The 118324-nt window shown below is 33.2% G+C and overlaps 4 protein-coding genes and 1 long non-coding RNA gene across 18 annotated transcripts; 2 read left to right on the top strand and 3 right to left on the bottom strand.

Moving 5' to 3' along the window:
- The first annotated feature begins 15722 nt into the window (after window positions 1-15722).
- On the top strand, window positions 15723-33651 carry LOC127719783 (zinc finger protein 345-like). 14 transcript variants are annotated; one of them, XM_052226051.1, is made up of 9 exons: window positions 15723-15815; window positions 16712-16893; window positions 26197-26651; window positions 26896-27055; window positions 28450-28527; window positions 30441-32353; window positions 32594-32789; window positions 32867-32948; window positions 33197-33651. In XM_052226051.1, exons 2-6 carry the CDS (start codon window positions 16764-16766, stop codon window positions 32237-32239), a joined length of 2622 nt encoding a protein of 873 aa, XP_052082011.1. In that variant the 5' UTR covers window positions 15723-15815; window positions 16712-16763; the 3' UTR covers window positions 32240-32353; window positions 32594-32789; window positions 32867-32948; window positions 33197-33651. The 14 variants fall into 14 exon arrangements, with proteins under 14 accessions (XP_052082011.1, XP_052082010.1, XP_052082013.1 ...); XM_052226050.1 differs by having other exon boundaries at window positions 32594-32620; window positions 32867-33651; XM_052226053.1 differs by lacking the exon at window positions 32867-32948 and having other exon boundaries at window positions 32594-32705.
- An 11714-nt stretch (window positions 33652-45365) lies between these two features.
- On the bottom strand, window positions 45366-65078 carry LOC127719785 (zinc finger protein 45-like). The gene is made up of 2 exons (XM_052226058.1): window positions 65036-65078; window positions 45366-46947 (listed from the first exon to the last, which is right to left on the bottom strand). The coding sequence occupies exon 2, from the start codon at window positions 46911-46913 to the stop codon at window positions 45411-45413; it is 1503 nt and encodes a 500-aa protein (XP_052082018.1). The 5' UTR covers window positions 46914-46947; window positions 65036-65078; the 3' UTR covers window positions 45366-45410.
- A 17576-nt stretch (window positions 65079-82654) lies between these two features.
- LOC127719786 (zinc finger protein 239-like) lies at window positions 82655-87207 on the top strand. The gene is made up of 3 exons (XM_052226059.1): window positions 82655-82723; window positions 84265-85133; window positions 85586-87207. The coding sequence occupies exons 2-3, from the start codon at window positions 84611-84613 to the stop codon at window positions 86122-86124; spliced, it is 1062 nt and encodes a 353-aa protein (XP_052082019.1). The 5' UTR covers window positions 82655-82723; window positions 84265-84610; the 3' UTR covers window positions 86125-87207.
- Window positions 87208-90072: 2865 nt separating this feature from the next.
- LOC127719792 (uncharacterized) lies at window positions 90073-92886 on the bottom strand. The gene is made up of 2 exons (XM_052226065.1): window positions 92630-92886; window positions 90073-90408 (listed from the first exon to the last, which is right to left on the bottom strand). The coding sequence occupies exons 1-2, from the start codon at window positions 92858-92860 to the stop codon at window positions 90217-90219; spliced, it is 423 nt and encodes a 140-aa protein (XP_052082025.1). The 5' UTR covers window positions 92861-92886; the 3' UTR covers window positions 90073-90216.
- A 4085-nt stretch (window positions 92887-96971) lies between these two features.
- LOC127719793 (uncharacterized) lies at window positions 96972-98574 on the bottom strand. Its single transcript, XR_007990489.1, has 4 exons — window positions 98539-98574; window positions 98152-98217; window positions 97659-97703; window positions 96972-97022 (listed from the first exon to the last, which is right to left on the bottom strand). It is a non-coding gene; the product is annotated as an uncharacterized LOC127719793 (long non-coding RNA).
- Between the last annotated feature and the right edge of the window lie 19750 nt (window positions 98575-118324).

Here is a 118324-nt window from a genome sequence, read left to right as displayed (position 1 = left end):
TATATATTCATGTATGGAACAATATAACAAATCAAATGAAATATTTTGGGAGGCTCTGGGGTCACTCCACCCCCTCCTGTTTGAGAACTTGGAAATGGTCGAGATCCCCACCCCTAAACCATATGTATTCATGTATGGGACAATATGACAAATCAAATGAAATTTAGGGAGAGTCCCTTGGGTCACCCCACCCCCTCCTGTTTGAGAACTTGTAAACGGTCGAGATACCCACACCTAAACCATATTTATTCCTGTTCATCATTTCAAAAAGATTTGAATGACATACAGGGTCAATCTCCTAGGTGTCGCATATGCATATCACTTTACTAGACCAAACCAATATGAACTGGACTTTGCCCAATGTCAGGAGGCCATGGGAATGACGAATTATAGGGGCTTTGTTTGGGAGACTTCGTAACAGCATCCTGTTACAATTATTTCTTGTTTATTATAAAATTTTATTGATGCAAAAAATGAGTCTAGGTTAATTGAATTTACTGTAATTATTTATTAAATTATTTCTGGGCCTATAATAATTTTCATTTATGGCTCATTTTAAAGAAAACATATAAATCTTTCAAGCAGTGTAAAGCCCGAGAATGTTTGACCAACTGTTTTATAATCACCTGTCATTTTATTTCAAACTTGGTATGGAGTAACATCATGCACTTAGGGGTGAAGATGGGGGTCATTTACATTGATATATGAGTTGCTTTTGAAAACCTTGACGAAATATTAATTAATTTGCCTTAATAATCAATTCATTTAATGAACATAAATGTACAATATACGAATGTTTAATGTTTGTTCTTTCAAATCTTAAAAACAAATTGAAGCAACACTGCCACAGTTTTCATAATTACGTTTGCCTTGGTTTTTGATTAACTGCCTACAGCGCTTACAGTGCTTTGATTACTTTTATTCATTTCCTATGTGCTGGTTTATATTCTGTTAAGTTTTCTCGATGCATTGAAGACCCATTGGTGGCCTTCGGCTGTTTTCTGCTCTTTGGTCAGGTTGTTGTCTCTTTGCAACATTCCTCATTTCTATTCTCAATTTTATTATTTTGATTTGTATATTTTTTATCTTATTTTGGGTTTTTTACTACATGTACCTCTTGTCATGTCTATAATAATAAATTGAACTACTTGACTGTAAATTAACTATGCCAGTATTAATATATATGTGTTTTGATTGTATTGTGATGTGTGTGTGTGAGGGCTTGAGGGAAGATTAGTTTTTTGTTATTTTATCTTTGTTTACCCTCTTTAAATAAAGAATTTATATTATTATTATAATTTTTATTATTATGATGGTATGAGAGTTCATCCGGGTATTTTACTATGTTATAACATTAATTGATTGATGATATTTATCGTACCTTACATCATGTTCATCATTATAAGCTAATCATGGAAGCCCGTTTTTGTCTCACCTGCGACGAAAGTCACAGTATGCGGGACATAGGTATTACTATACCGTGGGGGCGTAAACTATTTGAATAAAGATTTATATTTCAGAAGGTAAAGGACCCGGATGCTTCATATCTTGTATGCAGATACCTTATGTTTTGAAGTCTGTCACATGTTCAGTGTCATTGACATCAATTTCATGGTTCAGTGACTGCTTGGAAAAAAGTGTTTTTTGTATAAATGTGAATTTCTCACTTTATAAGAAGTAATAAGATAACTATATTTGGTATATGGGTTCCTTGCAAAGTCTGCATGTCCGCCAGTCAGGATTCACCTGACCTCGACCTAATTTCATGGATCAGTGATTTAGGTTAAATTTACTTGATTAGATCCGTTTCTCAAATACTGTAAGTGTAAGCAGTTTGATAACTATATGTGGTGTATGGAATGACTAATGGGTACATGGCAGTCTTGCAGGTTTATTCTGATATTGAGCTAATTTCCATGGTTCATTGCTCAATGTTCATATTTTTGGTCTGTTTTTATATTTGGTGTATGGAATGATTGTAAGGTGTGCATGTATGTCTGGCAGGCATTATCTGACCTTGGTCAATTATACATTTTAAAATTTTTGTCAGTCTATCAGATGCATGTACTATAAGCAACAGTCCAACTATATTTGATGTATTGAATGATTGTAAGGTATACATGTAGTTCTAGCCAGTATCACATGACCTTGACCTCATTTTCATGGTTCAGTGGTCAATTTTAAGTTCTTGTCTGTTTTTCAAGAACTGTTAGTAATAGGTCAACTATATTTAGTGTATAAAATGATTTTAAAGTATACATTATTTCTAGTCCGTATCATCTGACCTTGACCTCAATGTAACGTTTTTGTGTTTCGGTCTGTTTTTAAATTCTTGATGTAATAGGTCAGCTATATTTGGGAAATAAAATAATTGTAAGGTGAACATATTTGTCTGGCGGGTATTATCTGACCTTGGCCTAATTTTCAGGGTTCATTGGTCAATGATACATTTTCGTAACTTTTGATTCTTAAACCTTCACCCCGGCCACACAAACACATACACAGTCGATGCCTAATGCAGAAGTTCGGTTCTGTTGATACTATCGTAACAAAATTTTAAAAAAAATCTGATATCCTCTACTGTAAAATTCCTACCTGTCTCGTCTAGTTATGTTGGCAATGGTGTTATCTATTTGTCTACGAATTATGGCTTGTAATTGATTGTCACTTTTTCCACTCCTTATGGCACATGCATTCTAGTTAAAGCTTTATCCTCTAAGACAATATCAGATGTTTATTCAGAATTAAAATCAGATCAACTTTTAATGATTTAATTTAATGGTTTCATTGATTGAACAACTTAAAAATAATAACGTATATTAGTCTTTGATTGTTCACTACATTCAGCATGGGTCTTTTTTCTACGGCTGAAGCTTGCTGTCGTTCCTACACTGAAGCCTGATGTCGCTGTGGAATTTGGCGTTGAATCTGCACATAGAAATACTTTTAAAATAAATCATTATTGCTATTTTAATCAGCCTTTCAAAATTCTTTAGTTAGGAAAAACTAGATTTGCACCTGTCATAAGTCAGGAATGTACAGTAGCTGTCGTCTGTTTATGTAGTTCATACGTGTTTCTCGTTTTTAAGCAGTTAAGCTGCTTTATGCGAGCACCCTAGATTTGTGATCTACCCAATAAATGCTGAAATATGTGCCATTGTTATTATCTGGCTGGCTATTATGTTATTTATAACTAATTGAACACTTTTTTCATACTTTTTATTCTGGAATACAAAAAATATGACCAGAAAAACCTTAAATGATCGTCGAACCACCCAAAAGTTTTGAAGTTGCACATAGAAAGTAGTGCTCGCTTGAAATCCTTATGTAGATTATTATCCCCTGTGCTTTTGGCTAAGATGTCAAAGAACAATTGTATGAAATATTTAATCGCCGAAAATCTCTAATTACAAGTCGTTTACATTTGCCAAATGGCAAAAAGCGCAGGAATATTGTATAACGGCTGTCACTAATATGACACGGTGTTAAGTCTCAGTTGGCGGTAATTTTAACTTCGTCGACAAAACGTAAATCAAGGACGTTCTAAATTTGGTGGATTCTGATAATACAAAGGTAATTATTATTAATCATTTTATTCGTTTTTGTCTGAGATGATTGTGATTATTTAAATCATCTTTATTAAATGTATGCTCATTTGTTTTCTTGTTAACACTATTCCGTTTATCTCGTAAATGAGCTTCATGCTTGTCAAAATCAAGTTGTTGTTATTGTTATTGAATGAAATAAAACTAGAGATCTGATTGGTCGATGTCAAGGTCATTTCAAGATGGTTTCCTTTGTGTTTTTTCTTCAGGCTTTGTTTGGTGTTACAGACTGCTACATGTGCTTTGATCTAGCTCAATGTGCTTCAAATAATATTGAGATTAAAACTTTAACAATTATTTTCTAAAGGACGTCATTATTTAACTTCCAAAATCGCATATTTTTGTAAATTATTTAGTCCGAATTTGTGACGCGTCTCACACCGTAATTGTTTTTGATTTACAAAGACTTTTCAATTTCCGTATTGAAAAATACAAATTTTTCGATGTTTCTTTTTATGAATTTTTCATATTTAAACACTCGTGAAGTGTTCTAGAATCATTTCTATGCGTTTCCTTCAGCAACTTGATGCTGGTAAACGACTTTTCCATGAAAATACTGCAAAAAGAAATCGCATGATACGAAGAGAAGGTAACGTTAACGTTGTCAACAAGTTGAAGTTACAAACAGTTTTTTTTCTTAATTCCTATTACAGTTATTTAAAGTTCAAATAAATGGTTTTTTTTTATTATCATATTAGTAATGGAAGACAGTAAAACCGTAATCAAGATATTTTAATTCACTTATAATTTTAAATAAAATTTAGAATGGAAATAGGGAATGTGTCAAAGAGACAACAACCCAATCAAAGAGCAGACAACAGCCGAAGGTTACCAATGGATCTTCAATGCAGCGAGAAACTCCCACACCCGGAGGCTTGCTTCAGCTGGCCCCTTAACAAACATGTATACTAGTTCAGTGATAATGGACTTCATACTAAAATCAGAAATATACACAAGAAATTAAAATTAAAAATCATACAACACTAACAAAGGCCAGGGACTCCTGACTTGGGACCCCAGAGAATATAAACATTAATTATCACAGCATCAATGAAAATGGACAAAGCTAATATATAAAGATTTTAGACATGATGTTTTTTTGCTACGTTGTATTTGTCAAAATAAACAATATTATACCTATTTGTTTCTGTTTCAGCTTGATTCCAACCTTTGGCAATGGCTAATACTAGAAGAGGCAAGACATACATGTACATGTACAATACTTGATTCTCTGTAGCACCTGGATTATCTACAATAATTCCATAACAGCAATGAAACTCTAGACTACTATGATGTTGTATATCTACATATATGATCAATGTTGAAGATTGTTTATGCCAGGTCTCATCATGTCGACTAGTCCGACAAGTTTTGGTTCAGCTTTCTGACAGGAATAATTATAAACTTGCCAACAGTAACAACACATGAATATTAGTTATTATTAAGTGAGCCTATCGGTTTTGCAATTTTTATTATTGTGCACTAAGAAGTATGCCTAGTAATCCAAAACTTTTTGCATTAAGATATATAAAGATAGTTGGAATTCATGACATTGATGCATTGTGCAGAAACATGAAATATTTTAGTTTGTATTCTTAATAATCCAAGAGTAAGGTTAAATTGTACCAAGGAGAATTTCTTATTACAATAATTACGCAGCAGTATTTTGATTGTGGATTCTTTTCAATTTTATTATTTACTGAATGCATATTTGTCACTTGTTTAATGCCTTGTTCAAACATAAGTTTAATTTGAATTGAATGCAAACCAAGTTCACACAATATTCTTTTTTTCATTTTGAATTGAATTCAAATCTAATGCGAATCGAATTCGCTAATCGCGTTCACACACTCTTCTTTTTTTAATTCGAATCTAATTCTAATTGGCTAATTTGCATTATCCAAATCTCATTAGAAATACCTTTTTGGGTTAATTCGATTAAACTTTGGTGTGAACACTTTCTAAATTGTAATTCAAATTAAACTATAATAGATTAATTGATAAATTGAATTAAAAGTCAACGTCATTTGGACAGTAAAGCGATTTTGACGCGTATTGCAATTTGAAGTAGAATTTACATTTGGACATTAAACATGTTAAACTTTTCGAATGGGTATTAAACTATAAATTCAAATCAGTTAATGCGAATCGAATTCGAATTATGTGTGAACACAGCATTAATATATCTAAGAAATGAGGAATATAAAATTATTAAAAAAAGATGGCCAAATATTTTTATTAAATTTGTTGCAATTTTTGTCTTGCCTTGACAGAGTCGAAAAGAGAGACATCTTTCGTGGCATCAACAATGTATTAGTTTGTGATTTTGTGATAAGGTCTAGGTTATGGTAGGTCAATGATATTTGGTAAGCAGTTGTGTAAGCATAGGCACATTTCATTACCATGGAGAATATTTGGCCCCAACCCCTTAGTCATGGTCTATTGACTTTGAAACTTTGCATAGTTTACATATGTATAAGTTTGTGATTAGGTCATTTTAGGGGGAACCAATAGTATTAGGTCAATGCTATTTGGTGTGCAGTTGTATAAACTTTGTCATTTCTAATTTCCATTGAGATTATTTGGCCTGCCCCCTCAATCATGCTCTTTTTACTTGGAACCTTATGTTACTTTGAAAATTCATTTATTAGCTTTTGATTAGGTTAGTATTAGGGAAACCAATAGTGGTAGGTCAATGATAATTGGCATGCAGGTGTAGAAGCATTAGTATGTCTCATTTCCATAGCGGATATTTGGTCCTTACCCCTCAGTCATATGCATGATCTATTGACTTTGAAACTTTTACTTAGTTTACATGAATTAGTTTGTGATTATTATAGTGATGTCAGTTTAATATTACCAGTAATCTTAAGTCAAAGCTATTTGGTATGCAAACGTATTGGTATTTAAAAGGTTCATTTCCATGGATATTATTTAACCCCACCTCCTCATTATGGTTCATTGACTTAGAAATTGAATTTGTGTTAAGGTTTGTTTAAAGGGAACGACTTATGAAAAGTCAATGGTATTTGGTAAGCAGTTGTATAAACATTGGCACATCTCATTTCCATGGAGATTGTTCAGCCCTATACCATCAGTCATGGTTCATTGTCTTTGAATATATTTTACATGTTAAAGTATTCCTTATTTGCATTATCAAAATAACAAATAGGCAAAACATGTCTCTGTGTGAACAGCTTATTATAGATTAGACATGTACAATTATTATAAAAATAAGAAGATGTGGAATGATTGCCAATGAGACAACTATCCACAAAAATTCAAATGAAGTGGATGTAAGCAATTATAGGCAACCGTACAGCCTTCCAAAACATATGTTGCATCATTGCTAGGCCACTTTAACAACATAAGCATGTATTGTAATATAATATACAAGAAAATTACACCACTTCAGATAGTTTCAGGTATGATTTGATAATTGTGCATAGTACTAGTGGCACCAGCTGATCCAACTAAAACCGCTAATATGGCATATTCAAACTCTAGTACATAGTGGAATTAAACCATATATACACCACTGTTGGACACCATTACTGAAATTATTATTCTGATAAGAATATTCCTCCATGCAGCCTGCAACAATTAGCAAAACATATACTGCATAGTAAGCTATAAACGACCATGAATTGACAAATGTAAAACAAAAAAACTGAAGCATCCTGATTTATGTTCAAAACAATTATAAAAAATAAATATGGTATACAGCAACAATCACCAAATTAGTGGGTCCTCACTATGGACAGGTACATGCAGAATATGGCAGCTTAAACATGTAAGCTGGCACAAAACTCTCCCCTAACATGGGACAGTGTATGTGCGTAATCTCAGACTGAATCTTTAAAAATATAAATTGGAAATAACTTTTGAAAGTGGTAGGATTGGATAGCGTACACATTTCTGTACAAACATTATTTGATACATCAGAAATAGCTGAGAATAATGGGTCCCGGTAAAGTGAGAAACGGAACAGAAACGAAACAGAGCGAAACGAAACGAAACAGAGCGAAACGAAACGAAACATGGCGAAACGAAACGAAACACAGCGAAACGAAACGAAACACGACGAAACGAAACGAAACATGTAAATTGAGAAACGAAACTCTACGAAACGAAACAAAATCTGTATTTTGAGGAACGACAAATAGAAAATCTTCCTGATGAGATATGTGCATAGCCGAAGACACCGAATATTCCATTCAACTTTGAAAAAATTACTCGTCATTTACATTGGTATCTTCGTGCATTAGTTGCAATTAGTCAACTTGTTTTGTTAAATGTGAGGCTTAGGTGCGCCGGCTATGCTACAGAGCCTGTTCTAATATCAAGGCTTCTTGTCACGTGCAACAATGAGGGAACATTGAAATTAGAATAGCTGTTACTGGGGATCGTCTGAATATCAGCCTCAAACAAAATTGTTCATTCTTACCTTTGTGACTAGGATTTTTATGTACCGCCTACGGTAGTGGGGCATAATCTTTTCTGGTCTGTGCTGCCGTCCGTCAGTCCGTCCGTCCAATACTAGGTTTATTCTGTTTGTTAAGATAGATTAAATTACAATGGAGTTGTGTTCATGTCAACTTGAAACTATACACATGTTCATTATGACATGTTCTTTTTGAAATGTATGCCAAATTAGAAATTTGAACCATAATTTGCGATTCAATGAACATGCAAATTTGATATTTAAAGCGAGTCATACTGTCCTATGGATACTTAACACATGACATGAGTAAAATCGCTTTGTTCTTACTGTGCTATAATCTGGATAATGCACAGCAAAGGTGTGCATTTACTACCTCAGATATACTGCACAGTTCAAAAGTACTCTTACCTTTAGGGGCGGACCCTCGATTTTGAAAGGAGTGTAATTCCATATAAAATTTAAAAAATATCACCGAGTGTACATGTAGCGAATATAAAAAAGAAGATGTGATATGATTGCCAATGAGGCAACTCTCCACAAGTGACCAAATGACATAGTAATTAACAACTATAGGTCACCGTACGGCCTTCAACAATAAGCAAAGCCCATATCGCATAGTCAGCTATAAAAGGCCCCGAAATGACGTACAAATGTAAAACAATTCAAACGAGAAAACTAACGGCCTAATTTATATACAAAAAATGAACAAAAAACAAATATGTAACACTTCAACAATTGACAACCACTGAATTACAGGCTCCTGACTGTGGTAACGAAATCCCTGGCATAATAATTTACAAGTAATACATAGATTACGTTCGTTAAAATCAAAAACGTCACAACAGACACGGGCATAGCGAACGAGTTGTGAAATTCAAACACCATAAGATGGTGCCAATAGAACATCACCATCCAAAAAGGGAAAAATAACAATCGGGAACGAAAAATTGTTCCTTTTGTCGTAAATTTCGGCAGTATATTTAGAAAATTCTTGATTTTTTAACGAAAAAATATCATCAAGATAAAGGTAAGTGTTGTTGAATTTATCAGTTAAATGCAATTTTGACGGGTCTTTACTTAGTGTGGTCATAAACTATGATTCATAACAGTACAAAAACAAGTCTGTTATTAAAGGGGCGCAATTAGTGCCCATTGAAATACCTACAACCTGTCGATAAACTTTGTTGCCAAAACGTACATAAATATTATCAAGGGGAAATGAACAGCGTTAAATCATCTCATCCCACCTCCAGTAAGTATATCTAGCATATTTACCTTTCACATTAAAGAAGAAGGTTTTAAATGAATTGCAGCAAATATATTTGCATTCGGATTTACCAAACTACCATTTAATTAAATAAGAAAACTTTTGTTTGATAAGATTGTGTGGAGGTGTAGTGTAAAGAGTAGAAAAGTCAAAACTGTCAACAGAATTCAAAAGACCATCAAAAACATCTAATTTATTAAAATCATCCATTTTTTTCACTCCAAAATTGACGATTTTATGCTAAAACGTGATATGTTTTCCACTCAAAGGGTGGGACATAAAATATTTTATAATATTTTGTGTACAATGTACATCTGAAATCAGTGTTTCCCAGTCAAACCAGATAATAATATTTTTTTTGTAATATCTGCCAAAAAGAAATGTATTTTAGAATATCCAAATAAATAAAATCTGATTTGGATTATAGTTTCGTGCTCAATGGAATTAATTACGACTATTTAGATATGTATGCCTTTTAAGTTTTGGGATCGAATTTAATGAGGAACATATTCAAGTTTGTATCAAAGCAGGTTTGGGGGATAAGCTACAGATCAATCAGATTTTGTTTAGAAGCGACATGTCTTTAAAATTGATACAGTAAAAAAAATGGAGGGAGGGTAAGTTAAAGATTGAAAAATGTAACATTATTTTCTGTTTACATATTAATATTTTTAATTTAGGTACATCTCCACATGGGAAGGTCGACTATTCATATGTATTATATATTGATAGAAACAAGTGTCTGTGTACATCTCTCTTTGGTTCATCTTCCTAGAATTATTGAGGGAAAGAAAGACAATAAATCTATACACAATAACCAGTTTAGTTATGATTTTTCATGCACCGATTCAAAAGTACACTCAACGGAACTAAAACTGTATGAAATGTAGGTTACACGTCAATAAGACAGCAACCAAACGACAAGAACAAACTAAGGACATCTATAGAAGGCAACTTATAGTATAATTTAAACAATAGATAGGTGTCTACACAATATGTCCATTTCTAATTCGTCACTATAACATATTCTAGTTTGTATTCGTTTCTTCTTTGTTTTTAAGTTTCAAAGATTTTTTATTATGGCAGTCCATGACCATGATAACATTCTTCTTCTTTCATTTTGTTGCAAATCAGACAAGACATAATCTCGTTTAATACAAGTTCAATTCATATAAACCTTTTAAACTAATTACAACAGGTACCATCGACTTCAACTGTATGGAGATGCCGTATGTACTTCGTAACTTATCTTTTGAAAATGTGGTAGATACTATTCCTAGTAACATGCGTCTGTCAAGATAAATGGCGAATAACAAAACACAATATTCGGTACCGTAAGTTTAAAAAAGAAAGTAGAACATGACGAGTCGAACATACAATATTGTATGAATAAAAGGAGAAAAGTGACTGTGCTCCAGTACTACTTTAGGTCACAAAGTCACGATTAAAAATTGCCTCGGGTCACCAGGTCACATTTAAGCAAACTATTCAGTTCTAAACTGATTTGATTCTCGGTTTAAACATTTTAAAGGTCACATGTACTTTCAAAAGAGACGTCAGGTCGCAACGTGGTCAATCCCCCCTTTGACGTCCCAGGTCGGACTTGACAATGTTGTAGCCACATATCGGGTGAATGCATCCAACTTAAACATTTGGATCCTACTACCTAAAGTTATGTATGGCAAAGTGTCCATACCATTTACATATTTTGGCTATGGTTATTTCACTTGGGATATGTACGTGTAAGTGTTTCATTCATGAATCAAATACCTTTCTTGGCACAAACTCATATAAAAACCTATTGCAGATTATTGCATATACAATGATATTAACAGACGTGATCGAATGAAAAGTATGCATACTAATATATCATAATATTATTAATGATAACAATGTGTGGGACTATAAAGCACAGAAAAATACAAAGCACAATAGAACTGGTATGTAATGCGTTCTTTCTAGTGCGGCAATCAGTGAAGTTAATCCCAGTGTGTAATGTGTGTTCGAATAAACCGTTAATCACACATTCTCTTTGGATTAAACGAGATCTTTTGTATACATATATGAAAAAAAAGCAGAGACAGATCCAGAGTTTAAGGAAAAGGGGAGGCATAATTGTCCAAAAAGATAAACATACCACCAATGTTGTTTTTTTGACGATTTTTAAGCAAACGATTAGATGAAATCAATCAAAAGGGCCCTCTAAACCCACATTGATCTTCGGCTATATCAGGAAGATTTTCTATAGGTCGTTCCTCAAAATACAGATTTTGTTTCGTTTCGTTGTGTTTCGTTTCTCAATTTACATGTTTCGTTTCGTTTCGTCGTGTTTCGTTTCGTTTCGCTGTGTTTCGTTTCGTTTCGCCATGTTTCGCCATGTTTCGTTTCGTTTCGCTCTGTTTCGTTTCTGTTCCGTTTCTCACTTTACCGGGACCCGAGAAAAATATTTCCACTAATTCTTCCACAATATTCATCTGAACTTCTGCCAAGTTTGTCTTTGGTTTTTTAATTAACTGCCTATAGCGCCCTTGGTGCTTTGATTATATAGATTAGACCGTTGGTTTTCCCGTTTGAATGGTCAAAGTTTACACAAGTAATTTTTTGGGCCCTTTATAGCTTGCTGTTCGGTGTGAGCTGTTCGTGTTGAAGGCCGTACCTTGACCTATAATGGTTTACTTTTATAAATTGTAACTTGGATGGAGAGTTGTCTCATTCACACTCATACTACATCTTCCTATATCTATTGAATCTTCAAATTCTACACCCGGTGAGGCATGTTTAGCAGAATACGCGCTTACTTTGCTATTGAATAGATAAACCTTCTTTCTGTCTTCATTCACATTTCACAACAAAACATGTATCGTTGTACTGTTGAGAGAAATAAATTAAGTAAAAATGATTTCTAAATAAATTGTTTTGCACAATGTTATTTCATCTTGTAAATAACGTGATTCATTTCAATGCACATTGATATGACATAAAGTGCTGTTAAAATTATTAGACTAAAAAAATCACCATACATTTTTATCCCGCATCCCTCTGCTTAAAATGAGTGCTTTAAGTTTCTCTAATAATTCTTCAAGGTCAACCGTCTTTGTTCGAAGGGTAATTTCTATTATGAGATTCGACATTAATCTAAAATATAATACATGTAATAAAAATTTATGCGCTATATATGATAGTTAAAACTTTGCATAACAGCTCTTATATGATTACTGGTTGTGGTTATTTTTTATAAAAGAGGGGCGAAAGATACCAGACGGACAGTCAAACTCACAGATCGAAAACAAACCGACAACGCCACGGCTAAAAAATAAAATGACATACAGACAAACAATAGTACACAAATTAAGACACAACATAGAAAACCAAAGACTAAGCAACACGAACCCCAGCAAAAACTGGGGTGATCTCAGGTGCTCCGGAAGGGTAAGCAGATCCTGCTCCACATGTGGCACCCGTCGTGTAGCTCATTTTACAAACTTTATACTGATGTCTTTATTGTCAAATGAATAGATAAATGTCAGTCATAAAATTAGGGTATATATAATAAAAGATAATGAATTACTTAAACATGTTTAACTTTATCCGGGATATCTTTGATCGGTTTTTACATCAGACTGCAGCATTCTTTTTCTATACATTTTGCTGTATTCTCACGATTTAATACTTTTTGTCTCATTGAAAAATGTCAAATATGCAATACCAGTTTATTTTTACACATATATCATGTGTATCATAGCTGCATGTGCATTTGTCATTGTTTTTCATATCTATTTCTACATGAAGATGCAATAGATAGATATAAGAAGATGTGGTATGAGTGCCAATGAGACAAATCTACATCCAAATCAAAATTTATAAATGTAAACCATTATAGGTCAAAGTACGGTCTTCAACACGGAGCCTTGGCTCACACCGAACAGCAAGCTATAAAGGGCCCCAAAAATTACTAGAGTAAAACCATTCAAACGGGAAAACCAACGGTCTAATCTATATAAAAAACGAAAAACGAGAAACACTTATGAACCACATCAATAAACGACAACTACTGAACATCAGATTCCTGACTTAGGACAGGTGCAAACAATCGCAGCAGGTTTAAACGTTTTAATTGTACCAAATCTTCACCCTTATCGGAAACAATAGTGTAAAATCACAACATGGAAAGACACACTATAAAATATCAATTGAAATGGCTTAACTCAATCAAAAGACATATTAACACCAGTGAACATACACTGAACAAATAAATTTGATCTATGATACAATGTTTATACAAAATAAATAATCTAAGGGAAGAATAATTGAAGTAACATGTTATACCGCTGTGAAATGTTAAACAATTTAAGAAAAACAATATGATTGAACAAAAATATCAGCCATTTGCAATTACTTTAAACACAGGTAAATGAAAATAATTAGAGTATACACTGTACTTTCAGTTGTTATACACGTGATACATAAAATAATGATCGTTTCGTTGTACTATAATTTCGTGTGTATTTTGTTGTGTAATTTATATATCATTCAATGTTTTAATATCAATTGTAATATAAATTGTATTTTTTCTTTTGATTTTTTGATGAAATAATTTGCTTAAAATGTGTGTTGAGGGAAAACCATGGTATGTTATCTGCAATTTGATGTTGTACCACACTTTGATAGTTAATATGCAACTCAACTAGAATCTGAAGGAAAGAAGGCGGAGCTTAGCTATGGTACAACATATTCATTTTTATGTTATTCCATGGTTGAAGCTCCGTCCCATTTTTTGAGAGATATCCGCCTCTGAAATATTTGAATGGTCATGAACATTTATTTATTTTCACTTTATAACATAAATTAAGAAATCATTTATAAACAACTTTTAGTCAAGATACCTAAAATAGGAATTAAACGAGTTCCTAAAGCTTGAAAAAAATTACTTAAAAGTATATGTACGTTTCTTCTTTCAGTTCTGAAAATAATAAATACAAAATTGTTCCTTTGCAAAAATTCTATTTAATTTCATTTAAAGTTGGGGGGGGGGGGCGGGGGGGGGGGGGGGGGGGGCTCCCTGGATCCGCCACTGTTAAGTGTTTGGCAAATGTGCTTAAAACTGTGTTTAAATAATTGATGTAATACATTGTAATAAAATCTATCAGATAACTTTGATTTGAAATGATATATCTTGAAAATTAACAATTCAACAAAACTTACCATCACCAGAATAATTTTTATGTCCATTTTGCTTGTTTCGACATTTTTCTTTACTTTCTAAATGAAAAACGCAGACAGCCGATCATACACGGGCGCATCCTTCGGATTAGTTTGTTTAAATATGTTAATAAACTCGTAAGAACCATGGTATATATAATACAAAGCACCAAAATTCCATCAAAAAGAGAATAACATATTGCATTAATTGTCTGTCACAATGACGTCAAACTAAGGTAACGTCAGTGGTTACTTACATATACGACCAAATTATTACGTCGTGCTTACGTTGTGTGTTTCCTGGGTAGTATGTCTTTCTGTTTATAAATACTTTTCTCCAAAATTGAAAATGAAACTGTAGTATATGTCATTGCTTTTTAAAAATGTCTTTGTCTTGCAATTAAACAATTGTATCATGTTTAATGTGTGTTCTCATGGATGCAGTGACTTCTGATATCTTGAGGCTTCAGACATATCAAATTGCTCAAATGAAACATATTGACCATGCGCAATTACCTATGTCAGGAGTGAAAACAATGGGTATAAATACTAATAATCGTGAATATGCAATCACGAATCAATTTTCTGACGTCGAACATTAACATTTAGGATGAACTGCATGGTAGCTATATAGATTTCCAGGAATAGGTTCTAGCCTGATTTCTGTTGTATATCTGTGTTGCTGGATTGCTTCCACATTAAGCCATCCCAGCATCTCCTTTCCTGTTTCATTTAAAAAAGTATTTAACTCTAAAACCAAAATGCTACAAGTAATTTGTCTCATTCACTTTGTTACTGACAAGAGTTAGATAGCATGTAAAGGTGGTCATATTACATTCACAAATTTTTGCCAAACCTTTTTTTTTAAGACAAGTAGCAAAATTGAACACCTGCAATAAAATCCCAATTTGCAAAGGAGTGAAAATTTGCAGGAGAAAGACCGACAATTCAATGTCATACCCGAGTTGGTGGTGTTACGTCTTACAAAGTCTACCCGAAATATTTTGCCCTACTTGTGTAGGCCTACATACGTTATTTCCTGCCAAGTTATTTTAAAGAGAGGCGAAAGACACCAGAGGGACGATCCGCTCGGTCAAACTTTAAGTTTTGCGCCCACCTTAACCTAAAACCCCGGATCCGCCCCTGGGGGCTTATGGTCATATTGTAAAAATAAAACTTGGTTTTTGTATTACAGGCGTTCCGTAAGTATTTATGCGTGGTTAACTCCCTTTGATTTCAATTTGCTGCGTACATTTGTTTTTTGATTTTTTTATACGGTCGAGACACAGTCAGTTCAAGTGTAAGTTGACATTGATATTTTATACATTATTTTTGATATGACTGATGTTCATTTTAAAGAACTATTTCGTAGAATGTCGTTTACTTTTAAAATTATTTCCGATATTATTTTTGGCTTTTTGCTAAATAAATGTGTCTACGGACCGCCCAATTAACATTTATTTGATAATGTTATCAAACAACGTACACTTTATTATAACAGAGTTATATAGATTCTACCACTGTATCGTGTGTGTTACGATATTTATCCATTCGAGACAGTTATATTTTCTATTTTAATTTTGCATTCGAACCATACTACATGTACAGTACTACATTGTACTACTGTAGATTCAAGTTTTTGAATTATTGAATATTTTTGAATATTTAAAACAAATCTAAAACTAGAGTTGCATCATGGCTTTGGGTTCTTTAATCATGTTAATATGCTGAATCTAACTGTGCAATGAGTGTATTAAAGATTTTGAATTTGGCCCATTTTTAAATTGGTCCACATTGAGGTCCTTAGGGTCAAAAATTAAAGTTTGTATTATTTCCTTAAAAATAGAATTCTTTGGGTTCTTTGATTTGATGAATCTAACCATGTATTTTGATTTTGGATATTGGACCATTAGGTCACAGTACAGCCTTCATCAATGAACAAAACCCATACCACATAGTCAGTTATAAAAGGACCCGAAATGACAAATGTAAAACAATTTAAACAAGAAAACTAACGGGCTAACAAAACAATGAATAAATGACAGAATGAAGAATAAATGTTATATATACAGTGTAAAGTATATTATTAAGGCTTAATAAATCTGTTCAGGAGATTATAAGAACATGCAAAGCATGCAATTATACAAAACCAATAGACAAGTAGAGTACAATTACTGTAATGATATGATCTTACAGGATTTATTAGACTCCATAGAAGAGAGGTTCCTCAGGGGGAACAACTCCGACCATGCAGACCAGAAGTAAAAGAGCGAAGAAAGACAATAAAGATGAGAATTCAGTAGAAAAAGAAGCATCAGTTGTTATTTGTGGTGGGAGGCCATCACCAGCACCAGTCCCTAGCAGTAATGCAATATCAGGTGGGTACCAAACAAAGGAAAACAGCAGGTCATTCATGTGGACTGGTACCCAGTACTTTTATCCTCCTATGCTACTGATAAGTACTACCTAAATAAGGATTGAAGCAATTTTATACATGTTATTCAAGATATTCATGGACTATATTGAAAAGTACCACGTACAAATAAGAAAAGTACCACATACAAATAAGAAAAGTACCACATACAAATAAGAAAAGTACCTCATACAAATGAGAAAAGTACCACATACAAATAAGAAAATTACCACATACAAAAAAGAAAAGTACCACATACAAATAAGAAAAGTACCCCATACAAATAAGAAAAGTACCACCTACAAATAAGAAAACTACCAGGTACAAATAAGAAAAGTTCCAGGTACAAATAAGAAAATTACCACGTACAAATAAGAAAAGTACCACGTACAAGTCAAATAAGAAAAGTACCACATACAAATAAGAAAAGTAGCAGCCAACATGAAAGATAATGAAACCCCTGATAAAATAATCAACAAAGAAGGATACATCAGTAAGGGGCGTAAAGGAGGTATCTGCATGGAGGAACGCGATATAAACGCGATATAAAATTGTATTTTCACGATGAACGAACAATTAAAATTTTTTTGTACATTGATCTTTTTACTGATTTCACTAAACACGGTGAAAAACGAACCTTTTTTCACCCTCATCAGTACAAGTTTTGGATCATGTCAAAATCTATTAATTTTAAATCCAACAGTAAGGCCAAAAAACATATTTCTAATTCTTGGGGGATCTTGCTAAATGACGTTAACAGTAATTTTTGTGCATGACAATAAAATGTACAATTTCTTTATGATGATAAAAAATCAATTGATTTTGAAGAATCATCATGATCATGTTTAATTGATAAATTGATTCCAAAAATAACGGTAAATGTTAATATATAAGACCTCCAACGAATCACAATAAGGATATTTTGACAAATCACAATAAAAATTTTACCAATTTGATGCTTACAGTAGCCAAAAATGAATGTTTGACGCCTGACGTAAAGGGCATTCCTACTCTCTTGGTTAAGCATTCGATTGTTAAAAGTTCATGACATTTGAAATATTTAAAAAAAAATCATTGTTTTACCTAATTACCAGGAGGGAAGTAACAAGTACATACTTTTAAGATATCAATTAATGCCAACTCATTGTGACAAAAACCAAAGAAGACTGAGCAACACGAGTCCCACAAAAACAGGAGTGATTTCAGGTGCTCCGGAAGTGTAAGGGAGCCATTTGATTTTAAGGGGGGGGGGGGGGGGAGGGCTAGGATGAAATTTGAAAAAAATAGGCAGGACAGGAGTTTTGAGTAAAAAAAAAGGCAGGATGAGATTATTTTCAAAATAAAAAGGCAGGATGACGATTTAGTTAAATAAAAAATACAGGATAAACTATAAAAAAAAAAAAGCAGGACCGAATAGAGGGAAAAATAAAAAGGCAGGACAATTTTTTTCATCCTAGCCCCCCCCCATAAAAATCAAATGGTAGCTCCCTCAGCAGATTCTGCTCTTTAAGTGGCATCCGATGACAGTTGCTTATGTAACACGTGTAAGTACAAACCTGGTGATAGGTGAATTTGGTAGGTCAGATTTGGGGAAAAGGGGGACGCGATTGTGTTTTTTTTTTGTGACCGTGGGGTTTGTTTTGCTCAGTTTTTATTTTTTTTGTGTTGTATTTTATGAGTTTAAATATCCTTATGGTATATTTTGCCTCTCTTTTATTTGTATGCTTAACACCATACCATTGATTTGTTAATATTTCATAGACGCTTGACTGGTTTTTCACTAGTCATTTTTGGGGCCCTTAAAGGGTTTATAGCTTGCTGTTTCTTGTGAGCCAAGGCTCCGTGTTTAAGGCCGAACTTTGACCTATAATTGTTTACTTTTACAATTTGTGACTTGTATCCATGGAGAGTTGTCTCATTTGCATTCAAACCATATCTTCTTATATATCTATTGATAATGCTGAAGTTGTGAGTTCAACTTAGCATGTAGCAATTGCTTTCAATTCCAATCTTAATTGATTAATATATAGATATGGAGATGAGGTATGATTGCCAATGAAACAACTATATATATGCAACAAAGTTCGAATAAAGTGGATGTTAGCAATTATAGGGCTTTTATAGGCAACCATACGGCCTTCAACAATGAGGAAAACCCATACTGTATAATCAGATATAAAAGGCCCCGACATGACAAATATGAAACAATTCAATTGAGAAAACTAACGGCCTAATTTATAACAAAACAATTTACGAAAAAACAAATATGACAGACATGAATCAACAAGAATTACTGGCTCCTGACCTGGGATAGACACATAAAGAATGTGGCGGGGTTTAACCTGTTTGTGAGCGCTCAACCCTGGGACAGTGGTGTATAAAACAACACAACATAAGAACAAACTATTTAAATCAGTTTAGTAAGGTTTAACTTATCAAACTACTGTATAGCCAGTCAAGGTCGTTAAAAACTTCCATCATCATCGTCAGATCTATACAAAGAAAAGCATCAAACATAAATACAGACCGGTCGTGGCATCCCTCATCCCTAAGGGAGCAACCATCAGTCTCTTGGATTTATTCGTAGAAACCGTAAAATAGCCTCACCTAAAGTTAAAGCTCATGCATTTAAAGCTCTTGTCCGACCAAAATTAGAGTACTGCTCAACCATTTGGGATCCACATTAAAAATAGCAAATTTCACAAATTGTAAAAGTTCAGAGAAGAGCAGCCCGGTTCACATGCAACCGCTTCCATAACACCAGTCCAGTGACTGAAATGATGACAGACTTAAATTGGTACCCACTTGAAATAAGATACACACTTGTTTTCTTCTACAAAATTATACACACAATTGTTGCAGTCCCTACTTTTAACCTTTTGATCCCACTAGACAATAGAACTAGACATAGCAATCCACACTCAGTTAGGCAAATACAAACATCTAAAGACAGGTATAAATATTCATTTTATCCACGTACAGTTATAGATTGGAACCATCTGCCACAAAAAATAGTGTCATTCAGTACAGTACAGGGATTCAAGCGTATGATCCCAGAATCTGCTCTCATCCCTTAGGCCTATTTTCTATCCTGAACTATTATTGTTATCAAATGTATATAGTTTTATCTAAATGTTATTTTTCAAATGTACATACATGATTATCTTGATTTTCGATTTTGTTTCATTTTTTCTGGCTATCTTGTAAATTATATAAATTAATTTGTATATTCGACGCCCGGCGAATAATCTTCAATAATTGAAGGATCGCTTGAAACTGAAAGAAGAAGAAAACTAATATCATAGGTTTGTATCAGCAATATCTTGTATGAGTTCGAAAATCATTGCCTATCAGTTATTTTTAAAAGAGTTATGCCCCTTGAAAACATTGATTATATGGAAAATTGCAGTGTTATCTCTCTCATGTGTTCAATTATTGCCTGAATTTAATAAAACATATATCATAAGTTTATATCAGCAATGTCTGACACTTTCGAAAATAAGTTCTGATAAAATATTTTTAATGTCAGAGTTATGCCCCTTGGAAATATAAATTAATGGAAATCACATTACATTTGCTCTGAAGCCTTGATTTCTCTTAAGATATTAATAAAATGTTTTAAAGAACAAAAAAGGGATTTTTATGCCCCTGCCGTCGCGGAGGGTGCATTAAGTTTTACCCTTGTCTGTCCGTATGTCCCAAAATTGGTTTCCGTTCACTACTTAAAGATCCGTTTGTCTCAACACAATGTTATGAATCTTATACACAATATTTATTACTACAAAACACAGATCAAGTACAAATTTTGGTAGCATCAGCTGTGTCCCACTATTAGACACTTTCCCCATTTATTTGAGTTATTGCCCTTGTACCTTGGATAGATAAAATATGTGAAACGTGGGGGACATTGGAAATCTGTTCTTTTATATTTATAGAAGCAGATTTTCATTAGTCCTAAGGAACTAGCAATTCCATTTAGGGACTAAGAGTCTATGTTCAGTTTATGAAATAAATCCTCACTTAAAATAACCAGTTTCAGTGTCTGTCTTTTTGGCTCTCACGATATAGTACGACCTGGGCCATACATAGCCCAGATCATTAACAGTGGCGGATCCAGAACTTTTTGTAAGGGGGGGGCCTGCTGACTGACCTTAGGGGGGGGAGGCTCAAGTCACGCTTCAGTGATTCCCTATATAATCAACCAAATTTTTCCCACGAAAGGGGGGGCCCGGGCCCCCCAGGCCCCTCCCCCCCCCTGGATCCGCCTATGATTAAAAATTTGAAATGTCTGACATATGTTGTTACAGTGTCAGTCCAATTGTTTGACACAAGGAATTGAATTTTGTAATACAATTATTACATTGATAGAGGGTTGCTGCTCACAAGGAAAAAGTAAAATCACAAAAATACTGAACTCCGGAAGCTATTATACCAAGAGTTCCAAATGGTGAAGTTAAAATCATCCCTTCTTAAATTTTACGGACACCATCACGAGTTGGTTGAACGCTATGGAATATCCGTTTCACAGATGATATCGGATATGTTCCTTATGTCGTAACTACAATCCTGTTCCCTTTTCACTAATGTGACCTACCAAATTTGACTATTTACTGGGTTTGTTATAACACGAACGGTGCCACATGTGGAGCAGGATCTGCTTTCCCTTCCGGAGCACCTGAGATCACCCCCAGTTTTTGGTGGGGTTCGTGTTAATTGCTTATTCTTTAGTTTTCTATGTTGTGTCTTATGTACTTATATTTGTTTGTCTTTTTCTCTTTTTAGCCACGGCTTTTTTGTTTTCGATCTATGAGTTTGACTGTCCCTCTGGTATCTTTCGCCCCTCTTTTACAATTTTCTGACCAGGGACAATTGTGTAACAGTACAACATAAGAACAAACATAAAAAAATCAATTAATGACGTCACGGATTTGAACCGCTTCCCCAATATGATAACAACTAGAACAGTTCATGATTGATTGTTGGGTTTCCGGTTATTAGTGATCAAATTAAAAATTCTAAGGAGACTTAAGTGTTAATACCTGCAACTTTCAAAATCTACATTGGATATATTTTATAACGAAACAAAAACAAGTAACCGTAAACAATTATACAAATTCATGATTGATTGATGTTGGTGTTAATTATAACCCCACTTTCAGCACACTTTTCGAAAATCATTGTTTTTGACCATGGAATACCTAAAGTGAGTAACAACCTTCGATAGAAAAACTTTCAAGTGAATCCTAATCAATTCCTGGTATATTTGCTTCTCTCAGGCTGAACATGCTGTGATGCAATGTATGGAATTATAGAAAATTTAATTTGTATCAACAATGTTATGAGATATTTACGTTAAGTTTATTCTGTATTGGTGGAGACATCAGTGTATTATGTTTTTAGGACAAAAATATGTCGAAAGCAACAATGGACATAACAGGAGGGTTGGTTTGGTCTGTTTTCATAGAACTTTAAGTCATCCTTTCACGTATCTTCTTCCACCTCAGGGCTATCAGCTTTTTGACTTATGTTAAGGAGCTACCATTTGATTTTTCAGTGGGAGGGTGGGGGTAGGATGAAATTTAAAAAAAAGGCAGGACAGGAGTCTTAACCAGTTTTTGGTGGGGTTCGTGTTGCTTAGTCTTTAGTTTTCTATGTTGTGTCATCTGTACTATTATTTGTCTGTTTGTCTTTTTATTTTTGGCCATGGCGTTGTCAGTTTGTTTTCGATCTATGAGTTTGACTGTCCCTCTGGTATCGTTCGTCCCTCTTTTAAGTATAACAAAGAGGGGGGCAAGGGGGGTTCCAATAACAGCAAAACAGTGAATTGATTTGGCTTAAAACAGATAACAAGGAATTGAATAGGGATAAAAACAGATAACAGTAAATGAAATATTAAAATCAGTACGGTCCACGACCAATCCAGTAGATCTTATTATATACATATAACTGGTTGTATGGACCTAGCTAGGCCTTAACAGAGACATATATATACATTTTAATTATGATCCTCATCAGGTATCCCTGGCCATATGTTTTCCTTTTTGTTATATTAATAAATGATTTGAATTTAATATGTACGCATGGGGGTACAAGGAACATTATCGCCATATATACGTAAAATTCAAATTCAGACAATTCTTAATATCAAGAAAAAGGAAAACTTATGGCTATAATAGGGATACCTGATGAGGATAGGCCTAGGTCCATACGACCTTAACATAAACGTCTTTTATATATGTTGTGTACAAGTTATAATTTGTTCAAATTATGATTTGTACAAAAAAAATGTACAAATTATAATTTGTATTTTGACTTTGTACAAATTGTAATTTGTACAAAAAGTGCATGTACAAATTACAATTAGTACAAATTTAAACTTAAATTCACTTAAAACTTAAACAATAATTTATAGTACGGATGTTGAAATTTTCTGAACAAAATTACTAGTTTCTGTTTTTGATAAAGGAATAATTTAAAATCAAGGGCATTTGATAGATCAATTTTTGTGTTTTTTTTTTTTTTTATTTTTCAAGAAAATGAAGCCAGTGACCCCATATATTAATTTGAATTTTAGAACGTTTTTTTCTGAAAAGCAATTTATAGTATGGATTTTGTTATAAAAAATAATTGATGCACACTATAGAATTTTTATTCAATAACCATAAAAAAAACCTTAGTTATAAAATACAAAAATACACAGATGTAGACAGGAAATGTAATTGATACATGCATGCCAGTTACAGTTATTTCTGATAATATAATAGAAATTGGTCTGAAAACAATAACTATGATTTCCTGTGGCAATATGCAAAAAATAATGGCAGACTTTTGCAAATTGTGTGAACACTTTGTTCAAGATATACTGAACCACCAAATATGTATGTGCACAGAACTTCAATCACAGAGACTTTCACTATAAAACAGATTAACAGAATTGACTATAGTGACAATTTCGTGTACATAATGGATTTTAAAATCGGACGAGAGCTTCTCGGATCATCTGCTTGGCAATCAGGAAGATCTCTGTGACATTTTAACACCAGAGCATTGTTTGGAAGTCCTTAACGAAGGATTTTCCTTCCTAAAATACTGTAAACTGTAAATACTTTTCCATTCAAAATATTAAGTGACATTTCTAATTTTGTGATTTCAAAACTTTATAATTGTACATAATATATGCATTTTGTCTTATGTCAATCTCCTATAGGAGGAAATAAAGTATGATGATGATGACTATTCTGATAGTATAATAGAAATTGGCCCAACTGACAATTCTGATAATATGATAGAAATTGGCCCGAGTGACAATTTGGATGACACCAAGTAAAACACCAATGTGTCTTTTGTGATATTATTGAACATGGAGAATTTGGGTACCGCACTGGAACAGCTGTAGGATATTTTAAAGGATATTTGTCGAGAAATTAAATTGAAGCTGTTAAAGACACATCTTTGTTTGCATCAACAGTTTCTGAGCTTCAACTTTCGCTATGTGAAGCAGGTAAAAAGCTTTCAAAAAACTGGTGGTCAGGGTCCTCTTTGATGTAAATGCAAAGAGGGGGAGTAGCGCTTCTAAATGTAAATGCTAAATGCAAAAGATGTGTAATTCCTAAAGCCATAATTCACTCACATGCTCAAACAAATGATACAGAGCTATTTTTGTATTTTGTAAATAAGTATAAAAGGAGATGTGGTATGATTGCCAACGAGACAACTCTCCAAAAGAGACAAAAAAAAGCCCATCAAACGGCCTTCAACAATGAGCAAACCCATACCGCATAGTCAGCTATAAAAGGCCATGAAATGACAAATGTAAAACAATTCAAACGAGAAAACTAACAGCCTAATTTATCTACAAAATAATGAACGAAAAACTTAGTAACACAGCAACAAACGACAACCACTGAATTACAGGCTCCTGACTTGGGACAGCCACATACAGAATGTGGCGGGGTTAAACATGTTAGTTGGCGCCCAACCCTCCCCTAACCTGGGACAGTGGTGTAACAGTACAACATAAGGTTTATTATGTGGTCATTGAATAAAAATTCTATAGGGTGTACCGATGTTTTTTTTTATAACAAAATTCATACTATAACTTATTGTACAAGTTATAAGTGAATTTTCGTCAAATTTTGTACAAATTGTTACAAAAAAGTCTTTGTACAAAAAATGTGTACAAAGTCAAAATACAAATTATAATTTGTACAAAATGATAATCTAAATACATGTTCAAAGACAATGGAATTTATTACAAATGATAATAATAATATATACTGGAATGGATCCGATTGTTGTTTTTTTTGTTTATGTGATGTATGTTACTGGAATCCTTCTGCAAATAAGGGACCACCTTATTAACAGTGCCAGTGGAAAGACCCTAATAGATATAAGAAGATGTGGTATGAGTGCCAATGAGACAACTCTCCATCCAAGTCACAATGTTCAATTATCTTCAATTTCTACTGAAGATTGGATGTCAAAATGCTAACATTCCAATTGTCAATAACAGTTAACAGCAAATACATTCTCACAATAACAGATAACAAAAAAAATAATAGTCCTATAACAGCTAACAAGGAATAAGACAATAACAGCTAACAGCAAATATATTTTCAGAAACAGATAACAAAGAATTAAATTGCCCCAAAACAGCATAACAGTATTCCTAAAGCCATCATTCACTCACATGCTCAAACAAATGATACAGAACTATTTTTGTATTTTGTAAATAAGTATAAAAGGAGATGTGGTATGATTGCCAATGAGACAACTCTCCAAAATGGCAGGATGAGGAACTTGGCAAAAAGAATACAGGCAGAATGACAATTGATGTAAAAAGTTCAGGGTAAACTTATAAAAAAAGCAGGATCGAAAAGTGTGAAAAAATAAAAAAAGCAGGACAGAGATTACAACTAAAACAAATGCAAGACAAAAGTTTTCATCTGCCTATGAGTTCAAGCACACTTCTAGTTTACAATAATCTGTCATAAAGAAACAATTGATTTATTTTTATGGCTAACACAGAAACACTATCCGTTCGTCCGTCTGTCCCGCTTCAGGTTAAAGTTTTCGGTCAAGGTAGTTTTTGATGAAGTTGAAGTTTAATCAACTTGAAACTTTTTACACATGTTCCCTATATATGATATGATTGATCTTTCTAATTTTAAAGCCAAATTAGAGTTTTGACCCCAATTTCACGGTCCACGGAACATAGAAAATGATGCGAGTGGGGCATCTGTGTTCTATGGACACATTCTTCTTTCAGGTATGCCGAAAATGCCCTCTATTACAGATATTGATCCTACGTCGGGAGTACCGTATGTCACATTGATGGATCAAATGCGGAAGACAGATTCTCCATCTGATCCTACGTCGGGAGTACCTGATCCAACCACGCTAACTGAGAGATCTGACATCTTTATTACTCCTTCCAAAATGCTTATGAGCCTTTCAGGTCAGGGTCAAAGTGTTATGGCAGTCTCACAGGCTCAAACAATCACCTCAACTCTGAAACACGGGGAACATTTCATAACAGTACCAATGTCTGTGGTAGCTACGCTTCAGAAAGAAACAACGGCAGAAGAAAGAGTTACCATCCCAGTGCACCTTCTACAGCAAGAGATACAGAAGCAAGCACAGCAAATACAGCAACCTGAAGTACAGCAAGCTAGAATTATAGCCACATACCCAGAATCAGAATGTTTTTCACCTGTTCCTCAGGTATGTAATGATTGTTTTTTTTGCCTGTGTTTTCATTTATTTTTTTTTTCACTCGCTAACGCTCAATAATTTTGTTGTGAGGAGATTGAAAGTATATAATACAAACTAAATAAATTTGTTGTGTATAGTACAAGAAAAGAAGTGAAAATTTATCGTCTTTTACTGGCTGTTTAATATCATGTTTAAATAGCCGCTTCTCCTATTCTTATCTATTTGTGTGACGTGGTTATTATTATCTTTGTAGTTGAACAAGAGTATAACAAGCATTGCGGGAGCGCTGATGTCTTTACCAAGTACCAAGCCATCGTCACCGTCTGTTCTGACTGGTATCCCTAGTCTTATTCATAAGTCTCAACCAGTCAGTACCACATCAATGGGCCCTGGTCTTGCACAGGAGCCACAAGGTATTCGTATCAAGTTATTATCTCGTCTCATGGTTAGGGGTTCATCAATGACCAATCAAAGTTCAGGTGTTAGAATGCCTGTCCAGTCCCTGACATCAGGACCAACCTCGACACCACGCCCTCATGGCAACAGCAAGCAATTCTAGCCTGGATTTTCTTACTGGACCCCCAAAACTAATGACAGGTTTGATTTTGTACAATCTAATGAACAAATATATAATATGGTACTTATTTTCGTCACTTTTATACGCAATTTCAAACCATTAAAGAAAGAATTATAAGGCTGATGTGCTTTTAGCCAGTTCTTTTTATTTTATTTAGATGAAAATATTTTTCTTATCAAATTTCAAGTGCACGCCCGGGCATTTTGACGTAAACGTAGCTACGCGCATGACAATGAATCAACAGTAAATTTAATGATATACAGATCCCGTGTCCAGATAAAGCTTACAAGGATCTGACATCGCTAAGCTCGGCTTTTTGTTTAAAAGATCTTTCGGGATCCACTGGTTTTATTGTAATGATACACCCACTCAACATATTGAGGCATAAATGTCAGTAACTTATGTATTTTTTACCAGAATAGAAAGTGGAACAATGTGGAACAAAGTGGAACAAAAGTGAAACAAAGTGTTGTCAGATCCTTGCCATTTAGGGACACAAGATTTTGTGCATCAATTGTATTATTGTGATTTTTGGGTAAAGATTGCATGAAATACAATCAAAACCCTCTGGTACTGACTTGATATCTAAATCTTCCAATGTATCACTACTTTTGAAATACACAAAATAAAGTGCATTGATATATTCTAAACATCCTATTCACGAACATTTCCAGAAATTTATTAATGAAATACTATATGCTCTGATATTCAAGTTTCAAAATGATGTAATACTTGTCAATCAAAATTGCATAACTTGTGCAAGGCGCAGTAATCTAATATCTGTTCTAAAAATATCAATGATGTCATTGCTAAAGTAATCTTTAAAAAATAGAGTTATTCTTCCTTTGTCCACATATACTCAACTACAACCAACATTACCAATGTGTTTACAATGCAATATTAAATTTTACTTCCTACTGATAAATTAAAGCAGTCTGTACTCTTCAGTGCTTACAAGCACTTTGATTGTACAATGGGAAAAAAAAGTTACGATTAAAGATGCGAGTTTGTATCTCAGATACTATTTATAATATAAGCAATAGGTCAGCTGGTGTATGGAATGATTGTAAGAACCACATGTGGAACTTTCATCTGACCTTACCCACATTTTCTTGTTTCATTGATTACTGTTAAGTTTTCATGGTTTTCCAGATAATATAAGCAATTTGGATTTGTAAAAAAAATGATTATAAATTGATAATCTCAACATCACTAATTGGTCTTTTTCAGCAATTAGTGAGATGACCATAGCCAATAAAAGTACCTTAGTTATCCCTAGTACATCTACTCATCTCGAGAACAGCAGAGGTATGCTTGTCTTAGAATATGACATATTAACTAATTTATTTATTTCAAGGTCATTTAAAAAAAATGAAAAAACGCAAATTCACTGGCACAAATTAGAAAAAAAAATATGTATTGAATACGCTGAACAAAGTATCACAAATATAGAAAAATTATTGCATATGAAATAACATCACGCAGTGATCAAATGACGTCAAAGTTAGAAAATATAGGTCACCATAGCAATCACAGTAATTAACTCTGATCAAAAGCCGTCAGCCCTAGCAAGCAATAACAGGCACCCAAATGACAAATGTAAAACAATTCAAACAAGAAAACCAAGGTCCTGATTTATGTGCAATAGAGACAAGATAACAAAGGGACATTCAAACTCACAAGTCGGAAATAAACTGACAACGCCATGACTAAACTAGAAACAGACAGACAGACAAACAATAGTACACAAAACACAAGACTGAGCAACACAAACCCCACCAAAAACTAGAGTGATCTTAGGTGCTTTGGACGGGTAAACAGAACTTGCTCCACATGTAGCACTCATTGTTATATGAAACACAAATATGATTCACAGCAACAAACGACAACCACTGAATTAAAGGCTAGTGCATTGATTTTACAAATACCAAACTCAAAGGAATATTCAAATGGAAAGTCCCTTAACAAATGGTAAAATCAAAAGCTCATACACATCAAACGAATAGAAAACAACTATCACATTCTTTCCTTGGTACAGACATTTCCTTATCAATTATGTAGAAAATGATGGATTAGACCTGGTTTTATAACTAGCTAAACCTCTCACTTGTATGACAGTCACATATAATTTTGTTGTTGTTGTTCTGGTTTTATAAGGCCACAACATTTTTAATGTGGTTGTCATCCGAAGAATGTGATTTCATTAAAATAATTTGAGTATTTGTATGGATCTCTATGAAATTTTACCACAAGGTTCAATACCACAAAAGGACGGTTGGGAATGATTATTTTGGGGGTAATTGTTATTTATAACTGTTCAGGACTAAGGGGCAAAAAATGGGACCAAAAAACACATTTTTCTAGTTTCAGGACAATAACTTGTGTATAAGTGTATCGATCTCTATGAAATTTACCACAACATGCACAAGGTTCAATACCACAAAAAGAAGGTTGGGAATGATTGTTTTGGGGGTTGTTTTATAACTGTTCAGGAATAAGGGACCAAAAAAGGACCAAAAACACACATTAATGATTTTCTTGTTTCGGGACAATAACTTGTGTATAAGTAAACGAATCTCTATGAAGTTGTACCACAAGGTACTATACCAAAAATGGAAGATTCTAAAAGTTTGTATAAATTGCTTATTTCTTGACTAACTTCAATAGGGTTCAATTCATAGTCTTGAGTTCTTGGGGTTCTTTTATATGCTGAATCTAATCCGAGTAATGATTTTGGATTCTGGGCCCTGAGGCTGTTTTTAAATTTGTCCACATTGAGGTTCAGGAGGTCCAAAATTAATCTTTGGCTTTGATAATATGCTTAATTAATCTTTGTATTTAGATTTTGGATTTTGGGCCCCATTTTTTAATTGGTCCACACTGAGGTCAAAAGGGTCCAAAATTTAAGTTTGTTTGATTTCAACAAAAAAAACTTATTATGGTTCTTTGATATATATGTCAAATCTAAGTGTGCATACAGATTTTGAATTTCTTTGTTGGATTTCAACAAAAATTAAATATATTGTGTTCTTTTCAAATATTTAATTACAATCCAAATTCAGAGCTGTATCAAGCTTTAATGTTGTGTCCATACTTGTCCCAAATATTCAGGGCTCAACCTCTGCAGAGGTATCAAGCTGCACCCTGTGGAACATTATATGATGCTAAAAGAAACAATTATATATGTAAAGTCTGTGGTTAAGAATGGAATCATATTGCAGGGTTTGAGAAACACACAAAAACACATAATGCAGAGTTAGAGTTAGAGGAACACATGAGAACACATAATGCAGAGTTAGAGGAACATTTAAGAACATATAATGCAGAGTTAGAGGAACAGATGAGAACATATAATAAAGAGTTAGAGCCTATAAGAGCCCATAATGAAGCATTAGAGAAACATATTAGAACACATGATAAAGAGTTAAGGAGACACACACAAATATATAAAGCAGAGTTAGAGAATCATATGGGAACACATAATAGAGCATCAAAAGAACAAATGAAAACATATAATGCAGAGATAGGTGAACAAATGAGAACACGAAATGTCGAATCTAAGGAATATATAAGAACATATAATGCAGAGTCAAGAGAACACATGACAACATGTAATGCAGGGTTAGAGGAATATATAAGAACACACAATACAGAGTTAAGGAAATATATGGCAACACTTAATACAAAATTAGAGACACATATGAGAACACATACTGACAATAGGGCTTTGCAATGTGTTATTTGTTGTAAAGGAACTTCTTTGAAGCAGAAGTTACAGAGACATATGATTGAATACACTAGTGATAAATCTTATCAATGTGGTGTGTGTGGGAAAAGATGGAATAGTTCAGAGATAAAGGAACATGTGAAAACATATAATACAAAGTTAGAGGAACATATGAATCCACAGAATGCAGATAAACGTTATCAATGTGATGTGTGTGGTAAAAAGTTTAGATGGAGACAGAATGTATATAGACATATCAAAAAATGCACTGCAGATAAACGTTACCAATGTGGTGTTTGTGGTAAAGGGTTTAGTAGGAGACAGAATGTACAAAGACATATCATTAAACACACTGATTATAAGCATCATCAATGTGATGTATGTGGTAAACAGTTAAGAAACCTAAGTACATTAAATGTTCACATGAGAATACACGCTGGTGATAAACCTTATGAATGTGATATGTGTGGTAAAAGTTTTATAATTGCAGCTAACTTAAAACAACACACGAGAATACACACATGTGATAAACCTTATAAATGTGATGTGTGTGGTAAAGGGTTTATACGTATAGATCATTTAAAACTACACATGAGAATACACTCTGATAAACCTTCTAAATGTGATGTGTGTCGTAAAGAGTTTATAACTAAAGGTTACTTAAAAGTACACATGAGAATACACACTGATGATAAACCTTATAAATGTGATGTGTGTGGTAAAGGGTTTAGAACTATAGGTTATTTTAAAGTACACATGAGAATACACACTGATGATAAACCTTATAAATGTGATGTGTGTGGTAAAGGGTTTATAACGTTAGGTACCTTAACAGTACACATGAGAATACACACTGGCGATAAACCTTATGAATGTGATGTGTGTGGTAAACGGTTTATGACTAAAGGTAACTTAAAAGTACACATGAGAATACACTCTGGTGTTAAACCATTTAAATGTGTGTTTTGTGGTAAAGGGTTCATGACTCTAGATAACTTTAAAGTTCACATGGGAACACAAACTGGTGATAAGCCTCATGAATGTAATATTTTTGGGGAACACTTTAATCAGAACTGTAAGTTAAACGTACACACAAGAAAACACACTGCTGATAAACCTAGGCCTTATGAATGTGGTGTATGTGGTAAAGGGTTTAAGCATATAGGTCTATTAAATAACCACATGAGTAAACACACCGGTGATAAACTTTATAAATGTTATGTATGTGGTGAAGGATTTATTCGGATACGTGATTTTAAAGTTCACATCAAAACACACAACGTGCAATGTTGATAAACCTAATGAATGTGATGTATGAGGTTAAAGTTTTAATCAATTGAGTGACTTACAGGTTCACATGAGAACACACTGATGATAAACCTAATGAATGTGATCTATGTGGTTAAAGTTGTAATCGATTGAGTGACTTACAGGTTCACACGAGAACACACAATGTTGATAAACCTACTGAATGTGATGTATGTGGTTAAGCTTTAATCGGTTTAGTGACTTACAAGTTCACACACTGATAATAAACCTTATGAATGTGATCTATGTGGTTAAAGTTTTAATCGATTGAGTGACTTACAGGTTCACACGAGAACACACAATGTTGATAAACCTAATGAGATTTTTTTATATGGTTAGAATTTTAATCGATTGAGTGACTTACAGGTTCACACAAGAACACACACTGATAATAAACCTAATGAATGTGATCAATGTGGTTAAAAGTTTTAATCGATTGAGTGACTTACAGGTTCACACAAGAACATACACTGATGATAAACCTTATAAATGTGATCTATGTGGTTAAAGTTTTAATCGATTGAGTGACTTACAGGTTCACACGAGAACGGTGATAAACCTAATGAATGTGATCGTTGTGGTTAAAGTTTTGATCGATTGAGTGCCTTACAGGTTCACATGAGAACACACTGATGATAAACCTAATGAATGTGATCTATGTGGTTAAAGTTTTAATCGATTGAGTGACTTACAGGTTCACGCAATAACACACACTGATGATAAACCTCATGAATGTGATCTATGTGGGTAAAGATTTAATCGATTGAGTGACTTACAGGTTCACATGAGAACACTGATGATAAACCTAATGAATGTGATCTATGTGGTTAAAGTTTTAATCGATTGAGTGACTTACAGGTTCACACGAGAACACACAATGTGGATAAACCTAATGATTTTTTTTTATATGGTTAAAGTTTAAATCGATTGAGTGACTTACAGGTTCACACAAGAACACACACTGATGATAAACCTAATGAATATGATGTATGTAGTTAAAGCTTACTATGTTGTGTTTTTGACTGACATCTCATTGTAGTATAAGTGATAATCAGTGTGATATACATTGTATGTGGTAAAATGTTTAATACACCTCAAAGCTCTATGAAACATATACTTGTGAGAACACATATTGATGATGAGTTTATAATCTTTATCAGTGAAATGTACCTTGTATGTGGTAAAATGTTGAATACACCTCAAAACTCTATGACCAAATGACACAGAAATTAACAACTATAGGTCACCGTACGGCCTTCAACAATGAGCAAAGCCCATACCAAGTCAGTTTTCTATAAACTTATTTAATATCAAGAATAGGTTGAATTAAATTATTTACTTGATTACATGTTACATGTTTATACTATTTCTGTGATTACAATCCAAACAGCCAGTGAGGTCACGTGTTGTTTTTTTTAAGACCTATTTACTAGTAACCCTTAGACTGGTACTTGGTATTTTATAGTCGTTTTTGTAATTGGTGTTTGATGTGGTAAGACCTTTTCAACCACCTTTTACAGTTTGTGTTGATATTGTGCTGTTTCGAGTTGTTTCAATCCTTTTTGTGACACAATGATAAAACATGTAATGAAAGGTGTGAATAAAGCCAAAAGGATGATGATAAAAGACAATCGAGAACACATATGGTAAAAACCTTACAAGTGTCATGTATGTAGTAACAAGTTCCGTCGAAAATGAAATTAAATAGACACATGAAAACACATACTGGTGAAAACCTTACAATATGAGCTATGAAGTAAAGAGTTCCGTAGAAAATGAGATCTATAAATATGATAAACACATGAGACCACACTCGTCAAAAACCTTACAAATGTGAGGTATGAAGTAAATAGTTCCGTCGAAAATAAAATGTACATAGGAATCTGATTACAGTAGTTGTCGTCTGTTTATGTAGTTCATACGTGTTTCTCGTTTCTCGTTTATATATAGATTAGACCGTTAGTTTTTCCGTTTGAATGGTTTTACACTAGTAATGTTTTGGGGGCCTTTATAGCTTGCTGTTCGGTGTGAGCCAATGCTCCGTGTTGAAGGCCGTACCTTGATCTATAATGGTTTACTTTTATAAATTGTAACTTGGATGGAGAGTTGTCTCATTGGCACTCATACCACATCTTCCTATATCTATAGACACATGAGATCACATTGGGGAAAACCTTACAAACGGGATGAGGTATGTAGTAAAGAATTCCATCGAAAATGAGATTTACATAGACACATGAGAACACATACTGGTGATAACCTTACAAATATGAGGTATGTTGTAAAGATTTCCGACGAAAATGAGATTTACATAAACACATGAGATCACACTCGTGAAAAACTTTACAAATGTGAGGTATGTAGAATAGATTACCGTCGAAAATAAAATTTACATAGACACATGAGAATATATGTTAGTGAAAAACTTTACAAATGTGAAGTATATAGTAAATATTTTCGTCGAAAATGAGATTTACACAGACTCATGAGAACACACTGGTGAAAAACCATACATATGTGAGATATGTAGTAAAGAGTTGCGTCAAAAATTAAATTACATCAACACATGAGAACACATACTAGTAAAAAACCTTACAAATGTGAGGTATGTAGTAAAGAGTTACGTCGAAAATAAAATTACATCAACACATGAGAACACATACTATAGTGAAAAACCTTACAAATATGAGCTATGCAGTAAAGCGTTACGTCGGAAATGAGATTTACATAAACACATGAGATCACACTCGTAAAAAACTTTTCAAATGTGAGGTATGTAGAATAGATTTCCGTCGAAAATAAGATTTACATAGACACATGAGAATATATGTTAGTGAAAAACTTTACAAATGTGAGGTATATAGTAAATTTTTTCGTCGAAAATGAGATTTACAGACACATGAGAACACATTGGTGAAAAACCTTACAAATGTGAGGTATGTATTAAAGAGATACGTCGAAAATAAAATTACATCAACACATGAGAACACATACTAGTTGAAAACCTTACAAATGTGAGGTATGTAGTAAAGAGTAACGTCGAAAATAAAATTACATAGACACATGAGAACACATACTAGTGAAAAACCTTACAAATGTGAGGTATGTTGTAAAGAGTTACGTTAAAAATAAAATTACATAGACACATGAAAACACATACTTGTCTAGTGAAAAACCTTACAAATGTGAGGTATGTAGTAAAGAGTTACGTCAAAAATAAAATTACATAGACACACGAGAACACATGCTAGTGGACAACCTTACATATGTGAGGTATGTAGTAAAAAGTTACGTCGAAAATAAAATCACATCGACGCATGAGAACACGTACTAGTGAAAAACCTTACATATGTGAGATATGTAGAATAGAGTTACGTCGAAAATGAAATTACATCAACACATGAGAACACGTACTGGTGAAAAACATCACAAATGTGAGGTATGTAGTGTAAAGGGATCCGTCGAAAATAAAATTACATCGACACATGAGAACACACTGGTGAAAAACCTTACAAATGTGAGGTATGAATAAAAAAAGTTTTGTCTATTTTTTGGAAAACCGTTATTAACAGAGTAAATCTTACAGGAGTAAAAATGTTTAATATGTTGAACTCTACTAATTATCTAGATACGTCAATACTGTCAAACGACTTTTAAATGACAAATTTTGTTCAATTTTTATTTTTATAAAAGATAAGAAGATTGGTATGCTTGTCAATGAGACAACTCTCCACAAGAGACCAAATGACAGACATTAACAACTATATGTTTGCCTGTTATCTTGAAAACTATAGTTGATAGACTCAGAGGTAAACTTGAAAATGCAAAAACGATCAGTATGACACGTTTTTCAAATTAAAATTGAGAATGGAAATGGGGAATGTGTCAAAGAGAAATTAGTCTGCTTAGTCAAAATCGTCAGTCGACACCTTATTAGAGTTATTGCCCTTTGATAACGATTTTTACCATTTTTTGCGTTATTGCCTTATAACTTAAAAATTAGAATAGATAGATAGAAACTTAAATCAACAAAAATGGCGAGAAAGACAAAATTACAAATAACAAACACAATATTACTAATATTTAGGAAATCATCCGACATCTCCTTATTGAAGTTATTTCCCCTTTGTTGACGATTTTTTACCATTTTTTTTAATTTTTTTTTCCCATTTTGCGTTTTCAAATTTAATCTTATATGATAAAAATTAAAGTAGAAAAAATAGACACTTTAAATAAAAAAAAATGATCAGCAATGCAAATTCTTCTTACAAGTCAAATTTTCCCGATATGTTTAGAAGACTGTCACCTTTTAAGAGTCATAAATATGGATATTTTTACCCTCTTTGTGTGTTTTTTTTTTTAGTAAAATCGAAAGAAGATAAAGAGAAACTAAGCAGACTTTTTTAATTTTGTATTAAAGTGTTATGAGTCAAAGAAACGCAGATCCATGGCTATTTATTGGAGATTGGAATCCCCTTTTTAAAATAGATAAAAAGGGGATTCCAACCTCCGAAACTCCTTGAAATGTTATAACAGAAGTAATATTTAACAAAAAATAATCGAAAAAAGGGGTGTTCCAACACCCGGAACACCACCTGGATCCGCCAATCGCACAATTGCATGTACGATCAGACGCCTACACATACATTTATGATAATCGAAGTAAAATTGAGAATGGAAATGGGGAATATGTCAAAGAGACAACAACCCGACCAAAGAGCAGACAACAGCCAAAGGCCACCAATGGGTCTTCAACGCAGCGAAAAATTCCCGCACCCGAAGATGGTCTTCAGCTGGCCCCTAAGTAAAATTGTGTACTAGTTCAGTGAAAATGGACGTCACACTAAACTCCAAAACATATAAATTAACTAAAATAAACAAAAAAACATACAAGACTAAGAAAGGCCAGAGGCTCCTGACTTGGGACAGGCACAAAAATGCGGCGGGGTTTTGTGAGATCTCAACCCTCCCCCTATACTTATATATGTTTTATGGATGGTAAAAGATGAATCGATGTTGTTATTGGCAAAGAAAAAGCCTGCAGAATACCTTATAAAAAGACTTCAGAACACTTTATATAGACACTTCAGAACACCTTATATAGACACTTCAGAATACCTCATATAGACACTTCAGAACACTTCATATAGACACTTCAGAACACTTTATATAGACACTTCAGAATACCTTATATAAAGACTTCAGGACACTTTATATAGACACTTCGGAACACCTTCTATAGACTCTTCAAAACACTTTATATAGACACTGCAGAACACTTCATAAAGACACTCCAGAACATCTTATATAGACACTTCAGAACACTTTATATAGACACTCCACAACACTTCTATAGACACTTCAGAAAACTTTATATAGACACTTCAGAACACTGTATATAGACAACTCAGAACACTTTATATAGACACTCCATAAAAACTTCTATAGACACTTCAGAACACTTTATACATAGACACTTCAGAACACCGTATATATACAATTCAGAACACCTTATGAAGACACTTCAGAATACTTTATATAGACACTTCAGAACACCTTCTATAGACACTCCAGAATACCTTATATAGACACTTCAGAACACCTTCTAATAGACACTTTAGAACACCTTATATAGACACTCCAGAACACCTTATATAGACACTCCAGAACACCTTATATAGACAATTCAGAACATTTTATACAGACACTTCAGAACACCTTATATAGATACTCCACAACACCTTCTATAGACACTTCAGAATACCTTATATAGATACTCCACAACACCTTCTATAGACACTTCAGAACACCTTCTATAGACATCTCAGAACACCTTGTATAGACATTTTAGAACACCTTATAAATACACTTCAGAACACTTTATATAGACACTTCAGAACACCTTTTTTGCGCCTGTCCCAAGTCAGGAGCCTCTAGCCTTTGTTAGTCTTGTATTATTTTTAATTTTAGTTTCTTGTGTACAATTTGGAGTTTAGTATGGCGTTCATTATCACTGAACTAGTATATATATTTGTTTAGGGGCCAGCTGAAGGACGCCTCCAGGTGCGGGAATTTCTCGCTGCATTGAAGACCTGTTGGTGACCTTCTGCTGTTGTCTGTTCTATGGTCGGGTTGTTGTCTCTTTGACACATTCCCCATTTCCATTCTCAATTTTTTACCTTATTTAGTTACTCCAGAACACCTTCTATAGACACTTCAGAACACCTTTCATAGACACCTCAGAACACCTTATATAGACATTTCAGAACACCTTATAAAGACACTACGCCTTATATATAAACTCCATAACACCTTCTATAGACACTTCAGAACACATTATATAGACACTGCAGAACAAAAGCTGCTTGATTATGTGTACAGAGAGTAATCAAATTTATCAACTATAAAGCTAAATTAAAAAAAATACACCGAAATTAAAGAAGAAACATACCCCGAAAAGAAGAAGAGAACAAATACCCCGAAAAGAAGAACACTACATGTTTATACTGATAGCGACATTTGATTGGTTGAGATTATCCCACTTATCGTCGAACAAAACTGCGGCCAACGGCCGAAATGAATGTCAGTTTTTTTTCAAAAGTCAATAAAACCACAAATATACCGAAACAAAAGACAATAATTGATTAATGCAGAAAATAAAGAATATGTTGTCGTTGATATTTACCCCATATATCTGCATGCATGTTTAATTGGGTTTTTTTTTTTTTTTTTTTTTTTTGTTTTGTTTTGTTTTTTTGTCAATTCATTGTTGTTGTTTTTTTGTGATTTGTTAATTATAGTGTAACCGGAGAGCATTAATTTCACAACAAAATTATCTTTGTCTCCACTGTGACTCGAACCCGGGACCTCTGTGTTTCAAGGCTGTGCGTATACCGACTGAGCTAAAGAAGAACTTCCTTAGCTCAACCGCTTACGGCTGACTAATAAGTATCTACCACATTTACTAAGGGAAGCAATCCCGTCACAATAGTTTAGCATGTTTAGTTATCTCGCTGAAATATACCTTGTTTGTTTTTATGTTAGAATAATAATCAAAGGTTATATTTTAATACCAACACAAATTTAATTTTGCAAAAATTAAAGAACAGAATTGAAACCAGATATTTAGATGTCATTTTCAGTAACAGCTAGTTTCTTTAACACACTCTTTAAACGCAAAATGTCTAGGTCTTTTAAACAGTTTACTTTGAAATAGATTGATATTCCCAAAATTGTTTTTAATGACGGGATAATTTCGATATCCGTTTCCAAAATTGTTAATACATGGGTGCCTTGAATATGTTGCTGTTTTATTAACATGTACGTGTTTTTGCTGTTCACCGGTCCATGTGAAAAGTTAGAACTAGTAATATCTTGGCATAAATTATCCATTTGTGAATCTGATAAAGTCTGAAGACTTCATGAGTTTGAATGTCCCTATGGTATCTTTCTTCCCTCTTTTAGTCAAATTATTGTTCATGCACCGTTTGTAGATAATTTAACGGATTATTCGTAAATGATAACGTACTTGCGTGCAGGATTCTGTTAATGCATCTCATAAACACAAAATAACAAACAAAACATTGTACATGTGTCATATATAAAAACACAAAATGACAAACAAATTTTATAAAACATTGTTCACGTGTGGCATTTGTAATTATATATGAAAACACAAAATAACAAACAAAACATTGTACATGTGTAATATATAAAAACACAAAATGACAAACAAATTTTATAAAACATTGTTCACGTGTGACATGTGTAATATATAAAAACACAAAATAACAAACAAAACATTGTACATGTGTGACTTGTGTAATATATAAAAACACAAAAAAACAAACAAAACATTGTACACGTGTGACATGTGTAATATATAAAAACACAAAATAACAAACAACACATTATACATGTGTGACATGTGTAATATATAAAAACACAAAATAACAACAAAACTTTGTACACGTGTGACATGTGTAAAAATAGAAACTGACACAGGTAACTATGGTAACCATGGTAACATTAAATAGCAAATACGAGTAAATATGGAACAGGGACCAAATTCATGATTCCTCATATTACTTCAATGCGTTTTCATCCAAATTTAGGGACAGATTTTTTATTGTCGATATTAAGACTACAACATTTCAATTTTTTTCTCATACTAGTAGCTAGCCCCCTTCATGGTTTCTGAGAGAATTATTCAAAGGTCATGACCCGCATTCAAGCCAGCAATAGGTTTTTTTTAGTATTAATAGGGTAATTTGTTAAAATTGAAAATTAAATTTTGGACCTTTTCTCAGATAATCATCCTCCTATACATTTCAGAATCAATTAAAATTAAATCGAAGTTTAAAGTTTATCGAAACATCTTTACATAATTTTCATTTCTGTACAATATTCCTTTTAACATGTTTAAAAGATGGTAAAAGTGACTTCATTCGTATAGGTACTGCTCTGGTATCCTGTAACTGGGATCCTATTCCATAAATTAAAAGCAAATGTTAACATAAACAAACAAATATAGGATCATCAGGGTCCTAATTTGTATGGCTGCACAACTCTTTAATCTTTAAAAATAAGAATAATAACAAAAATAGTCACGACTAGAATTGCGATCGATCGATTGCAAGCAAAAGCGGTTGTCACCTTGGTTCGCCAATTGCCACTAAACGGCAGCAATTTCGGAATTTTCCATCAGTGAATACAGATATATATATATATATATATGCATGACAACAGATTAATCTGTTAGTTTTAATAGCGTTAGGTGCATTTTTCAATTTTAAACAATTGTAGTTTCCATGACAACGGTGGCCATTTTGAAAATTCCAAAGTCAAACTGTCATCCACACATACCAGGTAACATTTCTGTAAAGTTTCAGAAAGTTCAAAGAATTTTGATTTTGTTTTGCAATGTCTCAATGGTAACGGTGGCCATTTTGAAAATTCCAAAGATATGCTACGTTGGCACTTGACATGTACGTTTCATTTCAGTAAAGTTACACTAGGTTTGAATCAAGATTCTTTGAGAAAATACTACTTTTATGTGTTTTTCCGTATGCATCAATTTTAAATTCTTCCTCTGTTTCCGTGGCAATGGCTGCCATTTTGGAAATTCCACATACTATTTGCACATCTACACATTACAGACTATATAACCATACACTTTCAATAAATTACATTATGACATAGTTCTATCATTATCAGTCCATCCATTTCAAATGGACAAATTACTGCTTATAGGTTTCTACAATGTTCCATTAAAATTTCGAATTTCGGAGTTTCCATGGAAACAGTAAACATCTCGCATATTCCAAAGTCAGGTGCACAACTACAAGTGGTGGTCTTCATTATGGTGAACTTCCATATACATAGGTCCATACGATTCCGAGAACTAGTCTGGACAAAACATTTCCCAAAAGAATCGTACAATAACAATATGTCACCTGACCTCCGTCAGGGTGACATAATAATACTAACAAAGGTAGTCTTTTGGTTTTTTATTTGTTATGTCAGACACCCTGACGGAGGTCGGGTGACATGTTGTTGTTGTTCGATTCTTTTGTGCAATAGGGGGTTGGCATTTCCAAGATGGCTGCCGTTGTCATGGAAACAGAAATAATGTAAAAAATTGGAAAGTGTTCCAAACTGAATGAAACTTTGTGGAAATGTTACTTGGCATGTGAAGACATGTCAGCCATCTTTGGAATTTTGAAAATGACCGCCGTTGCCATTGAAACAATACAAATATGAAAATTTTAAAAATACTTTTTTAAATATAAATGACCAAATGTAATACTACCTATCTCACCCAAACAAAAAAAAGAAGAAAAATGTTAACCAACTTTAGAATAAGCGATCATTGTCGTTTAATAGAAACCGGACGATATACAAAAATACCAAGATATAAAAGAAAATGTAAAATATGTAATATCTTAGATGATGAATTCCATTTTTTCTTTAACTGTAAAATGAATAAAAAAAAAGAGAAATCTTTTTAAAATTTAAATATATATCGAATAATTTGTTAATTTTAATACACTTAACTTGACTGAAAAACTCGAGTTTACACTAAATCCATCAAAACCAAATGAAATAACAAGAGTGCACACGTTGAAATGTCTCGCCTTCTTTACTAATCATTGATATTATGTTGATAGTCCTAAATATAAAGCTTTATTACAACTGTCACATAAACTTAACATTAACCAAGTAAACTAACATTGACCAATGAACCATGAAAATGAGGTCAAGGTCAGATTAACCATGCTAGGCAGGCATGTTCAGCTAACAATTCTTCCATACAACAAATATAGTTGACCTATTGCTTATAGTTTAAGACAATAGCAACTTAACATTGACCAATGAACCATGAAAATGAGGTCAAGGACAAATGACACCTGCCAGACAGACATGTACACCTTACAATCATTCCATACACCAAATATAGTTGACCTATTGCTTATAGTATTAGAAAAACAGACCAAAACACAAAAACTTAACATTGACCAATGAACCATGAAAATGAGGTCAAGGACAAATGACACCTGCCAGTCAGACATGTACACCTTACAATCATTCCATACACCAAATATAGTTGACCTATTGCTTATAGTATTAGAAAATTCGTAAGGGTTCCGCGGAACCCAGTGTCTCGCCTACTTTTGCTGTTAATTGCAGGCTCAACAAAAATGAGGAAAAAAATTAATAAAAATATTCCTCTCTATACTATCTTTTGATTGTAAGTAGCTTCTGTCCAAGTTTGGTAAAAATCCAGGATGGTTTTTGAATCTAATAAATGTTTTTAAAACTTTAACTGCAGACTGTATGTAAAGTTAACTGGAAGAAAAACTAAGTCCATTTATAAGTAAAATACGGAAAAAATGGAACATATTTTTATCAAAATTTTCTTCTAGATACTATCTTATGATCATAAATAAGCTTCTGTCCAAGTGTAGTACAAATCCAGGATAGTTTAAGAAAGTTGTTAAAATTTTAAAAACTTTAACCACAGAGTGAATGTAATGTTAACTGGCAGAAAAACTAAGTCCATTTATAAGTAAAATACGGAAAAAATGGAATTTTTTTTTACAAAATTTACTTCTGGATACTATCTTATGATCATAAACAAGCTTCTTTCCAAGTTTGGTAGAAATCCAGGATAGTTTAAGAAAGTTATTAAAATTTCAAAAACTTTAACCACAGAGTGTATGTAATGTTTCCTGGCAGAAAAACTAAGTCCATTTATAAGTAAAATACGGAAAAAATGGAATTTTTTTTTTACAAAATTTACTTTTGAATATAATCTTATGATCATAAACAAGCTTCTGTCCAAGTTTGGTAGAAATCCAGGATAGTTTAAGAAAGTTATTAAAATTTCAAAAACTTTAACCACAGAGTGAATATTTGTGGACGCCGCCGCCGACGACGACGACGACGACGACGACGCCGACGGAATGTAGGATCGCTATGTCTCGCTTTTTCGACAAAAGTCGAAGGCTCGACAAAAAACAGACCAAAACACAAAAACTTAACATTGACCAATGAACCATGAAAATAGGTCAAGGACAAATGGTACCTGCCAGACAGACAGGTACACCTTACAATCATTCCATACACCAAATATAGTTGACCAATGGCTTATAGTATTAGAAAAACAGACCAAAACACAAAAACTTAACATTGACCAATGAACCGTGAAAATGAGGTCAAGGTCAGATGAAACCTGCCAGACTGACATGTATCCCTTATAATCATTCCATACACCACATATAGCTGACCTACTGCTTGTAGTATCTGAGAAACGGACCTAATCACGTAAATTTAACCTTGATCACTGATCCATGAAATGAGGCTGAGGTCAGGTGAACCCTGTCTGATGGACATGTAGACGTTGCAAGGAACCCATATACCAAATATAGTTATCCTATTACTCATAATAAGTGAGAAATTTACATAACAAAAAAACTAAACTTTTTTTTCAAGCAGTCGCTGAACCATGAAAATAAGGTCAAGGACATTGGACATATGACAGACGGAAAGTTCGTAACATAAGGTATCTGCATACAAAGTATGAAGCATCCAGGTCTTCTACCTTCTGAAATATAAAGCTTTATACAAATAGTTTACGCCGCCGTCGCCGCCGGATAGTAATACCTATGTCTCACTTTCTGCGACTTTCGTCGCAGGCGAGACAAAAACAGTTGTTTCTTTTATTAAAAGAGTCATTATTCAGAACTGAGGAAAGGAGGCCAATAACCATTTTTAACATGCATATTATTATCTTGGTTATTATTGTCGAGTTTTTCTTGTTTGTTCTGTCTCTGTATTTGCTACAACCAAAATTGGTTTTTGTTTGTTTCGAAAATTAAGAATATTCATTAATGACAATTTTATTCAAAATATAGAATCACCATGATTAATAATTGAAACAATTCAGCCTAGACTTTTTTCCCTTCAATTAAAATTTATATTAATATGATAAAGATAGGTAGAAATTTGTATTCCCATTATACAATATTTTTTTATCAGATTTTGCGAATTCACAGAAAGTCAAAACGATATTGTCATGTAAAATGTAACATTTAATAATTTATAACCATTTAGATAGTACAACTCCTGTTTTAATACTTTGTCTAAGCCGTCATCATAGACGGTCCAAGTTGTCTTCATAGACGGTCTGAGGAATTACTGAAATAAGTGATTTAAAAATCACTTACTTAAGTAGCAAATTCGAAGTTTTGTCACAAATTGTGATTTTGTAGTTTTACCAAAAAAAATTTTGCGGTCGTATAAAAATGTATGAATGAAAAGGAAGGTTGCATAATTATTGACACAGATTTTCTTTAATTCATATATAATTACCCTTTTGATGTTCTCTACATAGGAAAATCATCGGGGAAAATATCAGTAATCAATCGGGGAAAATCAGTACTGTAATCGGGGGAAAATCACTTTCTGCCGTACTCGGTTACAGGCAGTGAAATAGGTGATTATTAATGAAAGACAACTCTCTTACATCCAACATTTGTGGACACATTAGTACTTGAATCAGTGCTTTTAAATCACTCATTAAGGTAAGTCCCCTGACTGTTATTCGGTCCGATTGGACTCAGTCTGACTTGTCTCCAGGTCAATTGTCCTGTATTCATGTATGTATTCTCATGTGTCTCTGTAAACTACTAGGATAACTAAACTTTTTACCACATGCGTTACAGTCATGAGGTTTATAACCTGTATGTGTTCTCATGTGAATCTGTAAATTACTAGGATGATTAAACTTTTTACCACATACATCACAGTCATGAGGTTTATCACCTGTATGTGTTCTCATGTGAATCCGTAAATTACCAAGCAGACTAAACTTTTTACCGCATACATTACAGTCATAAGGTTTATCACCTGTATGTGTTCTTGTATGACGTTTTAAATTACTAGGTTGACTAAACTTTTTACCACATACATCACACTCATGAGGTTTATCCCCTGTATGGGTTCTCATGTGTCTCTTTAAACTACCAAGCCCACTAAACCCTTTACCACATACATCGCAGTTATAAGGTTTATCACTTGTATGTGTTCTCATGTGAATCTGTAAATTACCATGCTGATTAAACCCTTTACCACATACATCACAGTCATAAGGTTTATCTCCTGTATGTATTCTCATGTGTCTCTGTAAACTACCAAGCTGACTAAACCCCTTACCACATACGTCACAGCTATGAGGTTTATCACCTGTATGTCTTCTCATGTGTCTATGTAAAAAACAAAGCTGACTAAACCCTTTGCCACATACATCACGGTCATTAGGTGTATCACCTGTATGTGTTGTGATATGTCTTCGTAAATCACAAAGCTGAATTAACCCTTTGCCACATACATAGCAGTCATAAGGTTTATCACCTGTATGTGTTCTGATGTGAATCTGTAAATTACCAAGCTGACTAAACCGTTTACCACACATATAACAGTCATGAGGTTTATCACCTGTGTGTGTTCTCATATGTCTCTGTAAATGACTTAGATGACTAAACCCTTTACCACATACATCGCAGTCATAAGGTTTATCACCTGTATGTGTTCTCATGTGTCTCTTTAAATTACCAAGCCAACTAAATCTTTTACCACATACATCACAGTCATGAGGTTTATAACTTGTATGTATTCTAGCGTGTCTCTGTAAAGTACCTTGCTCACTAAATCCTTTACCACATACATCACAGTCATAAGGTTTATCACCTGTATGTATTGTCATGTGTCTCTGTAAATCACAAAGCTGACTAAACCCTTTGCCACATACATCGCAATCATGAACATGTTGAGGTTTCTCACCTGTGTGTGTTCTTGTGTGTCTTTGTAAATTACTAGGACGACTAAACCCTTTGCCACATACATCGCAGTCATAAGGTTTTTCCCCTGTATGTATTCTCATATGACTCTGTAAACTACCAGGCTGACTAAACCCTTTACCACATACATCACAGCCATGAGGTTTATCTCCAGTATGTGTACTCATGTGTGCCTTTAGGTGACTTCCTTGACTAAATTCTCTAGCACAAACATCACATTTATGAAGTGTACCAGTCTGTGTTCTTATGTGTCTCTGTTGAGTGCCATTGATTGTGACGAAATCTTCTACCTGATACATTCTTTTTAATGCGTATGTATGTTCTTGTACAACTCTGTAAGGAACAAAAAAAATAAATATTATAAAGACAGAAACTTTTTGATACCTTCCTGCAATTTACACATAAAATATTTATTTTGACATTTTCTGCATTTATGCATCTGCTTGTTGGGTAATTCTAATTCCATACTTTATACAACATGTACAAGAATTATATATGGTGTACTGCCTCATTGATGTATACCTCACATCTTCTTTATTTATAACCTTGGACATGTTGGAAAAGAATGTTGGTAAATGTGAACATTATTTACAGGCTCCGTGTTGAAGGCCGTACTTTGACCTATAATTGTTAACTTTTCATACATTGTAACTTGGATTGAGAGTTGTCTCATTGGCACTCATGCCACATATTCTTATCTTTAGTAAATAAAATGTTGACTCAGAGATATGTCTCGCCTGTCTACATAAAAAAAAATCAAAAAAGACAATCTGATGGACAGCAATATTGCTAATTAATACGACGTTGCTGGACCATGAACTAGGGACAGGACCTCAAAATAGTTGCCAAACTGATATGCTTTGCTAGGTATGCAACTATTTAGAAAATATCATTGATATATCACAATTAATTTCTATTAAATTAACTTAAGCAGAAGCAGAATTTACATTGGAAGCTAGTAGTCAAGATACTAATAAATTCAGTTACTTGACCATGATTGACCTAGATTGCAATCAAACTGTAGGAGGAGTCGTGTGGAATATCTATATACCCATTATGCCCATAATCATTATGGGGTGTACGAACCAACGACAGTGGTAAAACAGTATCCCCCACCCACCATCCCCTCAAACTTTCAGTTGCAGGGGCAATAAAAAGTGTTCTTGGCAACTATGGTAAAACACATCCACATCATTCTGTAACAGTTTTCTATATGTATTGTATTATAATAGTTTAAACCAACCTTATTTGCTTCAATAATATGAAAAAGGGTTTAGAAACAAGTTAATCATGTTAATCAAACTCAGTAGCGGATCCAGAACTTTTCATAAGGGGGGCCCGCTGACTGACCTAAGGGGGGCCCGCTCCAGTCATGCTTCAGTGATTCCCTATATAATCAACCAAATTTTTCCCACGAAAGGGGGGGGGGGGGCGGGCCTCCCAGCCCACCCCCCCCCCCCTGGATCCGCCTATGAAACTTTGTAACTTTTTATACTCTGTAACTTAGATGAAGAGTTGTATCACTTGCACTCACACCACATGTTCTTATGTATAAAGTTAAACCTCTACACTATGTATATACCTATCTGGAACATGCTATTTATCCCTACATGTACATGTATGTAGCAAGATGAGAGAAGTTCAAGGGAAAATTTCAAATGGAATCAATTGATATGCAGCAATAATCAAATGTAAAAAAAATGCAATTATGTAATTATGTAAATAATAAACTTAAAACATCATTTCTTTGTCATGTTTGTATACACATGTGATTGTAAAATGTACGATTGTTTTTAGAAATAACTTTTAACTAGTGTATTGTCAATAATTTTTACCAACATTGTTTCAATATTGACTATCTCGACTTTATCATCATTGATTGTAAGAAGACAAAATGGAAGAGTTAGTTTTCTATTGTTCTCGTTCATCAATTTAGATACATGTATAAGAAGGTGTGGTATGATTGCCAATGAAACAACTCTCCATCCAAGTGACAATTTATAAAAGTAAACCATAACAGTTACAGTATATAATTGGAATATGTTGCCTAATAATGTAAAAAAAATAAAGAAAAATAAAGGATTTCAAAATTAGCGTCAAAGAGTACCTGACCAAAAGTTTAAGTGCTGCTTCATCAGACTTCTTTCTATATCATGTATATTATTAAACTTATGTTTTACTTAAATAATTTCATATGAAGTTTTCATGTCATATATTAATTTGTGTGTTATCATTTTTTGTATGTCAAAACTATAAGCCGTTTACATGAAGGGACCTCATTGGAAACAAGCTTAAAAGCTTTCATGGGTTATCCCTGATAAAATATCAGCAAAATTTTTTCCAAACACTTAAGGATACCACACACATAAAATTCCATTATATTTTATAAAATGTGTACGTATTGTCTTTATGTATCGTATATATTGTGTATTGTAATAATAAATTTCATATGCTTGATATTTTATTGAATAAAATATTATTATTATTATTATGCATGTGTCTGTCCAAAGTCATTAAATTGTATATCAATGTCACCAGTCAGGGATATAACTCTATAGGGTTATTACAGAAAATATCTTGCATGTGTTATTACAGATACTTTCATGAGTTGTCTACTCTTTTTATCCTTAAATTTTCTAAATCTGTAATAACATATGTTTGTTATTTGTAAAATAAATCATAAATATTTTAATTTTTAGTGGGCTCTAGGGAACTCTTGAAACTTTGCTCAGAAACTAAATGCATAGCCTTGATAACTAATTTTTTAATTAAATTAATACATTTTTCATTAACCATGGTAAATCAATGAGACAAGGCTTTTAAGGGATAAACTTAGCTGTAATAACAAGGCTTAGTTATTAAAGACATGGAACTTATTGTATGAGACACTTGGGAATTACTGGGAAGCTTGCACAGAACCTCATTACATGCTCTGTTCATTATTTCTTACATTAAATTAAAATACATTGTACATTGTAATTATGCATGATGTATGTCTGATCAAATGATTTGAAGTGATGAAGAGAAGCTGTAATAACACGCCCTTTAGTTATTATAGGCATAATTTTTCTGTAATAACATAGGTGTACTATGCATGATTGACAAACTATGAACTGTTATATCTTTCTATAGTGAAGTATACATAAAGACAATAGTAATATCAATAGAACTTGTATACATTTTAACAAAACTAATGTTGTATATTGTCCCTTTGAAACAAAAAACATACATATGTTATCACAGTTCTTTGATTTTTTAGTCCACAATAACAAATGTATGTTATTTTTCTCTAATAACCCTATAGAGTTATATCCTTGACTGCTCACATCATATATTTCAAACAGTTATTTAACCCTTACCAGAATACGGCGTGTTGGTGTATTTATTGACGCACTACTTAAAATTTTCAACATGTTTCGAAATAAAATCATTTACATTGTACCAAAATCATTTAGCATTCGTAATTTATACCAAACTATAGGAAAATATTCCTTCTTTAAAATGATATCTCATTTTCTCACTTTATTCTTTTTACTTTCCAATATTTAGAAGAAATCGTATTACACTCCCAGATTGAAAGACGTGTTTTGACAGAATAATGAAATTCAAAACTGAAATTTCGAAAAATTGTACAAAATTAAGAAATGTTACCAGAAACTTAAAAAAATGGCAAAATGCTAGAATAAGGTTTCAGCTTCATAATGGTGTCAACTATTTTGTTTTGCACTTCGTAGTTGCCGAGCTTTTAGAAAAAGATCAAAACACTGTATTTTTTGTTTTGTAATCCGGATGAAACTCACTCAAGTTTCAAGACCGAGGTCTATTTTAATAAGAATTTTCATAATAAAATATTACAAACGTATGTTCGATGAGGCATTAAAATGATACCTAAGGCCTTAACTATTCACGGAATGGAAGTTTATTCTTGATTTTGGGTTTCTCTCTCCTTTATATCTTCTCAAGCAAGACGACTCCGTGAATTTAAAAGACCGATCTATATGACAGGAAATGGACCACCGTCATGATTCTTTATATTATTCATCATACTTCCGATCGAGTCAGACATGGATTATAGCTCTGCGGGTGCTCTGCGGGTATCCCGATTGATCTCGAGCCGCATTTCCATTCCTTTTAAATATACAATTCCTTGTTCAAGGCAGCTGTCTCAACCTACACCTACATTCAGTAAATTCATTATGTGTAAATAGTTTTATCTTAATATTAAAAATTATTAAATTAAAAATATGCACTACCATTATGTAAAAATGTTATCATTTTTTGTTTATAATAACAAATTTGTTAATTTTCACTGTATATTAAAATCAATATTTTTCCAAAAACATTACCAAGTTATTTTATGAGCGATTTTCATAAAATAGATACCATAAGATGTAGAATTGTGTGAAGTTTAATTGTTTATTTGGCCATAATTTTCGTGAGGGTTGTTTTTATTTTCTGATGGGGCCAAAAAAAATGATGTGTGTTTACTGTACCCCTACCTACCCCAATTTTTATCCTCTATCTAAGTCGGGAAATTACAAGCCAGAAATGTATATAAGACTTCCGATTTAGATTGATTGTGCCGTTTTATACATGATTTTAATCATTTATTTTTTTTGTCAAATACTATTTTTATACTTCAACGTTGTTTGGTAATGCAGTTTGCCATTATTAAGCTTTGCAGCAAATTACCACAAGCTTAAAAGCAAAACAGTTCCTTCCTTTTTTCTAGAAGAGCAGTAGTCTAGAGGTAACAAAATATTCCTTCGGTGTTAAAATAAATAATATGCGAATGTCGGAAAGTTTTAACTGTTTCTAATTAAAAAAAATTATTGCACCACGGCATAATTTAGAATTTATTAACAGGTGAGCTTGGCGTGATTTCTTTTTGACACCTTAAATCTGGGACAGCCTATAGTTAGTATACACTGTTCCTGCTTAAATATATATACGACAAAAATTAGCTTATCAATGATACATGATAGATTATACCTGCAAATTGGATATCCCATACCGGTGTTTATTATAACACCTATTATCTAAGTTCTTTTATCTAGACAAAATACTACATCTGTTCATGTACTTCTTCCTTTATACTTTTCTATACCAGTCATATTCCAAAATTGAAAAGTTATTTTTTAACATTTTGCATTACTAAAGTACCTTAAATCTGTTTAAAAACTCGTATAATGTCAGATTTCATCTATTAATTGATCTTAATTGTTGCATACCTTCGTGAAATATCAAGAGGAGGTACAAGACAAAACTGTTTTTCAGAAGTATGTGTGTTTACTGTACCCCTACCTACCCCAATTTTTATCCTCTATCCTAATTTTTTGGGGCTATATTTGATTAAGCACTGTTAAAGTCACAATGTTGGACCCATAGGACTCAATGTAAAAAAAAAAATTAAAAAAAAAAAATCGCTACCTACCTACCCTATTTTTTTTGTCAGCATGTGACAGTAAACACGCATACTTTTTTGTTTGGCCAGGGTTAAACACAAATGTTTTTTTTTGACAATTTTAGTTTGATTAGAATACAAAGCAAACTTTTCAAGAAATATTTTTCTTTTCTAAAACTATCATGGCTCATCGACTGCCGAGACATATAATGTCTGTATAATATATCTCTGCTGACAGCTAGTTCTTACATGTACAGAGACATATGGACTCATAATGGTGATCAGTGGCGGATCCAGAACTTTTTATAAGGGGGGCCCGCTGACTGACCTAAGGGGGGGGGGGGGGGGGGGGGCTCCAGTCATGCTTTGGTGATTCCCTATATAATCAACCAAATTTTTCCCACAAAAGGGGGGGGGGGTTGCCCGGGCGCCCCAGCAACCTCCCCACCCCTGGATCCGCCTATGGTGATGAACCTAAGAAAACCCCATGCCTCATAAAATTATTATAGCAAGCTCCATGTATAAAAGTCCCCGAAATCACAAATGTTAAACAGTTCAATTAGGGCTTAGTCTTTTTTCTATCACATAGTGTTGGTTTTATGAAAATGGTGATAAAAACGAATTTGCTATGATTTTTCAAAATCCCATGTTTATAGTTCACATTGACGCCATTTTGTTCAGTCAAGTTCAACACCGACTAAGTCGGGAAATTACAAGCCAGAAATGTATATAAGACTTCCGATTTAGATTGATTGTGCCGTTTTATACATGATTTTAATCATTTATTTTTTTTGTCAAATACTATTTTTATACTTCAACGTTGTTTGGTAATGCAGTTTGCCATTATTAAGCTTTGCAGCAAATTACCACAAGCTTAAAAGCAAAACAGTTCCTTCCTTTTTTCTAGAAGAGCAGTAGTCTAGAGGTAACAAAATATTCCTTCGGTGTTAAAATAAATAATATGCGAATGTCGGAAAGTTTTAACTGTTTCTAATTAAAAAAAATTATTGCACCACGGCATAATTTAGCATTTATTAACAGGTGAGCTTGGCGTGATTTCTTTTTGACACCTTAAATCTGGGACAGCCTATAGTTAGTATACACTGTTCCTGCTTAAATATATATACGACAAAAATTAGCTTATCAATGATACATGATAGATTATACCTGCAAATTGGATATCCCATACCGGTGTTTATTATAACACCTATTATCTAAGTTCTTTTATCTAGACAAAATACTACATCTGTTCATGTACTTCTTCCTTTATACTTTTCTATACCAGTCATATTCCAAAATTGAAAAGTTATTTTTTAACATTTTGCATTACTAAAGTACCTTAAATCTGTTTAAAAACTCGTATAATGTCAGATTTCATCTATTAATTGATCTTAATTGTTGCATACCTTCGTGAAATATCAAGAGGAGGTACAAGACAAAACTGTTTTTCAGAAGTAACTTTGTTTAAGGTTGTATTTTGGTTTATTTCATTTAAGGAATTGTATATCTAAATAGACAATCCCTTGTTTCATTTCATGATTAAATGACCAAGTTCGATAACTACTGCCAGATAAGTAATGAGCCAGTTACTCTGAGTTAGAGCGACGGGATGTAATTAACACACCACCCAAGTCAGGAGGTATATTTGGCATCTGAAAACATAGAAGAGACCGTTGTCTCTTATATCACGTGATATTCGAAAACGAGTCTACTTTCGGTTTATCCGGAAGCAGATTTTCATGTATTGAAAAAATAATAATATACAATGCAGAGAGCAGACATAAGACATAAAGCTTTATTTAAAGTCGGTATATGCAATACAATTACCATTAGCTATGTAGGAGGGACTGTCTTTCATTTCCTTCAAATTCATTAATATGAAATGTACCTTTCTACCTCATCATGAATATGTCTACGCAATAATTGATGGTAAGTTTTCGTAAATCATAATTATTAGAACAAGCTCTTACAAACACTTTATGAAATTTCCTGGTTTTAAAATAAACATGCTTTCTCACAGAAAACGTTGGTTATTTCATGGTTTTTTTTAATATAGGTTTTGATGATTTCTGACCAAAGTATCAGGTTATGATAACATGGAAGAGACCATAAACATTTTTTTTACATAAAAAACATGTCCTGGTCTCTTTTATAATTTTGTGATAGAGACCATGAACATTTCTGACAGATATAACCTATCATGGTCTCTTTGATAATTTTGTGAAAGAGACCATGAACATTTCTAACAGATGAAACATGTCCTGGTCTCCTTTATAATTTTGTGATAGAGACCATGTACATTTCTGACTGATATAACCTGTCATGGTCTCTTTTTATCATGTGGAAGAGACCATGAACATTTCTGACAGATTGAACATGTCATGGTCTCTTATAATTATGTGGAAGAGACCATGATGATTTCTGACCAAGGTATCATGTCATGGTCTCTTTAATGAATACATGGAAAAGACCATAAACATTTCTGACATAAATTACATTTCATGGTTTCTTAAAGTTATGTGGAAGAGACCATGAAAATTTCTGACATGTATATAATTTCATGGTCTCTTTTTAAAATTTTGTGAAAGAGACCATGAATATTTCTGACAGAACTAACATGTCATGGTCTCTTTTACAGTTATGTGAAAGAGACTAGGAACATTTCTGACATATATAACATGTCATGGTCTCTTAAGTTATTTTCATGTGGAAGAGACCATGAACATTTTTGACAGATAAAACATGTCATGGTCTCTTTTATAATTATGTGGAAGAGACCATGATGATTTCTGACCAAGGTATCATGTCATGGTCTATTTAATGATTACATGGACGAGACCATAAACATTTCGAACGGATATAACATTTCATGGTCTCTTTAAAATTTTGTGAAAGAGATCATGATTATTCTTGACACATACAAAATGTCATAATCTCTTTTATGATTAACTGGGAAAGACCCTGAACATTTCTGATAGATAAAACACGTCATGGTCTCTTTTATAATAATGTGAGAGACCATAATCATTTCTGATGCATCAAATCTGTCATGGTCTCTTTAATGATTAAGTGGAAGAGATCATGAACATTCCTAACTTGTCCTGTCCTCTTTTATAATAACGTGAAAGAAACCCATATCATTTCTTACACATGTAATCTGGCATGGTCTCTTATAATTATGAGGAAGAGACCATGATGATTTCTGACCAAGGTATCATATCATGGTCGCTTTTATGATTACATGGAAGAGACCATAAAAATGATTAAACATTTCTGACATAAATGACATGTTATGGTCTCTTTTATAGTTATGTGGAAGAGACCATGAACATTTCTGACCAAGGTATCATGTCATGGTCTCTTTTATAATAACATGGAAGAGACCATAAACATGTCTGACATAAATGACATGTCATGGTCTCTTTTATAATTATGTGAAAGAGACCATGAGCATTTCTGACAGATATAACATGTCTTGGTCTCTATAAAATTACGTGAAAGAGACTATGATTATTTCTGACACATATAAAATGTCATGGTATCTTTCATGATTAAATGGATGAGACCATGAATGTTTCTGACATATAAAATGTCATGCTCCTTTTGTAATAAAGTGAGAGAGACCATGATCATTTCTTGCACATATAGAATGTCACAGTATTTTTCCTAATTGAGTGGCTGAGACCATGAACATTTTTGATACATAAAATGTCATGCTCCTTTTGTAATAAAGAGAGAGACCATGAACATTTCTGACAGATATAACATGTCATGGTCTCCTTTTTAATTAAGCATAAGAGACCATGAATTAACATGTCTGTTCTTGTCAATGTCTCTTTTTTTATACGACCGCAAAAAAATTTTTGTGGTCGTATATTGGTATGACGTTGGCGTCGTCGTCGTCGTCGTCCGGCGTCGTCGTCGTCGTCGTCGTCGTCCGGCGTCGTCCGAAGACACATTGGTTTTCGCACTCTAACTTTAGTTTAAGTGAATGGATCTTTATGAAATTTTACCACAAGGTTCAATACCACAAAAGGAAGGTTGGGATTGATTTTGGGGGTTATGGTAATAACAGTAAAGGAATTAGGGGCCAAAAAGGGGCCAAAAATAAGCATTTTTGTAACTTCCAGACATAACTTGTGTGTTAGTGTATGGATCTCTCTGACATTGTACCACAAGGTTCCATATCACTAAAGGAATGCTGGGATTGATTTTTGGGGTAATTGCCTCCAAATTTTAGGAATTAGGGGCCAAAAAAGGGGCAAAAAACAAGCATTTTTCTAGTTTCATGACAATAACTTGTGTGTAAGTGTATGGATCTTTCTGAAATTGTACTACAAGGTTCCATATCACAAAGGGAAAGCTGGGTTTGAGTTTGGGGGTAATTGCCCTAAACGTTTAGGAATTTGGGGCCAAAAAGGGTTCAAAAAACACATTTTTTTCTAGTTTCCAGACAATAACTTGTGTTCAAGTGTATGGATCTCTCTGAAATTGTACTGCAAGGTACCATACCACAAAGGGAAGGCTGGGATTGAGTTTGGGGGTGATGAATCATAATGGGGGTTCAAAAAATTTTGGGGGGGGATTTATTTTTTTTTTCCTTTTTTTTCTTTTTTTCCTTTTTTGTTTCTTTTAAAATTTTCCATTTTAAGTTGGTTATTTCTGATTTATATTTAAAATCAAATAATAATGATATGGTAGGAGATACACACCAAACAGGATGTGTAAATTATTACATAATAAGTATTGTGCAATAGCAAGAAATTTTCAATTGCACAGTATTGCACAATAGCAAGAAATCTTCAATTGCACAGTATTGCGCAATAGCAAGAAATCTTCAATTGCACAGTATTGCGCAATAGCAAGAAATATCCAATAGCACAATATTGCGCAATAGCAAGAAATTGTCAATTGTACAGTATTGCGCAATAGCAAGAAATATTTAATAGCACAGGATTGTGCAAAAGAAGATACTTCCTATAAATTGCTTATTTCTTGACCAATTTCAATGGGATTTTATTCTTGATTTCATGGGGTTCTTTAATATGCTGAATCTAACCGTGTATTTAGTTTTTGGATTTTGGGCCCCGTTTTTAAATTGGTCCACATTGAGGTCCAAAGGGTCCAAAATTAAACTTTGTTTGATTTCATCAAAAATTAAATTATTGGGGTTCTTTGATATGCCGAATCTAACTGTGTATTTAGATTCTTAAATTTTGGTTCCGTTTTCAAATTTGTCTACATTAAGGTCCAAAGGGTCCAAAATTAAACTTAGTTTGATTTTAACAAAAATTGAATTCTTAAGGTTCTTTGATATGCTGAATCTAAACATGTATTTAGATTTTTGATTATGGGCCCAGTTTTCAAGTTGGTCCAAATCGGGGTCCAAAATTAAACTTTGTTTGATTTCAACAAAAATTGAATATATGGGGTTCTTTGATATGCTGAATCTAACCATGTATTTAGATTTTTGATTTTTGGGCCCCGTTATCAACTTTGTCCACATTGAGGTCAAAAGGGTCCAAAATTAAACTTTGTTTGATTTCATCAAAAATTAAATTATTGGGGTTCTTTGATATGCCGAATCTAACCGTGTATTTAGATTCTTAATTTTTGGTTCCGTTTTCAAATTGGTCTACATTAAGGTCCAAAGGGTCCAAAATTAAACTTAGTTTGATTTTAACAAAAATTGAATTCTTAGGGTTCTTTGATATGCTGAATCTAAACATGTATTTAGATTTTTGATTATGGGCCCAGTTTTCAAGTTGGTCCAAATCGGGGTCCAAAATTAAACTTTGTTTGATTTCAACAAAAATTGAATATATGGGGTTCTTTGATATGCTGAATCTAACCATGTATTTAGATTTTTGATTTTTGGGCCCCGTTATCAACTTTGTCCACATTGAGGTCAAAAGGGTCCAAAATTAAACTTTGTTTGATTTCATCAAAAATTGAATTCTTGGGGTTCTTCGATATGCTGAATCTAACCATGTATTTAGATTTTGGATATTGGACCATAATAGGTGAATGTCCAATTTAAAATTTTTAAGTTCTTAGACCACATTCAATCTGTGTTAGAAACCTATGCTGTGTCAAATATTTAATCACAATCCAAATCCAAAGCTGTATCAAGCTTGAATGTTGTGTCCATACTTCCCCCAACTGTTCAGGGTTCGACCTCTGCGGTCGTATCAAGCTGCGCCCTGCGGAGCATTTTATTAATTACTGCTTTGTTACCATGAAACATTCTGACACACATATATTTGTATTTCTGTATGTTTTTTTTTTATCAACAAAATTATACCATTACCATCTTATTATTAATATGAAGACCTTTTTATTTAAGAATTAGATGCATGGCAGATTTAGATAAAGATAGAGTGTTGAAAAAGACAATTAATTGAAAGAGCAGAACCCTAAAACCCTATGAGAAGAAATTTCGTCGTCAAGGGGAGTATCGATATGACCTTCCTGTACAATCAAAAATACCTGCTGGCCATCCTAAAGTTTGTTATGACAGAAGTGCTAAAGTTAATGAAAGAGGTAATTTTGCTATTAACAATGATTAATCTTGTACATTTAATTTCAATTTAGTAAGATTCATAGATACTTACTTAAAGTACTTACTATGCAGTTCTAGTCACTTTAGTTTTAACCTTCTTTAGTATTGCTTGATAGGAACAAAATGTTTGTTAATATCAATTTTGTATTGTTTGGGCTTATTTGTAATATTACGCACTTTAGTTTGAAATATTGAATGTAACTTACAATCCTGCAGCGACATGAAATCAGTGAAAAACATCAAAGCTGCATTTTACGCATATTATAATACATTTGAATGGTTTTACACTAGTAATTTTTTTGGGGCCCTTTATAGCTTACTGTTCGGTGTGAGCCAAGGCTCCGTGTTGAAGACCGTACTGTGACCTATAATGGTTTACTTTTATAAATTTTGACTTGGATGGAGAGTTGTCTCATTGGCACTTATACCACATCTTCTTAATATATCTATTTGTATTATTTCTGATAATACATTGTAATTTTTTTATGCCCCTGTCGCAGCGGAGGAGGCATTAAGTGTTACCCTTGTCCGTTTGACGTTCATCCGTACGTACGTACATCCCGAAATTGGTTTCCGTTCTCTAACTTCAGTTTGCCTCAAGTAAATGTTATGAAACTTATACACAATGCTTATTACCAAAAAACTCAGATCAAGGTCGAATTTGGGTGGCGTCACTTTAACTGTTCTTGATTTATGTTCCTTTATAACGTTATATGCAAGCGGGGGTATCATCTCTATCCCACTGACACATTCTCCATTTATTTAATTGCCTGTCACTACCTCAACCCTTACATCTGATGTATAGTGAAGCATCAGATACAAAGACATGTTCTTGTATAATATGAACTGCCAAAGGGGAAATTAATAGAATGAGATTGTAATTGTTTTTGCCTTTTTATGAATCAATAAAATGACATTGCAGTATAAACACAAAATATGCAAACAGCAGCACATAGTCTGGAAATATAAAAAAAATAGTTGACACAAGCTCACTTTTTTTGGTTTTTTAATCTTATACAATTTATGTTTTTGGATAATAACAGATAGAAGAGACCATGACCCCTATAACAGTTTACACAGTCCCTGGTCTCTTAAATAATAACAGATAGAAGAGACCATGACCCCTATAACAGTTTACACAGTCCCTGGTCTCTTAGATAATAACAGATAGAAGAGACCATGACCCCTATAACAGTTAACACAGTCCCTGGTCTCTTGGATAATAACAGATAGAAGAGACCATGACCCCAATTACAGTTTACACAGTCCCTGGTCTCTTGGATAATAACAGATAGAAGAGACCATGACCCCTACATGTATAACAGTTTACACAGTCCATGGTCTCTTGGATAATAACAGATAGAAGAGACCATGAGCCCTATAACAGTTTACACAGTCCCTGGTCTCTTGGATAATAACAGATAGAAGAGACCATGACCCCTATAACAGTTTACACAGTCCATGGTCTCTTGGATAATAACAGAAAGATGAGACCATGAACCCTATAACAGCTAACACAGTCTATGGTCTCATGGATAATAATAGATAGAAGAGACCATGACCCCTATAACAGTTTACACAGTCCCTGGTCTCTTGGATAATAACAGATAGAAGAGACCATGACCCCTATAACAGTTTACACTATACAGTCCCTTGTCTCTTAGCTATAGATAATAACAGATAGAAGAGACCATGACCCCTATAACAGTTTACACAGTCCCTGGTCTCTTGGATAATAACAGATAGAAGAGACCATGTCCCCTATAACAGTTTACACAGTCCCTGGTCTCTTGGATAATAACAGATAGAAGAGACCATGACCCCTATAACAGTTTACACAGACCCTGGTCTCTTGGATAATAACAGATAGAAGAGACCATGACCCCTATTACAGTTTACACAGTCCCTGGTCTCTTGGATAATAACAGATAGAAGAGACCATGACCCCTATAACAGTTTACACAGTCCCTGGTCTCTTGGATAATAACAGATAGAAGAGACCATGACCCCTATAACAGTTTACACAGTCCCTGGTCTCTTGGATAATAACAGATAGAAGAGACCATGAGCCCTATAAAAGTTTACACAGTCCATGGTCTCTTGGATAATAACAGAAAGATGAGACCATGACCCCTATATCAGCTAACACAGTCCATGGTCTCATGAATAATAACAGATAGAAGAGACCATGAGCCCTATTACAGTTTACACAGTCCATGGTCTCTTGGATAATAACAGAAAGATGAGACCATGACCCCTATAACAGTTTACACAGTCCATTGTCTCTTGGATAACTACAGAAAGATGAGACCATGACCCCTATAACAGTTTACACAGTACCTGGTCTCTTGGATAATAACAGATAGAAGAGACCATGAGCCCTATAATAGTTTACACAGTCCATGGTCTCTTGGATAATAACAGAAAGATGAGACCACGAGCTGTATAACAGTTTAGACTGTCAGATGTCCATGGTCTCTTGGATGATAGCAAAGAGAAGACACAAAGACAAACAGAAGATACAATAATCTATATAGATATTCAATTTTGCCGATTACATGCCAGACCAATATCAGGATTCTTTAATGGGGGAAGGGGAGACAGCTAAACTTTACAACAGTAATCTAGCCTGTGTTTGTCAGTATTTATAATTTAGATTACAAAAACTGTAAAATAATATATGACCCTTAAAGATATTATAAATTCAGTTTTGTTTGAATTACTTGCTGTCCCACAGTGCGTGTGGGGCAGTAGTTTGGGAAAAGTTAATCTTGCAAAAATTGGATAATTTTAGACATCGGTCAGTGTAAAAGAGGGACGAAAGATACCAGAGGGACAGTCAAACTCATAGATCGAAAACAAACTGACAACGTCATGGCCAAAAATAAAAAGACAAACAGACAAATAATAGTACAGATGACACAACATAGAAAACTAAAGACTAAGCAACACGAACCCCACCAAAAACTGGGGGTGATCTCAGGTGCTCCGGAAGGGTAAGCAGATCCTGCTCCACATGTGGCACCTGTTGAGTTGCTTATGTTATTACAAATCCGGTAAATAGTCTAATTCGGTAAGTCACATTCATGAAAAGGGAAGGGTATTGTAGTTACGACATAAGGAACATATCCGATATCATCTGTGAAATGGTTATTCCATAACGGTCAACCAACTCGTGATGGCGTCCGTAAAATTTACGAAGGGATGACTTCAACTTCACCATTTGGAACTCTTGGTTTAATAGCTTCCTCGTGAGCAGCAATCCTCTATCAAGGAAATCATGATTGGAAACACAAGCCCGGGAATATCGTATCAATTGGGAGATATATACTCCGTATGCAGGTGCTGCTGGAATGTTGCTACATAGAAATGGAAAGTTCACAATTGGGAAGCTGAAATCATCTCTTTTGTCGTAAAGTTTTGTTTTCAACCGACCCTAATTGTCAATTTCTAGATGTAAGTCAAGATATGAGGCAGACTTAACTGTATCTGTAGTATCCTTTATCTCTAGTTCGATGGGATAGATTCGTTCAACATAGTCACCAAATTTTGTATTATTTAGTGAGAGAACATCATCTAAAAAGCGGAACGTAGAGTTAAAGGATATTGCTAACTTCTTATCTCTCTTCCTAAGAAGCTCCTGTATGAAGTCAGCCTCATAATAATAAAAAAACAAGTCGGCAAGAAGAGGGGCACAATTGGTTCCCATTGGAATTCCGACAGTCTGTTGAAAAACACGTCCTCCAAACGTAACAAATATGTTGTCAATCAAGAAATCAAGCATCTTGATAATGTCAGTTTCAGAGAATTTTTTGTTTGAATCAGAGTGATTCTTTACAAAGTAGGATTTATCCCTCCCCAAGACAAGATACTTGTATCTACGTTCGCCATTCTTTTTAATGAAACAAAGTAATACCAACTCTTTCAATTTGTCTTTTAGTTTGGAATGGGGAATACTTGTGTAAAGTGTAGAAAAGTCAAATGTTTTAATATTATTGGCAAGATGAGAGAGTCTTAGATTGTATGTACTCTAAAAGATCTTTGGAATTTTTTAGTATCCACATCTGATTCATGCCACCTCTAGAATAAGCAGTTTCACAATAACTTTGGAGCCCGGCTTTGATTGCTGATAAAATAGATGTTAATAATTTAGAAAGAGGTTTCGTGGAGCACTTGGAAGACCCAGCAATATACCGTTGTTTGTAAGGACACTTATGTAGTTTAGGTATCCAATACAGTGATGGAAGATCCAGTTATTCGTCTTTGGTTGAAATTCCAAAGGAACATAGAACAGACCTATGATTATCTAGGATTTCCTCTTTGGTAAGTGTCATGAGGGTATATGTTGAGTTTCCAAGTGAATTGTCAATACCTAATTCATTTATCAAGCAGTTTATGTAATGATATTTACACACAAAAACGATGTTGTTTGGGGCTTTATCTGCGGGGACAACTCATAAAAGTGTTTTTGCAGGTGTAAGTTGTATAAATTGCTTGTATTATGTCACTCATAATACAAATTTTCTCAACTTTTCTATGCCTTCTTCAAAATGTCTGCCACTTGCTTCAAACTCATTCAAAATGCATAAAAACAAACAAATCATACATGACATGTGTTTTGAAAATATAATCAACAAAAGTCGCCACCTATCTCTCCCACCAAGGATTTATATCATGTATATAGTACATATATAAAATCCTTACTCCAACTTATTTGACAACACATGTTTTTTTTTCTTTCTTTCTGGAATGCACTTAAGGTTACAAAAAAACTAACATTAGTCGTTTGTACGATGTTTTCACCTGACTGCTTAACGTTGATCGTTATAAATTATCGCTCTTGAAATGGTTGAAATGAAGACCTCTTTTTTTCATGCTCAAATGGATTCAAATGAAAGTAGCCTAAAATGAAAGTCACCTCATTCTGATATTAAAATTGAGAATGGAAATGGGGAATGTGTCAAAGAGACAACAACCCGACCACAGAACAGACAACAGCAGAAGGTCACCAACAGGTCTTCAATGCAGCGAGAAATTCCCGCACCCGGAGGCGTCCTTCAGCTGGCCCCTAAACAAATATATATACTAGTTCAGTAATAATGAACGCCATACTAAACTCCAAATTGTACACAAGAAACTAAAATTAAAAATAATACAAGACTAACAAAGGCTAGAGGCTCCTGACTTGGGACAGGCGCAAAAATGCGGAGGGGTTAAACATGTTTATGAGATCTCAACCCTCCCCCTATACATCTAGCCAATGTAGAAAAGTAAACGCATAACAATACGCACATTAAAATTCAGTTCAAGAGAAGTCCGAGTCTGATGTCAGAAGATGTAACCAAAGAAAATAAACAAAATGACAATAATACATAAATAACAACAGACTACTAGCAGTTAACTGACATGCCAGCTCCAGACTTCAATTAAACTGATTGAACGATTATGTCTTCATCATATGAATATCAGGCACAATCCTTCCCGTTAGGGGTTTAGTATCATACCATCATAACATATATGAGAAGAACATAACCCGTGTCATGCCAACAACATTGAACATTTGTCATGTGGTAAGAAGAGACCACAGTCTCATGCACATTTTTTCACTGGAAATATACCTCCACCTAGTGACCATTGGAATAGCTATTCTATTCCAGAAATGTCAAGTTCGTTTTAAGGATTACAATGGTTATAGAGGTTACTTAGGGAGCTACCATTTGATATGTATGGAGGGGCTAGGATGAAAAATTTTGTCCTACATTTTTTTTAATTTATAATCTCTGTCCTGCCTTTTTATTTTTCACTCTATTCAGTCCTGCTTTTTTTTTTTAGTTAACCTGACTTTTTTTTTTAAATAAATTGTCATCCTACCTTTTTTTTTTGCAAAGTGTCTCATCCTGCCTTTTTTTTTACTCAAAACTCCTGTCCTGCCTATTTTTTTCAAATTTCATCCTTGCCCCCCCCCCCCCCCCCCCCCCCCCCATAAAAATCAAATGGTAGCTCCCTTAAGGGAATACATATATGTCATTGAAGAGATAAATCAAGTGGGAACAGATCTATTCAGGTCACAAAGTAAGTGAAAGTCTTAGAAAAATTTTGAAACAATAATTCGAAGCACTGTCGCAAATGAGCTTCCTCCTTTGTGATTTTTTCGGGGTTCGTATGGATAGTAAACCCGGCAAATTGTCACAAACACCTGTGATTACAGGTGATCAGATTATCAAAGCTTTACGTGTTATATTGCTAATATATGACTGAAGTTTAAATACTATAACAACTTCCCCAAATATATGTTGACATCACCATGATAACAGTTATTTTTATGTCAGACTGTTCGAGCGTTACTTGGCTTCTTCGTTGTTACGTTATGAACAGCATTAAGGTTACCCAATATTTCTTATTCAGTTAGTAAAAATATAAGATAAATATTTGTCTACTGACGACAGAAAACTTACTTTTCTCGGGGGAATATAATTTTCTCTACAAGGAAAACACGTGTCGGGGGAATGAAACTAGCATTATCATATCTTTCTTTCTTTAAAGTAAATTCCTCCACTATTTGGAGCACAATAAAATATCTGTGTAACAGAGCAAGTGTAAAAGCCGGATTCTTCAGGCTTTTGGTAATAAATAACTAAATTCGATCTAGGGTTCTGTAACTTTTATTCAGACGACAACGAAGTTCAATGATGTAACTTTTTGTAACAAAAAATTTGTTCCGGCGTGACATTTGTTCCGCCGGAACCAATTTCATAGGAAATATGTTCCACCGGAATTTATATCACAGAAAATATGTTCCACACACTGTAAAATTTGTTCCGGAACTAATTTTTTGACCAAATGTGAAATAAGTTCCCGAACAAAAATCATAGCTATATTATTAAAAGTATTAAAAAAGTTAAATAAGTTCCTGTGATATAAGTTTTAAACAAACATGTACATATTTCATAAAAATCAATGAATAAGTTCGGCTCAAACCTATTTTCACAGAAAATAAGTACCTTTGCAACATATTGCACAGCGAAACATTTTCTTGTTACACTTAAATTATAATGCAAGCTAAATGCTGTACTGAGTGTGTTTGCATGGGATACATTTGCAATTGAAGGCATGACTGTAACTATAGGATGAAGATAAGAAATAAAAGCGATGGTAATGTATCATAATTTTTATTTATGTTCTATGTGGTATTCCTCCTTGGAATTCTGTTAACTGTTATGGTCCCATTTTCTAGTCATACATTTTTTCTCATTGTTGAAGGCCGTATGGTGACCTATAGTTGTTAATTTCTGTGTCATTTGGTCTCTTGTGGAGAGTTGTCTCATTGGCAATCATACCACATCTTCTTTTGTATATGTACTTAGGTCATCGCACAGTTTCAAAAGAGTGTGTCTTTTGTTTCTACATATCTTTCGATATAATTGATCAGTCACTTTGTCCTTTTCAAATTAGTACATATGTTCATCTTTAACTATACTTTTTTTCTGAATGATTTTTCTTATTCTACTCTTTTCTAGCTCAAAAGTGTCATTTTGATATTTTTACGGAGTATATAATTAAACATTTGCAATACTCCAAAGGATCCGAATTGGATGATTTACACTTTTTATTTATTATATTATCCATATAATACTTATTTTATAATGCACGTGAATGATAACTTTAAACTCACTGATGACAAATGCTCAGTATATAAGATAACTTGTTTGACCAGTGGAACAAATTTCACAGACAAGGAACTTATTTCACCAGGTGAGTAACAAATCTCACAAACCCAGAACTTATTTCACCAGGTAAGGAACAAATTTCATAAACCAGAAACTTATTTCACTAGGTAAGGAACAAATTTTACCAACCCAGAACTTATTTCACCAGGTAAAGTGTGGAACTTATTTTATAGAGATGGAACATATATTATATAGAAATTATCTGTGAAAAAAGTTCTGCCAGAACATATTTACTGTGATATTAGTTCCACTGGAATTTTTTTTCACAGGAACAAATTTTGGCTCACATACATAATTATGTATCTGGTCACAAAAATTTATACTGTGGATAAAATAGCAGTTACTTGTCTCAATGACAATTATACCAATTAGACTTTAACCTGTTTAAGTTATTAAAGTACATGTTCTCATATGCTGTCTCATATCAATGTCTATTATATATCATATAAATAATACTTGTGTTGGTAATATAAACTACACAAAAACGTAAGCTGTGTCTTTGTTAAATCAAAAAGCAACTAATCACAAAAAGTAACAATATAGCAGAGCAAATATTAACAAAAGTGCACACGCTGAAATGTCTCGCCTTCTTTACTAATCATTGATATTATGTTGATAGTCCTAAATATAAAGCTTTATTACAACTGTCACATGAACTTAACATTAACCAAGTAAACTAAACATTGACCAATGAACCATGAAAATGAGGTCAAGGTCAGATGAACCATGCTAGGCAGGCATGAACAGCTAACAATTCTTCCATACAACAAATATAATTGTCCTATTGCTTATAGTTTAAGAAAAACAGACCAAAACACAAAAACTTAACACTGAGCAATGAACCTTGAAAATGAGGTCAAGGTCAATTAAAACCTGCGTGACTGACATAAAGATCATAAAATATTTCCATACACCAAATATAGTTGAACTATTGCATATAGTATTAGAAAAAAAGACCAAAACTCAAAAACTTAACTTTGACCACTGACACATGAAAATGAGATTAAGGTCAGATGACACCTGCCAGCTAGACATGTACACCTTACAATCATTCCATACACCAAATATAGTAGACCTATTGCATACTGCATACAGTATAAGAAAAATAGACCAAAACACAAAAACTTTACTATAACAACTGAACCATGAAAATGAGGTCAAGGTCAGATGACACCTGCCAGTTGGACATGTCCACCATACAGTCCTTCCATACACCGAATATACTAGACCTATTGCTTATAGTATCTGAGATATGGACTTGACCACCAAAACCTTGTTCACTGATCCATGAAATGAGGCGATAACTGTCTGACAGGCATGAGGATCTTGCAAGGTACGCACATACCAAATATAGTTATCCTATTACTTATAATAAGAGAGAATTTAACATTACAAAAAATCTTAACTTTTTTTTCAAGTAGTCACTGAACCATGAAAATGAGGTCAAGGACATTGGACATGTGACTGACGGAAACTTCGTAACATGAGGCATTCATATACAAAGTATGAAGCATCCAGATCTTCCACCTTCTAAAATATAAAGCTTTTAAGAAGTTAGCTAACGGCGCCGCCGCCGCCGCCGGATCACTATCCCCATGTCGAGCTTTCTGCGACAAAAGTCGCAGGCCCGACAAAAACTAAAGCTAAGCGAACAAGAATACAAATACATTTAGCTCACAGGCGCTTGGGTATATGATACAGATTTTTTTTTTTGGTTGATTAAAATATTCAATTTTCTATATTTATACTACATATCTATCACTACTGCGCATGTCTCACCTAGTTATATTATATGCTTGAGATAGACTAAAAATTTACGAACAGTACCAATTTGATAAATAGAAACGACGTCTGCGATCGGACTGCGAGAAAGGCATGTTTTCCATAAAAATCGATGGGGAATCCAGGTAGGTCAATTTTATTATTTATTTATAGCACGCAAGATGGCGTCGAGTAAGTTGCCTTTTTGTTTCTTAGTGTGGATAGTAAAATGGGGGTTTGTCTCAGAGTTGGTAAAATCACTCGAAACTAGGTGAGACATGCGCAGTAGTGATAGATATGTAGTATAAATATAGAAAATGGACTATTTTAATCAACAACAAAAAAAAAAAAAAAAAATCTGTATCATATACCCAAGCGCCTGTGTTACTACTGTACCAAAAAGTGAACGACCTGGTAGCCATCCCCACTGAACATCACATCGAATTAAATACTACTTACTATCTTTACAGCGCTTGTTGTACACTGTGTTCAGAGCAAGCGTTTGAATGCCATAGATTAGAAAAAAGTCTGCCAAAAATGTCAAAAAGACAGACAGTGGATAGCATTCCCCTTATGCTCCAGTCGTAGGAGAGGAACATTTTATGAAAAATAAGATGTTCACCTATTCTTTATAGATGGAACATGGGTGGATGTTCTGAAAGGCCTTTTAGAGAACTCCAATGTCGTCTTTGGTAAAGCAGACAGTGACACTGTTGGTGTCTGCTTTGCATCCTCACTTCATGGGATAGAAGCTTTTCACCCAAACATGACAGAACAAACATCTATGGCTTTAACCTTTGAAAGATCTCTTAAATATGTGAAATCTATCATTGATAAATTTTCCTTGAACCATATAACAAAGCATGTAAATACCAAAGCAATGCATTCTTTGACCTATAATGGTTTACTTTTACAAATTGTGACTTGGATGGAGAGTTGTCTCGTTGACACTCATACCACATCTTCTTATATCTATTCAAGATGATGATGCCTTGGCTTGATGGCTAAAAGGTGTACCTGCATGACAGCACCAAAGCTAAAAGACCAATATGGTCCCAGATTTATAGGTTTATAGTAGTTTTGTACCAGTAGAGGTATAAGCCTGGAACAAACATACATATTTTAAAGACTAGCCTCTTGTGTGTGTCATGATCTTACAATCCCAATACCACTCTTTCTTCTTAACATGAATAAGATAATTCTTAAATAGAAAAGATATCTGAAAGCAACATATTGATAATGTATCTAGTGTACAATTGTTTTAAGCAAATTAAGGGCCCATGAATTTAACTGTTTATTTATAATGCATGTCCAGAACCCTGTCAATCAAACAATCATAACAACCTTAAAATTAATTTTAATTTATCTGTATAATTTGGGGCAGAATCAATTTGCGCCAATTACAGTTTTGAAAAGGTATCAATTGCGCCACTCTCTATTTTTCTTATGGTATTAATTGCGCTAATAAATGGAATCAAATTACGCCACATTTACCTGTATTTTTTTTTACCTATATCATACATGTTACATGTACTATAATTAACTGTTCGACTTGAGATTGAACTAAACAGTCATCAAAAATACGAAAACTCCCCATAAATTAGTTGTTCAGTAATACAATAGTTTTTCACGTGTTAAGTTGTCTGAAATGTCTTTCAAGAATATATATGTAGTACAGACCTTCTAAAATTCAAACTGACCATTTTCCGTGCGTTCATCGTGTATCGTGCGTGTATCGTGCGTGTACCAATCGTGCGCTCATCGTTCATCATTCCGTGTGTTTTCCGTGTAACGTGCGTGCATCCGGCTCATTCATTCTTAACCGTGTATCGTGCGCTCATCAATCATTCATTCTTAACCGTGTAACGTGCGCTCATCAATCATTCATTCTTAACCGTGTATCGTGCGTTCATCAATCTTGTATAACCGTCACTAGTAGCAAGATTTCAGTCTGATACGGTCAATTTGGTCTGATCAAGTCTTAATCGACTGGATTTACCGCTAGAGAAAAACGTCAAGACTTTTTCAGACTTTCAGACGCCGTTCCGATCGATCAACCCATCAGGTAATTCAGTCCGTTTAGGCATGTCAAGATAAACAAGACTGAATGTTCTAGCGAGCAAACAAGATCTGTTAAGACGGTTTCAGACGAAATCAGACCAAACCTTAAAAATTGCTTTCAAATGTGTCAGACCGTGTTAAGATCCGTTCAGTATGCTAGTATGATACTCCGAGTTACGCCCCTTTTGCTTGATGATACATTTTGAATTGAAATATATATGCTAGAATTAAAAGCGTAACTTTCGAATAAATAAAGAAAGAAAATTATCTGTTGATTATTTATTTCTGTTGTTGTTTTGTTCAGGAATCAAAAAATTATTCGTCTATAAATGTCGTTGGTTTTATTTTTCTAATTTATGTTACTTTATTTATTTATCTATTAATTGCATATCGGCGAATAATAGTTTACCATTATTAGCTGAAACCTATATTTTAAGATATAGAATTTATACATGTATAATTACTAAGGGTTATAAAAGTTACCCTCAGAAGTTACCGTATTAAATCAGATATGAAATAGATGGAAATTGCGTGTATTGGGGAAATCGTTTCTTTTTTTATGCAATCGTTACATCGTTACTTACAAAACACGTATGTTATACACTTAACCCTAACATGTTGTTAACCCGGCAGGTAAAAAATGTAGTCGTTATCCCAAATAAAATGTGTACGGTAATTAATTTTCGTCTTTGAAAAAAAATTAACTGGAAATTTTAAACTTAACAATATAAATTTAAGGAGATGTGGTATGATTGACAATGAGAGAACTATCCTCCATATTTCAAGTCAAGTGGACGTTAGCAATTTAATTAACGCATATTAAGTATGTTTTATGTCAGGTGCTACAATTCGTTATCTGTCGGTACTTTCCTCGTAAACTAGATATTTAATTTAGAGCATTTTGTAAACTTGTTATTTTCGTGCGTGTTACTTTGTAAAACTTGGAAAAGTTTCTATTTTCTTAGCTTGTATTGTACAATATATTTCTAAACAATGATTTGCATCACACAGTTGTGCATCTAAACGCTACCAAGGCCGCCTAGGTGCATTAAGCTTCTAAAACTGCACTTAGCCCGTGATGAGACAGTATTAAAATTATAAATAAAATACCATCGAACATGTCGAATAGAGCTTTTCATTAAAACAATATATTCTAATTTATTTTTCAGTACTCATAGAAATTTAAGTGTAATTAATGATTTATATAGTAAGATAAAACGATAACCCACGAGATTCCAATCCTTCTTACTATCACGGCTAGTAATCTACACACGCAGAACAATCGGTTCTGCAATGAAAACCGTGAGAGCATTTTCCGGTTATGCTTGAGTGGAGTAATTGTCACCGCCTCGAAAGGTATGTAAATTTCTAAATCGAAATTTTCAAATTCAACTGATCAAAATATTGAAAATCGGAGAATGCTATGCTGTGGTGAATACTTTAACGAAGAGACACATGTACCATTTACTGTTGTGCATGGAGTAAAACTCCTACAAAATCAATCGTCCCACGAGTAATTGCCGAAAAAAGTGACATTTCAATTTTGAGATGGTTCTATTAACAGACCTACAAGTTCAATTTTTTTTGTCTTTCTGTCAACGGGATTGAATGTTGTTTTGGGCAGCGTGAACGCTGTCCGAAGTTGATAGACGTCTTAATAAATCTAAAAACTGCCAATTTTCATTATTTCATGCGTGAGGGGATCGGTTCTGATTGAGGACATCGTGAATGCGTGAGGGGAATGCAATCATATCTTTATATCGAAAAATGCAACAATGACTTCAAAGAAAGGCAAGTATCTTGCATAGTTTATTGACTCGAGTTTATACTAAATATAAATTGACAATGGAAATGGCTACAACGTAAATATAAGTGGTTTAGATTTATGATTGACTATGTTTTTTTCTCGTGTGCATGTATTAAGACTTTAATCTATGTTTTATATGGATAGAACACGCCAACATTGCCTGCAGTGTGATAAGTCATATACTCAAGTCCAAAGTTGAACTTCCATGAAAATCTGGTACATGACATCATACCCGACACAAAGTACAGCTACTGTGACGAGACATTGTCATCTAAAGATAGTAAAAGAAGGCATGAATCTGTGGTCCACATGGGAGCCAAGCCTACTCAGTGCTTATGTCTTATATGCGCCCAGAGACGGTACAAAGTCGAAAACTCTCCTGACAATCATTTGTGTTACACTGTAAAGGATTGGCTTCCATGTAAACCACAGATTCATACCTTCTTTTATTATCTTTAGATGAAAATGTCTTGTCACAGTAGCTGCACTTTGTGTCTAGTGTGTTTTCATGTACCAGCTTTACATGGAAGTTCAGCTTTTGACGTTGAGTATATGACTTATCACACTGCAGGCATTGGTGGCGTGTTACATCCATCTAAAACATAGATTTAAGTCTTAATACATGCACGCGTACAAAAGACATAGTCAATCATAAATCTAAACCACTTATATTTATGTTGTAGCCATTTCCATTTCCATTGTCAATTTATATTTAGTATGAACTTCAATAAAACTATGCAAGTCACTTGATTTTCTTTTAAGTGATTGTTGCATTTTTCGATATAAAGATAATTATGATTGCACTTCCCCTCACGCATTCACGATGTCCTCAATCAGAACCGATCCCCTCACGCATGAAATAATGAAAATTGGCAGTTTTTTAATTTATTAAGACGTCTACCAACTTCGGATAGCATGCACGCCGCTAAAAACGACATTCAATCCCGTTGACAGATAAAAAACTAAATTTGAACTTGTAGGTCTGTTAATAGAACCATCTCAAAAGTTAAATGTCACTTTTTTCTGTAATTACTCGTGGGACGATTGATTTTGTGGGAGTTTTACTCCATGCACAACAGTAAATGATACATGAGTCTCTTCGTTATAGTATTCACCACAGCATAGCATTCTCCGATTTTCAATATTTTGACCAGTTGAATTAGAAAATTGCGATTTAGAAATGTACATACCTTTCGAAGCGGTGACGATTACTCCACTCAAGCATAACCGGAAAATCCTCTCACGGTTTTCATTGCAGAACCGATTGTTCTGCGTGTGTAGATTACCAGCCGTGACTATATAAATCCTTGGCGTAATTTAGTATGTGCTGTTTTTAAAGATCGAAATCAATGGCACGTGCTAGTAATCAACCGGGTCAACAGGTAATAAACCCAATGATCTATAACGCATGAAAGAAGGTTGGCAATTATAGTAGGGTGCCCAGTCAACAAATTTTATCGATTTGGGTTAACGGAATAACACACGGCTATATTTTATATCATTGGAAAGAGGAGAACAAGCCTCGTCGAAATATTGATGTCGTCGTCGTTGTCTACAGTGGTCACGATTTTCTTAAATTTGGGTCGTAAGTCAAATCTAAAATTTCAAGGAAAACGTAGAGTCACGTTTAGACAGCTAGCCACCCCTACATATTTGCGTTTATAGCAAAATAAATTCGAATAGTTCAAAGGATTATAACTATAGTTTCTATATTTAGGACTAATTTGATAATTTTATTGCCAAATATGGTTCGAGATTGACATTTGTACTTATAGGATGCACATTTACAATTTTCATTCAGCTGTTAAATAAGACATTTGTAACAGTGACCTTGACCTTTTAAAAGTTCCTAAATCGGAATGTTTACATAAAATTCGATACAAGTGATCTTTAGAGATGTTTTTTAGATATTAACATTTATAAGTTGCCCTCTCAAAATGTTAATTTTTCCGTCTTTTGATAAAAGGTGTTCGTCATGATTTTCTGGGTAAATATCCAATTTTCTTGGTTTGGTGAACGTGGAAGCACATCAAATAATACTTAGTTCCAAAACTGATGAATATTAACGTAGAATTGATTGAATTAGCAGGTCTGAGTATATATTTGCTTTACAGAAATAACAAAAAAAAAAACTGCAAACGGTGAAAAGGGGGGAGGGTTTATGTTACAAGTTAAGAAAACAAAATGAGAATTAGAAACAGCAGGCTAATCACTCCATCTTACACACTTATATCAAGTGTAATGTACATGACTTATCGAACATAAATTGGCCTACAATTGACAGGAAGTTAAAGATTATCTACAAAAAGAAAGTTTTGTACAGCATCGATGTATTTTACAAACACCTGTAAACAACATCAACCTAATTAAAATATAGATCTCTGATTTCGTTATCCTCATTTGAGCTTATATATAAGAGCACGCGAGAACGAAATAACATAGAAAAATTGCCGATATGCTAGTAGTAGCTATTACGTTTCATTGTCTACTGTTAAGTTGAAAGCCCACCGACTAACTAAAGGTTAGGTAAGAGAACTAATTTCCGTTGTTCTTTTTTTAAATCGCATTGACGCAAGTAGCAGAATGCGAGGCATACAGAATACAATCTGATGGTGGTGGCGGCAACACCGTAAACTATTTGTATAGCTTTATAATTCAGAGGGCAGAGGAACTGGATGATTCATACTTTGTATATAGATCCATTGTGTTTCGAAGTTTTCCGTCATATAATCATTATCCTTGGCCTCATATTCATGGTTAAGTGACCGCTAAAAAACGGTATAGCATTTTTTGTCATGTGAATGTCTCAATTATCATGAGTTCTAGGAGAACTATATTTGGTTATTAATATATGGTATCATTGCAAGGTATACATGACCGTCAGACATGATTCACCTGAACTCGACCAATTTTCACGGACCAGTGAACAAGGTTAAGTTTCAGTGGTCAAGTCCGTACAGTCTCAGATAGAAGTGGGTTAAACATATTTGATGTATGGAATGGTAAAAAGGTGTACATGATTTTGTGGCAGAGTTCATCCGACCTTACCTCATTTACATGGAACATTGATAGTGTTAATTTTATGTAATACTTGTTGTATAATATAAAAATTAGGAGATATGGAAGTAAGCAATTATAGGCAACAGTACGGCCTTCGACAATGTGAGAAACTCATACCGTATGGTCGGCTATAAAAAGGCCAGTTATGAAAAAAATGAAAGAATTCATTTGAAAAAAAAACTAACGGCCTGATTTATAACAAAAGCTAGTTTTTCAGTTGAACGGCAAACGCCTGAATCTGACAGATAGAGGTCAATTTGTCGACAAAAAAAGTACCCGTATGTAAAATGTTTACGCCCACAAACAACGCCACCTATAATTTTTTCTACGGCGTCTTTGAGAACGATGTTCCGTTCTGTAGTAAATTAAAACATTAAATTAACTAAAACATAGAAAAGTAAGTGTATAAAACTAATTAAAAGATATATTTGCACATGACTGGTTATGCATGATACGCTGGCAATGTGCGCAATGTCCTTTAATCCAAGATTCAAAATTAGTTTGTTTCCTATGTCAAAATGGCGGATTCCAATGTTTACATTTTTCCATCGATTTGAGAGCTGACACAAATTCGTATCCAATCATTAATTTGCATATTATGTACTGTGTAGGGTAGCTTATCCAATGGGATTTACTGTTATAAAGTGGCTATACGTTACCATCCATCGTTACAACAGTGCCATGTGTTTTGTGTGTATAGCTCAGGAATGATGTGTATTCAATATTTACGGTAAATAATCAATGTTATGTTCATTATATTTCCATGCATACACAAGTCATAACAGCAAATGCATTTTTTATAGAACTTACTAGGTAAACAGACATGTTTAACTGTCTGCTTTAGCAAAAATTCGTGTAAATAAACCCGATGGGTCGTTTTGAATATTCAAGCACAGCAGACAAACACGTGGTAGATTATTGATGTTTGTTTACCTAAATTGCACGCTGTTGTTACTAAATACTTAGAAATAACCATTATCGTGTTATTATTGTTTAACAGCAGATAAAATTAATTTTACAATTGCATTTAACTACTTTCAAGAGTTATATAATACACCTTGCCTAAGAAATAGGTCTAGCTAGGTCCATGGACCTCCTTTACTAGGTCCTTAAAAAAAGAGGCTGTAATAATGTACTTGATGTAAATTACCATATTTAAATTCCAGCATTTTTTGCATTTGATATATTTCATATACATGTACATGCATGTACATAGAGAACAATAGAATAAATGAACATACATGGGTTTAATTCCCACCCTAGGTATTAATTTTAACACTCATTAGAGGTTGGAGCAAATAGGGCAGATTGCAATCGACCATAATGTAGTGTCTAAAAATGCTGATTGATGTGGCCAAGTCCTCAACAACCTTTTTTCTAAGTATACAGCAGCTCCTTTAAGGATTAGTAAGGGAACACTTTACATACATGTATAGTCCAGTGGCTAAGTCCTGTCTTTTTTGTCTCTATTATTTCCTTATTTATATTATTATATTACTTATATTCTCTTGTACATGTAGTAAGCTAAAAAGCTATCATTACTCTTTTTCCTCATCTGCCTGATAACAATGAAATGTATTCCTTGTTGATGTCTGTAAAGTGACTTATGATTTAACTGCTAACAGACATTTGGACTCTGGTGGATAGTTTCTATACTGTTATCATATTGGCAATCATACCACATCTCTTTATTTTAGTACAGGTTAAGTATTTAAAGTAAGTGACTAACAAACATTAAATCATTTGAAAGAAAAATTCTGCAATGATTTCAGTTTACATATATCAACAATAAGATTTGGTTGTATAAATTGTGTCATTATGTTTATAATGACCACTGTAATTGTGAACTGCCATGACTGTCTTGTACAAAATATATTTGAATAAGTTCCCTAATGAATAGTATATAGATGTTTAAAAAAACAAATGTATGTACTAGTTCCAGATCTATCAATTCAAAAATAATTGATGTTTTTTTTTAATTAATTGAATAATATCAACTTATTGCAATAATCATGAATTGATAATCATGATATTAAAATACAAACTAGCATTCTTATATGTTATCTGTCACCAAGGTCCCACAGAGCACTGTTAGATAAGGGGGAGCTAACTCGTATGTGCTCGAACCAAGGGACAGGGGGTCAGTCTATCGCTAGACTTAATGTTCTGATAGCTAAAACGCAAGGAAGGTTTTCATAATTTAATAAACGATAACAATTTAGACGAATGATGATAACAATCGATTAGTAAACAATGCCAAATAATAATAATAATTAAAGTACAAAGTATCAAATTTAAATATCAACTCCAAAGTAAAACTATTTCTCCTTACAATGTAAAATGTAAAATAAATGCCAAAACTACTAAATCATAAAATGAACTTAATCTCAAAATCAAAATGTAAAAGTCTCAAAAATAAAAGATTCCCAAAAGTATTTTCTAAAGTTAAATTATGAGTCAGAGATAAATTTTGTCTCAACACTACACAGTCAACTGGTAGACTGGTAGACAGTCTTATAGGTCCAGTATCATGACGTGAGTAGTGAGAGGTTACGCTTCCGAAACACTGACTGTTTTCTAAAAATTTCACAACGCTATTTATACTAAATCCAAAAATAAATAAATATGTCTCAACATGTTAATATTACTCTCATTAGCAAAATAGACTTTAATTAACAAAGCCTAATCCTATAATGTTTTGATAAAATCTTAAACTTTCAAAATGACATATGCTAATTACAATTAATATTTCAAAACAAAGTGCTTTGGGCAAACTGTGACACTTCAAGTATTAATGCCACAGCATAGGTAAAAATCAATTAAACCAAAATTAATCAAAAATGTTACAAAATACAAACTTAAAATTTTCTTTCTAAAAAATAAAACATATTTTTTATCCAAAATAACACTAACACAAATATAAGCCAAATAACACACCATGACATATTTTTAAATACATTTATGTTACCAACTACATTGTATCTTTGTTTTTCTACTATGATCTGCAAAGAGATGGGTTCTTGTATGTAATTATTTGGCATGAAATGAAATATGTTTTTTCTGTATATGGAAATTAGGAATAATCCACCCTCTCTTTATAAAAGACCTGGATCTGCTTAAAAGTTCTTGCTTTTCTCAGAATTTTCTATTGTTACATCAGGAAAAAAGGCTACCAATAATCATACTTGACGATCATTGAGGTCACACATAAAGAACCCATCTCTTTGCAGATCATAGTAGAAAAACAAAGATACAATGTAGTTGGTAACATAAATGTATTTAAAAATATGTCATGGTGTGTTATTTGGCTTATATTTGTGTTAGTGTTATTTTGGATAAAAAATATGTTTTATTTTTTAGAAAGAAAATTTTAAGTTTGTATTTTGTAACATTTTTGATTAATTTTGGTTTAATTGATTTTTACCTATGCTGTGGCATTAATACTTGAAGTGTCACAGTTTGCCCAAAGCACTTTGTTTTGAAATATTAATTGTAATTAGCATATGTCATTTTGAAAGTTTAAGATTTTATCAAAACATTATAGGATTAGGCTTTGTTAATTAAAGTCTATTTTGCTAATGAGAGTAATATTAACATGTTGAGACATATTTATTTATTTTTGGATTTAGTATAAATAGCGTTGTGAAATTTTTAGAAAACAGTCAGTGTTTCGGAAGCGTAACCTCTCACTACTCACGTCATGATACTGGACCTATAAGACTGTCTACCAGTCTACCAGTTGACTGTGTAGTGTTGAGACAAAATTTATCTCTGACTCATAATTTAACTTTAGAAAATACTTTTGGGAATCTTTTATTTTTGAGACTTTTACATTTTGATTTTGAGATTAAGTTCATTTTATGATTTAGTAGTTTTGGCATTTATTTTACATTTTACATTGTAAGGAGAAATAGTTTTACTTTGGAGTTGATATTTAAATTTGATACTTTGTACTTTAATTATTATTATTATTTGGCATTGTTTACTAATCGATTGTTATCATCATTCGTCTAAATTGTTATCGTTTATTAAATTATGAAAACCTTCCTTGCGTTTTAGCTATGCCTATCAGAACATTAAGTCTAGCGATAGACTGACCCCCTGTCCCTTGGTTCGAGCACATACGAGTTAGCTCCCCCTTATCTAACAGTGCTCTGTGGGACCTTGGTGACAGATATCAAGAGAAACATTCCCATACAGAATCTCTGTCAATAAGCTATTTTTCCACTCTTAACAGTGAAATCTTAAATATGTAAATTGATCGGCAAGCCTCACATCTTGAAAAATAAAATGTCTGTAGGAAAGAACTATTGTTTCACAATTGATGCTGTGTTAGAATTTATAATATCACTCTTTTTTCTCCATATGATCAGCATAAAAAGTGACAAGTTCTTCAGTCTAAATAACTTTGTTAAATCTCATTTCTGATGGAACATTTTCAGTGCACCAGATTAACAACTTTCTATGTTAGATACTTATTTAAATATAAAAATTCAAGTCTAATTTTAGAGTGAAATTTTAATATATTTAAACAAACTGTTCTAAACAACCAACATGTACAAACACTGAGTTTATTTTCATATCCTTTCTAAGAATATTGATACAAAGAAAGTAAAACAAAGACTTGTATCATTCCATCTACCAAAAGGGTGTTTGAGAATATACAAATAAGTCCCAAGTTTCAGAGAAAAGTCAGTTATCTATAATTTTCTTCTTTGGAAGTTTTCAAAAACCTGTTTTAGGGTACTTGAAAAAATGCCATATTCAAACATTCCATGACTATTTTAATGTTACAAGAGTAGAGGAACATAAAATATTGAATGGTTATTCAAGAAAGTGTCAAAATATAACTACAATCATTAATTTTACTCGAATTTACTGTTGTGAACTTGCAGTTTCCTACGACGCGTGTACGGAGTTATCTCCCGTTGATCTCCGCTTCGCCACGAATAAGCTGACACAATTGCGTATCCGGGGAATTTATGATCTATAATTAATATATAAGATGCAGAAAATGGTTTTACTTCATATTTTTTACCCCTCCATACGTTACCAAACCCATTTAAGAAATGATTTGGGATTTTCCGTAGACCTACGCAAATTTTCCAAAAAAAATTTCAACTTCCATCGTTGTTTTAGAATACTTTTATAACACCTTTGATAAATAAGTATACATAATAATGAAGCTTATTCACTCAAGATTTGGACCCTACAAGTTTTATTTATGTACGAGTTACAATTAGACGATACGAGGTAAAAAACCAAGAGGTGTACACGTTCACAAGAAAACGGTAAACTCTGACCTTTTATCACGTGACCAATGTCTTGAACTTAGACGCCATTAAAGCGTTTGCCGTTCAACTGTTTACGGTAATGATGTTTATGATCATACTTTTCTCAGACTATTGATGACTTCCTTTCATTAGTTTTCAGTAAGGGAACACCCATTTGATTTCGAAATCAGAGAGGGAATGAGGATTTTGAAAATGATTACATTGCCTGGTATGAACTGAAATAATTAACTTCGCACAAGACAGGATGAGAATGAACACTCTTCAACATGAAATGCAGGAATGTCGAGGATGTGTACAAAAGTGAAAATAATTTTTTTCGCCGCCAGCCCCATCCCTTTCTTCAGAATATAAAATGTTCTACCCTAACGGCGAGTACTATTATACCGGTACTTTGTGTTTTTTGTCTTCATGTTAGTTGTTTTTGTGCTATATGCCGATTTGATAAGTCAAGCCATTTCAAACTGTTTTTCAGCAGATTTTTTTATGCTGTGTTGTTATACCATTGTCCAGGTCAGGGGAGGGTTGAAGGATCACACACATGTTTAACACCTCCAAATTCTGTATATGTCCGTCCAAAATCAGGAGCCTGCAATTAAGTGGTTGTCGTTGGTTGCTGTCTGTTGTATATGTTTTTTTTTTGTTTTTTTTTTTTGTTGCACGAACGGTGGTATATTTTAGTTGTCGTTCCCACCGAGAGGGATTTAGGTCGAAAACATCATACAAGACTTTTGATGTGCCATATTCCGGGTGTGAAACAAAACCGACCGATTTGATTCGTCTACTACAATTATAACAAAATATTTATTCAGTAAAAAGTTTCAAGTTTTGAAAAACAGACACAAAACAGATTTCTCCGAACAAAGTGACAATCTACAAAGTTAGCTGGCTATTCACGACAAATAAATCAACCACACAAAAATCAAAAAAGACAAATGTTTAGAGTGACCTCTGTCCTTGTTAATGACCTAATAGTGTAAACAACAAAATGATTAATGGCACGAGATAATCCGTGTTTAACCAATACCAAAATGTTGACTTAATTTGTGTTTTTAATTGCTATATAATTTCTTCAAAACGATTTTTTTCACGCATGCAATTTGGCACACACATGCACTGTGTCTTATTGTTTAAATCAGAGTAAAAAATATTGTGATGATACACGTAATAATTTTGCTTTCGATAAAAATAGGGTAAATTTTGGGTAAAATTTTACTCTTACTAAAATGCTGAAACACTTATATCAAAATCACTTAAATACTTTCCGATTTCGTTATATGATGTATTTAATACATAAACTATATTATAGGTACTGATTTAACTACCAACAAAGAATGCAATGATTTTATTTTTCATGTTAAAGATTCCCCGTACAACACGGTATCTGGTGGTACCCTGTAAAAACACGAAATTTAGAAAATCGTGACCACGGGAACTTACGACGACAATCATGATTGTAAAATATAATGATTTTCCTATAATGTGCAAAAAAAAATCAGCCGTGTGTTATCCGTTAACTTAAACTCGTTATCTAAAGGACTTTTTGGACATTGGGCACCCTACTATTAATTGTTCCGAGAGTATCAAGTAGACACATATCTATTCAATACGCCAAGCTCTGTCTTTTTCCGAGTTTAATAAATTTGTGATTGAATTCATTCAGCATAAAGTATAAAAGATCTAACATAATTACCAAATACAGCATAAATTATCACAAATCTGCTTTGAATACCAAATTAATTTTATGAAAAGAAAAATCCTCATTAAGATATGAATAATATATGACAAAGCTATCCACCGACGTGGTTCATAATTTGGAATAATGACACGGGAATATGTATCGGGGATCAGTAAGTTTTTTTTTTTAAATCTCAACGGTCGCTTTTAATTCCAAACAAAGGACTTACCACAAAACAAACAAACCTACATTTGACACTGTAAAGAGAAATCCTTGTGCAAGCTCTAAAAGACATAACATACGGTTCAATAACAAACTATTTCTCCATCAGTTAAAATGCTATCCACAACTCCTATTAACGACATTTATCCAAAGTATTTTTGGAAAAAATTTAATCCCTCCGTTTTACTAAAAGACGATCGAAATGACCTTTTCACAGTCACTCATTTTTTTTTCTGTCTAGATGATATGGCTTCAGAGATCAAAGACATACTCACCAACTGTTCAGATTATTTGTTTTTTTTTTATATTCAAAATTGGTATTTGAAGGGTTCTCTTTGTTTCCGGTTAAATTGAGGTACATAGACATATGAGTGAAGAAATTTCTTATAATGTTCCATAGAATTTTCTATATTACGATTTTTGCAATCGTGCGTTCCATATGTATATCTTTATTATCTCCCTTTTAATTTTGTTTTGAGATGCACGTCACGTAACTGTGAAATTAAGCTCGGTTACCTTTACTGGTTTAACAGAAAGTAAGTTTTTATATTTGTTGCATTATTTCTCTATTCGCTAAATCGCAAATATTAATTATATAGTGTATTTTAAACTATAAAATTGAAATCTTCAAAAGTTCTTTGTTAGATTGGAAAATGTATGGAAAGCCTTTTTAACATTAATAAATGATAAGAATTTCCCCTAGTTTTTACCATACACTCAATGTACAATGAACATTTCAAATGCATGAGAACTAAAATGATTATGATGTTCGCACAAGCATTTCATTCAAGGGGTCTCTGAAAAAAATAACCGGCTACAGGTATATTGTTAAAGGTATATTTGTTCAATGCCTGTGGATGTTCGGCATGTATTGTTTTTCTTGCATGTTTCAATTGTATCTGTGGCCAAGTTAATATACATGTACTTCCTGTCATTTCGAAGACCAATAGATAATTCTAATATGACGACCTATTGTCATTAACCAGTATAATCACCATATATCTACCTTTAGCGTAAACGCAGTAATACACAAAAACGGCTGTTCTGCGTTACGACCAACTTATTTATACTGCCAGATATTCTCAATTTTCGGCATCAAAACCCCCAGTTTACGTAGGCTAAGATTCAGTTACAATATATTTATGTCTTTTCTACAGCAAAATAAACAAATCAGTCCATTGCAATTTATTTTTTCATGGTAAAATTTCATAAAACGAAAATTCCGCGAAATGATGTTATTGTCTTTGCATGGCAACGAAACAAGGAGACGTCACAAGTATCTTTCCGTAAACAAAAAATCAAATGTAAATACTGTGCGTTTAAAAGCTTCTTGTACGCCTCAGAACGAATAAAATTACATTGGAAGAAAATATATAAGTGAAAAATGCAATTAAAAAAAAATAATCATTGAATTATGTAATATTACTAATATTATCAAAATTGGGTAAAACGGAACAGCAACAACAGTATCGTATTTATAGGTCTTTCACGGTTCACAAAATTACCGAATTGGTCCTATTAGAATCGAGATAACGCTCATGGTAAAATAATCGAATATAAATGCCCAACCCATGGTTAAATGAAAACAAATCTACGGCTGCCATGAATTATTTCTTAACCATTTAACTTCAAAAGAGGAGGGTATGGTTTTTAAACGCCCGTTAACGGGACGTGTTATGGTATACCTTTGTCCGTCTGTCCGGGGGGGGGGGGGGGGGGGGGGGGGATTTCCAGTTTTCAAACAATGCTATCAATCATATTATTTTTTTGGCAAAATTTAACACCATCAGGTATGGAATGTGTGGGGAAAGTCTGGATTCCGAATATAATTTTTGTCACCTACTTGTACACAATATTTTTTTCACTAGATGGTGCAATGATCGATATACGTGTACTTCTTCGTAACTGTCCGTAAATAACGCTCCAGTCATGCAGACTTTTACCTTTTTTTGGTTTTTATTTAGTCCAATTCTATGTAGCAAGATAATTAAAGTTCACACTGTTGATAGTCCATTCTTTGACTAATATGTAGTTGGATTTTAATCACTTCGTAATACTTTAGTTTCATCATTTTTAGTTCATCCGGACGAATCATGGTTTAAGAGTTAACAAGAATTTAAGGAGTAAAGCATTAGTAATTGTAAAATCATCACGATTATGGAAATATAGCAGGCACCACTACATTCTCTTTTATTCTAACCTGACATGATAGTTAAGAGATGTTTCGCAGTGGTCATGGTTCACAGGAGAGGACAGGAACGGATACATTTTCAGAAACGGAAAATAAAGAGATTTTAACAGTTACCTGCCATGAACAACCAACAGACAATTTAGAGATGTTCCACGGCGGACAGGACAAGACAGTAACAAATATGGTTTCTGATATCGACATCTCCCCTGAATAACCAACAGACAATTTAGAGATGATCCACGGTGGACAGGACAAGGCAGAAACAAATATGGTTTCTGATACTGAAAAGAAAGATAGACTAACCGTCATCCCTCTTGATCAGACCAGTACAGATCGTCTGATGGACATGGCATGTCAGACTAGTACAGACCAACTAATGGACACGGCATATCAGACTAGGGAGAAGGTTGATGTTGGTAATGAATGTGGTAAAGAGTACCAGGGTAATGATTGCGATAAAGAATGTCATGGTAATGTTTGCGCTAATGAGTGCAAAACTAGTGCAGGTGGTAAACTGTGCCAAGGAAAGGCATACTGTAACTTATGTAATAAAGGATGTTGTAAGTCTCGCATTTCAAAACATAAAGGCAATAAACCTTTTAAATGTGGAGTGTGTGAAGTAGATTTCAGTAGGAAGGAACACCTAGAAATGCACATGAGAACACATACAGGTGCTAAACCATACAAATGTGATATGTGTGAAAATGCATATAGTCGAGGTCATCACTTACGGATTCATATGAGAACACATACAGGTTGCACTTTGTAAATACAGCTGTTTCTCAAACCACGCCTCTTTTGGGGAGATATTTAATATTCATAGGTATGTTAATTTGTTAACGTACTGGTTCCCATTGATGATCTCTGTGTTTCATCTCATAGAGACATCACTTGGGAATGTAACCAGTATAGATAAACATGGTAGCGGCTAAATTTTAATTCTTAGGAGGTACAAAAATGGAGGTAAGGGTAGTATAGAATTTTAGTATAAGTTTAAACTCTTAGAAGTTCAGGGCATATAAATGTTGAAAATATGCCGCACAGCCCTATATTTTGACCTTTGAATAAAATAGTAGTGCATATAAACTTTCCGTTCTGGGATATTATTTTTCACGAAACTTCATAGTAAAAGTGTCACAGTTTTAGCCGCAAAGGGAGTTCCTATGGGAAATTGCATTGTCTGTATTTACAGAATTGCAACCTACAGGCGCTAAACCATTCAAATGTGATCTATGCGATAAGGCGTTTAGTCAGCGTTCTCACTTAAAGAGACACATGAAAACACATTCAAGTGAAAAACCGAGTAAAATATGTAAATGTGATGTATGTGAAAGGGAATTTAGTCAGCGTTCTCACTTAAAGAGACACATGAGAACACACACTGGCGATAAACCTTATCAATGTGAGTTATGTGATAAAGCTTTCTGTAGAAGGGAACACTTACAAATACACACGAGAATACACACTGGTGATAAACCGTTTGCATGTGATATATGTGGTAGAGGTTTTACTTGTGAAAACGACAAACGAAGGCATTTTAAACATGATGCACATGATGGAGGACCTTATAAATGTGATATTTGTGATAAAGATTTTGTTCGGAAACTAAACTTAAAAGAACACATGAGAACACATACGGGTGAAAAAGCATATATGTGTGAGATATGTGGTCAAACATTTAGCATGTCAATTTCTTATGCTACACACGTGGCAAAACATAATGCTGAGAAGGCCAAATTACTTTAGTTCAAAACAGATAAGGAATTTCTATAGCCATGATAGCTGACATTCCATCCTACATGTATATATATATTTAAAGGAGGAACCTCTACACAACTTACCTTTTTGTATGGACTTACCTTAATAAACGTTTGAGCTATTTTTATACGACCGCAAAAGTATATTGGTATGACGTTGGCGTCGTCGTCGTCGTCCGAAGACACATTGTTTTTCGCTCTCTAACTTTAGTTTAAGTAAATTGATCTCTTTGAAATTTTACCATAAGGTTCAATACCACAAAAGGAAGGCTGGGATTGATTTTGGGGGTTATGGTACCAACAGTTAAGGAATAAGGGGCCAAAAAGGGGCCAAAAATAAGCATTTTTGTAACTTCCAGACATAACTTGTGTGTTAGTGTATGGATCTCTGACATTGTACCACAAGGTTCCATATCACACAGGGAATGCTGGGATTGATTTTGGGGGTAATTGCCTCAAAATTTTAGGAATTAGGGGCCAAAAAAACAAGCATTTTTCTAGTTTCATGACAATAACTTGTGTGTAAGTGTATGTATCTTTCTTAAATTCTACTACAAGGTTCCATATCACAAAGGGAAAGCTGGAATTTAGTTTGGGGGTAATTGCCCAAAACATTTAGGAATAAGGGGCCAAAAAGGGGCCAAAAATAAGCATTTTTCTAAGTTTCCAGACAATAACTTGTGTTCAAGTGTATGGATCTCTCTGAAATTGTACTGCAAGCTATCATACCACAAAGGGAAGGCTGGGATGGATTTTGGGGGCAATTGCTTCAAAATTGTAGGAATTAGGGGCCAAAAAAGGGGCAAAAAACAAGCATTTTTCTAGTTTCAGGACAATAACTTGTGTGTTAGTGTATGTATCTTTATGAAATTGTACTACAAGGTTCCATATCACAAAGGGTAAGCTGAGTTTGAGTTTGGGGGTAATTGCCCTAAATGTTTAGGAATTTTGGACCAAAAAGGGGCCAAAAAAACAAGCATTTTTCTAAGTTTCCAGACAATAACTTGTGTTCAAGAATATGGATCTCTCTGAAATTGTACTGCAGATACCATACCACAAAGGGAAGGCTGGGATTAAGTTTGGGGGTGAAGAATCATAAGGGGGTAAAAAAATTTGGGGGGGGGGGATTTTTTTTTCCTTTTTTTTTTGGGTTATTTCTGATTTATATATAAAAGCAAATAATGATATGTTTTTTTTTTGGTTATTTCTGATTAATATATAAAAGCAAATAATGACATGGTTTGAATAGGTAAATTAAAAAATTTTAAGTTCTTAGACCACATTCATTCTGTGTCAGAAACCTGTGCTGTGTCAAATATTTAATCACAATCCAAATTCAGTGCTGTATCGAGCTTGAATGTTGTGTCCATACTTGCCCCAACTGTTCAGGGTTCGACCTCTGCGGTCGTATCAAGCTGCGCCCAGCGGAGCATTTTATTAAACTGAGTTGTACTATTGCTGTATGTTGTTTTTTGGGTAAAGATTGCATGAAATGCAATCAAAACCTTATGGTACTGACTTGATATCTAAATCTTCCAAGGCTTATCCCTACCTCCCAGTACCTTTTTGACACACAAAATATAGTGCAGCGATCATAACATTCTATACATCCTATTAATGAATATTTCCAGAAATTTATCAGTGTAATATACATGATATATGCTCAGATATTCCATGATATTCAAGACAAACAATGATGTTACACTTGCCAAGACAATTGCATAACCTTTGCCAGGTGCAGGAATCTAATATCTGTTCTAAAAATTAAAATGATGTCATTATTAAGTCATCTTTAAAAATTGGAGTTATCTTCTTTTGTCCAGAATTGTTGTTAAATCAACTTAAACCAATGCTTTATAAAATGAAATATTTAATTTTACTTCCTAATAATAAATTAAAGTAATCCTTCAGTACTTACAAGCACTTTGATTCTGCATTAGCTAGAGGTATAGGGGGAGGATTGGCTTCTCACAAAACATGTTTAACCCTGGCCTTTGTTAATCTTTGGTGCTTTTCAATCTAAGTTCATTTTTTTATGTTTTGGAGTTTAGTATGACGTCCGTTATCACTGAACTAGTACACAATTTTGTGAAGCCCATCTCTGGGTGCGGGATTTTCTCACTGTGTTGAAGATCCACTGGTGACCTACGGCTGTTTTCTACTCTTTGGTCGGGTTGTTGTCTCTTTGACCATGTTGACACATTCATGACTCCCCATTTCCATTCGAATCCCCAATTTCAAGATTACAAAAAAAAATCAAAATGAAAATAAAACTATGCTTCCATTATATTTACAACGATGCGTGAACAAAACGGATACAATAGGTAAAATTGTCAAAATAGGGGTACAGCACCGTGTCACAACCTCAATCAGAACAAAAGCAAACAAATATTTAACATATAAACAAAAAGCATATATCAAATTTAACAACCACGTTCATTGCTTACTTATTTTTGTATTTTATATCAACCCATAAAGGATTGAACTAGAATCTATTTGAAGTCCTGTGACTGAATGGCTAGTTTCACATCAACTCTGGTACACGTAGAATTGCGTGTTTGACGTCAGAATGTAAACGTCACACAGGTAGAGATATAAAATAAGTTTTGTCGTTCAAAGTATTTTCAAAATTATAATAGAACAATAACATAATCGCATAATAATAGCACGAATAGAACAATAACATTATTCAATATAACACGTTATAAATCAGTACGCAGAATTTATACACCAAGACCATCATGTATTATTTGTGAAGTTGATACGGAATATTTATCAACAAGGTCTTGGTACCTTCCGATGAACTTTTTTTTAGAAAAAGGACGAGACGTTCTTTGATATACCCCTAGTTCATCAACTTTCTGCTCAGACACTGGTGACGTTTTAAAAAGTCTGAGTAGGAGCTGCAAGCTCTTGAATATTGAATAAGTTGGGGAATACTCTCAGAATGCTTGTTCGAAAATGAAAGTCCGAGTACACCAGACCTTATAATTCTTCTTCTATGTACACTAAATTATATAGTTGACCTACGTATTATAGCACCTGAGAAACATTAACCAATGAACCGTGAAAATGAGCCCAGTAATATAAGCGCTGCCAGACACACATGTTGTCACCCTAAAATCATTCCAGATACCGAATACAAACTGACAAAACAACAAAAATTTAATATTGAACAATAAACCATATATGAGGACAAGGTCATATGAAACCTGCCAGACATATATGTACACCTTACAAACGTTACACAAAACCTAGCAGACCGAGTCGACATGTATGCTTAAATTACAATCATTTCATATACTGGATATAGCTAACATATTGCTTACAGCATTCACGATACAAACTTTACCACCAAAACTTAACCTTGGTCATTGTACCATGAAATGGTGTCGTGGTCAGGTGAACAGACATGCAGACTTAGTACCAAATATAGTTATTCTATGGATCATAATAAGTGAGAAATTCGAATGAGGTCAAGGACATATGACAGACAGAAACTTCTTGACAAAGGGCATTTATATGAAGGATCTAGGTCTTCTAACTTCTGAAATATTAAGCTTTTGAATAATTAGTTAATGCAGCCAACGCTGCCACAGCTGCTGGATCACTATCCCTATGTCAAGCTTTCTGTGACAGAAGTTGCTGGCTTGACAAAAATCTTAAAATCAATAGATAAAGGTCTGGATTTGGGTCCTTCATTTCTGTATTCTTTTATTTTTCAAGTCATTTAACTCTTTTCTTTGTATTGTTTAATTATTCTCTAAACTTTATATCATTTGCTCTATATTCTCTATTTTTTACAAGTTAATACACCATTATTCTCCATTCTTTATTTTGTGGGGCGACTTTTATCTTATCTTAATTTTATGGACCCATTTTTCGGTATATTTGGTCCGTTTTCCTCTGTTCTGTGACATAAAAAGGCAGAAAAACATTAATACAACTTTATTTATTAATCCCATACTCAATGCTATTTAACCTAATGCCGTAACTAAAAGATATTAAAGTTATGACGTGTCAGTCATATGACAACCGCCTACTAAAATTCCAAATAATGCAGAAAAACACTCATAGTATTTTATATATTAATCTGATACTCAAAGTTATTTAGCCTAATAAGACTATCAATCAAAACAGATCTATCTTCACAATCCATAATATCAAATGGTTTAGAATAATAGATTGTCCCCCTTTGATCTAGAAGTATGTCCGTATCACTCTCAAGCTTCTGTAGATGATCACATGATATTTCTAACAATGTGAGGATAACCTGTAATGAAAAATAAGAAAGTAAGTCGTGATGAAAATATTAGTATTACAAAAATGTATATTTTCTATTTCCAATAAAACAATATTCTGTTCACCAATCAAGCCTGCTTACAGGAATATTTAAAAGCTGAATTATATTGTTCCTGCTTTAGGTTGGCCATTCTTGTACCCAAGGCATGTGAACAATCAATTTTAAGAAGCTAATTATGACAGCAGAGATCAAATGCTGGACTGTTGGGGGCAAATATGGACACTACATTCAAGCCTTATACAGTTCTGAATTTGGATTGTGATAAAATGTTTGACACATCATAGGTTTCGGTCAGGAAACTAGAGGCTCTCAAGAGCCTGTGTCGCTCACCTGTATTTACTGATGCTTTGGAAATCATGTAAAATAAGGTTAAAATCATAATTAATAGTATTAGATATTAGATATTATAATGATATCTAAGATAATAACAAAAAACTGCAAAATTTTTGTAAAATTACTAACTCAGGGGCAGCAACCCAACAACAGGTTGTCGGATTCGTCTGAAAATTTCAGGGCAGATAAATCTAAATCTGATGAACAGTTTTGCCACCTGTCAGATTTGCTCTAAATGCTTTAGTTTCAGAGATATAAACCAAAAACTGCATTTTACCCCTATGTTCTATTTTTAACCAAGTCGGCCATGATGGTTGGAAGGCAGGGTCATCGGACAAATTTTTTAAACTATATACCCTAATAATGATTATGACCAAGTATGGTTAAATTTGTCTCAGTAGTTTCAGAGAATAAAATTTTTGTAAAAGATTACAAAAATTTACAAAAAATTGTTAAAAAATTGACTATTAAGGGCAATAACTCCTAAAGGGGTCGACTGACAATTTTGGTCATGCAACTTATTTGTAGATCTTACTTTGCTGAACATTATTGCTGTTTACAGTTTATCTCTATCTATAATAATATTCAAGATAATAACCAAAAACTGCAAAATTTCCTTAAAATTACCAATTCAGGGGCAGCAACCCAACAACAGGTTGTCAGATTTGTCTGAAAATTTCAGGGCAGATAGATCTTGACCTGATAATCAGTTTTACCCTTGTCAGATTTACTCTAAATGCTTTGGTTTCAGAGATATAAGCCAAAATCTACATTTTACCCCTATGTTCCATTTTTAGCCATGGCAGCCATCTTGGTTGGTTGGCGGGGTCATCGGACACATTTTGTAAACTAGATACCCTAATGATGATTGTGGCTAAGTTTGGTTAAATTTGGCCCAGTGGTTTCAGAGGAGAAGATTTTTGTAAAAAGCTAACGACGACGGACGACGACGACAACGACGACGACGACGACGGACGACGGACGCCAAGTGATGAGAAAAGCTCACTTGGCCCTTCGGGCCAGGTGAGCTAAAAATGTGGTCAAAGAACTGAAAAAATTTGAAATTGGATTTTACCTATCATTGTTCAATATCCAAAATCTAAATTCACAATTAGATTCTGCATATATATATATACAAGTACATCAAAAAATTAATTCAATTATTTATCAATCGACAATTATATCCAGGTACACCAAGAATTTATTGCTATCAATGTGCAGTCTATCTCTTTAATTTGGATTATAATTACATATTTGACATAGCATAGGTTTCTGACACAGAATGAATGGTCTAAAAAAATAAAAATTGAAATTGGACATACATTTTTGTATACCTTTTATGGTCCAATATCCAAAATATAATTACAAGATTATTATCAGCATAACAATTTTTGATGAAATCAAGCAAAGTTCAATTTTGGACCATTTAGACTTCAACAAAGTCCAATGTGGACCAATTGGATAACAGGACAACAATTCAAAATCTAAACACACAGCTAGATTCAGCATATCAAAGTACATCATCAATTTATTTTTTGGTGAAATCAAACAAAGTTAAAATTTTGGACCAACTTGAAAACTGGGCCCAAAATCAAAAATCTTAGTACAGTACATGTGTCATTTTAATTTCATCTTCGTTCAGAAGGTAAGTAAAATATAATACATGTAAAGATGAAAACAATATTTTTTTAAAAGTGTGAGATTGTATTAAAGTATTCAGTTGTGTTCCGCATTGTTGGGTGTAATGGTGTTTGGAGGTGAAAAGACCTACTGAAGAATGTGCTCTGCCAGACAAAATTTTCAAAACTACAATACCTACATTATTTCTGAAAACAATTTAAACAGTTTAACTAATTACCTCTGTTTTGTTCACAATCATTCCAGGAAACGATAATGTCGTCATTTCTGTCAGATTAACAAAAGTATGAAGGTCAAGTAAAAGTTCTCCAGCATGCTGACCAAGCACTCTTCTACTAAGAAATTCTTCGATCCTTGGTCTCCTTGATGATCCTGAATCTGAACCAGCACTAGTAGCAGAATTAAATGAATCACAGCTTGTGCTTTCTAACCGGTTACATAAATAATCCATCCCTCTTACTTCAGAGTCTTTCTTCATCTATAAGTATATAATATGTGTAAATAAAAGCATTCATTTAAAAATAATTAGTGTAACTTGCCTAATCTGACACCTGAGTATTCCAACATCCTGCTTTAACCGACACATTTTAATGGTCCCAAAATATGACCTCAATGTGGACCAATTTGATAACGGGGCCCAAATATCAAAAATCTTAACCATTTGTGTTGATCTGGAAAGTAGAGGACCATAGAATAAATGTGTAAAAACTATGGAGTTATTAAATGTATTCAAAGTATTAAATTTTCAAAGAAATTATTCTACTGTTTTTTTGCACAATATTATAAACCAAAATTATTAAATTACGTAAAATGTTTTGTAATGGAAAGAAAAAAAGTATACCAAATTAAATGGCAATAAAAGATACATATTACAAAGTTAAATGTATTAAATGATGCACAAAAAACTATACACCTGACTAGCAGTCACGACAGTTCAAATGAATAACCAACACTATTTTCAGACTAGATAATACATGTAATAATGACCAAATTGGACACATGTAAAAATATAAAAAAAATATGTGCAACTCAATTCACAAACATGACAAACCTCAAAGGAATCTGTAATATGTTTGTCTTTTTCCAAAAACCATTTTATATATGATTTAAAGCCATCTTTTCTTGTATTATTTCAATAATCTCTGGAATATTTAGTTTTCTTGCATTGCTTAAAAAACAGTATTAAAAACTGACAAGACTGTGAAGGGAATTTTATAATTAGTGTTAAATTGTGTGATTATATTATTCTGAAAAGGAAACCTAGATCTCTGTAGTTATAAAGTGCTTTAAAAAATAAATCCCATCAGTAATAAGTATGTCATATTAAAGTGGAAAAATACACATAATATTCTCATGCATTTGTCATGAACAGATTCTAATATACATTTTGTACAATCATGAAAATGTAATAAACTAAATAGACATACTTAAATAACCCTTAAAGCTTCATTAACATTGAATAACACCAAATTATGTCAATTCTTTAGTTCAAAATTTCATAATGAGAACAAGATCAACTTGATAAATTCTTTTACTATTAATAGAATATTTGTAAGAAAAGAACCCAACCTTTATGTGATTTAAAATCTAAGGATAGTTAATATTGGATGCAAAAGTAGAAATATAAATATTCTTAATTTGGCAATGATATACATGATATATATATAATATATATATATATATAAAAGACATTTCAATGATAAAAATTGAATCCCCAAGACTATTAGCAAAAGATAATTATTGGAGTACACTAAAATCCCAATAATTTTGAAATATGAGCTTGACATGGTAGAATATACATAAAAATTAATCAAGACAAAACAAATCACAAGTTCTTGAACTAATAAAAGCGGAGCACATTGCATTTGCACATTTGCACCAATTTATAAAAAAATGCAGTTTTCATTTGCGCCAAAATATACTACTTTCATGGGACTTCTGCAACTTTCACAGATAACACATGTCAGAAAAGTTGAAATATACATTTCCTCTGAATTAAAAGCTCAGATAAGAAATTTTAATATATTTTTCTCCTTGTGATAAAGTATTAAGTTTATACTCAAATAAAACTGAGTCATGGATTTTTAAAATTATGTACTGTAGTGTTTCCATGATTGTTGTAAAAAGATGTATATTATTCAGTTGAAGATGTTCAAACAGACCTTTAACACCTTTTCAAAAAAAAATTGTTTTAAATCTAGATAGGGTGCCTCCCCCCTGACAAATGCCTGAGGTCCCATCTAGATATGCCTCTAATTTCAAGTTGACTGGATTTCAATTAATTTATTCAATAAAAAATTCGTAAGGGTTCCGCGGAACCCAGTGTCTCGCCTACTTTTGCTGTTAATCGCAGGCTCAACAAAAATGAGGAAAAAAATTAATAAAAATATTCCTCTCTTTACTATTTTTTGATTGTAAGTAGCTTCTGTCCAAGTTTGGTAAAAATCCAGGATAGTTTATGAATCTAATAAATGTTTTAAAAACTTAAACTGCAGACTGTATGTAATGTTAACTGGCAGAAAAAACTAAGTCCATTTATAAGTAAAATACGGAAAAAATGGAACAAAATTTTAACAAAATTTCCTTCTAGATACTAGCTTTTAATCATAAACAAGCTTCTGTCCAAGTTTGGTACAAATCCAGGATAGCTTAAGAAAGTTGTAAAAATTTTAAAAACTTTAACCACAGAGTGAATGTAATGTTAACTGGCAGAAAAACTAAGTCCATTTATAAGTAAAATCCGGAAAAAATGGAACAAAATTTTAACAAAATTTCCTTCTAGATACTAGCTTTTAGTCATAAACAAGCTTCTGGCCAAGTTTGGTACAAATCCAGGATAGTTTAAGAAAGTTGTTAAAATTTTATAAACTTTAACCACAGAGAGAATGTAATGTTAACTGGCAGAAAAACTAAGTCCATTTATAAGTAAAATACGGAAAAAATAGCTTTTTTTTTTTTTACAAAATTTACTTCTGGATACTATCTTATGATCATAAAAATGCTTCTTTCCAAGTTTGGTACAAATCCAGGATAGTTTAAGAAAGTTATTAAAATTTCAAAAACTTTAACCACAGATTGAATGTAATGTTTCCTGGCAGAAAAACTAAGTCCATTTATAAGTAAAATACGGAAAAAATGGAATTTTTTTTTACAAAATTTACATTTGAATATTATCTTATGATCATAAACAAGCTTCTGTCCAAGTTTGATAGAAATCCAGGATAGTTTAAGAAAGTTATTAAAATTTCAAAAACTTTAACCACAGAGTGAATATTTGTGGACGCCGCCGACGACAACGACGACGCCGACGGAATGTAGGATCGCTATGTCTCGCTTTTTCGACAAAAGTCGAAGGCTCGACAAAAACTCAATGATGCTATACATATATTTATAGTATCTGCCTGTGTTATTGGTGTTAATGAAAGTTATGTAATTCAGCACAAATGAAATATGGTCATTATTTTTGGCGCAAATGAATTGTTAATTGGGACAAAGCACCAAAAAGGCTTTACCCGTAATCCATTAAATGTAACAAAAATAACAACAAGATTGTAAAAATATCTAAAACAAAACAAGTCTAATAGTATAAAATGTTGTAACAGTATAAAATATGTCATATCCTATATACATATATACAGGTAACATTCATTTTTTGACATTATGAATTCCATTTAAACAATTACTACCATTGGAAACTACATTTCCAACTAACATCAATGTATTACACATGTCATAAATGTAGAAAAAGCTTAAACAGAATAATTCATAGCTCTGTCTTGACCATTTTACATGTTGCAATAACAATAATAAATTGAAGCAAGTCATTGTACAATTGTAAAGTAATGTGGTGTATATAATATTCTTCTGAGAAATAGTTTATTTTGACCTTTTATAACACATTTAATGAGCAGCAATTACCAAGTGACTCATTTTACCTAAGAGTTCAATGACAAGAATATTATTCCATTCTCTATTCTGACAAATGTCTTATCTTACATTTAAATTGAAAAGCTAATTATAATATATTGATCAGTTTCAGCATGTGAAACAAGGTAATCATTACAAAGGCATGTTACTTGCTTCAATTTGTTATTCTTTAGTTAAAAATGGTACCAAAAGAGGGCTTTATGACTCTATATTACCCACCACCTACATAAGTTGTTGAAGGATTTCATTTTCTTCTCAAAATAAATAAACTATTTTCACTAAACAATGCTGCTTTTATTTTAAATTGCATGGTTAAAAAATATTTTTCGATAACAATATTTAAAAATTTGACAAGGCTACAGTATTTGGTATACATTACAGCTAGTAACACCGTGCTGGTAATAGTTCTTTGTGCTAATTTTTGTAATTTGGATAAACCTTTTAGTATATATACTAAATATAGTACGACTGTTTGAGTTGAATGGGTGAACATGAATTTGACAGCTAGTGCCCCTTTTAAAAAGTAATCGTTGTACCCATTGAATGCTTCAAATTTTAAAAAAATCTCTATTTTGATAACAATTTCAGTATGTTGACAATCATGACAATGTGTCTGACACTAACAAAAAAAGTACCTTTCAGTTGGCACACTGACTGTTGAGCTATGTTGACAGGATACGCTTGAACTAAAAAAAATAATGGTTGATACATTATCTTCCTGTTCAATTTAAAAAAATCGTCAATTTTCAAAGTATTTGGAAACATGAAGTTGGTATTTAAAAAATCTGAAAAGTGCTCACACGTTACTACTTATCACTGTTAAGCTGGTGGCCAAGTATGAAGTCATTCCTCGCATTCATATTGGAGAAGTGTTTGACGAAAAATTTTGAAGTTCATTTTACATATTGACAATTTTCAAAGTATCCGCAAACAGGAAGTTGGTATTTGAAAAATCTGAAACCTGCTCAAACGTGAAAACGCATCACTGTTAAGCTGGTGGCCAAGTATGAAGTCATTCCACACATTCAATTTGGAGAAGTGTTTGACAGCAATATTTGTCGAACGAACGAACAAACAAGGTGATTGCAATATAGTCCCCACTCTACAGAGTGCAGATATAATAATAATTTTGGACCCTTAGGAATTTTAATATGGACTAATTTGAAAACCGAGCCCTAAATAAAAAAATCTAAATGAACAGTTAGATTCAGCATATCGTAGAACCCAAATAATTGAGTTTTTGATGAAATCAAACAATGTTTATTTTTTTGTAATTTAAGAATGGAAGCTTTATATTCCCAAGATTCAAATTTCATACTTACAATTCATTGATAAACAGCTGCTTCCTGGGTTTCTTTGTTATTGGTCTGAATAAGAAAAAGTATTTTCATTTTTATTTGCCAATGTATTTATCAATAAAATTGAAATTCAAGGTTGAAAGGTATTAAATTTCCTGTTTAAGTTTTGTTCTTGTAATTTTGGGGCCCTTTCTATCTTGCTGTTTGGTGTGTGCCAGCGCTCTGTGTTAAAGGCCGTACTTTGACCTTTGTTAACTTTAATTACATTGTGACTTGGATGGAGAATTGTCTCAATGGCTCTCATTTCACATCTTCTTATTTACATACAACAAGCTACCTATGCTAAGCTATCTTACAAAAGAATTTATATTCAAATGTACAGAATTTAAAAACATTGACCAGATGGTATTTTTGTTCAATGAAAGTGCCAACCAGATACATGAATTAGGAAAGGAGTTGCCTTTTCCTTAATCTAGTTAAAACATTCTTTATAGCCGTAGTGTAACTTTGTCATTACCTTATTTCTTCTTCATTGTCATCATTCGTGTCTTTACCACTTTCATCTTTATCCGAGTCAGAACTGCTGAAAAAAAAGCAAATATAAAAAGGAACTTTTGAGTCATATATAATATTAATAGTTCTTGAGAAATGAATCTTGCAAATGGTGAAACTATGAAAAATGTAGAGAATATTTTCCAGCCAAATTTTCAATTACTTTATCTATCTTTCATGTCTTCAGGCAATATATACCAGTGCTATGACAAGTCATTTAATAAGGAATGAATATTTTTAATTTTCTATTTGTTATTTTCAAGTTTTCTCTCAATTTTCAGTTGTTTAAATGAAAAGCTTTCAAATTAAGTATATAAAACATATTTTTGATTATTGTTGACAGTGTTTGTACCTCTCTTGCTTTCTCTTTCTCCCTCTCCCCTTTGCGCCTCCTGTACCCCTCCCTCTTTCTCCTCTTCCAACATGTCCAATAGTAGGTCTAATAATAAAAAAAACATTCTTATTTTCATTTGCCAAGGTATTTATCAATAAAATTAAATTTCAAATTGTTAGAAAGATATAAAATTTCCCAGTTGTTGTTTTGCTCTGGTCATTTTGGGGCCGTTTGTGGCCAGCTATTTGGTGTGAGCCCGTGCTCAGTGTTGAAGACTGTACTTTGACGTATAATTGCTAACTGTGAATACATGTACTTGTGTCTTGGAAAGAGAGTTGCCTCATGGGCTCTCATATCACATCTTATTAATATTCATATGTACCAAATTTAAAAACTGACAAAATGGTATTTATGTTCAATGAAAGTGCCAGCCTTTTCCTTAATCTAGTTAAAACATTCTTTACAGCTGTAGTGTAACTTTGTCATTACCTTATTTATGAGGTAAATATAATTAGCTAAAAAAAATTAGAATGAAACATTTGCATTTAGATTTATTGAAATTCTTCTTACCTTTCAAATAACTTTTTTAATTTTTTAATTTTTGCTGGTCCTGGTTTATCTCTGAAACATCATACAAAAAACGATTTAAATAAAATTTAACCAAAAAAACTAAAGGTTCAAGAAATTCTATAATAATTTGAATGATTTCTATTACATGCATAATCAAGACTTAAATGGGAGTCTTTAATGGAAGTTACAACAAGTTTCAACAGAAGGGTGATGAACAACAGCAATAAATACTCGTCAAAGGTACTAGGCTTTTACTTTTTTTACGCCAGACATGCGTTTCGTCTATACAAAACGTATCAGTGACACTTTAATTCAAATAATTGCAAGGTTAAATAAAGTAGAAAGTTGAGCATATTGATGACCCAAATTAGAGCATTTTAGAGTTTAAACAAGAAATATTTCTGTGCTTTATTATTGATGTGTAACAGCAAATTATTTCAATTTCTTACAATAATGTGGACATGCTAGAAATCAATTATTCAAACAAATCAAATTTTACAATCTACAACCTCAAAATAATGTTTATTAAATGAAGGATAACTTTTACTTACACATTAACTTCATCTGGAGCTATCCTGATCGGCAAATTGTCTAGTTGATCCTTTTGTCTTTCAGCAAGGGTCTTGCCACTACCCCTGCTGAAACTGAAAGGGTCCTTCCCTGGTGTTAAAAATTCTATTTTAGTATCTTTCTCCACCTCCGGCATGGATTGTTCCTTTCTATTAGCATACGGGGGATAGTCTGTGAGAACTTCACCATTTATAAACCTCTCCCGGAGCTCCCCATAACCAAAACATCTGTATAGATGTGTTCCCCGTTTCCTTATAATGAATAGAATGTCAACAGGTTCTTAAAGCTGCTCTTTTTCCAACTTCATAGCCAATTTTTTTTATTTCAACATTTTCCTAGATTTGGAACATTTAACGCACTAATCCTGCAAGTAAATTTGTCTTTTTTGTCTGAATATGTCTTAAGCACCCCTGGTTTCTCTTTTCTGTGTCTAATATTCTGGGTCCTGGTTTCTGAAACTGAAATCAAGAGAATAATAAAGAAACGGACATGAAAAAACAATAATCAACATCACTCATAGCTTAAACACTGATAATCAACATCACTCATAGCTTAAACACTGATGATCAACATCACTCATAGCTTAAACACTGATGATCAACATCACTCATAGCTTAAACACTGATGATCAACATCACTCATAGCTTAAACACTGATGATCAACATCACTCATAGCTTAAACACTGATGATCAACATCACTCATAGCTTAAACACTGATGAAAAAAAAACATGTTTAATTAACAGGGTCTGAATATCTGCTGCTATCAGATTTGCCTCTTTTTTTTATAGATAACAAAATGTATATGTGACATCAGAACTACTTTCACCTGCTTCAGGATTGACGAAGACAACCGCACAGACGAAAAACAATATAATTTAACCCTTTTCTATCATAAGCGTAACATAAAAGTGAATTTAGATTATTTGCATTTAGTGTTAACAATCATGCTGCATATTCCATTTAAAGATAGCAGTGTCAATGTGTAAAGCATTACAATTTAAAAATGTTAAATATGAAAGTGATTTTTTTTAGTGTTATTTTTGTTCATCTTTAAAACTTAATAGCTATGAATGTGGGAGTGCAGGAATTCACTTGAATTTTCCTTTCTGTATAAATATATATATTTAGCACTTTAGTCTGTATGAAATCACATGCAAACCATGCACAAAAAAGTAGATCACTGCCCACATTCATGTTTATGGAAAATTTCAGATTAAAATACCTTGCTTGCAAATTAATGCGTAGTTTTCGCTGGATCACCAGCAAAAATATCAACATTACAATAAGGAAAATACACATGCTTGCCAATTGCAGTGAAAAATAGGAATCTTCATTCCACATGCGATCTAAAACAGAATAATGTTTAATGGTTTAGACAGGTTTCACTGTATACACACCTGCACATTTTTTAGTTGAATATGAAAAATTACTTTTGTGGGCCTGAAAATAAAGTCTAAGACAATGTCAGTTGTAGGAATAAAGCATGCAAATATATATAACAATATCACAAAATCATAATTTTTTAGTTGTTCGTCAATTCAAATTAAATTTTAATTGATTTTAAACAGGAAAAAAGCACATTTATTGTCCATATGATGAACAAATGACATGCATGATATGTATGATGCTCAAAACGATTTTGTTAAATTATGGGTAAACGGGTACAATATTACAAATCTAATTCACAGTCAAGCGGCATTCATTTTCAAAATAGGTTAATGAAGAATAAAGATATATAATCATGCATTGCAGCCACACTTTTATGGTTGTATATGATGCCAAAAAACATGAAATATATCATGCATTATTTAAAAAGAAATGAATAACCCAATTCCTGAATTAACAAATAAAGGATGAGACAAAGAAAGAGACTAGTACCTATTTATGACATGTTTGTTCCTGGTTTATTTCATATCCTAATTCAACTGTATTGTCTGTATGAAGAGCAGTTTTTTCTTGCAGAAAATGAATATGTTTGGCCTTCCCCTTTGTTTTCACTTCCTGCTGATACATATTTTTATGATAATCAAATTGGAAAGGGTCTGCAATTTCGTTTAAAAGTTTTTAAATCTCTTCCTGAAGTTCTTTGATGGTCATATTGCTGGTACTTTATAATTTCTCGCTCTCAAAAGGTGTGACTGGAACAGGATGTCGAAATATGTAATACTCGGGTTGTAAGGGTAAACCTAGAAATTCTGTTTTTATAATATGAATTCTTTTCCCCAATGCGGCCTGTGTGAATCCTATCAACCCTTCATCAAGAGCCATACCAGAAATAGAAGTGTGGTCTGTTGGTTTACCTAAGTAATTGGTTTTCCTTAAGAGAACTCTAAAGGCAAGAACAGCATCATCAATACCCAAAGAGTGTGTACCACTTTTTGATGAAGATAATCCTAATACACTGAGTGAGCGGTCTTTGATATTCTCCAGTAGGGTGTTATTTCTACATACAGTCTGCCAAATTTCATCAATGGGAACACCTTTTGGTATCCATGATTTCAGCTGCTTATTCTTTTCTTCAAGAACGAAGTCAAAATCTTCTCCTAGGGAATAATTGCCGCTAGTTGTTATTGATGAGTAATCATCATACAGCTGTCTAACATCTTCTGGCATCATTTTGTATTGAATGGCATCATAGTTCAATAATTTGGTACTTAGGGTGCTGCCTTCCATGAAACAACTCTTTTGTCATGTACATTGAACTCCTCAATAATGATGCATTGTTCCTACGTGTAGCCATTCGAAGATTAATTATTCCTTGGGAGTATTTACCAACTTGATCCATTAAATATGTTAGGTTAGGATACTCCTTAGAACTATAAAATCTAGCATTAAAACCTAGAAAGCCCTTAGCAGAAGGTGTTGATTTCAGCAGTAAGCAATGGCGTACATATGGTAAAACCAGTTCTTGTAGACTTCCAAGATGGAAAATGAGAAGGAGACGCCAACTCTTATGGTGGTCTTTGCATCTCTTTGCAAATAGTTTAGATGCATCTGACTCAAACCCCATCTCTTCACACATTGCTTCAAGAAATGGTACCCAGTTCAACTCAAAGAAAGACCTTATCAGATTCATCTCATAATGTCCAAGACCAATCTTGAGGTATAACCAATCAAACTCAAAGACATATTTTCTCTGCTCATCAGAATGAGACTGATTAGCATGTTTGTTATATTCTTCAAGTGTTAAAAAGGATTTGTTGCAATCAGCAAATACACAAATAACTGCTTCTTGCTTTAACTTCCTAATAATCATATATGGAAAGCCATCACAACAGATAAAAGTCCAATGTCTTTTTCTACCACCATATCGAAGAATGCCATTCTCTGCTCCAATCTTTCGTAAGACTCTAGCAACTGACAAACTGCTATTAGGGTTGCAAAATACAGGATCGGTCAAAAACAACTCATGCTTTCCTTGATGATTTGAATTTACATGGTCAAACTGAGAAAATTCTGAATGTACTTCAGTCGTATCTTTCATGTCTGTCTTTTCTTTATCATGCCCAAAAACCATCTTCTGTATCATTTCTTTCTTTGGTTGAGTTGATTTTTTATCTTTTTGTATTGCTTTAGCTTCTTTGATACCCTCTCTTTCCCCACAGCCAATGCAAACTCGTTTCAGTTTTTCATTTAATGTTTGACAATTTTTGCAAGTTATGTAATTTTCCTTGTTAAATTCCTCTTAACTAAATCGTCGTCTATAGAATCTGTAAAATCTTCACCATTCTCTTTTTGATCCTTTAAAACAATCTGTATGGCATGGTTAACATGGTGATACAACTGTTTATTGTGTTCTGTTTCCATTCTTATGTAGTCTTCAACATCCTGATCAATCATGTCTGAAATGATAGACTTCAATTTGTCATTCTCCTGTGTCTTTTCAATTGTTCCCTCCTCAGTTTGATCAATATCTCTTAATGGCTTCATTATCATTTCTGGTTTTAGGTCTGGTTTACATTGCATATTTTCTTTGGAGAGCAATTGGACATATCCTTTGTTTGTAATAACAGATATTGAAACCTTATTTCGTGGCTTTATTGAATATGTCTTACCAATGACTTGTTCATTATCAAAGACATTCATCAAATCACAGGCTGGAATTACTGGTAGTTGACTTCCTTGGTACTTCAACCAATTTGCAAATGTCTTGTAATGACCAGAAGGATTTGTGTTACCAATCATATCAACGACTACTTTACTTCCTGTGAATGCATATGCTGATATACTCATTAAAAAGGAAACTGGTGATATAAGTTTCTTATTACTTAAAGCATACAATTGCTCCAATGCACGTGAAACCAAAAGAAGATCAGTAGAGAATAACTTTTCAAGATCAACAGGAACGCTATCTGAAATTTCATTTCCAAGAATACCTAACAAATATTTCAAAACACTCCCATTACGATGATTTAACCATTTCAATATGCTGAAATTTGACATAGCAACCATGTCTTTATAAAGCAGTGAAAATGAATCTGCGTCTTCAGAAATATTCCTGTTTTGTTTCCTGCCTATGCAGTTGCATAATATAGACATTGTTTCCGGAGGCAGCATGTCCAAGAATTTAAAAAGCAGACTTTCAATTTGACTTTCCGATGCATTTAAAATTAGAACCTTAAATTCTTCCATCAAACTATCTGCATCCAAGGTTTGTGATATTTTTTTCTGTTCAGATATGTTGCTGCCAATATTTTCCTCTTGTACACCCCCCTCTGTCAGGTCAATCAAATAACTGCCAATAGGTTCTTCTACATAAGGCACGTTTGATTTAAAAGTGGATTGATCAAAATGACCTTTCATTTCAGATGCACTGTCTACACTGCTGAGTTGATTATCATTTGTTGTGGTTTTCTTATCATTTTCAGCACCAATAAAGGGTAAGTTTTCCACTCTGACTAAATTGCTTGAAGTTATCTGTTCTATTGTTAAATTTGATTCTGGAGGTTCAAATAATTTCAAATCACTCTGTAAACTCCATTCATCAGATATATGGGTATGTTTTTTGTTTGTCCTGTTACTGTTATTAATTGGTCTGCTTGAAGGGGACATCCTTGTTTCTTCTGGTATCAAAGATAAGGTTTTCAGCACCGTTGGTACATCAGCAGCTAGGTCAAACGATTCAACATCTGTGCAATAACTTTCATTCTGAGATAAAGCACCAGGTACAATGGTCTGGTCGTCAAAATAAGCATCATTATTTGTCTGACCTGACTGTTGCACTGCTGTACTGTTTGTTATGTCTTCAATTTTGTTACATGTTGTTTTTATCCTGGTTTCTACTGGATCAAACAAAGCATCATCTGCCTTCCGGTTTTTTTTGACGACCTCTATTTGGAGTTTTTCTTGAACTGCATAGTTCACATTCTTCCGAATGTGGTACAAACGTTTTAGGACTTAAATTAAGTTCTGGAATACTAACTTTTGTGTCTCTATATCTATACAAATTGCGAGAACAATTGTTACAAATGAATTGTGGATGCACTTGTTCACTTTCATTTTTAACATCTATTTTCATTTAAGGTAGCACAATACAAAGATTTTTTTACTTCCAACCTCCAACCTTTAAAATGATGTTACTTTCTTATGACTGCATACAAATTAATAAATGAGGTATATATAGATAGATAAAAGATTAATCTTTTAAATGACTGCAATATTTTTGTTATGCAATCATTATGTAATCAATTATTATGCAATTAATGGCAAAATCTTGGTCAGTTCACTTGAATGAATTTAGCTCTGACATCTCTATAACTACACAAGAAATTTTAACGTTATCTTAATCAACACAGCAGGAGCTACAAAAGGGTGTCTCAAATTATCGCTATCGTATTCCATTCTCTCATAAATCTGTAATTAGTGTAAACATCCTTACCACATAAAAGTAGAGATTATTTGATTAGGTGTAAAATTTGATCTATACATTCTATCCAAAATCTGAGACACCCTTTTGTAGATAATGGCTCTAGGAACAACATATTATAAAATCAACCCTCTCGGGGTATCCATGAAGAAGCTAATTTCAATTGAAAGTGGAAATTTCTTGTAAAATTTTATAGACACAGTTAAAATTATAATTGATTACATAATTGTTGTATAATACTTGCATTGCATTAATTTGAAAGAGTAATCTGTTAGCTATCCATAAATACCACTTTTATAAATTTTCAAGCATTAGAAAGAAAGTTGCAGCATTTTAAAACTGGGGAGTTGGAGGTATAAAATCTTTGTATTGTGCTACCTTAAACAAAGATTTCTTCTGCAAAATTGATTTTTTGGTATCGTTTTCTTTGGTTTATGCTTCCATTACATAGGCGACAGATATCTTTCAATATGTTCATGTGATATTTGTTAAAAGCAGACATTGCAAATGTTTCTTAGTGGTGGCTAATGTAATAAATTGTCATTATGCTCAGCAAGAAGTGAGAAGAAAGCAGTTTCAGGAAAGTCATCTGAAAACAAAGTGGTAAACATACATGACATCTGGACATGAAGGACATCACCGAGCACATTATAAACTGCACAATTTCAAGGATTGTTGAAAAAATACTAAAACGATGCTAACAAGAAATGATCGTAACAGGATGCTGTTACGAAGTCTCCCAAACGAAGCTCCCACAATTCGTAATTCCTGATTAGTGATTAGTGATGCCTGGGGACTAACCCTGTATATCATTCAAATCATCTTGGCATGACAAACCAGAATATATATGGTTTAGGGGTGGGGATCTCGACCATTTACAAGATACTAGAACATCGGGGGTGGGGGGAACCCCTGGGGACTGACCCTATACGTCATTCAAATGTTCGAGACATGATGAACAGGAATAAATATGGTTTAGGGGGGGGGGGGGTCTCGACCATTTACAAGATATTAGAACATTGGGGGAACCCCTGGGGACTGCCCGTATAAGTCATTCAAATGTTCGAGACATGATGAACAGGAATATATACTGTTTAGGGGTGGGGATCTCGACAATTAACAAGATATTAGAACTTTCTAAAATGGCAGGGGGTCGGGATGACCCTAAGGGACTAACCCTATATATCATTCAAACCATCTTGGTATGACAAACCAGAATATATATGGTTTAGAGGTGGGGATCTCGACAATTTACAAGATATTAGAACTTTCTAAAATGGCAGGGGGTCGGGATGACTCCTGGGGACTAATCCTATATATCATTCAAACCATCTTGGTATGACAAACCAGAATATATATGGTTTAGGGGTGGGGATCTTGACCACTTACAAGATATTAGAACTTTCTTAAATGGCAGGGGATTAACCCTGTATATCATTTAAACCATCTTAGCATGACAAACCAGAATATATATGGTTTAGGGGTGGGGATCTTGATATTAGAACATTCTTAAATGGCAGGGGTGGGGGTGACCCCTGGGGACTAACCCTGTATTTCATTTGATGTGCTTTATCATGACAAACCAGAATATATATGGTTTAAGGGTGGGGATCTCGACCATTTACAAGATATTAGAACTTTCTCAAATGGCAGGGGGTCGGGATGACCCCTGGGGACTAACCCTGTATATTATTCAAACCATCTTAGCATGACAAACCAGAATATATATGGTTTAGGGGTGGGGATCTTGACCACTTACAAGATATTAAAACTTTCTTAAATGGCAGGGGGTGGGGGTGACCCCTATGGACTAACCTTGTATTTCATTTGATGTGCTTTATCATGACAAACCAGAATATATATGGTTTAGGGGTGGGGATCTCAACCATTTACAAGATATTAGAACTTTCTCAAATGGCAGGGGGTCGGGATGACCCCTGGGGACTAACCCTTTATATCATTCAAACCATCTTAGCATGACAAACCAGAATATATATTGTTTAGGGGTGGGGATCTTGACCACTTACAAGATATTAGAAGTTTCTTAAATGGCAGGGAGTGGGGGTGGACTTAAAAATGTTAATTCTGAAAATGGACGCCACTCTACACTTCGAAACACTGAGATGAACTAAAAGTAAAAAAATATACAAGACTAACAAAACCTATAGGTTCCTGACTTAGGACAGGCCCAAATGCTTTACAAGACCAGAAATCATGAATGATAGGACCAGCTTAGCAGAGGAAACAGAAAAAAACTGCTTCGCTGAGCGCAGCTGGATACACCAGCAGAGGTCCAACCCTGAACAGTTGGGGCAATAATGGACACAATATTCAAGCTTGATACAGGTCTGAATTATGATTGTAATTAAATATTTGTAAAATCTAAAATTTATAAAATACTAAAGGGAGCTTACATCAACAGATATAAATGATTCACCAATTTTCATGAGAACTGCTGAAAGCATTTTTGAGTTATTGTCCAAAAAACAGGAAAATCCCCCCTTTTTTAATGAATAAAACCTCATAACTCAGAAATGTAAAATCTAAACATTAATAATTTCGGCTTTTTTCTTAACTAATTTTAAACATTCTTAATTATAATTAAATTTCCCCAACATTTTGCTTACAAACTCTTTAATTTCTAAAGTCAAATTGAAAGTTGTCTTCACAGATTCAATGTGTCTGAAAATGTTATATTGAAAAAACAATACTTTTATATCCTCAAATAAAATGGGCATACCATGAGTTTAATGGTCACGCAGATATGCAATCCAGGATGTTAACAATCAGAGTTTAGATTACAGTCATATAGTAATAGGCAGAGTTTTTCTTATATAATCAATAACCAGAGTAAAGATAATTGATTAATAGAGGTTTAGTTTAATATAAGTAAGAAACAAAGCTAATTAATACACTTGCAATCACATACATGTAGTTAAATTAGTAAATACAGAATATTCATACAAAATTCAGACAGAAATACTGTAATAGGTCAAGTCATTAGGGACGACATCAAAAGTTCAATGTAGGATAAAAAACTTAATTCACATCACATAGTTTTTTCACTGACCCACCCACCCCTCCTCTTAACTTAATTTGGGAAAGATTGATTGACCAATATGGATTTATGTAAAATCGATTTTGGATAAACAAAACTTGCAGCAACTTTAACCCCACCCTCACCCCCAAACTATTTGATTTAAGTTTCTTTATCCTACATTGGTCTTTTGATGGCGTCCCTTAGAATGTGCTGACTTTGTACATGTTGTAGTGATAGTTATGGCACCCATACAACATATAGGAATCAGTCAAAAGGAGAGAAAAATTCCCGAAATTTGTCACATAGTGACATTTGTGAGTCGGAATAACAAAATATAGACTCATTAATCTCTCCATCTTTTCAAAAATTATGAACCATATTTTATGCATATCCATTTAGTTTTTGACGGACTCTTTTAAGTCAGAACATGATTTGACCTGTTTGAGTCAATTTGCAGAACAAAATTTCCAATCAAAGCTATGTGTTCTTCCTCTTAGCCCCCTTCTTAATCTGCCACTGTTGAGTTTATTAATTGATTTTTCCATACATTATCATTAATATCAAATGGCAATGCCTGACTTAATGATTTCAATAAATTTAGTTTTTGACTGATTTTTTAAAGTCAGAACATGACTTGACCTGTTTAAGTCAATTTGCAGAACAAACTTTCCAATCAAAGCTAGGTGTACTTCCTTTAAGCCATGCAATGCCCGGCTTAAATATTTCAATAAATTTATTTAAGTTTTGGACTGACTCTTTTAAGTCAGAACATGATTTGACCAGTTTAAAACAAAATACATTTAATATTGAATAAACCAAATAAACTTTTTTATAGTCCTCATTATTGTGACTTATGGGGACTTTATTCTCTCTGTCTTTTATCTGGCTCACCCATACATTTTTTAATCAATATGACAATACTATACTTAAAAGTTGTAATAAGTTTAGTTTTGTTTGACTCTTTGAAGTCTGAACATGATTTGACCTGTTAAAGTCAGTTTACAGAACAAAATTTCCAATCAAAGCTAGGTGTACTTCCTTTAAGCCCTGCTTCTGAATCTGCCATTTTCGAGTTTATTATTTGATAAGTTTTTAGAAACAATTAAGTCAAATGGTTATTTATTTTAGGGGATCTTACATATATTTCCTGTGTCTTTTATCTGACGTTTCCATACATTCATTAAATAACATATGGCAATGCTCAGCTTATATATTTCAATAAATTTATTTTAGTTTTGGACTGACTCTTTTAAGTCAGAACATGATTTGACCTGTTTAAAACAAAATACATTTAATATTGAATATACCAAATAAACTTTTTTATAGTCCTCATTATTGTGACTTATGGCGACCTTATTTCCTCTGTCTTTTATCTGGCTCACCTAGCTATATATTTTTAAATCAATATGACAATACTAGACTTAAAAGTTGTAATAAGTTAAGTTTTGTTTGACTCTTTGAAGTCAGAAAATGATTTGACCTGTTAAAGTCAGTTTACAGAACAAAATTTCAAAACTGGTCTTTTCCTCTAAGCCCCCCCCCCCCTAATCTGAATCTGCTACTGTTGAGTTAATTATTTGATAAGTTTGTTTAGAAACAATTCAGTCAAATGGTTTTTAAAATAATATTTTTTATAACCAAAAGTTCCATATGACTTAGCAGAAAAAAAAGTCATGAAAATGCAGAAATAGAATAAAATTTTAAGATAATTTGATGAAATTTGTAAACAAAATACATTTGAATATTAAATATACCAAATAAACTTTTTTATAGTCCTCATTATTGTGACTTTATTATTGGGTGTCTTTTATCTGATTTTCCCATACATTCTTGAATGCATATGACAATTCCAGACTTAAAAGTTGCAATAATAAGTAAAAGTATAGTTTTTGACTGACTCTTTGAAGTCAGAACATAATGTGACTTGTTCAAGTCAGTTTGCACAACAGGATTTACCTCAATGAAATATTAAGATATCAAATATATACCAAATAAACTTTTATATAGTTCTAAAAATTGTGACTTAATATTTGTGATCTTTTTTCCTACTTGTATCCATACATTCTAACAATCACATCACAATCATGACAATGCCCGACTGTTACAGTTGCAATCCATTTAGTGTTTGACAGACTCTTATAAGTCAGAACATGATTTGACCTGCTTGAGTCAGTTTACAGAACACAATTTCCAATCAAAGCTATGTGTTCTTCCTCTTAGTCCCCTTCTGAATCTGCCACTGTTGAGTTTATTAATTGATAAGTTTTAAGAAACTATTAAGTCAAATGGTTATTTATCTTAGAGGATCTTGCATGTATTTCGTGTGTATTTTATCTGACTTTTCCATACATATCATTAATATCATCTGTTTGAGTCAATTTGCAGAACAAAATTTCCAATCAAAGCTATGTGTTCTTCCTCTTAGCCCTCTTCTGAATCTGCCACTGTTGAGTTTATTAATTGATTTTTCCATACATTATCATTAATATCAAATGGCAATGCCTGACTTAAAAATTTCAATAAATTTAGTTTTTGACTGATTTTTTAAAGTCAGAACATGATTTGACCTGTTTAAGTCAATTTGTCAGAACATAATTTGACCTGTTCAAGTCAGTTTGCAGAACAAAATTTCCAATTAAAGCTAGGTGTACTTCCTTTAAGCCCTGCTTCTGAATCTGCCATTTTTGAGTTTATTATTTGATAAATTTTTAGAAACAATTAAGTCAAATTGGTTATTTATTTTAGGGGATCTTACATATATTTCCTATGTCTTTTATCTGACGTTCTCATACATTCATTAATATCATATGGAAGTGTCCAACTTTAAAATTTCAATAAACTTAGTTTTGGACTGACTGTTTTAAGTCAGAACATGATTTGACCTGTTTAAAACAAAATACATTTAATATTGAATATACCAAATACACTTTTTTATAGTCCTCATTATTTTGACTTAAGGGGACCTTATTTCCTCTGTCTTTTATCTGGCTTTCCCATACATTTTTAAATCAATACGACAATACTAGACTTAAAAGTTGTATTAATAAGTTTAGTTTTGACTGACTCTTTGAAAGCAGAACATGATTTGACCTGTTAAAGTCAGTTTACAGAACAAAATTTCCAATCAAAGCTAGGTGTTCTTCCTCTAAGCCCCCCCCCCCCCCCCCCCCCCCCCTCCTAAATATGAATCTGCTACTGTTGAGTTAATTAATTGATAAGTTTTTTTAGAAACAATTCAGCCAAATGGTTATTAAAATATTATTTTTTTTGGCAACCACAAGTTCTATGTGTAAACTTAACAGAAAAGAAAAATACAGAAATAAAATAAAATTTTAAGATAATTTGATGAAAATCTTTAAAAACAAAATGCATTTGATATTGAATATACCAAATAAACTTTTTTATAGTCCTCATTATTGTGACGTAAGGGGACCTTATTTCATCTGGCTTTTATCTGGCTTTCCCATACATTTTAAAATCAATATGAAAATCCTAGACTTAAAAGTTGAAATAAGTTTAGTTTTGTTTGACTCTTTGAAGTCAGAAAATGATTTGACCTGTTAAAGTCAGTTTACAGAACAAAATTTCCAATCAAAACTAGGTCTTCTTCCTCTAAGCCCCCCCCCCCCCCCCCCTTTTTTTTCCCTTTATCTGAATCTGCTACTGTTGAGTTAATTAATCATGTTAATTGAAAAGTTTTTTTTAGAAACAATTCAGTCAAATGGTCTTTAAAATAATATTTTTTACAACCAAAAGTTCCATGTGTTAACTTAACAGAAAAGAAAAAGTCATGAAAATACAGAAATAGAATAAAATTTTAAGATAATTTGATGAAACTTGTAAACAAAATACATTTGAATATTACATATACCAAACAAACTTTTTTTATAGTCCTCATTTTTGTGACTTTATTATTGGGTGTCTTTTATCTGTTTTTCCCATACATTCTTAAATGCATATGACAATGCCAGACTTAGAAGTTGCAATAATTAGTTAAAGTATAGTTTTTGACTGACTCTTTGAAGTCAGAACATAATTTGACCTGTTTAAAACAAAATACATTTAAATATTGAATATACCAAATAAACTTTTTTTATATAATCCTCATTATTGTGACTTTAGGGGACCTTATTTCCTCTGTTTTTTATCTGGCTCTCCCATACATTTTTAAATCAATATGACAATACTAGACTTAAACGTTGTAATAAGTCTAGTTTTGACTGACTCTTTGAGGTCAGAACATGATTTGACCTGTTAAAGTCAGTTTACAGAACAAAATTTCCAATCAAAGCTAGGTGTACTTCCTTTAATCCAAGAAAGTCCTTGCTTTCAGACTGCTTCTGAATCTGCCATTTTCGAGTTTATTATTTGATAAATTTTTAGAAACATTTAAGTCAAATGGTTATTTATTTTAGGGGATCTTAACATATATTTCCTGTGTCTTTTATCTGACGTTCCTATACATTCATTTAATATCATATGGCAATGCCCGGCTTAAATATTTCAATAAATTTATTTTAGTTTTGGACTGACACTTTTAAGTCAGAACATGATTTGACCTGTTTAAACAAAATACATTTAATATTGAATATACCAAATAAACTTTTTTATAGTCCTCATTATTGTGACTTATGGGGACCTAATTTCCTCAGTCTTTTATCTGGCTTACCTATACATTTTTTAATCAATATGACAATACTAGACTTAAAAGTTGTAATACGTTTAGTAAGTCAGAACATAATGTGACTTGTTTGAGTCAGTTTGCACAACAGTATTTACCTCAATGAAATATTAAAATAATAAATATTTTGCTCTTAATACATTTAGCTTAAAGTGGATGAGAATATATTTTTTATTAACATAGTCTTATCATGAATAAGTGTCTTGTTTTTCCTTGGAAGATTTGAAGTATTGTCATGGTACTAGTAAATGTATCCAATATTGTATTTTGTAAATCTTTTGATATTCAGAAAATTGTATGATCCATTTTTTCTCACCTGGTTTTTCTTTGTATTTTGAAATAATTGAAAGTGATGAGATAAATATATTATGTTTAGATTCTGGAAAGGAGAAGGTATGATGTCAGATGAGCCCCACTTTTTAAAACTCTTTAATTCGAAACTAGTAATCACCATATTTTTATGGAGATTGATAACAAAGTGGTAGAAATGACTGCTTCAAATCAGAACAAAATTGACCTCTCGCAGTCAAAATGCATTAAAAAGGGGCATAAATCTTATTAGAATATGAAGATATTAAGTCACAATATTTTGTGCAAAAGCTGACCTGTGGAAGTAATTTTATGATAAATTAAAGTCTGACATAAACTGACCTGTACAAGTCATATTCTGTTGAGTGCAAGAAGGGAGACAACACTTACATCAAATTATATCTGACCTATGGAAGTCATTTTATTCTGACTTGTTTATGTCAGAGCTCTGACTGACGTGTGTGTTTACAAAACTTCAGGAGATTCGGCTATTTATAGATAAATGTTACCTGTGTACCGATATGCATGACTGGTGACCAGGCAAAATCTAATTGCTAAAATAGAGAGTACAAATCCGATACTCTACGGGATTGAAAGACATTTACTAGGTTTGGATTGTCCCAACCAATCAAAGAACTTTAATTATTAACGTCTCAGTAATATCTTCCAATCAGGTAGTAAGAAGCATTCAGCCCGCAGACTGTCCATCGTTCAATTCTTAATAACGTCTCCTCGGAGACGTTAAGGTTCATCATAACAAATGGACAAATATATGGCCGTATTTTCACCTCAAAAACTACTCTGTGTACAGACTTACCTGTGCAGTTTGGAAAGTTTTAAGGCCTGGCATCCACTACATATATAAAAGTTAAATTAATTTTGCATATCAGAAAGATAAAATCTTTTTTTGAATATGATGGGCATTTTTTTTCTTTCCTGCAGAAGGTGTAAAAATAAACAAACACCTGAATTGCATTTGATACTCTCCACTCAGTTACTACCTTTAACTCACCTATAGATGTGTAGATATCTTTTGTCCATGCCAATCAAGGACAATCAATACAATACAAATCAGTTGTTACCTGAGAGGGAGCATCTCAAAGTTATATCCCAACTTAGTTTATTTTTACACTTTCTGCAGGAACGGAAAAAAATGCCCATCATAATCCAAAAAAGATTTTATCTTTCTGATATGCAAAATAAATTTAACTTTTATATATCTAGTGGATGCCAGGCCTTAAAACTTTCCAAACTGCACAGGTAAGTCTGTACACAGAGTAGTTTTTGGGGTGAAAATACGGCCATATTTGTTCATTTGTTATGATGAACCTTAACGAGGAGACGTTAATGACCTAAACATTAACAGTCTTCAGAAAACTTAAACTTGATGCAATAATATTTCATCAATCATGATATATAATTCTTCATTGATATTCAAATAAATTTGATTTTTAAAGAAATAAAATTTATAACTAATACAATTTCAGTTTAAAGACTGTACTCAGCTTGTAATATATTTATAGCCCACAATTAGCTTACCTGTTAAAAATGTAAATATGGATATTACTTCGTTTATAAAACAATTATAAAAGACACAAACTATGGATGGTTGATATTTATTTTTAATAAATATGATTTGAAAACTGAAAACAAATATGAGCATTACATATAACAAGCTGATAATTCTTTTACACAAACGTGATGATGTATCTGATAAAAATCACTTCAATCCTTATGTATAACAATGTATAACAGTGGTCAAGACTTGTACCATCTCAGGATTTGGTCAACATTATTGCAGAATATTCAATGAATATACAATTATCGATTAATTGAATATATCGGCTAATGGGATATATTTTTGCTGACATAAGTTTTGGGCATATATCCGATTTGCCAAAATCTACTGTACCACGGATAAAAATTGTTAAGTTTATAGAATTCATTGTATTATGCAGCAAACTCTGAATTTGTAAGGCATACTCGGGCTAGCAGGTCAGTTTTGATGAGAGCTTGTAGTTCTTCAAACAGGGCTAGTAAAATCCTGCTACCAATTAGCCCTGGGCTAGTGAGCTGTAACAAAATTTCTTAACCCCTGAAAGGCAGAAATATCAATAAAATTTGATACAAAATTATAACTTTCATGACTTTACCGCTTCTATTCAACAGAATGTATTGATTCTTGATGTTTTATCCGTCTTTAGAGTGTAATAAACAACTCTAAAGGTGTTTTTAACAAGCTACAACCCAGATTTTATAATTCATTAGTTGACCATTTATTACATGTAGATTTTTCAGCATGTCAAGGTAAAGAATCTCTTATTGAATAAAACTAATTAAGCATATATTCTTCTTTTTGTGGTTTAAAGTTTCTTTAAACAAGGAAGATGCTGAACATATATATAATTTACAGATATAAATCACATTATTTTTTCAAAATGGTCACAAAGCCATCAATTTGCAATTTCTTTTATGAAAAATGTGCAAAAAAAAATAAAAATACCCATAACACTTCGGTTTTGTACAATTCATGAACAGAAGATTATATAATATAGTCAAATACGAACTTAAAACCCCATCAAAGTATCATATTTTACATGAATTTTAAGAAAATCAACCATATACTGACAAAAAAAGGCTCATTTTTGCAGAGTTATCTCCCTTTCCAATATTAATTTCCATAAGAAATTAAAAATGTAAAATTTGTGTTTTCCTCAAGTTAGATTTTATGGGACTTTTTTCTTTGAATATTTGGGGCTTAATGCTATAGATTAGAACTAAAACATTTTCTGTTACAATCAGTTTGAGGTTCAAACTTAGTTTGACTGGACTATAACTGAACAATGATCATGATGATTAAAAATTTATTCAACATGTTCATAATGTTCAACATACATTGACATAGTATAAAACCTTTCTAAACAGGTTCAAACAAATCCAGAAGAGGCAAACAAAAATAGGAGAGAACGTATAACATGTATAAATTTTGGGTGAACAGACCCATGGATATTCCAATAAATGAGCCACAGTGAGTCTTCTACACGGTTGTTATTCCAAACTTGTTCAACATTGTTCAATGGCAGTGGTTTATCCAGAAATTTTCATAAGTGGGGTCCCCCTGACTGTCTAAGAGGGGGCCAATCCAGTCATGCGTCAGTGATTCCCCATATAATCAACAAAATTTTCCCCACAAAATGGGGGTGCAGGCCCAATGGGCCTCCCCCTTAATCCGCCTTTGAAAGGGGTGAATAACATCATAAAATATTGTTAAATATTAAATATTACTAACCGATCAGGTTCCTCATTAAGGAGCTTTACTAAAATATCATCAATAAGAGCCTCAAACTCCACACAGGGAACATTCCTAGGTAACAATTTCAATTTTCTAAAAAGTGCAAGGTTTATACTCTCCAAATGTTTTTTTACTATGTCAGCATATTTCACCTGCTCATCAGTTAACTGCCCAATACAACTGAGTTTTTCTAGAAGCTGTGTTGATGTAGGTAACAAATCGAGGTCATAAAAAATTCTAAAATTACTTTCTACATCCATGATATCCCATTCTGTAACAACATTGCTCATCTTGACTTTGGTGAGTCCGATGAATTTGAACTTAAGCTACACGACCTTGTTTTAATTGCTTCACCATTGTCAATAATGTCTACGTCTTTCATCATATAAATTCCTTAGATTTGCTACAGGCTTTCTTCCAGTAGCATGAACAAGTTTATTCAGGGGAATATAAGTAAGGGGAAAGGAACCGATGTTCATTTATCACTGATAACGGCTTAGGTCAACTCGTTTCTCTTCCCGTCCCCGTATTCATACCTTTTCGGCTAGTGCAAACTCGTACCTTAAGTGGGTCGTACCAAATCTACTAGTACAAACTATTACCCTATCGATGAGTCCTTTTTTCACTGGTCATAATTTACAAAATAACAATTCAAATTTCGTTATTGAATGACCTAATCGGAGAACCAAAAGACATATAAATCATAATAAATACAAACAGTGAGTTTTTTGTACTTTTATTTGTCTGTTTCGTTCTCTTTTTTAGCCATGGTGTTGCCAGTTTATTTTCGATCTATGAGTTCGACTGTCCCTCTAGTATCTTTTGCCACTCTTTTAAAGTTGAATCAAAAGGACTTTTAGAACTATATGCATTAAATGATAAAATAGCGTTTAGTGTTCCCATATTTCCGAGGTTGGTGTTCTAATAATACCAGGGGTTTTATTGATATGCATGTGTTCTAATACTTCCTTTGGTAGCTATACATATATAAATAGTTGGTGAGTTCTAATATTTCTGAGGATTTGTTTTTGATCGGTTATTTATTTTGGTAGACTAAGAGGACAGATTATTTATTTTCTGCACTGTTGAAGCATGATTTTTCATTTTCATTAAAACAGGGGACTGATTATTTATTTTCAAAACTAAATTTATAATATTTGAAAACATACAATTATATTCTTAGATAAACTAAAATAATACATGTGTGATCAAGTATTTATGTACCATTTAATCAGAATAAATCCCGCTCCTCCTGTGTGGAAATTAATCTTCTGAATTCCAAACTGCATAAATACATGTATTGCATTCATACACGGTATTAAAGGTGGGCGTTAACTAGTCTCTTTTAAAAAATTGCAAAACGATTTTTTTCGGCCGAGCGGAGCGAGGGGAAAAATTTTACGACAGGGTTTGGAAGCCGATGAAAGCCCCAAGAAGGTAAAGAACAAATGATGCAAAATCGTGCTTTCTGGTC

The sequence above is a fragment of the Mytilus californianus genome, unplaced genomic scaffold (genome assembly GCF_021869535.1).
Source record: "Mytilus californianus isolate M0D057914Y unplaced genomic scaffold, xbMytCali1.0.p SCAF_11, whole genome shotgun sequence".
NCBI classification, from domain to species: domain Eukaryota; kingdom Metazoa; phylum Mollusca; class Bivalvia; order Mytilida; family Mytilidae; genus Mytilus; species Mytilus californianus.
Note: the sequence above shows the minus strand (reverse complement) of the source record. Positions and strands in the feature narration are given on the sequence as shown.

Excerpts from the sequence above, each read along its gene's own strand:
- LOC127719785 (XM_052226058.1), bottom strand. The coding sequence starts at position 46,913 with ATGTATCAGGTAGAAGATTTCGTCACAATCAATGGCACTCAACAGAGA.
- LOC127719783 (XM_052226050.1), top strand. The coding sequence starts at position 16,764 with ATGCAGACCAGAAGTAAAAGAGCGAAGAAAGACAATAAAGATGAGAAT. Across the intron at positions 26,652-26,895 it reads GTTTTTCACCTGTTCCTCAG|TTGAACAAGAGTATAACAAG; the intron begins GTATGTAATGAT and ends TTATCTTTGTAG. Across the intron at positions 27,056-28,449 it reads TCTTGCACAGGAGCCACAAG|CAATTAGTGAGATGACCATA; the intron begins GTATTCGTATCA and ends GGTCTTTTTCAG.
- LOC127719786 (XM_052226059.1), top strand. The coding sequence starts at position 84,611 with ATGATCCACGGTGGACAGGACAAGGCAGAAACAAATATGGTTTCTGAT. Across the intron at positions 85,134-85,585 it reads TCATATGAGAACACATACAG|GCGCTAAACCATTCAAATGT; the intron begins GTTGCACTTTGT and ends TGCAACCTACAG.
- LOC127719792 (XM_052226065.1), bottom strand. The coding sequence starts at position 92,860 with ATGGATTATTTATGTAACCGGTTAGAAAGCACAAGCTGTGATTCATTT. Across the intron at positions 90,409-92,629 it reads TGATTGTGAACAAAACAGAG|GTTATCCTCACATTGTTAGA; the intron begins GTAATTAGTTAA and ends TTTTCATTACAG.